Genomic DNA, 122,199 nt, shown 5'->3' on the forward strand with positions numbered 1-122,199 from the left:
TTCGACTCTATGATTGTTTCCGTAAATGTCATTTTATGCTAGCAAATTTTTTAGTTTGACAGCGTTAAAATTAGAATTTCTGCCTTCAAAATCGACATCAGTATCTATTAATATTGATTATTTACAAACTTATAGAATGTAGGTATGTTTTCACAATGCTAACATCAGAAATTTAACATTATGTTTAGTATCAGTAGATATTGATGTCGATTCTGAAGGCAGAAATTCTAATTTTAACGCTGTCAAACAAAAAAAAATAGCTAGTATAAAATGCTCAGATAAAATGAGATTTCAATAAACAGTCATAGAGTCGAATTTTAAACAAAGAATTTAAGGTTTTGACAGCATTAAAATTAGAATTTCCGCCTTCAGAATAGACATCATTATGTTACTAAGCTCCAATTCATATCGGTTAGATCGTAACCAGGGAAGTTGATCAATTATACGTCATCTCCATATTAAATTCTTGACAGATGTGTCAAAATTCAAGCAATAATCCCTGGTTATACTCTAACCCACTATGGCGAAATTGGCACTAAGTTGTTTATCCGATTATACCATAACAAAATATCAATTCTCCTCTAATAAATAATGCAAGTTAGGTACTTTCTTCCTGATCCCAATAGCACGTTTCTTTAACATTTAGCCAATAAACCGTTTAAACTGCCTCTGTGGTCTAGTGGTAGAAGCTTCGCTTCATGACCCAGAGGTCCCGGGTGGGATCATCAATTTGTGTTTCTAAATTGTGGTTCTAAGTTTGGTTAGGACACAGAAGGCTGATCACCTGATGTCCGAAACAGTGAAACGATCCATGCTGTCGGATGGGCATGTAAAGCAGTCGGTCCTGCGCCTAGCTCTCTCCAGTCGTGTCGGTCAATCCGTCCCATTGGGTTATGAGAGTGATGGAACAGAGAGTGCTCCTGTGTACTGCGCACACATTTGGGCACTATAATCTACTCCTGCGTAGATGGCTGATCTCAAATGAGATTGGCCGCCGTGGTCGAAATTCGGCTAGGAGGACATTACATTATAAACCGTTAAATGACCTATAACCACCGGTGCTTTGACCTCAGACTAGATCACTGGACCAAAGAAGGGCTTCATCGCATACAAATGACCTGATAGTCTCCAAAAGGTCAGGCATACTAGGCTGTAATTGTATTTATTTCGTTTATGTAGTGTTTAAGAAGTATATTTATACGCTCGCACCACAGCTACCTCGTAACTATTTTAAACTCTCTCTTCCATCCAAAGGTTGTCTGGCAGAGATTGCGACAAGCAATAAGGCTGCTTTTTTGTACTTTTTAGTATAATTATCTACTTTTATCAGCATTTAATTAAGAAAGAAAAATATGTCATTGAAAAATATCATATTCCGTTCACTAAATAAGAATAGTCCCTTTTGCATAAACTATAAGCATAGCAATTGTGACTTCTCTGTAACATTAAATCATCTTTAAATAAAAGACGTACTATTACAGCATAATAAGCGGTTTAGAGGTCAGTCCGAACTGTTTGTGACATAACCTTTTTAGTGGGAAGACTCATTTTCGTGCAGGGCCGGTGACCCTAATGTATTTTTTTGTTTGCACACTTAAGGCCCTAGGCAAAGGTAAACGGTTTGTTATTTTCGATTTAAACAATAAGATGAGAGAACTAGATGATGTGTCACATACAAAAACAAAGTAAATAACTGTTTGTCATTGTACCGCCTATCTCAGTTATTGCAACCCAGACTTGCTGCTCCAGTTTACTCGGGAGCTAGGCTGGCTGAGCTGAAATTAAGGGGAATATGTACAAAGGTTCCACTCAAGTGAGCCACGTACAGGAGCTTCGCCACCTCTCAGAATAGAATAGAATAGAATCATTGTACCAATGAGTAAAGTCACAAATCTTCTAACCGAACTTATTCAAAACTAGCTGTTCCCGCGAGCTTCGCTTCGCCTTAAAAAGTTTTCCCGTGGGAATTCCGGGATAAAAAGTAGCCTATGTTCTTTCCCAGGGTTTAGACCGTATGTATACCAAATTTCATTCAAATCCGTTCAGTAGTTTTGGCGTGAAAGAGTAACAGACAGACAGACAGACAGACAGACAGACACAGTTACTTTCGCATTTATAATATTAGTTAGGATTAGGATAAGAGCTCAGTGGTAGGGTGTGGTGTCGAGACGTTTCGTTTCCACTGAAACTCCATTTTGTTAGTATATTGTTAATCTAAGCTTAACAATCTTCTTCTGTATCTTTATGCCTATTGGCGGCAAACTGTAATTAATGTTACTGACTTATGTGTGTGTGGTGCTAGACACCGAATAAATACTTTTTATCTTTATCTTTATTACTTACTGTAAGTACTGATTATTGTCATCCACTGAAAAATAGTCGCATTGCTCATTTCTGCACCACCTTCTTATTTTGTATTTTAACTTTTACATTTCCTAACAAAACTGTAATAAAACTGTATAAAACTCTAATAAAACTGTATCAACCTCTCTATAGTTGCATACCTGTGTCTGAGGGCTGAAACGACTCAAATTTGGGCTAAACGGCTTTAGAGGTTACTCTATATATGACGAAAAATAAAGTTTTGAGCGCTGCTGCGCGAGCCACGACTCTACCTCGTTGTATTACGTGCCGATTGGACGACAGCTCTCGTTCGTTCGTTTTTCGTCATTATAGAGTGACCCTGGTGAGTGTTATGAAATACATTATGCTCATATTATGAACTACTTATGATATGATAACCCACTTTATTGGCTGTCGGTTATTTATGAAACTTTTTATTTCATTAAAATTTGTTAATCGTTTATTGAACATCTGATTGTTTGCTTAGTCGTAAAAATACCCCAACTAATAATAAATAAATAAATAAATAAATATGTGGGGACATCTCACACACGGCCATCCGACCCCAAGCTAGGCAGAACCTGTGTTATGGGTGTCGGACAGCTGATATATCTACACGAATACATAGATAGATAGATACTAAATATAAATATCAACACCCAAGACCCGAGTACAAATATCTGTCTTTAAACAAATATCTGCCCCAGCCGGGAATCGAACCCGGGACCTTCGGCATAGCAGTCAGGGCCACTAACCACAACGCCATTCGACCGTCTAAAGTAAAAAGGTCAGCATCCACCTATCGGTATCTTACTTATCGCACCAAACGGATTTTCATAAATGTAAGGAGAAACGTCTGTCAAAGGACTAAATAAGTTACCACAAAAAGTTAACGACATTAGCTGACAAAATATGCAAGCTGAAGTGGCAGTGGGCTGGTCATATCTGCCGAAGAACCGATAACCGTTGGGTAGAAGAGTTCTCGAGTGGAGACCACGAACAGGCAAAGGCAGCGTGGGACGCCCTCCTGCCCGCTGGACTGACGACCTTAGGCGGGTAGCCGGTAGTGGTTAGATAAGGAAGGCCGAGGAACGAGTGTTGTGGCGCTCCTTGGGAGAGGGAGAGGCCTTTGTCCAGCACTGGATGATTATTGGCTGATGATGAAGGAGAAACGGCGTCGGTAATGCCAAAGAAGTAAAGTGGAAACACTTGTGTGATTTTTTTTACAATCTGAATGTGATGAGTCTGTTGCGTGCGATGTCGACAGGTGGATGCTTAACTTTAAAGCGAAGCTAGTCATAAAATTTAACATAGGTCACTTCTTTTTCCTAATACCGACCGTGTGACTGAACTTTTACTGCAAATAAAATAAATGTAGTCAAGCCAAAAACTATGCGTGAAGGAATATTCATAAACACACTTTCATTTTATATGTCTGCGTTCTGGGCGTTAGCCTACTAAAAACCTGTCTTCAGTTTTACGAAATAAGTTTAGTTCTTAGGATTCCATTTTTATCACTTTTCATTTTAAAGCTAAGCTCTACTAATTATCAAATTTTTGTGGATATCTGTCTGCTATGATTGGATCTGGAATTATACTATATATTCCGAATATTTGTGGTTTCGTGGTATTTAATGGACTAATCTTTCATCTGAATAATAATATTTTATTAGTGGTCGTGACTTATATTTATCCAACATACCTACTAATCAATGTTACCCTACTAACGTAAAAAACAAGAATTAAAGATTTTTCCTATTTTTTAAACAAAAACTCTAGTTTATAAAAACTCTAGTTTATACTGTATGTGTGATTAAATAAGTTAAAAAAAAATCTAACATTACCACAGAGTCCATGTCACGTTTTGAAAATTAAATGCTGAAATAAGTACCTTTTGTTAGTGCTTTTGGAGGTCATTACAAGATATTTCTGGGGAACCTTGATACCTATTTCTTAATACGAATGTAGCAATTGAATTAATAATTCTACTAGTGATAATACTTAGATATAACTCATGCAGTTCAAAATACTAAAAAATACTTTAGACATGAAGAGTAATTATTTAAATTATTATCGACCTGTCTCACTTAAGTTCATAAAATCAAAGATAAAATTAGGTACAGGTATATCTAAAATCTTTGGAAACAATTATGACTAATTGCATCAATTGAGTTACAATTTTTAAATCGACCTTAAATGTGCATTACGATTTTAAAATAAGTAGTAATTGCTTTAGTTATTACAGTTTCATACAAATATATAAACGAACATTCGAATACATCGGATGCGTACATAATTACAACTGGATTCAATTTTGTAGCATCTTACGCCATTCAAATATTACGAAAATTATCCGCTATTTCAAGCTGATTCGGACTGTTACTCAAACCAATATACTATATGAAGTAATGTTACCAGTATTATGTTTATTTGTTATCCAATCTGAATCTCATTAAATTAGAACAAACAAACTAAAGATCGTAGGCAGAATAACAATAACAAATAATTTGTAACAATCGACTACTCGTATATTTGTGCATTCAGAGATTAACACAATAGGCATATAGTTCAGTCCAAACAACTTGATAGTTGTGAAGTTGGCAGCAAATACACTTTTGCACCTTGTCCAACTAACAAACCATCTATTCATTCTTTCAAAGATTTATAGTTGGTTAGTTTGACAAAGCACAAAAGTGTAATTACTGCCTTCAGAACTACCTATCAAGATTACTTGTGCAAAGTAATATTATTTTATGAAATCGGTTGGTTAGCCACATTTTAAAAATAAAATGAAAGCGCATAAAATCTATATGGAATTACATTCTACTGTAAATAAAGTAATCAAATTATATTCTTACACTGCATAGCAGAGCTTTTGGGTGCGTAGGCATATTGGACCAAAGCATAGAATAACTTTTATTTTCTTCATACATTAAGTATTTTTCAATAGTTTTTATATGGGAGCAAACGTACACTTTTATAGTTTTCGACCTGTACTAGATGAAAAGTAGCCATATCATTCAATTACTTAATGCAAAAAAAATTGTTGCCCTAGATCTAGATAGAAACTGGATAGATATATAAAATTAGATCTATGTCATAAATCGAGAAACCTAACAGTTGACCAGTTTCGGCGACATAGTCCAATTCATTATGTAAGGATTTTTTTTTCCAAAGATTCCTTACGAATTTGTTATGTTATATGTCTATTGACTCAGTAATTACCGAACATATCTGCCGAAGAACGGATGACTGTTGGGGTACAGTTCTCAAATGGAGACCACGAAATCCAGTAATTTGAATTCAATATTTATGGTTGCAAATGCAATTTTGTCTTTCTTACTATTACGTTTTAGCTTTTATTTAAAACCATATAACCTTAAGTACTTGTTCGTTCTGAAATATCGAAACATCAGTTTCTCAATGATTTACAAACTCAGTAGCTATCCGCATTCAGCGATTTATATCATTAAATACATAATTGATTAATATAATAAATTGACTTGGTTGGCATCAATAGGCAGTGTAAAAGGAAAAGTACCCTTGACTTCATGTTAAATTGCAAGTTTGGAATTAATTTGGTTCTTTGAATCTTTTGCCAACTGTGTGTTGTGTCATGTTATACATATCATCAAATGAATACTTATTCAGATTAATCTTAACAGTGAAATTGTGTGAAAAATTCAATCTTTATTTAATAATGGCGTTATATAATGTAACGTCATTATGAAGGGCATTACCTCCCTGTATTATTTGAATTGACCACGTAATAAACAAAGGAAGTAATAGTAGCAATTTACAACTCATCTCTCTAACCCTTTCCCATTTGTACGCTCCATTACACTCTCACAATAAAATTAGATGGTATCATTTGCGTCCAGAAACACACAAGGCAATGAATACCTGAGCATCAATCTGCAGTAAACTGTTCCACAATCACAATTAGAGCCATTTCAAAACACTTTCCATTGTCATCCATCGACCCGTGATCTTGATACGAGAATCTAGACCAGGAACTTACTTAACAGTCAATAATCGTCGACTCATCTTGTCGGGCACTTGCAGCGAAGTTTTTTTCGCCTGGAGGTTTACATAATAGCTGTGTTGTGTGAAGGTTGGCTTTCTTTCGCCGGGGATAAACGCGCGGTCGTCTGACAGTCGATCGAAAGAAGCGCGGCAACGCGCAAGTGTGGTGCGGGTTTTGACACTTTATTTTTTTTAAACCATAGTGCAAGTGAGACAGACATTCGGATACCATGAGGCTGACTTTTTGGGTACGTTCAGAATTTATTAAATAATATAATATTTTTGAGTGATTGGTGTCCACTTTCTTTATAGTGAAAGTAGAAGGTATCGAAGATCGCAGGTCTCGATGTCGTTACTGGTGATTGGTTTCGCCCAACTGTGTCAGTGGGATGCCCCGAGTGGTAAAGCTTATTAAAAGTCGTGTGCCGTATACATAAGTGTTATTTATTTAGGTCGTGAATAAAAAATAACGTCACTAAATATTGTTATTGTGTACAGTAAACGCACGAAATAAAAATAACTTAGGAATTATTATTATTATTAAATATGGTAATTTATATTTTAAATAATAATGTTTCTCAGCTAGTTAATAAATATAGAAGAAAAATTTTAGTTAAATCTCTCTCCCTCTCTTTAAAAGTAATTTTGAACAACCCTGTATTTTACCAAAGCAAAAAATCAAACTTTTTTTTCTGTGGAATATGATCATTTTAAATAGGTGACCAGTAGCAAGTAGTTAAATTTAAAATAAGAATTAACAACTTGACAAATTGAATCGGACGAGAACTGTCACCTAATCCGTACTTTTAACGCAACGAGATAGAGTCGTGGTCAGCGTAGCAGCGCTCCGAAACTTAGTTTTTCGTAAGCTGGAGTGGCCCGCAGGCTGCGCCGGCGCAACCGGACGTCCGCGGCTCTCTCGGCGCTCGCCACGAAAACCACTTTCTTTGTGAAAATATTTGCTAAGAAAAGACGTGTCTTATACGCCTTCGGTAAGGGCGTCATTTTGTTCGAGTCATTGATTTAAATTACGTCTGGTAATTTTTTTGCTGCAATGTGAGTGAAATTGTCGAATTTAAATATAATTTACACGTGAAATAATCAATAATCATAATAACTCACCACAATACTTTTGCACCATTAAGATACTTACAACGGAATGTTTTCCGGAAAATATTACATTTAGGATCTGCTTATTACAGTAGAAATGGCTAGAATATATCGTAATTATAATATTTCCAAAAGTTCCATAACATAATTTATGCACAAACTACACCAAACTCCGATGTCAAATTTTCCATACAAAAGAGTTCAACGCGCACGCGTAGCGCTTAAAAACGAAGTTCTAAACTTTATGTCAGTAAATTACTGCCAATCCGTGTCTAAGGGTCACAGAACAGGAGTACCATCGGCTTTTCTTTTGAATTGACTGATTTAATATTTAATAATGCGCTTCACGACATAAATTCATGACAGGTGTACTATTTTTTTACACTAGATTCCCTTACAAATAAATTGTCCCTTCGCCACTGCTCTGGGTCTACTATAATAGTACTATTCTTCTTCCACTATCGGTAAGATGTAAACTAAACTAGTGATTGTCACTATGGTGAAAGGCTTAACTATATTACCGTCAGTCGATGACTAGCCAGGGTGCGCCGCCTCCTCCACTCGCATTGAGGTTATTTATAAATAAATAAATATAATAATAAATATGTGGGGACATCTCACACGGCCATCCGACCCCAAGCTAGGCAAAACCTGTGTTATGGGTGTCGGACAGCTGATATATCTACTCAAATACATAGATAGATACATACTAAATATAAATATCAACACCCGAGTACAAATACGAGTATCTGTCTTTAAACAAATATCTGCCCCAGCCGGGGATCGAACCCGGAACCTTCGGCATAGCAGTCAGGGCCACTAACCACTACGCCATTCGGTCGTCATTCGGTATTTATACGTCACTGGGGAAAAGGATCAGCCGGTCACATTAATGTCAGTCGCTGACAGGGTGCGGCGGTCGTATTTATGGAACGGTTATTTTATAAATCACTCTATGAGGCTCCTTTCGGTCACCCCATAAGTGGATTACAAACTTATTGAAAAGAATGATTTAAAGATCTCTACCTGAGGGTAGCCGGCACTTATCAAAGGAAGGGTGCGAGGGTTTATAATGGTGTCAGAAATCACACTGTGAGGTTGAAGGAAAGGATGATCATATTTAAAAGGATCTCAGGTTCGAATCCTCGTTCATAACATGTTGACTTCCGGTGAAGGGACATCGTGACATGCCTTAGCTTTGAGAATATGAAAGTTGTTAGATGTTTGTTTATAGATTGTGTTATGTATCCTTGCTATGTGTCTGCGGGCCGGCTCTGATATAATAACAATATTTAAAAATGTATGTGAATGTGAGGTCAAAAATCTGCATTGATACAAAAAATCACAAAAAAAACTTTGCATATTCTTATATTCTATAATACGCTAACACTATACAAACACGCACTCACGCCTTGTACTAATGTACTCCCTTGCGGGGTAGGCAGAGGTGCATTGCTGCACCCACTTTTCGCCAGAGTGTTATGTTAGTCCCAATGTAATAGGGGGCGGGCCTATTGCCATTTTACGGGCACATCCAAGACCCGAGAACAAATATCTGTGTTTAAACAAATATCTGCCCCAGCCGGGAATCGAACCCGGGACCATCGGCTCAGTAGTCAGGGTCACTAACCACTACGCCATTCGGTCGTCTACTACGGTAACACTATACACTTAGATATAATTAAATATAATTTTGATTCACTTACTCGTATAAATAAATCACAATACTCTTAACCTGTTAAGAGTTTACTTAACATTGGAAATTTAAAACCATTTGTCAATTAAAACCTCTTGAAAGATTACGCAACCTTCTTAATGTAGGTTCTTTTTAATTACCCACAAAGCCGCATAAATATTCAACTCTCATACCCATTTGTATTATACAACCTGAGTACCTGACTATGAGGTTTGCGTCAACGGCATTTTTCACTATAGTGACTATTAGTCACACATTGGCCATACTGCGTGCTGGAAGAGAGTCCGCAAAGGTGCAATCGTAGCGTGGGACACCCTCAGCCCGTTGGACCGAGGACATACAGGTGGTTGCAAAAGTAGTATTGGTGCCGATATAGTACACATGCAAAAACCAAAAGGGAGTGACTCAGGGGGTCATTTTGAACCACTTTTGTTATGCGAGTTTTGGAGATTCACGAAAAAAAGTATGCTTTTCCATAGGTAAGAGTCACGAGACCAACAAAGATTTTACGGAAAAGCAATATATTTTTTTCGATATTGGCCACTTTTTAACGCTTTAATTTCAAAATGAGAAATACATATACCGGTTTGTACATTCACTTGCCTCTGAAGGCCGAAAATTTTCGAAAGAGGTGATAGGTTACGTTATAATGTTACACTCGGAAAGTCGAATGAATTTTAATTATGCAGATAAATATCTAGCAGGCTAGACAGTGTCATGAGCTAGAAAAAAATATGACAAGAAGTTAGTTCCGGTATTTATGCATATTATGTTATTGTGACTGAAATAAAAATAATTATCGAAACTTCGGTATCTATAATTCGCAAAATGAAGTTCGTTTAGGTACTGTAGTGCTAATAATTGAATCCAACTGTCGTTGACTTTAAGAGAAATAGATAGCTTTACAACATTATCTTGTGATATTCATCACTTTCCATGTGTCTTGAAAGAATAGGGCCTTCATATTTTGTCTGTTATCCTGTTATCTTAACCATTTAGTTACTGTTCTGTCACCGTCTAACCCGCGATAACCCTAGAACCCAAACCTGCACACCAGCTGTCATGATAAATGTCTGTGTCAAGCCCAAGCGCTGAACCGTGAAACGTCTATCCATCTCACTTGCGTAACCGAAGACAGTCACTACACCACCGTGTGGGAACGAGACGATGAATGGAGCCGACTTCAAACTGATCCGCAATCTGATAAGGGATGGGAAAGGCTATTTATATCGCCTCTTACGCAACTTGGGCTTTGTGATCTAATCGAAAACTTTGAAAAATAAACTTTAAATGGAATTTTCGTCACATCTTTGTTCCCTTGTTGTTGTATTCGTTGGTAATTAGTTATTGTCTTGTACTTTTAGTAAAAGGTTTTTAACGGTTACGAGTGATATAACCTTTTAAAATTATCAGTTGATACCGACTTTCCGAACGCATGCCATATCATATTTATTTATACGAATTGTAATAGTTACAATCATAAATATGTTTACACCCGAAGAAAAAAAAAAACTTTTGCGGCTCTATGCCATCTTTGTTCTGTTCGACCTTCCGCGAAAGTAATCTCTATCGGAGTCGCGCGGTTCTACACACAGTACGTACCTACTGCTGCCTCCACACTGCACATAATCGCTCACACATCCCACATGTAGGGTGACCAGCGCGGGCGGGACATCCGGAAGTTATGGTTTCCAGCCCGTCACACACGGGGCTTTTTTGGTATTAATATGCCTCGATTAGCTTTTAGTGAAATATCCGAGTGTAAATGAAATATATATATATATATATAAATTTAATACTGTGTCTTCATAAGACGTATGTATGTATATGTAGAATTCATGATCTATGATGAATTCTATATATATGTCGCAGGCAACTGGTTTAATCTCCTGTTTGATTGAACCACTAGCCCGTTCATTGGATGGCGCTGTTCAGTTGTATGACTAAAGGACAACTCGTCAAGTCGTTGATTGTAACGTTCGTATATATATATATATACATATATACGAACGTTACAATCAATCATATATATATATATATATATATATATATATATGATGAATTCTACATATACATACGTCTTATGAAGACACAGTATTAAATTTATATACTACGCTCAGACTGATATAATATTTATTAAATTATTATATCAGTCTGAGGAAAGTCCCTCACAGCATCTCTGCGATATAGGGTCCCTACGCCGCACATACGTTCAAATACCAACAACTTGTTACAAGTTTTTTACCACCGCTTACCTACCTCCTTACCTGTCAACTTTTACTTTTTTTACGGCTAACAACCAACGCAAATAAGTTAAAATTCACTTTCGTTCACCAAAGAGATCGGTTATGTGATGTGTGTACTTTTTATTGAAGGTCGTCTTAAAAGATTATTATTATGAGAGTTTGGTGTTTTTGTTAATGAATGGAGAAATTATAGGTGCGGCGGCGAGTTTATCAAATAGAAGACGATAATTTGTGTGATTAGTTGATTACCTGTGCGAAGTTGATGATTTGATTTAGTGTGTACGTGATTCGGTGTGCAATAAAATTGATTGGTTCAATTTATTGTTCTTCATGATACCTATACTTAATGGGTGTTTTTCGTGTGTATGTTGACAATTTAGCGTTTTAGATAGCTGATATATTTGGCCTTTCCGAGACGGCTTAGATCCATTTACAGTCTAATTAGTAATCTCGCGGAATTCTGACAGTTATACATTTTTGACATGTCAAAGATCACAAACCTTTTTTGGCTGGGTACTTTTTTCAATACGAGTCTGAACATCAGTTGTATCCGGACAATTTTCTATATTATATTTTTAAAATATTTAGTATGAGGGTCTTTACGTTAGGCGCAAAAGAACCACGAGGACGCTTCTTTCTGGAAGAGAGAAAGTCTGACTCTTGTGCTCCGTCAGATGGGGCTGCTTCCCGGGAAGGGCCAGGTTGTGGCTCCATAACGTTTATAAAAATCAACAAACGATCACAACGTGAAAGGTCAACAATAAGAAACCGGCCAAGTGCCAGTTGGACTCGCGCACTGAGGGTTCTGTACAAGTCTACTTACCTGAGATATTTTTCCTTTTAATTTCATCATTATGTAGATGTACATCTATACGAAATATTAGCTTGATCTTTAACCGTTTCTGAGAAAAAGGGCGGTGACAGACAGACGAACAACAATAAGGGTTCCTTTTATCCTTTTGAGTTACGGAACCCTAAAAAAGAATTGTAACAATCGGATCAATCGTTTCCGAGATATTCGTGGACAAACATACATACCAACAAACATATAAACATACTTATACAATAAAAAAATTCATATATTTGTTTATTAGGCTTAATGGATTGTCATAATAATATGTGAATATGGTGCAGTTCCAATAATCTTACATACCGAACATATTCTTATGTACTTACCGAATTGAGAATATTTTATTTGAAATCGATTAAAAAGGTTTGTTATCCCTGAATTTAGTAGCAAGTGATGCCGTGCTAAAGAATAAAATAAAGTAATTAAAATTAATTCGATACAATGGTCGTGAGTTGTGATTTTACTTAATATTATAAATGCGAAAGTTTGTATGTGTTTATGTATGTATGTGTGTATCTTTGTTACTTCTTCACGTCTAAACGGCTGAACCGATTTTAATGAAATTTGGAATGGAGTTAGCTGACACCCTTGATTAACACATAGGCAACTTTTTATCGCGGAATTCCCACGGGAAAACTAATTAAGGTGAAGCGAAGCTCATGAAAACAGCTAGTATTGCAATATTTGTTACTTTTGTAGTACCTATTTCACTTGAGCAAGTAAATATTTAGATTTATCTTCTTGTATGAAAACTTTAAAAAAAATATTGACCTGAAATGGATCAAATTTTTTCCTTTTTTCGGTGAAGAGCTTTTTTAGTGGTATCCCTAATGAAATGTCAGAATTCCGCGGAATTAAAAATTAGAGTATAAGTATTTTTATATTTCGATTGGAAAGCAGTTGTAAAAACACTACTTTGACAAGACTTCGGTATATTGATTATTAAAATTCCCAATATAGATCTTAGTAAAAAAGATGGAACTACTCAGTAAAACTATATAGATTCCAAAAACTGTGTAATAAACACCTAGAATAACCATCACTTAACCGGAAGCAATATCTTAAAAAACACTTTATTTAAGAAAAACACACATTGAACTAATTTCTAATGCATCATTAAGTATCACTATTACTTACTTCTAAAGAGAGTGCATTAACTTAACCACGACTTAGTTATATAATAGATCATCAGTTATGCCGTAATATGTGTTAACGACCAGTAGGTACTTTTATTTATAATAAGTATAACCATCAGAAGCTATGGAATGTGTGAAATTTTGTCAACTTCCAACAATTTTTCTGTTGAAATCATAGTTCAAATATTTTGAATCTAGATCTTCCTACTGCCACTATGATATTATTTACCAAGGCTGTGTAGGTATTTTTATCTAATATGTATGCCCATTTGCCCATATACACTCACGGGCAATGAAATAGTTCCACTAACAAAATGCCGACACCAAACGCCCCCTTGTTAAATGTACTTGAATGTTGCAGAAGGCATCATTAAGCTAGCCTTTTGCGTTAAAGAGTAATTTGGTGTTTTTCTCAGTGGAACCTTTTCATTGCCCGTGAGTGTATCTACTCGTTAACTTAGCTAGGTAGGCAAAAAAAAATAGGCCAAGACTGATTTATATTTTCACTTATGTAATCTTTTTAGGCATAGGTACATATCAAGAATTTATTATAGGTAGATGCAAAAATATTCAAAATCAAAGGTACTTACGTTTTATGAAAGTGATGAGTGTGACGTATGACTATGACTATCAATACCGCTCACATACCGCTACAACACAAATGCAGATTCACCACGATCCATCATAATATAATAATTTTACAAAGCTTCTCTATACAATTAACAGTTATCAATAATAGCAGTTATAGTAATCGTTAAATAAAATAACGTGTGTAATAGTTAGCCACGGTTTCTCCGGACACATAAGCCGTAGATATTTTATTGTTTGTGTTTTTGATGGAAATAAAATAACAGAGCCGCGAGCACAGGATTCGAAACCTCCGTTTACGTTGCGTATCGTCAAATATCACTGTCAAAATGTAAGGCAAATTTGTTAGTTCCAAAAGTGGCATTTGTTTTTTCCATATGTTTGTGTAGATTCGAAAATAGTATCGAATCCTGTGCTCGCGGCTCAGTATTGTTTACCGAATCGTCTACAGACAATCACATTCGAATACGAAGCCTCCCCGAGTGACATATCAGCTGTATTTTATTTAAGTGTATATCCTTCCCCATGCGAACTTGTTTTGATATCTTTTTGCGGATTCAAATTGTATTGAATTTGGTACTAATTACCTGGTCAATGCGTTTTAACTTCACGATAACTAGCAATTAATCTGACTGACTATTAATCCTTTCACCACAGTGACAAACGCTAGTCTATCTCTAGTGCTTAAACAGTATGTACTAAGAAAAAAAAAATGTATTATTTTTTTTAACTCAAACTCATAACCTTATTACACCTTTCTTTTTCGATCGTAGGGTAAAACATGAACCAGCTTCCCATGTCAGAGATTAACAAACACTGTGCACTATTAGAGGTTTTATTACCTGATATTATATATGCATAATAATTGCCTTTATAACCACGTAATACTTATTGCGTAAGCAAATTACTTACTCGCTGATACTATAGAGAAATGCGAAGTTTAGCGTAAACTTGCAGTAAATAAATTTAATGTAAATTATGGGTTACTAAAAAAAAGAGTTTGCTCCTATAAGACATGGTTTGCTGTGGTGTCCCGTCCACTAAATTAACTTCGTTTTGAAAAGTTAAAAATAACACAACTGCTGTCACGATGTTTAGTTCCCGAGTTGTTCAACCCGGTAGGCCACACACCATTCCCCTGGTTGACCCTAGCCAGGATGAGTAGTAGAATGTCAGGTTTGCGGCGAGACTCGCGGTTTGTTACAAAATCCTCTGCTTACTCATTAATATTGTGAAACATTAAACTTTCCATGCACTTTAGCGTCTTGTATGAGTTCTAAATGGATGTTATGTTTATGATTCATATACCTACGTTTCAACATTACGAGTATAGCCAAGCGGGACAACGTCACACACTTTGTGCACATCCTTCTTCATACAACTGACAGTTCTCTACCGCACGCTTTTCAATAAATGGTCACTATTATTATTACATGATATGTTGATAACGCCACTATAGGGTCCAATTAATATTGATCTGCATTTCGTATGATGACGTCATCACGCATCTCAAAAACTGCCCATGAGGTTGACGCTCTGGTAATGCGTCCGCCGCGAGTGACGTATCACCTGTTCCTTATCTACACCTACGTCATGTGCAGTCAGTGACTGACGCTCATCACACTGACTAATCCATACCACAGTGTCACATTTACGCATTCACACTCCTTACAAATTACCTATCACATTTAGGGCCTGTTCCACAATGTCTGGTTAGTGGCTACCTGTCGGATAAAATACATGCTGTCACTCTCTGTCATTATTTTTTAGACAGTGACAGTATGTATTTTATCCGACAGGTAACCACTAACCAGACATTGTGGAACAGGCCCTTAGCAAAGTTCTGCTTCTCGCACTAATAGAAACAGTTTGATTCTTCGTTTAGTTTCCAGTCTGACTAGGCACCTATATCTAGTGTCGAAGCCCTATTAGGTACTAACCAGTGAAAGTGGGTAGTTACTAGGGAGGCATGTGAAAGGCTCACTCGAATCTTCTATCAACTGGCGGGTTTCAAAGACTTATAATTAAATTTAATAAGTTGTGCTATTAATTTTGTTTAGTACTAAAACTTATTGCGTGGGAAGTATTTTCCTTCTAGTGTTTGGGTCTCGTACGAGTACTTATAACTTTTCACTTAATAAATTAACATTATGGAACACACCATTCATGAAAAGTACAGCAAAAACACTTCTTCATTTATCTAGCTTTATTTTCGGTGACCTATCATAGGGGCTAGCACGGGGCGCATATATAAGACGTGACAAAAGTTTTGCACCGCGCTCACTCACATCGCGCAGCTCAAGAGCCAACGCGACGGGGAACTTATGTCACGTCTTAATTTCTCCCCGTGCTAGCCCTTCAGATGGCGATGCGAGTGACTGCCAATGGTACGACAACCTATCAGTATTATTTGTGTAGAAATGCACACACACAAGTGCGTCCACTTCATCGGCATTTCCGACGCCGTTTCTCCATACATTAATGACAATCCGTTTGGTGCAATATGTTCCATACCGATAGGTCCCCTACAGGGTACACTGGATGTTTGTAAATAAGATACCATCATTGATATGGTAGACTCGCTTGGAGAGATTTCTTTCATACACCCCAACTTTATACAATAGCGTGTTAACTTACAAGGGCTTCTGAATACAGCAAACTGGAATACTTATCGGGTCATTTGCAAATTCATTTTCTAGACCTGATTGCTGAGAGAGCAACCGCTAATCATGCCATATGCAACTGGATAGCTTCATTAGCATAATAACTGCAGTCAAAGCGGAGCAGTCAATCGCCCAATGCTATTCGATTCCCACGCTCCTTGCAAGGCCACTTTCCAGTGAAACCTAGGCATCTAGGCAACTAGATTTCTAAGAGAAGGGATGCAGGGCCGACGGCTGCATAGGATATAGCTTATCTGAGATGATATGTGCAATTAGCAGCCTATCGGGGACTTTCCCCACTTGGTCTGGCGACAGGGCCGAATCGCGAACAAAAAACGTTGGTGAAATTTAGCAATCCACAGCTAACAAGAAGGGGGTTTTAACAATCGCTCGAATGTGGCATACATTAAAATATTATTATGAAACAATTTACGGGTGTCGTTCCACCAGTTATAAAAGAATCTACCCACTCACAGAGCACCTGTCTAAAATTAACCCGAAATTCACTTTCAAACCACTAAAACCAGTAATACTCTACTCGGTCAAGGCCCGAATATTTACATTAAATATACGACATCTTCCAAACCGATTATAGTCGTATGTTTGCTAATTTTGCATTTCACTCATCAGAAGTAGTATAATGTGAATACCTCAACCAATCTAATCAACGTTGTAAAAAGTTGCATACTATGTACATTACATGGTATAATAATATGGTTTTAGGAAAATAGAATGGGATATGGGATTTATTATCAGTGGACAAGCTGATAATACCGAAGTAAAATCACCTTTAAAGTGTTTAAAGAATCGCTCATTAAGATGCGAACTCCATCCGGCTTTCTCGCAAAAATTCGCATTCCTTCATCATTTTTTAAAAGTCAAAGATTTGCATCAGCTTTTTTGAGACGCATGCGATTTCTTTAAAAGAATCTTATGGTTGTTTTACAGGTTTCACGACCTTTGAGGTGAAGGCTACTAGTGAGATGACTTTGAGGTTAAAAAACCTTTGTTCTTTGCGTTTTTCTTTCAAAAAATGTGCGATGTTGAAAGTTGAAAAGTTGTAACAGTGTAATATTGTTCTAAGGGGATAATAATCCGTCCTAAGCACCAATATCTATCATGTACATCAATTGAGGCGAATGGTTGTGTAAATGACTCGGCAATGCGCAACACATGGTCTGTAGTTTATGGCAACAATTGGTCGAGTTTTCTCCCAAAGTGTTAGAAAAGCAAGTGATTTCGTCGATGCAAATTGATGGCCTAAGCTAGAACTTTACCAGACAAAGATTATGTTTAGACACTACCCGCACTATTGTATTTAGACATACCACCGCTTTGAGTGGTTTGACACACTTGTCGTAACTAATAATGCCTATTATTTCACTGTTTATGGATAGGTTTCAATACATTCCCAGGAAATGTAATACTAACAATATAGCCGGGACGTTAGAACTTCCTCAATTTTAGAGTCTATTCATTCTTTTTTTCTGTAGGCTGATGCCGACTACACCCGCTCTTATATGTTTGTCAAATCAGTTATCATTTAAAAATTATCTACCAATAGTCATATCTACAGTCTTTGCCATACTCTATGCAAATCGTGACTGTGTTGTTCGCCTCTTTGAAACTTTCTTTCATCTATGCATCGGTAATGCCTTGAGAACCTACGGTCAAAGGAGAAATTTCAGGTAAATACCTCACCATACGATGATGGAATAGAGTTGAGGAGACATTACATAGTTAGATACACGTAGGTATGTATGTTCATTTGTTATTTGTTTCACTACAAGAATATATAGTCATTAATAACTTTAATAGGTCTTCCTGATAAGTGATGAGGAACCTAAAGATAATTTTGTGCTTTGATCTTTTAGAGACCTCTATATAATAATAACTATTCCAAGTAAACAACAGCATAGGTACTTACTTAATAAATATACTCAATTAATACTTAATAATATATTTTAATGAGTTAATTATCCTTTCATATTGTCGAGTTAGTAGGTCAAGTCAGTAGGCGACGTCACAGTTTTATATCTGAAATACTAGACCGGAACCATTGTCTATTGCTCGTTAGACGACTAAAATATAATAAAATCTTATTTAATCTTTCAAGATCATGTGGGAAGCAACGTGTGAACAGAGATATCAGTTGTTATTTATCATTCACATGTGCCGATTTTGAAGTGGAAGCTTTACGATAGACATCCAATATTACATACTTTATTTATTATGCACTAGGCCAACGAGCGTGGTGGACTAGGCCTAAAACCCTTCCTTCATTGGAAGGAGACCCGAGCTCCAGCACTGGGGACGTGATGGGTCGTGATGATTTACTTATGTATTGTATGGAAAACATTTGAAATTGACGGTGATGTTCTATGTTATTTACGCAGTGTCTGCTTGCATTATGTAGCCATGTCACAAATAAGTACTTAATACGTTGACTTTATTTTCATTTTACAGAATACTCTTATGAGATGAGTTGGAACCATAGACTAATACAGTATTATTAGCCTATGGTTGGAACTTACACTTTATTCCTCAGACCAACTTTTTTCCTATCACTATTGATATCAATCTCCATTTTCCCTATGTTTTAAATTATATAGTTAAATATTAAAGGTAATTAAGATATAGATCCATGTGATCCTTAATGCCAAATTTAATTTTGTATAAATAAAAGCTTAGTACAACCTATTTAATTAATATATTTACAATAATATTATAGAAAACTCAGAACTCTCACTCAACCCATGGACATTAGAGTGTAGAGTGGAAACAAATATATAAACCGAGGCGACATTTGCAAAGGAAAGTCGATTCATATGCACCGTCGCCATATTGTGAGTTTGGCGAGCACACGTATTGAATGCTAACGTGAGATTATACTCGAAATAGCAGGAAGAGTTTATGAAAGTGTCCTTTCGGAACCTACTTGGAAGCAACTTACTGCCTTGTCAACTAGGTTGACTTGATTTATACAGTGTTGCAAAAAGGGTATACTAAGCCGAAACCTACATGTGCAACATGGTTGGATATTATATATATATTTGAAACACTCTCTCTCTCTCTCTCTCTCTTAGCCTTCTGTAGTCCACTGTTGGACATAGGCCTCTCCTAACGATCGCCACCCCAAACGGTCACCCGCCATCTGCATCCAGCGGCTTCCCGCTACCTTCCGCAGATCATCAGACCAACGGGTTTGGGGGCGACCGACACGCCGTTTGCCGACACGGGGTCTCCACTCCAGAACCTTTGTACTCCAGCGGTCGTCGGCTCTGCGGGCTACGTGGCCAGCCCATTGCCACTTCAGCGTGCTAATCCTTTTGGCTATGTCAGTAACTTTAGTTCTCCTGCGGATATTTGAAACACAGAAAATATATTGGATAGTTAAGTTCTAGCTATCAATTAAAACCGTGTGAGTACAAATAAAGAACATTCTATCTAAAACCCCAGAGGCCTCTACACGGATTCGTTATCGACGTCAATAAACTTGTTTAATGCGCATTACACCAAACACAGTGACTTATTAATGTCGAACCGCGATGAAGTGACGTTTATCTACAACGATAAGGAACCCGTGTAGAGGCAGCAGCAATAGCACAGTTAAGTAAAACTAAATATGCCATTTTATTGCGTTACCTCTTAGCGTGGCTATCAAAGTTGATACCTGCAACTGCAATGCAATGCAATATAATAAATATAATTATCTTTAAATAGCCGAGCCAACCATAAAATGGACTCTTATTAAGTAGTAAATAAATAAAATTTTATAAAATTGCTGATTATAATTATAAAAAACTTAAGTAGTTAATACGTAGGGTAAGGAAACCTAAAACATTTTTCTAGTTTTTATCAAGTATGAAAATACCAAGCAGATTTATAAATAAAATTGCAGGGCGTATAATATCGATATACTTTAGATATAATATGCTTTATTAGTACACATACAAGAACAAAACTTACGTAAGTACATAACTTAAATACTTACTATCCCATAGGACCATAAAATTAATAAACTAAAGGACACTGTTGCGTTTGTGATAGGACAATCACATCAATAAAAGAATGAAGTTTTCAGTGCAGACCCTTGTGTTTTTTTGTATTACCTATGTAAGTTTTGTCAAAGAACTGTTAAAAATTTCAAGGTTTTTTATTATTATCTCATGGCATTAGCCCAAATTCTTTGACTTTTCACTTTTGTTTATTATTTGGTCATAGGCTATGCCTATAGGTATTTATATTCATTAATCTTAATCATAGTTATTGTGCGTAAGTGAAAATGCAAGAAGCAATATACTTAAATAGTAATTAGCAACAATGTACTCATTAGTTTGAAGGCCTATCTTATTTAATTTTATTTATTTTATGGAAAACTTACAGCTAAAATTTTACAGTTATACACTAAAAATAAAAAGTTGAAAGCCAATTAAAAGTTTTCACTAATTGATGACAAAGTATAAAACAATTGATTCCTATGTATGCAGACATACCTAACTGGAAACACGTGGTTATTCCATAAGGACTGAAAACGGGCCAGGTGGTCTCTCTAGCATAAGAAAATCGAAGTTACAGCGCAATGACCCCTCTTATCTACCTCGTTCGTAGATAAACAATATACGATCAAGATTGAGGAATCCTGAAAAATAACGCCTCGACAATTAATAAGAACCCACTCTTACCACTTAGTTATTATTTTGAATTAGTTCTCTTAGATTGATGACTTTGTAGTAAGTATTATATTTATTTGTACAATGGTTGTCAGTATGTTGTATCTGATCTATTTAAGTACTTACTTAATTGCTTTGGTGTCAGAAATAGTACCTTTTTCTTTTTAAACGTTTATAAAAGTTGACTATCGTTAAATGAACGGATGTTAACTTTCCGTCTTCGACTAACTGTTCCTAGTGAATCTGCGTCTATTGTTAAACTATTATCGATCGATCAATACTTTTTACTGACTTTCATTGCTTTAATTTATTTACGCTGGCTTTACTTTTCACTCTCATTTCATTGTTTCACAAAACCTTAACTAGCTAGAGTGAAGAATTAACATTTAAAGTAGGTAGTAACTAGTCTAGTAAAAATAATATTGAGGCTGATATTATGATTTTATAGACGATGAAATGTATGCATGCATGAAGATTTCATAAGTAGGTACTATTGTTTTCTTACAACATAGCGTGCGACACCCTCCAGCCCACTGGACTTACGATCTTACACCGGTGGCCGGTAGTGGCTGCATGAGCAAAATTCTCCTAAAATATGCTTTTGTGCAGCAATGGACGATTGATGACTGATAATAATGATGATAGAATCTTTTCAAAACGGCGACATAGGGTTTCGTTTTTCCCGACATTTTTCTGTTCCCGGGAAACGGGATTTTTTTTCAAGATTTCCCGGGAATTCCCGGGAAACGGGAATTTATTTTAAATGCTTGGTTTTCTATTTTCGGGTATTAAAAGTGTCTATTAAAACACTTACTATTCAATTATACTTTTATCACTCGTATCTAGGTAGAAAAAAGCAACCGTCAGATAAATTAACAACCAAAATTATAATGATTTGTTTTACATGCCAAATCATTTGTTTTTCTTAATTGTAAATTAAACAATAACAAAGGTATTATTAACTAACAGTTTAAAAATAATATTATTATGACATGTAATTAAAATAGAAAATTAATTACACTTGAGGTAATAATGTTTTAGAAAAATTAATTCATTCAACGATTTATTGCTCAACCTACTTCTTATTTTAGTTTTTTCTATGTTGTATATATATTATTTTAATATATGACAGGCGTCACACTAGCGTTAGCTTTTACATACTCTTTGGTCACATATGTAAAAGCCGATCAATTGTTTGATTTTAGGTAGGCGGTATCGGTAAGACCAACAGATATAAATAAAGATGAAAATATTGAATCAGGAAGAGGTGAAACAATGTGATGTAGATGAGTAATTTATCTTTGCAATGCAGCTGCGCGAAAACAATAATACGTATGATTTTCCAATAATTTACAACAAAACCGAGTTTCTGATCGTAGACGACAAGCCTGCCGATCTATTTTTTTGGTTTAAGGTAGGAGAAACAGATAAATAAAGATGAAAATATAGCATAGAATCGTTTAAAAATCAAACCCGGGAATTCCCGGGAATGCTATTTTTATTCCCGGTTTCGGGAAGGACCAATTTCGGACCAAATCCGTTCCCGGGAATTCGCTGCTCGCGACCTGTTCCGTGAGTACAAATTTTAATGTACTTACATCGAAAAGCGGGATGGCTTGTTTGCGCGTCACCTCTGACTACCCCTTTTGATTACAGTCGTGAGCATTTGTATGAAGTATGTAATCTTTACGATAATATGCGTGCACGCACTCAAAATAAACACGTGAGATGCCATTACCAATATTACCTCTACAATGCCTTTACAAGTGGCATCATCTCACAGCGTGGCATTACCGTGAACTTAGCCTCCCGCTCTCGTGTGGGAAATTGTCTATGGAACCAATCGATTGTCTGTGAATGCGGTAGGACTGGCTGGAATGTGTCGGAACTTTTCTTTTTCTTAATTTGAATGTTTTTTTGTGAGACACGTGTTTGTTTTGTTTGAGGGAAGCAAGTATGATTTATACATACATCCATCCTGACGTCCCTCAGCAGGGACAAAGGGCTTTGAGAAGATTTCTCCATCTGACTCGATCTTGGGCAGCGGCTGCGAGATCTTCCCACTCAATCCCCACAAGTATGATTTATACTGTATGTTTAATAGTTAATTTAAAATCAAATTATATTTACATATATTATATAAATAGAATATTTATTTTTTTTGTATTTTTTAAATAAGTAGGTATACACATTACATAGAAACTTACGTACAAAATGAAAAAAAAATACTGTAACGTAAAAAAAACAATCCTACTTATATGATTTTGGAGATTTTAGGTGTTTGTTTTTTAGTTTAACATACATTTTAAAAATGAAATACCTACCAATTTATTATAGATTTTTAACGGATTTGTGCTTCAATAAATATAACAGATCGATTAAATACGATCTTAAACAATTAGTTAGGATCCACTTCCGTTTTCACGACTTTATAGTTGGACTGTAAATAGGTACTTTAATAACCTGTCACTTCTGGTGTAAGTTCTGTCACCATGACAGTAAAGATTTTATCTTTTTTCCGTATGGTAGGATGAGTTACTTAACTGGCATGACCAAAAGATGATTGTGAGACGGAAGGTGTTATTAAACTATTATGAGCGCATGCAACAGTACAATGACACTTTCGTGAAGCATGGAGAATAGACCGAATGGTGCAGTGGTTACACGATGCCTATTGTAGGTATATGTATGGTCCCAGGTTTGATTCGGACGATACGGTCGGTTAGGTACTTGTATGCACTTATTGTAATACTTATAAATGTTTTGTTATTGAATGTAGGTTTATATTAAATACTCATATGAATCAAGATACATACGACAATGAATAGTGAATACGTAATTCTATAGCAAAACAAGAACTTTACGTAACTAACACCCCGAACAGCGAACACCCCACATTGGCCTTTAACCCAGACGACGACGCCTAACCCAAAGATAGTCTGCTACTTACTAAAGAGAACGGTTAAGATAAACATTATGACATAACAAACATGTAACATTCCATGTTTATCAACAAATAAACTGCCTCCAATTACCCATAAAGGCGCACATCAACGGTCCAAATTCAAAAATGACCGCCATTACACAATCCACAGATCAGAATCAAACATACTGGCCATCTACGGGTCACTGCATTACTCTACATTACATCACAGATTAATCTCTGGCATGAACAGAACAAAACAGTCGTTATTACTAACGCTTTAGATACTATTACGGATCGTTTGAGACTATTTTGTTTTGTGTTCTTTTTTCGGAATGTGTTTTTTTTCACAAAACGGTCGGTAAGATGGCCTACATCGGTAATGACGCCGTGTGTCGTCTGCCACAGTCATTTCTCATTTGTAGGTAGGTAGTTTAGCGAATAATAGTGCTATTCTAGATTTTACACGCTCATTCATATAGCTATGTCTTGCGTAGTTTCATGATGCTGTGCAAGTTTTTATTACCTACTGTAGCTTACAATACCTATAGGTAGTTATGATGATAGTGAACAGCGTCAAAAAAGGATTGTAGGTAGCAGGTATAGGTACGTATAGCGTATACCCTACACACTTTCTAGAATGCATGTCCATTTTGTTAGCAGTTATATTGCAATCAACATCTCCCCTACGTAACATCGCAAGGAGTATTGAGCAACATCTTTAGCATGTTATTTGTCGTCTGTTTTACATATCATAATAATATGAATATGACAAAATAAAAGTTTGATGACCTACATACAGTCATACCTATTACTTATCTGAATGAACGGCAAAAAAGATTTTTCGAAGATTTTTACCAACATATTCTATGTAGGAAAAAATGTTTCTTTGCTGTTGTTATGATAATAATTTCAAAAGTAGCTTTAATTAGTACTTAAGCGCTAACTTAAGTTTTGTAGTGTAGTGTTTATTTGAGGTACCAATCTAGAATATGCTCGTTGCTCAGCCATTCGCTGTGGGCGGACCCGTTTTAGAAGCGATCGGAAAAACATCTTTCTTCACTTATAAATAGCAGTAGAACCAGTCACTTTCAAATAGGTAAAAGTTTCAAGTAGCAGGGTTTAGTTGTAACATGACCCTGTAGTACCAGAGATGAATTAATGAGGTACTTAAGTATTTGTATTAGGGTTCAATTTGAATAATTAACCACATGTTATTGGAGATCACTTGTTTATTTACGGGTTTACCGGCGAAAGGCATTCGATTTCATAGCCACATTAAATTAACAAACAAAACTTTGTTTTTATTCTTAATCTTAGTTGACAGCAGGAAGGCAAGGAGGTCGCATACAAAGAAATACCTCATTCATAGACAACACGAACCCATTTGAACCCATTCTATGACCGAAAGAATGAATCGCATGCACCGTTAATATGAAAATGTTGGGCACGCAAGCGATGCGCAACAAAACGTTGTAATTTGCAACGTGTTGCTGATGTTGGCAACAATGCGCCGTGGGAAAAGGCGGGAAAAAGTGCACTAATGGCGGGATCCGAACAGGTTGTTAAGTTTAATAGCTGGGCCTGTTTACACGCCTGTTTGAATTGAAGAGGTGCTGCCTTAAATTGTATCTTTTATAAGGGAATCAGAGTACCTACTAAATGTTAAAACCTTTACACGACTGTAATCCACGAAGGGGCAGTGTGAGAGAGGTGACTCTCAAGGAAGCGAGTCATCTACTCCACGGAGAAGCGGTCGCATAGGTTTATTAATAGGTATCCAGACTACCTTACCTAGTAGGTACATCATCATCATTATAATCACAACCATCACGTCTCCACTGCTGTGGCACGTGTTTACTTCCAATCAAGGAAGAGTCTTTGGGCCTTCTTAGTCAATACCTACCTTACTTACTTACTCCGCTGGCGCAGCGACCCAAAGTGAATCTTGGCCTCCGATACCATCCAATACCTACCTACCGCTGAATAATTTTCTGAAAGAAACATATCCGCCATAACTATTTTAAATAAAATAATTGACGTCCATTTAACACCACAAATGAGTCAGGAAAACTTTTGGTCAGGTTTTTTTTGCATAATATCCGGCCATCTTCAACTTTGACCGAGTTGCCTAACTGTAGTGCAAAGCCACGTTAGTTTGGTCTGTTTAGTGCTGGTAATTGTAGACTGTACGCGGGTCAAGAAATATCGGTTTATTTTTAAGTGAAATGTATGCATTTCCATAATATGCCTCTGTGAGGTAATGCTGTCCATTGTCGGTTTAGTTTATAGCTATCTCACGCTTCAGATAAAAGGTTTGTTAGATATGAAAATACTTATATGTACCTAACTACCTATACAATTTCGAAATCACTTCGAGATCTAGTGAAAGAATACTCAGGAAGTACCTACATTCGATATTGGAGGTAGATAGGCACTCGGTCTAGATCTAGACTCTAGAGGCAGAGGTGCTAAATTGAGGTAGGTACCTTCCTATGCTCTCTCTATCTCTATCTCTACATTTTCGAGGTATTCATGTAGGTACTTTTATGGTTCATTAGGTACCCACCTAGAATATGAAAAATATTGTAAAGTAGGTACCTACTTTTCGGCACCGTCCCTACATTTCTAAAATACCGCCGACCGTATCATATATATTTTTTTCTTTTGGTAAAATTGTTTTTTTTAATATTGCCAAAGTAAAAAAATATACCGATAAAAACTGAATGTTGGTTTTCCCAGCCCTATACTACAATATTGCCAGTGTGACATTGGCATATAAAATAAATCTACTTAGATAGACTCGTAAATGGACCCACAAATCAAATCGTCATGATGAACCCAAATCGAGATAAAGACACGTTTATCCTACGACCAGATACCTAATACCTTTTGACTTAAAGTTATGCGTGAATTTATACACTTGTTTGTGCAATAAAGTATTAAATAAATAAATTATTATACTTAATAGAATGGTAACTTTAACTTTAATTTTGTTTGTTTCAGGTCACAGCCTTGGCTGTACTCAGCGTGACATGGGCCAAAAATACAACATCAAACGCAAAACCGAAAAGACAACTTGACAACATTCGATCACCTCAAAATTTACAGTACTCCTTAGTCCTTCCTCACTCAAGAGTTACCAGTTTTAGGTCACTTAACAACAATAATAGAAGAATATCCCATGGACCTCAAGGCAGATCCGCTAAATTGCCACCTTATGCCGTTCAGATGGAGCCAGTAGTTCAGTATTCTCAAAAAGACCCTCTTTATGATCCTACCCTTGAAAATGTCGATGATGATTTGAACAGAAATGAACTGTACGCTCAACCGAAAATTATCAGTGGTGGAGATCAATCTGGTGAGGGTTTGTATGGGCCGCCATATGGCTCTTTGCCTACAGCTCCGTTGTATAGCCATGAGCCACAGCAGCACTACTACGAAGCTCCAGAACCTATTATTGAGATTATCATCAAAGAATCGAACGAAACATTACCAGCGCCACCGCCAACGCCTATTGTTAAAAAGAAAAAAGAACCTGTGCAAGTGTTCTATGTAAAATACAGTAAAGATCCTCATGCTCATGATAAAGTAGTATATGATAAACCAGTACCGGCAATCACGCCGCCGTCTAATATTGAAGATGAACACGAACATCATGAAGAGTACGTTACTGTTACTCCTGAACCTTACTACATTCAGCCACAGACTACTACCTTGAGAGCGATTATAAAGCCTGACTCTGAAGTCTATCACAGCGAGAGCAGTGTAAAAGTAACTTTTGGTAATGAGGGTCATGGTAATCATGGCCATTACAGTGACAGACGTGAGAGCAATGGAAATAACGAAGACCATGAAGAAACCGCACCAAGGCCTGCAATCGCATACCCTCAACAACAAATTCATCAATCGCAAGAACGAACTGCTCAACCGAATAACCACTTTCACGAAACTGTCCAAAGACCTCCATCAAATCCAGGGCCACAAGTATATAGGCCTGTGCAACCAACTCAACATGCCCAAAGCAGAATTCAGTTCCAACCACCATATTTGGCCAATGAGCAGCAGTTACCAAGACAAGGACCATCAATTGCACCGTTTAGAGGTCAAGTTGCTCGCCAAAATCCGTTCCCGACACAGTTAGGACCTCTTTCTAATTTCCCAGGGCCGGTTGCTAATTTTGGAAACAGTATCCCAACTGTGGCTGGACCTGCCCCTACCTTTGGGCCTCCTCAATCGAGACCCAACAACGGCGCTCCATCATTCCATCCCCGACCGCATAGCCAACCCCCCTTCGCACCAAGACCACCTAATTTCAATGGACCTCCTAGACCAACCTTCCATTCTGGACCACAAAGACCATTCCATCAACCACCCCAACAGCCATTCTTTGACGAGGCCAAATATTTACAAGAAAACTATCACACCATTACTACCGAAGATGTTGAATCTCCCAAAGATCAGCAATTAAACATACCAACGACCGGCTTTAATTTCCTGCCTAAACCAACGCCCACAGCACCCCAATTCCAAGACAAACTCAGACCCCAACCTGCCATACCTACTACCCAATTGCTACCACAACAACGACCTCCTCAGCAGTTTGTCGATACTACTCAAAACAGACCCTCATTCGCTATTTCTCCAGGCCGTCCTTCTTTCTTCAACCTAAAACCAGCCCCACCCCATATTGAAGAAAATCGAATCCCATTCCAGCATGGACCTCCACAGCAACAATTTAGTTTCCACCAAGGACTACAGTCACTGTCTAGACCACAGTTACCTTTACAAAACACTCCGAATAGATTCTTAGGCCCATTAGCTGCTTCACCTTCACCACAGATTATACCACAGACTCAATTCTTACCCCAACCATCTTCCCCTCCTCAGTTCAATTTCCGGCCACAGCCATCTCCTGCCCCCGAACGTAATCAATTCCAACAGACTGGACCTCAATTCCAGAAGTTTAACAATCCTTCAGAAAGACCTATTGGCCAAAATAACTTCCACGATCAAGCTAATCTACAGCATCAACAAAACGTTGGTCAGTTCGTGCCTAATGGAGGAGAATTAGTAGCAGCCATACCTAAATATGAGCAACATATTACCATAAGTGGTCCTTCCAGTCAGGCGGACTACAGTGGTCTCAGTCAGCAGAGCCAATCTAGCTCATCGATAAATCAGGCTGAGCAACAATACCGTCAACAGCAAGAGCAAATAAGACAGCAGGAACAGCAAAAGAATGAACTGCAAAGGCAACATGAACAAAAAAGGCATCAGGAACAACAGAGACACCAGGATCAACAGAGACAACACGAGCAACAGAGACAACAAGACCAACAGAGACAACAACATCAGCAAGAACAGAGACAACAGGAACAACAAAGATACCAGGAGCAAAACAGGCAGCAGGAACAACAACAGCATCAGGAGCAACAGCGTCAGCAATATAACTTTGACATCGAACAAGAACAAGTAAGGCAACAACTTGCTCAAAATGTGCAGAAGCAACAGGAAGAGATACAAAGATTGCAATCTCAATTGCTGCAAGCTCAACAACAACAACAGCAGCAACAGCTACAGCAACAACAAGATGCTAATCAATTCGAGCTCAACTATAGACAGCTTCAAAATAATTACAACCAGCAACAAGTACAGAGTACATCTCCTAAACCTCAATACAATCAGGAGAGGTCAAGACCAGTGAGCTACCAACCCACGTACCCTACAAGTACTGCGTCTCCACCGTACTACCAATCTACATCTCGTACAGTTGAGATCAAGCCTACGACACAAAAATATGTATCGTCTACCATAAACTCAATAAATCCAACACCTGAATCAAAGAAAGAAGCTAAAAAGCAGAAAAAGCCAGCTTTCGAATTGCCAGATGAAGTCCCAGATGACCTTAGACAGCAGCTCCTATCATCCGGAATTTTAGATAACGCTGATATTAGTATCTTGGATTATGACAAAGTTGGTGAAACTCCATTAGAATCCTTACCACCAGACCAGCTAGCTAATTTCTTCAGTGCTGGTGGTGGCCAACAGATTGCTGCTAGTGAATCAAGGCCCATTGTTGTGTCACCTAATGGAGAAAGAATTCAGTCTAGGATTGATGATGAAAGTGAAGATGATGACCAAGAAATTGCTGCATCTGAAAATATTGCTCAGTATGAAGTTCCGCCACCAAAAAAATACAAACAGTCTGTTGAAATGAAGGTGGTTCATTTTGATCCTCAAACTAAGGAAGGACAGAAACTTGCCAAGGATTACGTGAAGGAAGATGCAACAAGACTTGAACCGGTTGCTCTCAATGATAAGAAGTACAACCGCTATTTGCCTTTGAAAGTGAGTGGCAATCAATTCCCTCTGCCTGATATTCTAAAAGGCAGAAAGGTAACATCGGTGGTTGTATTAGCCCCAGTAGAAACTGAACTTTTAAATGGTGATCACCAAAGAACAGAAAGAGCTGCTACCACTAACTTAAAGGGCATTAAATTTATTGCTGGAGATAGTCTCCAAGACTTGCTGAAGAAACCAACGAGAGAGAATTATGAAAAATGGCTGAGAACTGAAAAAAGCACTGCTGCTGATTTACAGTCTGTCGTTCTTCTAGTTACTGGGTAAGATACTTTTGTCAACAACTATTAACAGATGAATAAAAGTCAATTTTTTCCATTTTTCATTTGTCTATGACGTCCACACTTTAGTTCATCACGCAGGCCTAGTGCTATATTTAACTATTCGCCAAGTTCCTAACTAGTTAATTACTTAATGGTACATAATATATTTTGAAGCATCTCTGTTTATTGATCATTAGGTTCAACGATTGAAATCCTAATTCTCTACAGTGGTAGTAATGTTAGTTACATAGGTACTTTGATATAGCGTCCACCTCTCGGTTATAGCAACTAGAAGGCTCACTTATGTGTAATCTAGATTTGAATAATAAAAATTAGGATTTGGGTTTCTTTTTTATCAATCTAATATCTAATTCATTCTCGTTTCAGATCCAATGATGAAGAAGATCAATCGGCAAACAAAGAAATCTACATGTACGACATTGCGTCAGGCAGCGTGAACAAACTAGATGGAGAGCTATCAAACGCGTTCGTAGAAGCAGCAGAAAACAATGCTTTGAGTAAAGATTTCGAAAAAATCGCCATAGAGGGGGAAGGAACTCCTGAGAGCTTCGACAAAAGTGAAGACGAAATAGTTGGAGAAGGTTCGGAGAATGTGCCATTACTAATAGATATATCTGGTCTGAGTTTAGATCAGGAAAACAACCATCAAGTATCGATATCATCAGGATACAGTAAAACGAAACTGGGCAGATCATTACGGAAACACTGACATGAATGTGAGACGTCCGCAAGGCGTTATTATAATTTAACCTTGTAAATAGCCTAGGTTTAGTGAATTTCTAAATTAAAACTGCGTGATGAGTATTTTAGTTGAGCTATTACGAAAGTGATATCTGGTTGTACAATATAATGTACGTTATTTTTATAAATATCAGTCTTTTATTTCTATACCTTATCTTTTTATATTGTACCATATGTAAAACTTCATAGTCGAATTGGTAGGTATCAGAACTTTTAAAATAGATTTTGCTAAAACTGCACCCTATCAGGCCTGTGTCACTCCGCGCGTGGGCGGCGCAGGCGCCTGCCTGGCGCCTGCCCCATCGAGGGGGCGAATCTAGTCGGCTGCCGCAAGCGGAAGACGATACACGCGCGCGCTATTTGTTCCTATTTCGTACTAGTTTATTTTATTTATTTATAAATGTCGTATTTAGGTATTTATTAAAATTTATGAATAGAAAAATGGACATAAAAAGAAAGAAAACAGCTAAATACTGTGCCGTATTTAATTGCTTAAATACGGATCGTGATCCAATTTTTTTTTTAGATTACCAAAAGATGCTGACAGGTAAAACCAAAACTAATCGAAGTATTTTATTGATTTCTTCTACGTTCCTTATTTGAAATGAAATTAATCCGAACTACAAACCCTTTTTTTCTCCATGTTGAACAAAGTCTATTCCAATTTTGTTTTCGTTAAAGTATTAAATTTACAGACACAACTACCTTCAAAATGTATTAATGAATCGATTATAAAATGTGCGCTGAGTGGGATTAGTGCTTAACGAAACTAACACGTTCTGTATCATAACATAAATTATATGCATAATATAAATAATAACGAAAAAAAACATGTTTTCACAAAATTTTATGTTTTAGGTACTTAGATTCATACATATTTTATGTACTTCAAAATATCTTAACTATGAAATTGTTATTGTTTTTACTGGTTATTTTCAATAGAAAAAAGTTTGGAATAGCTTTGTATTCTAAATTCAAATTAATTTTGATTTAAAACATGACATTCTTTTTACAAAGTCAGTCCGTTGCTTAGTAAACGTTGTAGTCTGTGGTGCTGAGGCAACCCTAAGGTGGCTTCTTTTTCAATGCGTATAACCACGTATAACTTATTATGCACCGTAGTCCAGTGAAATAAGGCGCATATTCCCTCAAAAATTAATTGGTAGGTAAGTAAATAAAAACGTGTGCGGCTGGAACGCGATCTAAATTAGATCTTATTGCTTATGGGATGGAGTCATATTTCTTTGCAAACCATTGCGAAGATGGACTTCTGTACCTGGTACTAGTTATTATTCTGTGACCCTATGTAAATCTTCATAGTCGAGATATTAATAATTAAGTACTTATTATTTTGGGCTTTCGAGTTAGGCAGGCAGTAAATCTATCTGTCATTAGGTATACTCTAAATGCAGTGCACAAAGTAAGTACCTACTATAGGTAAAAACTGTAGGTACCTACCCGAAAAAATAACAGTTGGCTTAAAGTATTCGGAACTTTTAAAAATAGATTTTGCTAAAACTTTTTGTGAATAGTTAAACAACTGATAAATCTTCTCTGATTTGTATATAAATAAAGGCAATATAAGAACACCTCAAATATTTCCATCACTTTTATTTTGGAATAATAATATTGGTTAATCATATTTATTTCTAAATATACAAATATATTTTATTTATTCATATTATCAAAGTAGGTATACATACATACACTCATAACATAACTTTTGCTTATATTATTATCTTAAGATTTACAGTTAGGTAACATATCAGGCGATTCAGCTATAGCAGCTCTATAAACTACCTATATAATATATTACCTTTATTTTCATGAAGACTTTTCCACATTACTTCTATTACTGAGAAAGATTACCTATTTATAATATGATTTTGATTATTGTTGATACATGAACACTTTATTTCGAACAAACCTTTTCCATAACCCATAACAAATCGATACCCGACATGTGTTTCCCATCACTAAGTGAAATTCTGGCAACACCAACAACTGTCACTGTCAAATCAAACCTGTCAGACGTCACGACAGTTGTCAAATGTAATGTGTCAAACATTTATGGTGGACGTCGGGTCACTGTCGAAGTTATAAATTCGCAGTTCTATTTTCTTTCCATGTATTAGTGTAACTTTGTTTATAAATCATGATGGAGGGTTCTCTAAGTAAATGGACAAATGTGATGAAAGGGTGGCAGTATCGGTGGTTCGTGCTCGACGATAATGCCGGTCTACTCTCCTACTACACGGTAAGTGACTCCCTGCTTTTCTGTGCCAATTACAGTGGAACCTTTGCTCTAAACGTAATAAAACAACGCAACAGCTTTGGCAGCAAGTTTATTCGATCATATTTTGTCGAATTACCGGTATCATTATCTTGATTCCTGTATCGTATGACCGATAAGTTGGATAGGTAGATATAGTATACATACAGTCATGTCATTGTGGAACACCTCTTTGAAACTGAGATAAAGTGTTGTTATTCGATTGTATTTCATGTTTTACCTCACAACACCTGTCCAAATGAGAATTGTTTACCTAGAGTGAAACAAACTAACATGATACCTAATTCAAGTTTATTTACCTAAGTATATAAATATGCAGTTTAAACTTATTACCTATATTTTATTCAATTTATGTGTGATTTGCTTTGCAATTGTACTTTATTAACAATAGCTCTTTTGTAAGTAATTTTTTTTTTTAATCTAAAAACAGAATTATTATTTGCTTAATTAAAACAATAATACACAAACAAAAACTCTAATTTTGCTTATCTGAACCATTTCCAATTTTATCAGCCTTAACAGTTTTCTTGTTTCCGTAGTTTTCTCTAAAGAATCTGTAGAATAAGTAGTAGACAAGTATGACGTTGGGGAAGTAGACATAGGTGACTCCGAGGGGAGCGGGACAGCTCGGCAGAAACACTTGGGCACTGTACACTATCATCAGTGTGAACTGGACCTGGAATAATAAATTTATAGACATATAAGTGTGCATACAATACATGATACAAGATTATTAATTTATTAACCTGTGATAATGTAACTTATGCATCAATGTGGTTTGTAAAAAAGTGTGTGATGTGTGCTAATAACTCTCTAATCACCATGAAGTAATGGTTGTTCTTGGTCTTTTTTAACATACCACATTGGTGGACACTAGCTTCTCTATGCAAGCTTCACATCTCCTTGCTAGGATGATGTATCTATCAGTGTAAAACATGATAATCCTTTGCCCACTTTAACAAAACCAGTAACACTGCTGTTTTGACCACTTTGGTTCAGAATATTATATGAAGAAAAAAAACTCTGATCAAGAAATGGCTCAGTGAAAAATATATGCATTGCAGAATTTTGCCTTTGTCCTTGTGCTCCTATATACATAGAGACTATATCCATTAAAGCACATACCATCTGCAGTATGGTGATCCATTTCTTGCACCGGCCGAGCGCAGCCCTCAGTGCTGGCCCTCCCTCAGCTGCCGCCAGGTAGTAGCTGTACATGATCACGTGGACACTGTTGTTGATCAGCGGGGAGAATGATGTTATGCCACCTGTAATGTAGAGTATTATGTGGTATAGTGTTTAGTATTTTAGAGAAAAAAATTGTACTAACTCCTCTGTGTACAAAACTATAAAATATTTTAAACAGTTTAGTGACAATTGGTTATCAGACTCAATGCAGTTTGTAGTAATGATTTTGAGGTAAGATTCTCTTTGAATTCAAACTAGTGATGTAAGTACATCATATAAATATCACTATTAGCAGCCCATAATATTCCACTGCTGGACAGGACATAGACATCTCCCAACAAGCGACACAACAATCTGCCCTCGGCCTTCCTCATCCAGCCTCTACCACCCTGTCAAGTTCAGCGGGCCGGGGGGCGTTAGACTCTAGGCTTGACTGTTCGTGGTCTCCAATTGAGAAATTGTTTTTCGGTTCTTCAGAATGAAGAGCTATGCTATGTCGGTTACTTGAGTTTTATATTACGAATTACCTAATTTCTGATATGCCTACATTTCTAAACCGTACTTCATTATCTTAGGTCTTCACCATCACTACTTTTCATAGTTATCACCGACGGGACACGCTGATGGATAAAATTTATCATAAATATTATATTTTCATAAAAAATCTAGGTCATTTTTAATAATATGAATAGTACATATGCTTAGTTCCTACTACTACCTACAAATAACATTCTCAGTATCCATTAAAGTAGTACCGAGAACAGAACGTACTTCTGTAATGAAAGACCGACCCCACAATTTATCATCAAATGCCAATGCCCAGGCAGTTACTAATGGTTTTGGAATGCCGAACCGTGGCTCATACTTTAGTTAAGGGTCTGCGGACCATTGCGATAATACACCTAAAATGAGCTGTAGAATTTTTTGAAATTCTTTATGTACTTTGGCCAGGTTAGAATAGTTCTTGTTTTACTAAAAATAAATCTTCAAACTCCAGAAATTCAGGAATCCTAATCCTAACTAATATTATAAGTAACTGTGTCTGTCTGTCTGTCTGTTACTCTTTCACGCCAAAACTACTGAACGGATTTGAATGAAATTTGGTATACAAATGGTCTAGACCAAAGAAAGAACGTAGCTACTTTTTATCCCGGAATTCCCACGGGAAGACTTTTTAAGGCGATGCGAAGCTCGCGGGAACAGCTAGAATAAAAATAATGCCGCCCTCAAATACATATGAATCTACACTAACAAAGTACTGTCGAAATTTGCGTACAGCAATGCATTCCTGCCTACCCGCAAGATAGTACATAAAAATCTAAGGATTAATGTCTCATAAAAAATAGGTATTTCAACAATTTTTAGAACCCTCTTTTTTAAGTATTTAAAACCTATTCAACTCTAAAAAAAAAAATCCTACAGTTTTATAGGTAAATATTGAAATTATGATCTCCTAAATCCATGTCGCTTTAAGGGTCGGCAAGGGGGAATCGAGGGTTGGCATTGTCATAGAATTATATAGTAAACGATGCTCTACAACCTTGAAAAAAATCACACAGGTAGTCGAAGAGTCTAGCTAGGCGCTGAATGATTCGAATTCAAGTAAATGCTTATGGATAACTGTAAATAAAATTCAGAATATCACGAAAAAGCAGAAAATCACACTCCCGTACTGTAACAACTGTGTCGTAATTATAAAGAATTTGCATATGATTTTTATCATATTATAAAGTAAAATGCTTGGACTAGACGCTAAATACCTTGTTTTTTAATAAACACAGACTTATTTTGTGTAAATTAATCCCAAACTTGAGCAATTTTTTCCCCTCAAATCTTCATACAAATATCTATGGCGGATTTCTGTGTTATAAAATCATAAACACAAGTGACGCTTGACTCAGTCGGCCGCTGGCCTCCAAAGAAGGGTCACGTCGGTTTAGGCACCACTGACAGCTCGCGATCTAATCGTGTACAGATACAAAATCACTGCACATTGGTTGTCATTGCACTTTTTCAACTTTTATGACACCAACATAATTTGATTTGAAATTGAGGAAGCATAATTCTTCTAGTATATTCAATACATTAAATTAAATTAGGTAGCAATATTCTCGTGACATTACAGTCTCTTAAAGGTCTGATGAGGAGCAGGAATATAGCGAATGGACCTAAGTGATGACAATACGCAGGAACATTAGGTTAGGGATCAAAAATACAGTCTCATGGTGCTGGTTGAGGTATGGACTCGTGAGGATCTGATGAAGGCAGTAACACGGTGGTGACTCAATTTTATTTCGAAGATGTTAATAGCTAAAAGCATCGAGTTTGGGCTATTAAGTATGTTTTTCAGGGAGAGAGAAAGATATATTATGTTTCCTCTGGATGAGTTAGGTTAACTGGGTTTACTAAGTTCATTCTGTTAATGGCATCAAGTTGTTATAAGTAATAATTGTTCATAAGTAATAATTAGTTATTAACAAAATGCTGTTGGTTCTCCACGAAAATGTTAAAATAAATATAAATTCCAAAATTGTAAATGACGGAATTTCTTCTATAGACAGTAGCTACTAAAAAACCAATGATAGATGGCGTGATTTGAAGATAAAGATACATATATTCGACACATAGACAGCAACAACAACAAAAAGAAAAATACAGATTTAAAGAAAATTTATACATACTTATACAAAACAACAAGGACAAAAAAATAGAACATGAGACAAAAACAAAAATACAGACAAAATACAAAACAATAGCACAACGGCTTGCTGTCCGGAGTGTCGAAACGGCACCAGCTCAGCATGAGCTGTGGACAGTAAGGCCACAGAGCATGATTGATCGACGAGCTTAGCACCAAAATCAAGAAAATATTCAAAGTTTCCATCCTCGTTTTTCACGCACACACATCACAAACTCATACCTTGTTCTAGGAGCAGGGTCTACCCTGGTGCATTTCCATGACCACTTTTCACTAGTGTCCCGCCGGTTTCGGTGCTCAGCTGAATAACACCATTAACCATAATTATTCTGAGATATCATCACTTCTTATTCTGAGTTACCCAACATAAAATCACGCCATCTATTGAAATAATTTTTTTTAATTAGGTTTTGTCTATGGTGTTATCCCCAAATTTAAGGGAAGCAAAATAATTATATTCTAACCTTTTTATACCTATTATATTAAAATACCTATTCAACGATACCCTACCTACACCATCAAAATAACCAGAAAAAATAGCAGGCCCAATTTACTTGTATGGGAGAGGGAGTACCCCAATTTTTTTTTGGGGTACCTACTCCCCATAAATATTAGCTTGATATCTTTACCCGTTTCTGATAAAAAGAGCGGTGACAGACAGTCAGTCAGACAGACGGACAATAAAGAGATCCTATAACGGTTGCTTTTTTCTTTTGAGGTACTAAACCCTAAAAATAAGAAAAAATATTATGCTGCTACCAAAAAATATACTTACAGGTATTGAAAAAGCGGTATATACCAAACAAAAAAGGAGTGAGACAAGGGGTCATTCTGAAATTTTGTTCTACGAGTTTTTGCGACACTCTGTATTTACTTTGCTTTGTCGTCGGGGTTCAGTTGGCTGGAGGATGTCCTAAACTTATTATCTACACTTTAATACCTATAGTTACCTTTCTACAAGTAAATACAACATTTGTTTGCGAAAGCTAATCGGGTTCCGAGTATGGAGAAAAGTGGCACCCCTATTAATTTCTACTCTTTCCTGGTACCTAAGAGTGAAAGTAAAAATTATACTTACCCTAAAATCACCCAAAATTTACTTGAAAATAATTGTCAATAAAGTTGCCGAGTAAAATTTTATCGACCCAAAATTAAATGTAGGTACTCTGTGCCCACTGTGCAAACTTACATGTGTGCATGTCACTGCGTGTGCTGTGTGAAGAGCACTGAAAACCCAAATTTGGCGGGGCACGTCACCCTGTACGGGCCCTTAACGCTAAACTTCTTATTTAAAATATATTAGCCATTACTAGTATGAGGAACTGAAGTCTAATTAACACGACCTATTTTCACTGAAGGCCTAAATCGATTCGTTTTTAAATAGCAGAGTTGACGGAGACAAAGGTCACCAGTCAGATTTCTGGAGTTCCTAGTGTGTCGGTGACAAACACTAGATCTAGACTAGAGCATTGGGCCGCGGGTTCGAATCCCGCCTAGGGTAAACTTTCGTTCTCTTAATTATGCAGTCAGTGTTGTTTTTTATTCATTTTTGATACGAGTGCACATATAATCTGTTGAAAGATTTCGTACTTTCTCAGTATTATTTTATTACTCAATACTTAATTGAAACGTTTCAAAAACCAGCGCAGCGTGACTTTGCTTAAAATGTATAATTATAAACTTTAAATACGGAGTACTTATATGTTTAATATACTCAAAATATTTAATAGGTAAGCAATTTGATTTTAATCCACTAATTATTCGATGTAGAGTCATTTAATTACACACGTCTTCTTGTATGAAGTGGTATATTATTTTGATGGTTAATGTTTTATATTATTACTCATCAAAAGATGGAATTATACACATTCACAATTCTGTAGTTAACATTTATCAACTGGATACATCTTCTGTCCTTTGTTTTGTGATGGTAAAGTCAGGAAACTATATATGTATATGCATGACTGTACTTACATTCGTACCTAAGTACATTATACTGCTTATTTTATATAGCTATATTTGTGTACCACTGATGGGCAAACGTAATCGCCTCCCCATGCTTATTCCACACGTCTCTATTGTCGATCTCCTGATGCTATTCCGGCATAAATCTATCCAGGTTGTTTCGCCATCACCGACTACTTGCCTTTAGATTGTTCAAAAGTATAAGCTCAGCTAAACAGTAGCTACCTACGTAGGTACCACTCACGTTGCGATGACAGGGGTCTAATTTGAACAGTATGAATAATTGAATACATTCAGCAACCCTCCCTGATCGGTTCAGACGTGTTTATTAATTCATTCGTATCGCGAAATACTGAGTTCCATACACGACGAATGTAAGTTAGATATTATATTCATATGGGATTCATGGCTAGGAGAATATGTGGATGCCCAGTAGGTAGATAATATGGGGAAGCTACATTATCTTCATTATGTCCATGACTAAGTCAATTTCTACAAAACATAGTAGTCGCCTTTCCAATAACAAAACGGTATTCAATTCCGTTCCCAAAACACAAAGACACACGTTTACACTATGTAAACACAATCACCCTTGTTTCGTGGGGAAAACGGAACAATATCGCCAACACCTGAGTGAATCCGTGTCGTGACAATCTGTTTGAATAACTTGTTATACAGTACATCGAATTCTTTCCCCCGATAGGAAGGTGTGACTTGCACTTGACACTTTCAGAAGGCCTAGCACAGGGCGCAGGGCGCGCACGTCAAGGATACCAAACTTTTCGTTAGTTGCGATTAGTTTCAATTTTTAATACAACAAATCTGCTATATTGTAGTAGGTACATTTAACAGCGCATCAGAATATTATCAACTGAAAAGGTAAATATTTTGATCAAATTTTAAATAAAATGTTTTTAAAAAGTAGGGTCATTTCGTGTCGGTATTTTGTGAGTGGAAGTATTTCATTGCATACGGATATACGTAGGTGGTCTGAAAAGTTTCCGACCTCAACGTGAAGATGGAAGCACACATCAATTTAAAGTCAGGGAATGTAACTGTGCATCTTTTGACAGCAACACTTCAAAGTTTCAGCCATTTTTGACGCGTGGTTTTTTTTTTACAGTCGTTTGAGTGAGTCGATGTGAGCATTTCTGTGAAAATTGAAAAAATCGAGTATCGAGCTGTCTTAAAATATTGGTTTTTGAAAGGGAATACCCCTACGCAAATCAAAGATGAGTTAGATTCTGTGTACGGGGACTCTTCACCGTAATTTACCACTGTAAAATTTTGGGCAGCCGAAATTAAACGTGGCCGTAAGAGCTTCGGAGATGATGAACGTTCGGAACGTCCTAAAACTGTAACTACTGACGATAACATCGCTAAAGTTCTCCAAATGGTGTTAGACGACCACCGTATTAAAGTGAAAGAGATAGCAGAGGCAATGAGAATGTCCAGAAAACGTGTTTATCACATATTAAATCAAGATTTAGGCATGAGAAGGCTGTCCGCGCGTTGGCTGCCGCGTTTGCTAACGTCAGACCAACGACGTGTTCGAATGAACATTTCCAATGCTCTGTTGGCGCAGTTTTAGGCGCAATAAATGGGTATTTCTTATTCTTATAAAAAATACTGTCTTACGTAAGAATCGGCTAGCCGGGCGCACTCATAGTTGTTAGGTATGAATTAAAACAGTAAATCATATTTTTTATCATACAGGCAAGTTAATTATGCATTAAAATACATAAGCCTTGTATTAATAGATTTCAATATGCCCCCCAAAATGTCACAGCCGTGCGATGTCCGCTCACCGAATTACTCAACAAAATATTTTTCTGGAATTAATTGGTGCTTTTTCAGACAAAAAAACATTAAATAATCATTTTATATGCAATTAACTTATCACAATACATATATTTCATGTTCTTTAGCTTAGTAAGTTTAAACCAAAACCTTTCGTAAAGTTTGTCTGATGTTTTTTTGTCACAGCCGTGACTCGAAATATTTACACTTGAAAAAAGGGTAGAAGTTTGCGACATGTATCTGCTATAACTATATATTTTTCTGCTATATCAACACTGTATGACCTATCCTTTCTTGGCCGGCATGAATGGTGGAGTGTAAATTAATAATAATTTTTATGTTTTTTTTTTATAAATTAACACTCTTAACCTGTCCAGACCGTGTTCAAGTTATACAGGGTTATTGGTAAGTAGACCGGATCCTTTCAGGAGGTGATAGAGGAAGGCATTTCCAGTCGATTGAACCCAATAATGCATTATCCTAAACTTAACCATTTCTAAGATATTTAATATTTAAGGTTTTTTTAATTTTTTGCCAAAATTTTATGCTTAAAACCGAAAATAAAAAAAACTAGCCACATTTCAATAATTTTTTTGGTTGTTTTGCATAAGTAACACCTTAATAAACTAATTAAAATAATCAAATGTGCACTATTCGACTTAAATTAGACATAATACCTCAAAATAGTTAAACATTTTGAAAAAATATTCAAAACGCAAAAACAAATAAATTAAATTAAAAAAGATTTTCATATGTCATTTTTTTGTGCACTTCAGCTTAAAAACATGGTTAACTAATAAGCTTTCAAACAACATAATTCAATACCAAATCGATTAAGGTATCACCAAGATATAGCCAAAACAACCAGCACAGACGGACAAAATTCAACAGGAAAACTATCAAAATTAGCCCAATTTAAAGGTAAAAAGTGTGATTGTTTTCAGTCCTGTTAACTTTAGTATGGAAACCCCTGCTCAGTTTTCTCCGCTTTCTCTGGTTGTTTTGGCCATATCTTGGTAATACCTTAATCGATTTGGTATTGAATCATCTTGTTTGAAAGCTTATTAGTTGACCATGTTTTTAAGTTGAAGTGCACAAAAAAATGTCATATGAAAATCTTTTTTAATTTAATTTATTTATTTTTGCGTTTTGAATATTTTTTCAAAATGTTTAACTATTTTGAGGTATTATGTCTAATTTAAGTCGAATAGTGCACATTTGATTATTTTAATTAGTTTATTAAGGTGTTACTTATGCAAAACAACCAAAAAAATTATTGAAATGTTGCTAGTTTTTTTTATTTTCGGTTTTAAGCATAAAATTTTGGCAAAAATTTAAAAAACCTTAAATATTAAATATCTCAAAAATGGTTAAGTTTAGGATAATGCATTATTGGGTTCAATCGACTGGAAATGCCTTCCTCTATCACCTCCTGAAAGGATCCGGTCTACTTACCAATAACCCTGTATAAGGTAAGCTCAACTGTATTGTCAGTTTGTTTTTCGTAATTTATAACTTAAACAATGTACTTACAGATAAAAGTAACAAATTGCAAAAATAATGACGAATTTTAAAATAATGTCAGGCACGGTGCGAAAATGTCACAACCATGGCAGTCACAGCCATAGCTTTCTGAGGCCATGGTCGTGACATGTTTTAACATGTCACATCCATGTCGAACATGGATGTGACGTACTACCTAATAAAAAAAATATATAGTTATTCTGAAGGCACAAACTTTAATTTTATTTCTGTGAAAACTTTGATTTGGAATATTGAAAATGAGATTTACGCCCTCAGTCATAAAGTCGAATTTTAAACAAGGAACGAATTTTAATTTAATTTGTCACAACCATACTTTCACACCTCATTTTCTACAAAGCCTGTTAAGCTTGATTAAAGATATTAAAATTCATTATTTTCAATACACTTTCCAAAAACATTTATAAAAAAAAAGTTTTAAAAAAATATTTTTTTTTGTTTTTTTAAGAAATACCCAAATCCGTGTTTTGGCGCCGCCTAATTACTGTTTTACAGGCTATGTAGAAGAATAAAAATAAATTTTAAGAAAAAAAATCTTGTATCTATGTTAGGTCGGAAACTTTTCAGACCACCCACGTAATTGCACGGGCATTCTCCAGTTACACGACAGTTGAAGGCTGTATGTAGGTGTTGACAAATAGGCATAAATGAAACGGATTAAGATGTTATTAAAAACGCATTAGGGCCCCTAGATTGTTTCTGCAATACCTTCTAATCTAGATTTCGTGCTGCATAATACTTGTGTTGAAAAAGTATTCCATTATTGCTACACAGTACCTACCCTCAAATTCATTTATATGTAGAGACTATACTATGAGAGGTGGGTCAGGTTTCTCTGCACATGACCGTACTAGAAGTGCTCTCATTCCTCCCAGAATGAATTTCTTATAGTAGTCCGAATTAAACGTGACAAATAGGTTATAATTATTGCCGTCAATAATGATAGCCTGCCTGCTCAATTAGCCCTCATAGGAATTACAAGTTAAATGCCCATTAATTAAAGTGTTTCTGCTGCCCTATTAATATAACTTTGAGTACCTAATTTATATGGTGCTTAACCTGACAATCCAGCACGTCTGATAAACATAGGTTACTAAAATAACATGACAGTACATCTTACTAACATTATACAAATGAAAGTTTATATGTTTGTTATTGTTACTCCGCTTCGTCAGTTTGTCCCACATTCCCCATGGCCATTACTCAAAGAATAGAATAGAATATAATAATAATATAGGTATTCAACATAAAAAAATACTATTATTAGTTCATTTATAAAATCTACCACCATTACAAATTACAAAGGATCAGTCTCTGTTTGAAGACAAATGTTTTCAGCCACCGCGTCCAGCCGGTGATAATGATATGTTACCCGCACTAATGATACACCCATTAAACCTATCAGTGCACGCTTCGTGTACTAATGCTATTATTTATTGCTATTAATTCGTCACAACCTTGACGGCTTGTGAAATTCTGGTGCACAGTCAGGTAATCAAAACTTAACTGCAACAATAAAACATACCATTATTAGTAGGTACCATGTGATTACACTGTTTTTTGGTAACCTAATATGATCAAATTTAAATCGGTACATTTAGCATGCAAATTGAGATGAGAAATAGATGATGAATCATATTTTTGATTACTTCAAAATTGTTCCCGTTATTCAGCTAAAATTAAGTCAAAAAGATTTTGTGCAAAGGCAAAAATAAATTTGATAGGAAACAACAGTCACTGATTAATTAGACGACTTAATAACCCTATTACTAATACAAGATGTTTAAAAGAGCGTATGGCGGAAAGTGGGAAACTCTTCTGAGATCATTATCATATCTGGACAACTGTTGTTTTCTACGATGTCTCGCAAATTTTCAATATTAAAATAATAACGCTTACCTATACCCTACATGACAAATACAGGGTGTTGCAAAAATTTCAAAATTCGCGAAAAAAAATCATTTTCCATAGTAAAAATTCACGTGACCAACTAAGTTCCTATAGAAAATGATTTTTTTTTCACGAATTTTGAAATTGTGATTTCTGTTTCGGGCTTAGATATAACATGCTGCACATGCTGGTTTCGGCTTAGTATACCCTTTTTTCAACACCCTGTATTTTATTTTGTAAATGTTTCTGACATGCCCGACATCTTGTCAGGAACAGACGCAGGAAATAACAATACGGAGCTGAGGAAATTGCTCTGGAGCGTTTGGTAGTGTGTTATTAATATTATTATTTAATATTATAACGTTGAACTAGGCCTAAACCTTTCCTTCATTGGTAGGAGACCCGTGCCCCAGCAGTGGGGACGTGATGGGTCGTGATGATTATAATGTTTACCTGCTAGTTTATCTTGTATTTCCATAGGAATCCCGGCATAAAAATATACAACTCAAAAGTCTTCGACTCGGCTATTATGAGACTAACACATACCAATTTAAACGGCTTATCCGATTTTCATTTAACATTCCAAAGAAACTCATAATTAGGTCAACAGAATAAATTGTTGATTGTCAAGATTATGACTCTGCCACCATTTCACAAAGGCTCAGTCACTGAGGAAAAGAACTACTCAACCAAACCTTAAGTTTACACGTTTAATATTGCCGGCAGGTAATTCACAATAGTTCGGAAAAGCCCCAGGGTGTTCGCTGGTCGCGCCGCCCAAGACCAGGCAACATAAGTACTTTAAAGAGAAGCCCAAGACCCTCGCTCATTGCTCAGAACAATCGTTTCGGCAAAATAATGATAAATATAGTCCACAGAATAAGAAGACAAACGAAACCCGTTAATTTATTGATGTTTGTAAGTACGTTGCCTCATTATTGCACTGAGTTATCTTTATCTATATAACATTTTCTGTCCTGAATGACTGACTGAGAATCAACTAGCAACCTAAACGATGGGTCTAGAAAATCATAATTTGGCACGTAGGTTCTTTGTAATGTCGTAATATTGTGAATTATTTGCACGGCTATATCGCTTAGTAGTTACGTTCACTGTACACATATCGACGATAACACCTATTTAGACATCGTTGATAAGATTTTAATCATATTTATGCTCACTTGCACTTATCAAGTTAACAAAAAAACAGATTATATATAGGTACTTACCGAAAAAATATGGGTATCTTTTAAGGCAAAATTATATGAAATCGTAGTTTTTCTTAAACCTTTCAGTATGGCTTCAGTAGGGCTTTTGTCAACCGATGCGTGGTTCTAGCATAACGTGAGTCGTAACCCAGGGCCATGGCCTGCCATAGCATCAAGCTGAGATAGAACCCGTGTCAGCACCGGGTGGCAACACTCATGCACAGTTTATGATTACTTTTTAAATTTTTTACATGTTTATTTTTGTGTGGCTTCTTTGTGTGTTCGAAATAAATGTACTTCTTATTGCTTAAAATTAGAAAGAAAGCGTTTTGGATGAAGAAAATGTATGGAAAAATAATACTGCAGCCACTGACAACCGCTTCAAGCCGTGGCGTCATATTTTCACAAAAGCGCCGGCCATAAATAAACTATTGTAAACTGGTACAGATGCGTTTATCGTACCCCTTTCAGGCATCAAATAGTTCAGATAACATTAACTAAAGCCTAGATCTGTACAGTCAGCTGCGAACATCTTTAACATGTTTACATAGTGAAAATAAAGCTTGAAACAGTATCGGTCTTACCACATAAATGAGCTGAAAAAAATTCTAACACACCATCGAATCTACAGTAAGTATATCTTTTGAGGTATGTTTTGTTTGAACCCATATTCCTATCGTGATTGGTTTTTATTTGTCATTACGGGAATCAGAAGCTATACCTGCATAATATCTATAGGTACTCGTATATCTCGTTACACTTATACGACACCGGATAAATGTTTATCTATTTTAATCCGTATACAGACTTTTAGCTGACTGTACAGTGTACAGACTGTATATTATTCGATATTGTTATCCCAGGTTCTATTGTATTATTGTCACTGAGCCCGAGTTATCTATTACACTAGTAGAATGTAGTTTAGAAGATAGATCAGCTATCAGGTAAGCTAGTTATGATTGTTTTTTTATTTTATTTACTAAAGTTGTTCAGAATGACCCCCTGAGTCACCCCTTTTCGGCTTAGTAGGTATACCCTTTTTGAAACACCCTATATAAAAAAGTGCCGAGCTTTCACTGAATACATAGGTAAAGGGCCTAGGCTAGGTTTCAACTTCGTTAGTGCGTGACCGTAACGAAGTCTGCTTGTTATGACTGCGCATTGCATAAACGATACCTGTGAGAGTGGCCCAGTGTTATGCTCTGTAATATGATATCAGTTAGTAGGGATAGGTGGCTGCACTTTCGCTCTTTCTTAAGGTGGATATCGGTATCGTACATATTGAAAGAAACGGCGTCGGCAATGTCGATGAAGTGGACGCACTTGTGTGAATTTGTATACTTACAAAGAATACTTAATGCGATGCGTACGATGCCGAATGCTGGATGCAAGCCTATAATATAGTAACTGATTACTATATTCTAGGCTCTATAATATACACACAGCATTAGAGATTTTAAGACGAAGGCTTGTGGCACGGGCAAAATGTAGTAACATTTATGTTAAAATGGTAATAATTGCGTCCGCTATGGCAGGCCACACCATTTTCAATGAAATTTGAATCCAATTAGCAAAGCAGTCTTCAACTGGAGAGTGACTGGCAAATTCAATTTGTTGGTTCATTTGAGAAGTGATTTTAGCGCAATATGCATCGTTAGTGGACCAACCAATCTGCTCATTGTACGTACTACCTACACTTCCTAGGATTACATTTAGTTTTTTTGTATGGGTAGTACTTATAGCTACTTCACTAATATTGTTAGCGATCAGTCACCGACATAATCTTCCCAGCAGGCTTCATAAATTACGACTTCCAAATCGTTAAACAAAGCCGTTTCTTTATTCCAGCTGGGATTTGGTAGGCTTTTCTTTCTTTTTTCCCATTTTTCACGCAATAACGGGAGAGTAAGAGGAACAAACTCTCAAATAAAAGTGATTATTCTTCAAGTCTAACAAAGATTTTCATAAATGAAAGTGTTTAACTCCCTAGAGCCTAAAGAATGGCTCGCGTATATTTTTCGTATTTATCCTTAAAATCTATTTATTTTAAAAGCTTACTGTGCCTTATTCCCAGTTCTAATTGGTTGGTTCAGTCGCAATTTTTTCTCCCCAACAATGTAATTGGTCAGAACCAGAAAGCCACTCTCGCTGGTGCTGCCAAAGTTTCACTTGGTTTTCTTCCCCATTATTCAATTTTTTTTTTACTACGAGTACCTTCCTTCTTTTTTGCTACCTATGCTACAAAAACTTCCCCCTAAAGAACAATCGCGAGGCACAAAACAAACAAAAGCATAAAGAAACAAAACACAACATACCGCCAACATACTTGCAGCCGGACCACACCACGACCAGCGTGCCGATATGGTGGTACACATGCAGGAACGACGCCTGCCTGTCGCGCTTCCGTAGAATGAAGAAGCACGTCTCGAACAGTTCTAGAAGCTTCAGGACCACGGTCCACCACATGAAGCGAAGCATGCGTAGGGCCTCAGGCGCGTCTGAGTAGTCGGGAAGCATGCAGCCGAAGTGGTACGTGGTGGTCCAACCAGATGTCGCTAGCTGGAGAGGAAAGAGGTGGCATGGTTAATAAACTTTTTGTTGAGCGTTGAAAAAAAGATGGCGGGAATGGGTTTTGGGATTTTTGGGAAACGAATCTTTGACGTTCGATGATGAATGATCAAGTAAGGAATGAAGAAGGTGCCTGCCGGCAAGATGTTACATGTCGTTAACGAGTTTTATTACTTCTGTGCTTTAACGACTTGTCTTTAATTAATTAACGTGGCAAAAGTCTATACTTATGAACCTACTTGAATTTTGCCAGTAACCATTCAAAATAACTTTTACACAAATTCGCTAATTGAATTAAATGATGTGTGGGCTGATTCAATATCCAATAATGATTGATTGGGGAAAGTGGTCGCCCATTCATCACTTAATTGGCAAATTTTGTAAAGTTAGCGTAGGTTTGCTTGGTATCTGTAATCACACTGATCAATAATACGTAAAGAAAACATTCTAGATGTGTAACGATCTTATTTTATTTCAATTAGACGTTATTACATTAAAGGAGGCAGGTACTTAACTACTCTTGGTAATCCGAACAACTTTTGGTAGTCATTAGGTCAGTTTAATTCAATCAAAACAATCTTTGGCGAATCCATTTTGTAATCTCATGCTCATTATTACAGTTAGAAAACTGCTCCAATATAAAACTCGTCATTATATCAAAATAATCATGAATCCGTAGGTAATTTGGTTTTGGCACATGGATTGGTTTATCGCTTAATGTATTTCGGCAGTTCGATGCCCAATTATGCGATATAATTTGATCACGAGTCACGATCGCCACACACGAATAACTGCAACACAGGAGAGAACACAACTCTATCTTTTCATAAAACTTGAAGCTGAACTAGAGCTGTAATGCGATTGCTACGTTTAGTGCCAATTTCTCCATAGTCGGTTAGCATAGCATAACCAGGGAGTAGTGGTTGACTTTTGACACATCTGTCATGAATTTTATATGGGAGATGACGTTCAATTTATAAATTAATCCCTGTCGGTAAGATAACTGACTATGGCGAAATTGGCACTTAATGTAACGATATAGAGCCGTGGTTAGATCAGCAGGACTCGGAAGGTAGAGTGGCGTACTGTAGGATGGGCTATTCATGAAACACCTTGTTCGTCAGAACCGCTTGGTGATTCTGTAAGAGGAAAGTATCGGCGAGTTCAAAGTGGATGTCAAAAATGACAACGTCAAAATATAACCTTTTCATACGACATTGACATTGATTGACATCTATCTCGAACTCGTTGATGATGTTTTTGCCGAATCATCTAGCAGATCTACAGCATAATTTGCTACGGGTTTAATGGTTACCCAAAAAAAAGCAAATATAACTTGTTTTGGTGACCCTTGGTGGCTATGTCAAGCCTGCAGCTCGCTCGGGTTCCTTTCACGCCACATTACCCCATTTGATGTTCATTTCTGCGTTCGACCGCGAGAGGTTTGTCCCTCGAACTTGTAGGCAGCAACCTACTTTCAATGATTCGAACGTCATAATTTTTAATGGAAAGACGCACGGCTTACCGAAAACAAAGTGATCTAAAAACAATTAGCGAGATCAATATCCGTAGATATTAGATGTCTGAACTTTGGCGAAATGGAATTTGTGATCGGTATTCTTTTCGTTTTGTTCGATGACTTGGGAATTCGTGAATTTATCTATCAGTCATCAGTTCTCAGCAGGTATATCTGCACAGGCATACCTCTCCGGTAAATCGAAGTGTGTGTTACCACCATTAGACACGTAGCTAGCTTCATGCCCAGCCTTCAGCACTAGTCTTGACAACAAAATCTTAAAGATACCAACTTACCCCCCAAGCGACGACAGCATTAGCAACAATCTGGACCACGTTGTACCACTTGATAACAGTCCTGAGCTGGTACGCGGGTCGTGATCTCATGTACCACGGGAGGACCAGCTTGATGAGCATCAGGTAGGAGGTGATGATGGCGGCGAGCGGCACTGGTGACGTCATGAACAGCCAGTCCTTGACGCGGTGGTCTGTAATGAGGTTTAAGGGTGTTGTTTAAGGTTTGATTCTGGTCGAAAGTTGGAATATCAATTTGGAATTATTGGACTGTGTCCTCGTAAGTGGCAGCGTTGTTCCTTAGTTAATTCTGACTCGATTTAGCCCGGGAGGCATCGGGAGGCATATTGCGTGTACCCAGGAGAGGTTGAGAAGTTTGATTCGTCGAGTTTGTGTCTATAGATTTCTCTGATAATACCTATGAATACACAGTTTCAAACGCTTACTTAAGGTACTTTTTATTGTGTCCAAGATACTATACTTTTGTCATGTGTCTTTGATTGCTTATTATGCCTACTAGCAGATATCATATGTATGATAGATTTCTATTAAATAACAGAAAACGTAAAGCGAATGGAAGGAAAACACAAATATTTTTTACCCATAATTTTTCCCGTCCATGAAACCCGAATACGTATTAAATATAATAAATGAGCTTCACCCAATTTTTGCGCAAGTACTCACCCAGCTCGTCACAAGTAGCGGTATATTTAATCTAATTTTCTCTGATGTCGGATCGCGTTACCTTAAAGCCATTTCAGTTTGTATACGGAGGTATAAATATTGGAGCGCCAAAGGCCAAAGTTCACCTATATTTTGCGGAAAAGAAATGGGCACCTTTGAATTTATTTTTATTTCGCTCTTTCAGAGAAGTTTTTCTGTGAAGGGTTGGCTTCGGGAGCGGCAGTCGTTTATTTCGCTAAATGTATGATTTTTCTTTGTCTCTACATAAAAAGTTAGTGGGTACCTTAGTGAACCGCGAAATTTGTTGACTTTTTGTGTTAAATTAAGCCATTCATGTAGCATAAAAAGGTTAGGTTAGGTTTTCGAGTAATTGTGTAGGTAAGTACCTATGATTACCTTCTGACTTACCTTCCCTTTCGGTTAACCTCTGCCAACTACGTATATTGCATTAAGTATTCATATTAGTCTACCTTTTTAAAAATCTCAGGTAGTCCATCCTTAAAATTATATAACAAGGTACAACCACATGATACCTAATACATTTTTTTATTATCATCCCAATGTTTTGGTGCAAGGAAAAAACGAACCATCTTACCTGCCCTTTCATAAAACACTTCATTATACGCGCTCCTTATCAAATCCATTTTCACAAAATAATATAAAAAATGGAACACAACACATCAAACCACCACTCCCTAAACAATATAACAAGTAAACTAATAAGAAAGTTTATACAAAGTTTTTTATTGTTGTCTGACCAAACAATATTGACAGTGATAAAAAAATAAAACTACCGTAATGTAAGAGTTAGTTCGAAATGCTAGCTCGACTGTCCCATAAGCGTTGGCCGTACTATATTACAAGTAGGTATTTTGATTAAATGCATATCATTTGCAATTTTGTCCTGTCGTCCGTCCGTTAGTTGTTGGGTCAAGACACCTCGTTTGAATCACGGAAGTGTTAAAGCCATGGGTCGCCTGCCTGTAATAAAAGTAACTAAATTGTATATCTGGTAGGTAGTCAGTTTTGTTTTCATTTTTAAAGTCCAGAACAAAATATCAAAATGATGTTATCAACATACTTCACTACCTATCATTTTCTCCACAACGCCCAAGGTTAACTGGAAGAGAATGCTTTTAGCATTAAGTTCGCCTATGTACAAATAAATTTATGTGCAATAAAGAATTTAATAATAATAATACTTATGCGGGTTATGTTTTATCCCGGATTTTCAATAGCAAACTATTTTCAGTTAAAGACTTTGTAAACCTTATATTATTTTGTGATGACGGTTGTACAATAAATGTCTAAACTATCTACTAGGTACTTCTAATAGCGAGAGAGTTAGGCATGAGTTAGCAAAGTTTAGCTTGATTATGACGTTAATAAGTACATGAATTATCAACCTCACTTTATTACCTTACATTTTATACCTTATTTATTATACAAGTGTTGCATTCATACAGGATTTCATTGCATAATTGCCATTGTTGATATATGTACTTTGCTGTAATACTACGTAACATAATGACAACAGTAAAGCAGAATAATGTAGTATTCAAATACATGTGATATTCGTGTTGTGTTCATTGATAATAATAATAATGTGGGGACATCTCACATACGGCCATCCGACCCCAAACTAGGCCTGTAATATGGGTATCGGACAGCTGATATATCTACACAAATACATACATAGAAACATAATAAATACATAATAATATATTAAGACCCGAGTACCAATATCTGTGTTTAAACAAATATCTGCCCCGGCCGGGGGTCGATCCCGGAACATTCGACATTGCAGTCAGGGTCACCAACCACTACATTATAAATACCTATCATAAAATAAATTATTCTTCAGGAAACGCCTATAATCTGTATTGTATTACCCTTATAAAAAACGAAGACTATAAAGATAGTCTCCTCTCCTCCACTGAAGAGATAAATTTCAATAATAAGTGCGCATCTGGCCTCATTATTAAGTTGGGCACATCTACAGCCATAGTGTGTATTTATCGATCCCCTTCAAATGAAAATATTGATGATTTTTTGCTATCCCTAAAATACATACTTCCCTCGCTATCCTCGTTCAAATCAGTAATCTTAACTGGTGACATTAATATCGGTATTGAAACTACGACAAAAGATTCACGTAGGCACGATTATCTCACAAACCTTGCGTTTCATGGCTACCTACCAGCTCATACCATACCTACACGAGAAAACAGCTGCCTCGACCATCTCATACTACGAACAAAATTACCATCTACCACCCTAGTTATTGAAACAACTGTAACCGACCACTTTGCCACCTTGTTATGCCTTGAGACTAAATATCCTCGCTGTTTTACCGCCTCTGTGATTACGACAACAAACTATGACACCCTTGATGAGACCATGAAATGCCTAGATTTATCTCCAATTTTCTCTATTGAAGACCCAAACGTAGCTACAGATGCCATAGTACAACAACTTTCTCAGGCTATTCAGGTAAATAGTACTGAAAAGTCAATAAAAAAAAACAAAAGAATATTTAAGCCATGGATCACACCAGGATTGCTTAGATGTATGCGTAACAGAGACAATATGCATAAAAAAATGAAGAAATCTCCTGAAAACGAGATTCTTAAACTAACATATAAAAGATATAGAAATTTCTGTACAAAAATTCTTAAAAAGGTAAAAAGACAGTTTGATACACAGGAACTAAATAAAGCAGGTAAAAATAGCAAACTACTCTGGAAATCCATAAAAAATATTACAAATACCTCGAAAAATAAAGAATCTCCTGTACAACTTCTAGATACTTCATCTTCAAAAACAAACTCGTGTAATTTTATAAACAATTTCTTCGTAAATATTGGCAAAAAACTGGCAGATAATATTGAACATATTAAACCAAATATAACCCCTCCAAAATCTATATATGCGAACATAAAAACCTCGCTCTCTTTAATACCAACAGATCCCGATGAAATCATTTTGATTATTCGCTCCCTGAAACCTAATGCTGCTACTGGCCATGACGGTATCTCAACCACTTTTTTAAAAAGATACTCCCCACTTCTTGCTCCGTACCTATCCCACATTTTCAATAACTGTTTACTCACTGGCATTTTCCCTTTTTCCTTTAAAAAGGCTATCATACATCCCATATACAAAAGTGGGGACAGAAGCGATATTAACAATTATAGACCAATTGCCATCCTGACGTCTCTTTCGAAAATTCTTGAACGCCTCATCAACAATAGACTCATCAACTTCCTTGAACAAAACAATCTACTGTCAAGTCAACAATTTGGCTTCAGGAGGAACAAATCAACAAACCATGCAGTCCATGAGCTAATAAATAATATTGTAGAAAACATCAATGGTGGTAAAAAGGTGTTAACTATCTTTGTTGATTTGGCTAAGGCTTTCGACACTGTCCCCATACCTATGTTGCTACTGAAAATGGAGAAAATGGGAGTTCGGGGCCAGCAACTTAAACTTCTTGAGGACTACCTTTCCGGACGTTCTCAGGTTGTTAAAGTATGCGATTATATAAGCGATGAGCTGCCAATTTCATACGGAGTCCCACAAGGGAGTATCTTGGGCCCAACCCTGTTCCTTCTATTTATTAACGATCTCTGTAATTTGCATCTTCCCCAAGGTACCATTGTCTCTTTTGCTGATGACACCGCCGTAACTTTTTCCGCCAAGTCATGGGAGATGGTTCAAGTTGTAGCCCAAGAGGGGCTTAATGGTCTTCTCGACTGGCTGGTCTATAATTCTCTAACTATAAATACATCTAAAACCAAATATATAACTTTTTCCCTTCGTCAAACATCACAACCAAAAACTGCAATAGCTCTTAAAGCACACACATGTAAAAATCGTACCCTAAGCCACTGCAACTGCCCGAAAATATTGCAAACAGATAATATCAAGTATTTGGGAGTAGTTGTTGATAAATATCTAAATTTTAAACTTCACATAGAACATGTTACTTCTAGAATTCGTAAATTGATCTATGTATTCAAAACACTTCGTCATGTAGCGAAACCTATGTTATTGCGCGTGGTTTACTTTGCACTATGCGAATCAGTTATTTCATATTGCATAACAGTGTGGGGTGGGGCTGCAAAAACTATACTGAAACCACTGGAAATAGCCCAACGAGCTATTCTTAAAATTGCTACCTTCCGCCCAATTCTTTTCCCCACTGCCGAACTATATAAAAATGTCCAGGTTTTATCAGTTAGAAAGATTTTCATCCTAAACACAATTCTCCTCCAACATTCTGTCACACCATATTCAGAAATAAAGAAACGCCGCAAAGATAAAATATGTATATTACCACCTTCAAATTTTGCATTCACAAATAGATTTTTTTATCACCTAGGCCCATTTTTGTATAATAAAATAAATGCATCCCTCCCAATTCATCCTCTAAGTCGCTACGAAGCTAAAACCATAATCAAAAAATACCTTTTACCGATGACTTACGATGAAGTTGAAATCTACCTCTGTGGTTATGCTTAGCATGTTTGTTTTTTTATAACGTTACAAGTGGACAAATATATAAATATACACTTTTATCTTATACTATACACACGCTCACACACATATACACACACACATACACACACACACACACACACACCCACATACACACACATTTATACACATCCTTGCATGCTTTTTTATTTTATAAATTTAACGGTACTTTTAAATGAATTTGAATTGAACTTAATAATATAATATTAATCATAATTATAATTGTAAAAATCAATAATGTAACTGTAAATTAATGTACAATTCCTTGTTATTCTTCTTTAAACCCCGATAGACGGGGTCGGGCCTGTTGTTCCTTAATACAGGTTTTGTGTAAACCTATCTAGGACGACAGCAAATCCTTAATCAGCTTATGTACATTTTTAAAATAATTCTAACATTAACCATAGTTGTTTTAATTAAGTTAAAATAAACTAACAAACTATTTAACTATCATTGTGCACGTATTTAAAACTGTACTTTAAAGAATTCAATAAATAAATTATTATTATTATTATTATAGTTCTAGTTTAAACCTGGCTTTTGGCTACTGATTTATATGAAATCTCTTTACTGTAACCGGTTCTAAACCAGAACTATTTTTAGTCTACGTTTTATAATAAGGGGCTATATGTCTGTTTATACTTTTGCTAAGCTTTTAAAATTATCTAAAGCCAGCCCCCGTATTTTGTAACTTTTTGAGAGTTAGCAACCGGTGATAATTGGTATCAACTTAGAGACTTATTAACCGAAAACACCAAAAATCTTAGTGAAAGAAATATGCAAGAAGCCTACTAATATATCCTTACATTCAACATAAACGTTTGTGAAATCAGATAAGTCAGTAAAAAGTTATTAATTAATAATGCTCTAAGTTGTCAGCCATTTTATACCAACCAACCCCACTCGGAGTTACATAATACGGGGGCAGGTCGGCGTCTTGTAAATTGCGAAGCTTCCCTAACGAGTTGGCAGCGCGACTAATTAGCAAGTTAATTTACGTGCCAATCAGTCGAAAAGATAAATTAAAGGTTGCCTTGAAATGAAAGTTACGTTTAATTTCTTCAGGGTAATAATAAATAAGTACATAACCTATAACCGTTTCCGTTTATATTATACTTAGGTAAATAAGTAAAGGATCAAAATAGAATGTAGATTTGGGTCTGAGCTGAGCCCTAAAAACTAGACGGATATTTATAAGCGTTGCCATCTATCGGATGTTACTGATGTTATAAATACTATTCTCTACGGCCCGTATAAGACTCTTCAGTCACAGGAAACAATGTGACTCTCAAAATGCACAGCCGCTGTAACAATCATCTGTCAAGATGCAGTGGCCAATGATGATTTCCAACCTTATTAATACTGCCATCTTGTGACAAAACTGCGAACTAATTAGTCAAATTTCAATTCCAGTCCAAAGAGAAGATGACGCGAGGCGTGAGGCGAGGCTGCGTGCGCCTGCGCGCCGCCGTCATCGGCATCGACGACGAAGACGACTCCACCTTCACCATCACTGTTGACCACAAGACCTTCCACTTTCAGGTGAGTTGCGCTTTTTTGCCGCTAGATGGCGGTTTTCATAGTTTTTAAGAGTCATGCAAAAAGAGGGTTAATAAGTTAGATGATTGTTGTGTGTCGGATTGCGACCATATACACCTACTCCCAGACGGGCTCACCTATTTAAATTCTGCTTTTGTTGGTAGGTAATAGTTGTTGAAATTAACTGTTCCTAGTCTTTTCTCACCAAATCATCTCTTGAGTCATCCAAAAGTCATTCTAAATAGGTAGGTAATAATTGGCTAATATTTCTAAAATCAACCAATCTAAACAATATTTTGTCAGTGGTTATTAAACAAATTCATTCGTTCCACGAATCCACGTCCTAATCAAAACACTGTCATAAATCTAGATACATCTAGGTGGAAGCGGATACGGATACAATAAATTAGTACGTATCACAGACCAGATCGTGTGATATGAGAGCGTTATCTGTGAATGCATCGGGGCATAGTGTTGTAATTCGTAATTGGATAGCGATGCGACTGCTATTATTTACGCTGTGCGTTGAAAAGTTAAGTTATGTTCTAATTGCACATAATTGCACCTCTTCCTACACCTTTAGGGATTACACATGTAAGTATTAAATAATAAATGCTTATGTTACGTTAAAATCCGTGGGGTAAATGAATAAAAACGTAATAAAAAGTTTATTTTTAAGTCAAGTGTGACCACGGGATATGAATAGAAGGCTCCAAAGCATTCATATCAAAGTTTTTCGTGATGAATGCCTCTTTGAAGCGGTTCTCGCCACTTGTGGCTTTCATGAAGAAACGGGGTCGGGTTTTTGTTTTAAATGTCATTCGGTATTACCAGTATTATCTAGGTCTATGTTTTTTACCGTAATAATTATTGTACAATACAATTATGCATCATATTTAACATGTAATCGTCCATTACAATTAGAAAAAGGCATCTTCGAAGCTGTGCCACAACACTCTGTCCTCAGCCCTCCTTATCCAGCTACAACCAGAATGGTGCATTGATAACTATTACTCCTGGATTTGTGTCCCACCCAATATAATAAAATATATTTTAAGTTTAACGCTCTTCTCTGTATCAGTTTATCAATCTGCAATAGGTATTCTTACTCCAAAACGTACCGTTTTTTCATCCCCCCTTTCTCCATCCTTCAGGCCCGCGACGGCAGCGAGCGCGAATCCTGGGTGCGGGCTCTAGAGGACACCATCAGCCGGCACGGGCGCCGCGAGCGGTGGTCGCGCCTGCCCGCGCCGCCGCCGCGCCGCTCCGACCTCGAGCGGCGCGTGGCGGAAGCCGACAAGTACCTGCAGATCATGATCGACTTGCGCGCGGTCAGTATACATTCGTCCGCTACTGTACTGTAATGTCCTCCTAGCCGAATTTCGACGACGGCGGCCAATCTCAATTGAGATCAGCCATCTACGCAGGAGTAGATTATAGTGCCCAAGTGTGTGCGCAGTACACAGGAGCACTCTCTGTTCCATCACTCTCATAGCCCAATGGGACGGATTGACCGACACGACTGGAGAGAGCTAGGTGCAGGACCGACTGCTTTACATGCCCATCCGACAGCATGGATCGTTTCACTGTTTCGGAAATCAGGTGATCAGCCTTCTATGTCCTAACCAAACTTAGAACCACAATTTAGAAACACAAATTGATGGTCCCACCCGGGAATCGAACCCGGGACCTGTGGGTCATGAAGCGAAGGTTCTACCACTAGACCACAGAGGCAGCCAACTACTGTACTGTATAGACACTAGAAGACACCATCAGCCGGCACGGGCGCCGCGAGCGGTGGTCGCGCCTGCCCGCGCCGCCGCCGCGCCGCTCCGACCTCGAGCGGCGCGTGACGGAGGCGGACAAGTACCTGCAGATCATGATTGATCTGCGCTCGGTCAGTACACACACGTCCCCTACTGTACTGTAATGTCCTCATGTGTAGCCAATGGGACGGATTGACCGACACGACTGCAGAGAGCTAGGCGCAGGACCGACTGCTTTACATGCCCATCCGACAGCATGGATCGTTTCACTATTTCGGACAATAGTGTACGACAAGAGCGCACATCTCCGCGGCGTCGAATTAAGAGTGGGCGACGGAAGCCTTTACCCACGTCCTGTCGTTCGTGTCTTGCATACCGTTCTACGAATACTGTCGCGAAACAACGTGCCATAGTTTTATGTGGAGCCCATCAAAAGAAGAGATGTTTTGAAGATTTTATAAATACGTCGATTATTAGTATTAAATACCTACCTACCTATATGATTGCATACAACAAATGTTAATGTTCCCTTTTCAATATGTTACAGAAATTAGACACGCGAGTGTCAGAGCTGACGGACCCCATCGAGAAGAGTCGGGGGCAAGTGATACTGGACCACGCCAACGTAAGATACACACTACTTGAACACATTAGTGATGTAGCGCGCGCGAATAAAGAAACGATAGGAATATGGATGCGGTTATGTATAAGCGTCAGAAGGAAGGATAAAATTTCAAGATATACGAATGAGAGGAAATATAATTTTAATATTGTTTCTTCATTAGCGTGACTATGGGCTGCTTTTTCAATGGTCAGATAAACGTTATCTGAGGAATAATTCTGATGCTGTTACATCTGTATGTTTGTATTAGACAGTGACAGCGACATTTTTAATGAATCAATAATTATTTAGTACCTTAATAAAGTTATTTAAACTCTGCCTAAAATAAGTAATTGCAAATAACTATTATGCTAACATTTTAGTTTTCTAAAGTTTTCTTATACAGGATGTTACTAAAGTGGTATAGTAAGTGGAAAGGGCGTCACTCGGAGCACCATTCGGGACAACTTTTGCTCTATCGCTCGGACCATACCACTTTTGAAACACCTGTATAGGGGAAGCAACGCAATATGCAGTATATTCCAAATTCATATAACAGAACTTATTGGATATTGAATAATAAATATCACCGTAACAGCTGTAACATATTTACATACAATAATAACTCTTCTTTACAACACAATAACACATTGAATATGCTTTATGAGCACTTTCCTTTGTTTTACGACATGGAATCTTTATGACGATTCTCATGTGTTTTTCATAAATATGTAGTAACAGTAACAGTATCAATGGTATCTACATATTTTCTTCGTACAGTAAGGGACACACTAGGTGTAATACTTTTTTTCACAATCTAATTTTTCTACAGTGTTTACTAGTTAGTATGTTGTTTGCTGTACTTGTATTTTGTGTGATAAAGATGAACATTTACTTCTACAAACATTACATTAGTAGTAAAAAAATGCTTTATAATTTTGTGTTTATTCTTTCCAGGCCATGTTGGACAATATAAAACATTCCATAGTGCTTCTGCAAATAGCTAAGGTATGCTTTTTTACTATTTTTGAGTATTTATACTTAATAGTGTTTACTTAAAAGTGTATTATTTCTTACATATATTGCGTTTACCTTGTAACTGGAGAAGCCGAAAAGAAATAATATTTTACAATGGCATCCCATTTGCAATAGCAGAGAAAAGAAAGCATAACCAAGTTACCTAATTATTATTTGATATACAAATATTTATACATAAAGGATCAAATTGTATCTGTGAACGTCCTGAAATGAGACGAATGATGGAATAATTATATGTATAAACGTAGCATAACCTTGTATCAATGAATTTAAGAAAAGTAATTTTCTATACTTGCTCTATGTACACCTATAATCGTTTTCAATAGAATCCAACAATCATGTAAACAAATATGGCGGGCTGACATTGACAGCGTATTGTTTATGCCCATAGTGATGTCATAGTGTTCTAATTAGATTAAATATATAAGCCATAGACTATAAAATAAAACTGATTATATATAAAAAGTGTTTATTAAAACAAATTTAATTTTCGTCTTCGTCATCATCACTATCAGAAGTGTCGCCGGTGACCGTAATTATAAATGGAACCACTGTGTCATCGCTTGCCGTGTCTAAAATGCCGTCGAGCTTTTTCATTTCTTCCTCTTCCTTTTTTCGTTTTGGTTAATTATATTAAGATCATGAAAAAAAAAATTTATTGTATTCAAATAATATTAAATTAAAATCATTTATTAAATAAGAAATAAAAGATAACTTCAGATTACGAACAACACTAACTTTTCAATGACTTATAGAGTAAAAAACTAAGATGACAGCTTGTCAAATACTTCGAAATTTTTACGTTGCAAATGTTTTAACAAATTTAACTTATAAATACAAGTTAAACCGTGTTGAATATAATGTAAAAACAATGGTGCGTTCGTTGAAATCAGACTATGTTCATAATTGCTCGTCAATTGTATGTGATTACGGAGTAATCGTGACAATTTGGTTTGTTTACATGATTGTTGGATTCTATTGCAAACGATTATACTGTCATTTTCCTTCTGCTTACCTGCCTAACGGTGTATCGTCGCAGGCATCTGGTTGAATCTCCTTTTTATTGAATCACTTGCTCGTTCAGGCTAGGCTACTTGACATATAACAAATTTGGCATCATAAATGAGTATTTGCTGTAGTATTTATCTATTTTTTTCTAATAGAGCAATTATTCTACAGGGTGTTGCAAAAAGGGTATACTAAGCCGAAACCAGCATGTGCAGCATGGTATATCTAAGACCGAAACTGAAATCAGAATTTCAAAATTCGCGAAAAAAAAATATTCATTTTCCATAGAAACTTAGTTGGTCACGTGACTTTTTTACTTTTTTACTCTATTTAACACAAAATAGAGTAGGTATCATTTTATAGAGACTGATTATATTTTTGAATGTTTTTGGTTTCTATTACACTTTTGATCATGTAACTTTTTTTAAGTTTGTGAAATAGTTTCATGTTTAAGGAGTAAGTTCACATGAGTTATACTAGTTTAAGGGCCACTGTTGGAATAATGATACATATAAACGTAGCATAATCTTGTGTCAACGAATTTGAGAAAAGTAACATGTTTATATATTCTATTGAATAATATCCAAGTCATTTAAAGTAATCCTGAAGGGCTAGTACGGGGCGCATTTAAAACAAGATAAAAGTTCTCCGTCGCGCTCGCTCCTGAGGCTGCGCGATGTGAGTGAGCGCGGTGCAAAACTTATGTCACGTCTTAAATGCGCCCCGTGCTACTAGCCCTGCTGTTTGCTTATGCCTAAACCCAAGAACGAATTTACCTAAAATAAAAACCTAGGAGCTAACTCCTAAAAAAGTTATTTATTATTAAATTCCCTCAATAAATTCACTCTTTCATTTATCACGTTAACCGATTGCCTATAATAGTGAAGTTTTCGTGTTGTAAGTTTAATCCCGTTGTCTGTCACAGTTTTCGTAGCTATGAAAAACTACGATATTAGGAATCAAAATGGAATCCAAATGTAAGCTAGCCGTTTAACTCATGTGCCGGCGACCCATTAAAGCACCAGGCGCAACAAAAAAATTGCCTCCTATACATTGTCATGTGACAGATTAAAGGATACGTAATAAATTAAAGTGCTTTTGTCCACAGAATACAATAAACCCGGTGAACGGCATGTACCAGGGCCCGTCCATCCCCTCCTCGCAAACACATATCAAACAGGACAAAATCAGTAAGCAAATAGTCTTTACAAGTCTTTGCATAAGTCATAATTATTATTTGTAATGGCGAAGCCCCTTTGGTGCGTTGCGTAGTCGCTCTCATATATTTTATATGACCGTTCATTTGGGATGACGCAACGCAGTGCTCAGAATCTGATATTCTGCGAATCTGGTATGATGCAACGGAGGGCAACCAATTGGGCCTCACCCTTTAGTGTAAGTGGCTGTGCCCCTAGCGGTCACTGACGAAATCACAAATACACAATATAATGCAGATCACGTAACAGTATTGCTTACGTCTAGTACGCAAGCAATCTGCTACCGCTATCTCCTTCCACCCCACTCCACCAGTACCTCAATAACCTCTTTCATCACCCTCAGGTTCTAAGCGCATTCAAGCAGCAACACCAATACGCTATCTCATTCTACCACACACCACCTATACCACAATAACATTTTCCATCCCTCTCAAATCCTGAGCCCATTCAAGCAGCAAAAGCTTTCTATCGCTATCTCTTTCTACCCCACACCACCAATACCTCAATAAACATCTTCCATCCCCCTCAGGCCCGGAGCCGACGAGCGTGGAGCTCGGCGCGGAGTGCCGGGAGCTCACCACTTCCATGTCACTGACGCAGCTGGACGACAGATTGGACGCTAACCGTAAGTGTTTAGCTATGCTGTTACTATTTAGATTTACCTGTACTATTTAGATTTACCGTGTCCCCACTATGTAAACTGTTAGCGGTGTTATACTGAGATTTTCAGCGCGCGTAACGCTCCAAACTAGCAGACTGTGGACACTCCACTTCAAATATATGGAAGAGCGTACTAAATCGATACGCCACAAACTCAGTCGGTCGCTAACAGTCTTGTCTACTGGGCACACGGCCTAAGGCTGAAATGAGACGGACTGTGAGGACCGCGTGCGTGTACATTTGTGGCCTTATAAAAAGAGTAGCGCCATCTAGGAAAGGTCCCTGAAACTACTTGGCAGTTTAGTCCAAGCAAAACATTCCATAACTTCCGATAGATTCTACTGATACTTCTTGCCTTAACGTTGCGAACCCATATAAATGTATAGCATAATTCTCACGACTATACCTAATCGAAAGTAATGTAAGTAACCCAGTTTTCGCAGTTTAAGTGTCTCAGCACCTTATAAGCGTAACGTAAAGGGATCGCCGTTTTTTCTTCTGTCAACCAGGCGGTTCATGCGATCGCGAGCTCGCGTTCTACTGGTTGACAGAAGAAAAAGAGGCGATCCGTTTACGTTACGCTCATAATATGACCTTTAAGGAGCATAACGCATTATGCCCCTTAAATTATATTCTAAATTTAATTATTTTTCCAACCCCCCAGGACCTATGACGCTGCTGGTGCCAGACACGTCGTACTCGTCATCGGAGGGCGAGGACGACTTCTACGACGCGGACGACGAGCCCACGCGCCCCGCGCCGCCCGCGCCCAGCTTGGCCACTGGGTAAGTAGGCTAGATATAGGTACTTAATGTAAGTTGAAAAGAAAGAAAGAAAAAGGCATTTATTTCGAAAAAGCCATGCACATCCCAAGTCAATCGAGAGGAAAAAGACGACCACCAGCAACATGGTGGTCCAATATCGAGAAGGAGATGAAAGCCCAAAACCGGACCACATCGACAACCCGGGATAGAATATCCTGGCGCCGAAGTACGAGGAGGCCCGACCCCAGCTGAACTGGGAAGAGGGCTGGAGAAAGAAGGTAGCCTATATTGAAAAATGGCAGCCTTCTTCGCGTTTGTGTTTATGAACGAGGAGCTATGACGCTGCTGGTGCCAGACACCTCGTATTCATCGTCGGAGGGCGAGGACGACTTCTACGACGCGGACGACGAGCCCACGCGCCCCGCGCCGCCCGCGCCCAGCTTGGCCACTGGGTAAGTACACCAGATATAGCATTATTAGCATCTATTTCATCATCACGACTCATGACGTCTCCACTGATGGGGCACGGGTCTCCTTGCAACGAAGGAAGGGTTCTAGGATTGACTAAATTGAGAAAGAAAGAGAGAAAAAGCCATTTATATCGAAATATAATGTACTAGCTGTTCCCGCGCGCTTCGCTTCGCCTTAAAAAGTTTTCCCGTGGGAATTCCGGGATAAAAAGTAGCCTATGTTCTTTCTCAGGGTCTAGACTATCTGCATACCAAATTTCATTCAAATCCGTTCAGTAGTTTTGGCGTGAAAGAGTAACAGACAGACAGACAGACAGACAGACAGAACTACACAGTTACTTTCGCATTTATAATATTAGTTAGGATTAGCATCTATTTCATCATCACAACCCATCACGTTCCTATTGCTGGGGCACGGGTCTCCTTGCAACAATCTAGGATTGACTAATTGAGAAAGAAAGAGAGAAAAAGTCATTTATAACGAAATATAATGTATGTAACTTGAAAAAGAAAAAGGCATTTACCTATATCGAAATGGAAATCGATAAATATGGTAGCCATCCGCCAATTGAGAAAAATGGCAGCCATCTTCGCGTACATATGTTTTGATTATGGGTAAGTGGACTAGATATAATGTAAGTTGGGAAATATGGGGGTTATTGTGCGTATGTTGTGTTTTGATGAATGATGAGAAAGGCCCAACCACCACCCGCATTAGGCCAGCATGGTGGACTCGGCCTAAAACTCTTCCTTCATTGGATGGAGCTCCAACAGTGGGGACGTGGATTCGGAGCGCGGCAAGCAATAGTCGAATAGCGGCTGAATGGCTTAGCGCGCATCAATGGCGCTGCGCTGTTGCGATATAAGATACATACATACATTTCACCTGAACCTGTTGGCAACACCAACACTAATATTTAAAAACATAATAATGCATTTCCGTTTCCTGGCTCTCTCTTCTTCCATCTTGGTGTAACTATGTGTGTGTTCAGTAAATTAAACAGTTTTTATTAATATTTACAAGTCGTGTTTGAAGTCATTCCTACCACAAATCTACTCAGTACCGAACTCAACTCCAGCTCAACAGTCTACATTTATCGTTTACAACAGAACCTAAAAAGTGAGATGAACTTGTACCATTGAAAGTAGAAAAAAAATTGCCTGGCTTTGTATTTGTAAAATATTTTTTGAATGAATTTAGTTGATTAGGTTTTCACAGTTCAGATTAAAAACAGAGTTACAATGTGCAAAAATTACGACACAATTTTATGAATATGATCAGCGAATATTTTCGTCCACTTCAAGATGCATTTATTCAGCGTTTGCTGAAAGAAACAACCCGATTACAACTTATATTCATAAAGAAAAACGACACAGGAAAATGGCCAAGTTACGTCAGTCCAACATCTAAAAGTACCAGGTTGGCATAAATGCACGCGGCTATTCGCACAGTGACCTACAAATAGGTCGCTCGGGTCGTGAACTCTGGGTCCACTGGGACGGGAATAACTAATGTCACGGTATGGGCATCAGGTATGAAGCGGGCCCTGCTTGGTAGGTATATTTATGGAAAATTTATGGGGGTTACACCTGTAATGTAGCAGCTCGGCAGGAGCTGGTCTGGATCACCGGGGAGCGATCCCTGGGCGAATCGACCTGCCTGGCCTCCCCCGAGAGTAGGGGTTGGGTGCTATATTGTAATGTGATACTTACCCTTATGACTAACGTCCCTAGTGCTTAGGGCTGGTACCTACCTAATAACTCTCAATTAATATGTACCGGGAAGCGGTCTTAGACTAGCTCAGCTTGACGCCGGCCTCTGAAGGAGTGCCTGGTCGCCTGGGGGATCTACAATGACCGTGAAGCGGTCCTAACTATCCTGATCTTGATCCTGAGGCCCCTGGAGGGAAATAACCTCGGTAGGTGTACGGGGTGAGAATTAATAATGCCGATTAATTAGTGTAACACAATTGAGGCGGCACTGGACCCGCTTTATTTACAATCAAGTTAACTTATATATCTAAGGTACTTACAGCTTACGTACTTAATATTAACACACTACACAAATGCACAAATACTTATCACGATTATTGATATTTATATTGGTCGGGCCCGGAAGGGGCCTACGCGGATGTTCCTATCTTAATAAGGGGAAGGATACAGGGTACAGGAGGTCGGGCGAATACCGGTGGTGCGTGTGGACTTGTTCCAGGGTTTGTGGAGTGTATTTGTGTCGACAAGAATGTGGCTGAAGGCCGGTGTGTGTTCGGTGATTGTATAGTTCGGTACTTACACAGATGCTTTAAACTAGGCAACCCAGGCATCCATGTACGTATCCGGGGGACCTCGGTCCGCTAATTAGGCAGCCCACTGTGTCGGGTCTAGTCGGGTATACGGATGCTTTAAACTAGGCACCCCAGGCATCCATATATCCGAGAGACCTCGGTCCGTTGAGCAACCTACCTCGCGGGGAGACCGGTGTTGTGAGATTAGTGTGCGTGAATAGATTACTTGAATAGATATGGGTGCGGGGAGGGATCTCGGGAACGGAATGATCACTCGTCGGAATAGGAGGTGGCGAATGGTGCTCTAGCGGCGGTCCGGCGGCTATTTATAGGCGGGTCGCCCCGCGCCCCTTGTATTCTCCGGAGTCGTCTGTGTGGTGCCCCACCTCGTCTCGCACACGCCGGGCGCTCTTGTGGCTGCGGTGTGAGGGTAGGTGTGTTGGACGGTTGGTTTGTAACGGCTCGTTACATTCTCCCCCCTCAGCAGAAGAATTTTTACCTGGTAAAAATTCACAGGTCATGTAGATACATACAAGGAAAAATTAAGAGAACGGTGCATGTACTGGTGCATTTGTTTACAAACGGGTTCCTACTTTATCATCTGGATTCAGGATATATTTTATTTACTTAGATATTTATATCAGGTTAATTTTAAACAGTATAATATTATTAGCTTTGGTAAAAAAAGTTACATGGTATTGTCCATGAGCATTTCATCGCTGCTTGGTGCCGGTAAGTTCGGACGGAAACGGTATATTATATTCGGGATTCTTTTCTACATAAAAGAGTTTTTTACAAGACATGAGCAAGGATAAAATGCATGGTTGGTTTTACTTACATTGTAGGCTATGTGTATATAATTTATTGTGTACTGATATACATTTTCCTGGTAATTACATTAGGTATACGGTTTCAGCTTTTCGGTATTTACATTGCAAATAAATTAAAATTTAATATTTATACGGCATGTGCCCTTGCGCTGAAATTTACTCGGTGGGTTTGACACTTGACATTGACTTGACAACTAAAATTCTAACCTGTGTACGTTCACAGAGTAACGTATTGGGCTGCGTTCAAAAATTTACAATCTTTATTCTAAGTCTGAGCAAAATTTTACTTGCGACTTTGATGCAATAAGGTGGATGTTATACGTTTAACATGTCTGTGTGTCTATTATTTACTTATATCATACTATACTACGGACGGACGGTGTAAAATGTGTGCATTTGCGTTTACATTTTTACCTATTTCTATATTTTTAATATAGATTGCGGTTTTTCAGTTGTATATTTATAATTAAATTACAAATTAAACATAATAAAATTTTTACGGTACGGTACGGAATGACTAGGTCATAAATATACAAATGTTTTAACTTTTTACGGCTATTTGTCTTCAATCTTCATTATGTTGATGATTGAGGGTAGGTTTGGAATAATCGGTTCGTTCGGCATCGCATGAGTACCGCGGCTAGGCACATCTGGCGATGGGTGATGACGTCGTCGGTAGGTATCTTATTGCTTCGGTTCGGTGGAATTTGGTTGCGGCGAGTTTGATGACAATGATTTTAGGCGTTCTTTGTACTTTTTCATGTGATGAAGAACATCTTTGTACATCCCGGGCCAATAATATGTTTCGGCAATGCTTTTTAGGATTTTTCCCGTGGTCACGTAGCCTGTTGTTGTCGGTTCATTAAGGTGTTGTTCGATAATCGACCTTCTCTTCAATGTCGGAACGCATAATTTCCACTGCGATTGTGCATTGATCTTGACCCCGTATCTCGGATTTACAATTCGTTTATGGAGTGAGTTGTTTTTAATCATAAATGTTGGGTCGTTTTGAGGCGAATTTCGAGTTTCAGACATTTTTCGGTCGAACCATTCTTTTCGTTCCTGTATAGACGCTGTGTCGGGATACCTTGGTGGATGTTGTTGTTTATGTTTTTTCTTTTGCTTGCGGGATTTTGATTTTCTAGGGCCGGTAATTTTATTATTGTTCGGTGGTGTTGTTTCTTGTGTGACTAGCGGTTCCTGTTGTTTAGTTTCATGGATTTCTTCTGGCGTGTTTTCGGTATTATTGTTCCAGACTATTGTGGCTCCTGCCTTTCTTAGGAGGTCTATCCCTATGATAACTAGGTTTGGCGGTGAATAAGCTGGTAGTACGAAGAGTTCGTGTGTTAATTTTCTCTGCCGTATCTCAATTTCTGGGTCTATTTTGAGTTTCACGTCCATGACTCTGCCATCTGCGACGGTTACTCGCATCCCTGTGACTTTTTCTGTGTCGGCGTTTGTCGAGTTCTCTTCATAAATGTTTCTACTGATGTATGATCTGGTGGAGCCTGTATCAACTAACGCTCGGTATGTGATTTTACCTATTTTCACGTCTTCGAAAATTCGTTGTTCCGGTCGGTTTTCTTCGGCGGTTATGTTCGTGTCTCCGAACTTGGTTTCTCTTCTGCAGCAGTTGCGCGTTAGTCTCCCGAGGACTCCGCATTGGCTACAGAACAGTACTTGCCTGCCCCGGCATTCCTTGTGTGAGTGGCCTGCTTTGCCGCAGTTCCAGCAGCACGTGGTCCTGTCGTATTTTTCGTGTATTTTACGAGGTTCTGGTGACGTTTCTGGATGACTTTTCGGTGTCTGGCGGTGTCGGTCTGGTCGGTGGTTCCACTGTTGAGATGAGGATTCTTCTGTGATCTGCTCGTACTCGGCTGCCTGTCTTATTAATTCTCCGAGGCTGGTGAAGTCTTGCTTTTTTATGTAGTACTTGTAGTTCGCGTTCATGTTTTCGTAGACTCTTTCTTCTTTTTCTTTTTTGGTCATTTTTCCGTACCTTCTCATCAGGGTTTGTATGTCGGTCAGGTAGTTGACGAAAGATTCACGGTGGTGTTGTTTTCGTGCGATGATCATCTCAAGCAGGTTTTTCTCGTATCCCGCCGGGTAGAAGAAGAGTTTGAATTCTTCTAAGAAGTCCTCCCACTTTTTCCAGTTGTCGGAGTTGTTCCTGTACCATAACAGCGGTTTACCTCTTAGTACTTTAGGTAGTACCTGTAGTAATCGGTCCTGCGGGACGTCACCTGATGACGTCAGTTCATCCAAACGCTCGATGAACTCAACCGGGTCGCATGCGGTGTCGAACGATATATTCCATTCCCTCACGATGGATGACAGGTTCAGCTGGCTCGCGGTTCTGGTCTGGTCTTCGGATGTCATCTCGAAGGTCTCCTCCTCTTCTTGTCTGATGTGGTCGGACAGCTGCTTCCTCAGCTTGTCAACGGTTAAATTTACGGTCGGTAGCTTCCTTTCCCTACTTTCCCTTATTAATTCCTCTTTACTAAGGTTATAAATCCAAGAAGTTGGCATTTGATGCTGTATATTTACCTACTATAAAACGGGGCCAGTTTGTAATCGGTTACGGAAATTTAAATAAAAATGACCAACAAAAATTTACGTGCTCTTTACTTTTGAATTGTAATTTTTGTTAAACGGGGTCGGTCGGTCGGTTGTCGGTCTATTTTTAGAACAATTGCGGGTAGATAGTTAAGTTGAACGGTTAGTCAGTCGGTTGGTTATTTCTAGTGAATTACGTGTTATTACGGGGGGCTAAATAGTATTAGATATTAATGAGAATATGTGGATTTTTCGTTGGGCGCCAAATGTAATGTAGCAGCTCGGCAGGAGCTGGTCTGGATCACCGGGGAGCGATCCCTGGGCGAATCGACCTGCCTGGCCTCCCCCGAGAGTAGGGGTTGGGTGCTATATTGTAATGTGATACTTACCCTTATGACTAACGTCCCTAGTGCTTAGGGCTGGTACCTACCTAATAACTCTCAATTAATATGTACCGGGAAGCGGTCTTAGACTAGCTCAGCTTGACGCCGGCCTCTGAAGGAGTGCCTGGTCGCCTGGGGGATCTACAATGACCGTGAAGCGGTCCTAACTATCCTGATCTTGATCCTGAGGCCCCTGGAGGGAAATAACCTCGGTAGGTGTACGGGGTGAGAATTAATAATGCCGATTAATTAGTGTAACACAATTGAGGCGGCACTGGACCCGCTTTATTTACAATCAAGTTAACTTATATATCTAAGGTACTTACAGCTTACGTACTTAATATTAACACACTACACAAATGCACAAATACTTATCACGATTATTGATATTTATATTGGTCGGGCCCGGAAGGGGCCTACGCGGATGTTCCTATCTTAATAAGGGGAAGGATACAGGGTACAGGAGGTCGGGCGAATACCGGTGGTGCGTGTGGACTTGTTCCAGGGTTTGTGGAGTGTATTTGTGTCGACAAGAATGTGGCTGAAGGCCGGTGTGTGTTCGGTGATTGTATAGTTCGGTACTTACACAGATGCTTTAAACTAGGCAACCCAGGCATCCATGTACGTATCCGGGGGACCTCGGTCCGCTAATTAGGCAGCCCACTGTGTCGGGTCTAGTCGGGTATACGGATGCTTTAAACTAGGCACCCCAGGCATCCATATATCCGAGAGACCTCGGTCCGTTGAGCAACCTACCTCGCGGGGAGACCGGTGTTGTGAGATTAGTGTGCGTGAATAGATTACTTGAATAGATATGGGTGCGGGGAGGGATCTCGGGAACGGAATGATCACTCGTCGGAATAGGAGGTGGCGAATGGTGCTCTAGCGGCGGTCCGGCGGCTATTTATAGGCGGGTCGCCCCGCGCCCCTTGTATTCTCCGGAGTCGTCTGTGTGGTGCCCCACCTCGTCTCGCACACGCCGGGCGCTCTTGTGGCTGCGGTGTGAGGGTAGGTGTGTTGGACGGTTGGTTTGTAACGGCTCGTTACACACCTAATATATGGGGGATGTCAAAAAAACCTTTTTGCTGCTCTCGGTTCTATACCTTAACATTATCTTAAATTCTAGACAATACTCAGCCAATCGTCAGCTGGATAACTGCATTCCATTCGTAAGTTGTGCTTAACTAGGCGTTCTCAGTTGTGAAACCGGCCAGTTTGGCTTTGGTATAAAGTAAAAAAATATATATAAAAAACCAAAAGGTAACAAAAGTAGCTAGCTGTCAGTTGTGCTTTTTAGAGACGTTTTCCGAATAATACATCTGTTAAAACCATTATTGCAAGTTGCTAGTGTTGTTGCAGTTGCAGATAAAATCAATTACCAAAAATCGCCAACATTAGACCGTATCTATCCACACAAGTACTAGGACATTATGATAGCACAGGAGGCTGGCTGCAAGTAGGTCGGTCGTTCACACAGGTGATTCGGGTCATGAACCCTGATACTAATAGTGGAATTGAATCTATACGGAACTTCCGTATATGTCTGAAAGTAGGTAATATGAGGGTATTTTTGAAAAAAAAAATGGTGTGACCGGTGTAATAAATCATCGACATGATTCACATCGACGTGAATTAGTCGACGAATTAAAATCTCCCGTTACTAAATTACTAAATTATATATTATTTTTCTTTGAAATTTAGTCACTCATACTCTCAAACCGTTTGCATGTTAAAAGGTACTAATAAAAGCTTGCGAACCGACGCAACGCAAGTACCAAAAGTCACCCTCGCGCCAGACGAAATAGTTTGGCTGGAATTTTTCGCCCGGCACTTACTCCAAATAACCAACATTTTTGCTCTAAAATTCAGCGCTAACTTTTGAATTTATATTTAGAACTTTTTTGTTTGTCATTTTAATTTTGTACCCACTAGCCGCTGCCCGCGGGTTTCCTTTCGCATTATAAGGCTTTACCGTGGAGTTTCAGGGTTCAATGCAAACTCTGCTTTTAAAACTTCTCTGGGCCTTCTACAATTAACTCAAAACCCAAAATAATCCAAATTGGTCCAACCGTTCTCGATTTTTAGGGAGACTAACTGACAGCAATAGATTTTTAGAAGTTACACAAATACTTTTGGTCTGAGATGGTTAAGTTTAATTTAATTATGTTACTAACTCGGCACATTTGATATGGTATAGAGAATAATGCGTTTGAATTCAACCAGGTACTCTAAGTTATTATTTCAGAGCCCTGAAAGCACGATAGAGGTTAACAGTTCACACAAATATTATTCAACCTGAATTGGCACTCTCTAATCCATTCACCCCTATTCATTGTATCCTAACTTTAGTTCAGTAGCCACATTTTACCTCTACAGTCACCGGGATAACAGCTATTTTATGTTGAGTATCCTCAATCCAAGGGACAAGTTATACTGAATGAACTGTGTGTGTGTCGAAATTAGGATGAAAGCTTTTAGCTCGTTGACATGGCTCCTCTATGGGCTTCTATTGACTTTATTTGAAGTAGCCTATTGATTTAGACTCAACAATTGAAGGGTTAAGAGGTGAAATTAATAGAATTTAGGTAATGAAATGTCGATATACATTGACTTTTATGTATATCGACATTTCATTACCTAAATTCTATTAATTTCACTACATAAGACAAAACAAAAACGCATAAACTTGAAACTTTAGGTGCATTATTTACGCAGAGACAAAATAAAATATATAAAATTAGCAATAGCTGAAGTGGGAGGCAAATAACATAATAATATCCTTAACTTTAGAGCTCCAACAGCAATGAATCTTCTACTATATAACCCAATTAACTTTGGCAACATGGTCCAAAATTGGGCGGAAAACGCAACCGAAATGTCTGAATAATTGAAGGATCCTCCCTCTCCATAATCCGTTCCGAAATTTGTTATTCGAAATAACAGAGCAAATAAAAAAGTAGATCTACCTCTTTATTTTTTTTATTTTTCAAACTTATGTGTATCTGTCGCAGGCATCTGGTCTAGTCATACAATTGAGTAGCGCCATCCAATGAACGGGCTAGTGGTTCAATCAAAAAGGAGATTAAACCAGATGCCTGCGACATATCTATTGTTTATACAATTTTGGGACACCCATTTGATTATTCGTTACAGTTATTATGACATTATTCGTTATGATAATTTAAGTAGTAGTCACTAAGCACCTTTATTATTAGGCATGCTGTGTTAATTCTTAAGTATGTAGTGTCTTTAGCCCTATTATTTAAAAGTATGTGTGAATGTACCTGATACACTATCTGTGAATAAACCTTAATAAATAAATAAAATAAATAAATGACGGTTACGGTGACGGTGAGAGGTATTTTGACCTTTAGGTTATTATTCATGATGCTACAAATCCAATTGATTTCTCCTTATATATCGAGCTCTTAATACCAAGAGGAACTTTAGAAGGGAACAGACAGGACACCGGGATAAAATGGAATGTCTAAATCTAGCCAACGCCGGTATTGATCGCCGCTGAAACACCAACTTTAGCCAACGAACTTACGTGAACTTAGCTTTGTTTCAGTAACGTAATGCGGCGTGCACACTGCACTGTTAGGTCCACTTGCATAATCCGGGGTTTACACACTATGTTTTAATTTTTAATTTATATCAAGATTGTTTTTATGGGGATAGTCCCGTACTTTTCTGTTGTGTATTTAAATTGTACATATTGTTGTTTGTGGGTGTATTTGTGCAGCACCAAATAAAAATCATTTTCTTTCTTTCTACTGTTGCGAAAGAAGTAGGTATACTAACCAGCGACTTTTCGAAATTTTATCTACAACCAAAGAACTAAAATGTCATGTAGCAATGCTTTTTCCATTAAGCATTAACTTAAAAAAAACTTTCCGCAATGCTACTGAACATTAATCAATATTATGTATATTTTATTTATTACATAATTAATGTTCCGCAAGTGTGAATGTGGCCTAATGAGCGCAGTTAACTGTTGGATATGTAACTGGTCCAAGATTTAAGACGTTCTGCTATCCCCACCCACAGAGGCATGGGGATCGACCTCTTTGTAGCTATGTACAGGGTGCTGCAAAAAGGGTATGCTAAGCCAAAAGGGGGTTACTATAGAGAACGTTTTTTTTGCGAATTTTCAAAACTCGTAGAACAAAAGTCGTTCAGAATTACCCCCTGAGTCACCCCCTTTCGGCTTAGTATAGCCTTTTTGCAACATCCTGTATAAACAAAATTAAGACCCAAGTTATTCAGGTAGCAGTGTGAACTTGTGAAGCAGATATTTTGAGTTTCGTTCAAGTGGCGTTGACGTAACGTAGTTTTGTAACGGACGGACCTATTCGAATGATATAGGTTATCTTTTAGCGATGTCGAGGCTACCCCGACCTCTAAGATGAGATCAAGTGCCGATAAATGGTAAGCGTCCACCTTTTGGCATCTTACGCATCTCACTGTATTCAGGTAGTCATTAAGTACGCGATTGACTGTTGACCCTATTGCAAGTTTATTATTATACATATCACAGCAATGACGACCGAATGGCGCAGTGATTAGTGACCCTGACTACTGAGCCGATGGTCCCGGGTTCGATTCCCGGCTGGGGCAGATATTTGTTTAAACACAGATATTTGTTCTCGGGTCTTGGGGATGTGCACGTAAAATGGCAATAGGCTCGCCCCCTATTACATTGGGACTAATATAACACTCTGGCGAAAAGTGGGTGCAGCAATGCACCTCTGCCTACCCTGCAAGGGAGTACATTAGTACAGGGCGTGAGTGCGTGTTTTTTTTTTATCACAGCAATTTATAAAAATACTTACCAAGATCTATCGAAGTTTTACTATTCTATACAACATAGAAATTTACACAAGTGTGTCCACTTATGAAAATCATTTTGGTCAGATACGAACAATAACGGTAAGTGGACGCTTACCTTAAATCGGTGTATCCGTAAAAAAATATTGTCGTTATCTATAGAAGAGTAATTAGGTATCAAGATCATTATCGTGTTACGATTTAGAACTTCGATAGATCCTGGTAAGTATTTTTATAATTTTATTGCTGTGATATGTATAATAATATTAATAATAAACTTGCAATAGGGTCAACAGTCAATCGCGTACTTGATGCCTAGTTATCTTCTTCTGTGTCATTGGTTTATTGGTGCAGTCGTCCAAAGTGACTTTTTATTACTTTTATCTCTTCGATAAAGTATTACTGAATGAGTTGTCCTTACTTAACATCTGAATAATATATACTCTTACATCTTATAAAAAAATCACTTTACCAACAAAGTTTCTATATTAAAGGTCTTTTTTCTGAATTCATATGGTATGGTAGAACAAAAGTTGTTCAGAATGACCCCCCTAGTCTCCCCTTTCGGTTTAGTGTACCCTTTTTGCAAAACCGTTAAAATTTGGGCTAAAGCTATATTTATAATATATGTTTAAATATACTTATAAGTATATATACTATATTAATTTAAAAAAAAGTTATTTTATCACCGAAACAGCCGCCACTTGTAGTTCAGGCTACGTGTAATATGGCGACCAATTTATTACGATCCCTCAACATTAAACCGGCACGCAAAAGAAACCGTTATTACTTCATCCTACGGTCGCTGCCAAACTTTTCATTCCAACTTTCATAGTAATAAAGGTTATATATGTATTTCAATTAGGGTTGATTTCCCCGTGTAACTGTGGGATGTCAAATGGAAATGGCACATTGTGTGTAAGTTTTGCGCGCAAGGCGGGCGGGATCGATGGGCGGGCGGCAAAGAGTAGGCGCGAATGTAGAATGGACATGTCTACTGTGTTCAGCTTTAAATAAATAAATAAATACATAAAAATGTATAGGGACATCTCAAACACGGCAATCCGACCCCAAACTAGGCAGAACTTGTGATATGGGTCTCGGAAAGCTGATATATCTACACAAATACATAGATAGATACATATTAAATAGATAAACTACAACCAGACACAAGACCACCAGACTCTACGTCTAAGTATACATATATTTTTTGTACCCTTTAAAACTTGTTAGTTTCAGCCATCAATATTGGAACAAATGAATCAGCGACTACTGAGTTTTACAAGGTACATTAGTGTATAGAGATAGCAATGAGTCTGACTGTACCTACAGATATGAGCTGTATATTCATTTTTATGATTAGTTTATAAATTCTTTAACAACAAATACTATTGTGTTTGTTCATTTGGTAGTCATAGCATCTCAAACGTCGTAGATATATTTTTATTACTATGCAGTCTTTTAGAAAGCAGTTTAGCAAAGCTATTTAGCCTCTTTGTTGATCTATCTACCTAATATCTATTCCAAAAAAGTCCAATATTAACATGTTCTTATCTAATGGTTCCGTATTATTAATCATCGTGTAACTTTCCAATCAGAAATAAACATTCATTCTGTAATTAACAACAATGTGATAACGTTTAGTAAATAAATAAACAGATAGGCACACAAATAATAATGATATGGCTTGAGACAATTTTTATCAGCATTCATTATTTTGATGCCTAAAAATTCATTGTTTTAATATTAACATTGATATCTTATAACCGTGACAAATACTTAGATAATGATTGGAGCGACATTACAATCTTTCGTGAACTATTCTTTTGATCGATAAGTTTGTCTATTTACCAAAATTATTAAAATGATTCAAGTGCCATTAACTATAGCTTTTTCTTAAAAAAATATTACTTTAAATTTTAGCCAAAAACGAAACATAATTTAATTTATTACTCAACACAACACCACAACCAGACACTATCTATTCCTAACCGCACACATATCGCATCTGCGTCTCTACTCTTTGCCATTGCCATTACACCGGGCAGTCGCACGACAGCGCTGCAGCGCGCCGCTCGCGGTGGGTCTCGGTCGACACGGCACGCGACTAATATCGCACAGAAACAATACAGCTATCACCCGTATCGCCGTCGATCCGACGCCAAAATTACGTACGTGTTTACCGACCGCTGCGGCGGTGCGTAACGTTTCAAATTTAGAACACACGCCGGCCGCCGGCTAATGTTTTTGTTTTCTTTTTTCCGTGAAAATGCGGCCAGTGTTTTTTTTTATGCTCAACCTGTTTACTGAATGCATGTGAAAATGTTGTGAATAGACAACCTTTTTCGTTTGTAAAACATTTTTATAAAAAGAAAATCTTTTCAGTCAACGTTCTATGCTACCGGAAATGCACTGAGGAGTATGTGGCTTGTGCATGCGATTTTGTGACTTAACTGAACCGGTTTTAAAGTTGAAGGTCCTTTAGCTTAGCGTCATTAGTGAAAGACCGGATCCCGTATTTTAAACAAATGGCTGTGATTGTCATATAATATGTTTCTGGCCTTGTTTACATTGTGCCAAGTCTAAATATAGGGGGTTAAGTAGCTACTTCCTTAAGCGACGTAATAGCATAATCATATGGCTTCGTCATATTCCTTACTTTTATATTGTTACCTAAGTTACGAATGTTACGATTACCGTATGAGTTGCTTACAATGGAGAGGAACCTTATCACGCATTACTGTGAAATATGGTTCTAAATGAATAATCTACTTCTGACCTCAAACCACAAAATTTAATGATTATTGGTGCTGGTAGTTAACAATAAAACAATTAATTAGAACGTAACCCTACTCACTTAATTTCCCTAAAACGAACTAGGCATTAATTTTTCGTTATAACGTAGTTAGAGTAGGTACTAGACTTTCAAGCTAGAATAAAAAAAGATGGCGATGACTTAGGTATGCATCTAATTATATTCGGGTTAAGTTGAGAATGGCTGTATGTATTTTGATGGATCAGTCAACGAAACATCATAGGGCTCATGCTATATTTTAAAAATAGAATACTAGCTGTTCCCGCGAGCTTCGCTTCGCCTTAAAAGGTTTTCCCGCGGGAATTCCGGGATAAAAATTAGCCTATGTTCTTTCTCAGGGTCTAGACCATCTGTATACCAAATATCATTCAAATCCGTTCAGTAGTTTTGGCGTGAAAGAGTAACAGACAGACAGCATTTATAATATTAGTTAGGATATTCTTGTTAAGTTGGGAATGGCTGTATGAATTTTGATGGACTCCGTCAACCAAACATCTCCTATGGGCTCATGCTATACATATTGTTGACGACGCGTTCCATAGTTAGGTATTTAATTGTTTTATTTATGATTGTAACCACTATTGCGATATGTATCCATAACTTGTATTAAATATTGGTAAACGATCTTCAAAAATGTTTTGCATGTGAATGTAGTTGCGTATGTGACGTCACTACCACCGCATCGGCGGCGCAAGCGCGGCCACCTTCAGTCTTTTTAAGTCTTTGTCTAGCCGTTATCACGAGCGCTTTAATTGACCGGTTAAATTTGTATTTTCGTGTGCCTGTTTTCAATATAAACCCGTAAAGTGTTTTTCCGGCCTTTTTACTTCCTACACCACACTCCCGTTAGTTACAAAGTGGTCTTCGAACCGGATTCTAAATGTTTCACACGCCAAAAACGGACGGTAAAATGGTGAACACACGGAGTGCTGTGAAACGCGAACTAGTGAAGAAAGGGTGTGAACCTACGGGAAGTCAGTCGCTGAGGAGGCATGCTGAAAGCGAACCGCCTAAAATTGAAGAAATTGAGCCGCAAATGGAACAGAAGATGATGCTTAGCCGAACATTCGCAGTTGAGGGTAGCACGAGGTCGGCACCGAACGGTCGAGTAACGGCCGCCGCCGCCGGTTCAAAAACTGTTGCTAAGTCGACGTCATCATCTTCAATAGCTCGCAGAAAAAGGTTAGAGTTGCAGGCAGCTGAGGAAAAAGCGAAGATACAAATGGAACTGATTGACAAACGGCTACAGGCAGATATTGCCGATTTGGAAGATGAAGAAAATTACAGTCCACAGCCGTCAGAAGGCAAATCCAATGAAGAAATCGAGAAGTGGTTGGACCGCAGTCACCAGCAGCAAGCACAGACAGCACTAACAGCACAGCCTGCCCACGATGATGGCTTGTACTCGGGCGGGCCGCGCCCACCGCCGGCACCCGCGGCAGCTCACGCCGACGCCGCCGGCAGCGAAGGGACAGTGCAAATGTTGGCCAGTGCACTACAGAAAATAGCTACTGCTGTGGCTTCTAATGCAGGTAACTCCAACTTACTTAGTCGCATGAGCACGCCCCGAGACCTCCCAAGCTTCTCGGGCGACCCCATGGAGTGGCTCCATTTCAAACAAGCGTTGGAGGAGTCCACGTCGCTCTGCAGCTTCAGCGAGAAGGAAAACCTTTGGAGGTTACGTAAGTGCCTACATGGAGCAGCCAGAGAAGCCGTTGCTGCACTATTAATAACGGCTACGTCGACACGAGAGGTAATGTCGACACTGGAGCTACGATTTGGAAACCCAGAGATTATAATATCTAAGATAATAAACGACATACGTAAATTGCCCCCCATGTCGACCGAGTATCACAGGGACATTGTGACGTTCTCGGTGAAAGTACAAAACTTTGTAGCAGCTGTACGTGCTGTTGGGAGAGAGGACTATCTACAAGGCATGAACATAACGAACATAATTTTATCGAAGTTCCCAGCAGTGCTCATACCGAGATGGTCTGATTACAGTTTCCCGCTCATCAAGGATGCAGCTCCTGGGCGGACCCGCCTGGAGATTCTCGCCGAGTTCCTGCGCGACGAGGCTGTGAAGATAACGTCCACGGCAAACCTAAGTGTATTGTGCCCGCGAAGTGATAAATATAAAAATACCGATCATAGTGCGACACGCCCATATACAGTGTTAGTCAATTCGAATCAAACGGGCGCAGTGAATAGCAATAATAACAAGTGTTCGTTCTGTCGCGCGATTAAACACGAGCTCACAAACTGTAGAAAGTTCAAACGAGCTTTACGTAAGGACAGATGGCAGCACGTAAAACGTTTCGGCATATGCTTCAAGTGCCTCATCTCACGTCACGATCGCGAGCAGTGTCCCGCGCCCGCCTGCGACAAGGAGGGCTGCGGCGGCGCCCACCACCGCCTACTGCACTACGACGCCGCCGGCAGCAGCGAGCCACGCAGGGACACCGCGGCCACCACGTCGCGGACACCCGCCTCGAGTGAGGCTGACCTCGAGGACCCCCCTGCGGCGCAGACGGTAGCGCACGTCGGCACACGCAGCTGTAAGGTCCTACTGAAGGTAGTACCCGTGCGGATCTACGGGCCCAATGGGGCCTACGACACCAGCGCCCTGCTGGACGACGGGTCGACCATATCGCTGGTCAGCGAGGAGCTGGCGGCGCGCGCGGGGCTGCGCGGCCGCCCCGACACCGTGCATGTGCGCGGGGCCTGGACTCATAACGAGATGGTATTCAAAAGCAATATAGTTCAAGTAAGCTTATCTGGTGTGAACAATGTAATGCATTCTATAACTGCCCGTACTTGTAAACAACTCAATTTACCGTTACAAACACTGTCTATTGTTGAATTTGAAAAATATGATAATCTGAAATTCCTTAAAAATGAGTCTTTATTATGTTATTATACTGATTGCAAACCTGAATTACTTATTGGTCAAGATAATTGTCACCTGTTGCAAAGTATTGAAAGTCGAATAGGTAAAAATATGGAACCGTCGGCAACTTTAACCCCTCTAGGTTGGTGTGTCCATGGTGAGGTGCCGGTGCAGCAGCAGCGCGCGGCCGCGAGCGCGGGGCTGGTCAACTTCCTGACCGACTCGGGTGACCACGACGTCGCGCGTGAACTGCGGGACATCCACGACGAGGTAAGACGTGGATTTTCTATTGATGCACTAGGTGTGTCAACAAAACCTAGGCCGAATTCTGACGACGAAAGCGCTCGTCGGCAACTTGAGGAGTCGGCCACTTTAAAGGACGGTAGGTGGTTTGTCAGTCTTCCATGGAAGGACAAGAGTTGCAAAATGCCGACTGAAAGCTACGCCACAGCCTTAAACAGGTTGAAGAGTGTAGAGAAGAAGATGGCAGCCAATAAGGACTTCGCAACAAGGTATACTGAACGCATACAACATTTGTTAGATAACAGTTTTGCATCACAACTAACAGCTGATGGTCACCCTACTGAACGTACTTGGTACTTACCTCATTTTGGAGTTGATAACCCAAACAAAAACAAGCTCCGGCTGGTCTTCGACGCCGCCGCGAAAACAAAAGGCTTATCATTAAATGATTACCTACTAACAGGACCGGACCTATTGGAATCTTTATTCGGTATTATGTTACGTTTTAGAGAAAATAAAATAGCTGTAATTGGTGACATCAAAGATATGTTTTTAAGGGTCAAAATTCATAAGGAAGATCAAGACGCCCTGAGGTTTTTATGGCGTCCGAGTCAAAGTTTAAATACCCCAGTAAAGACATACACAATGGAATCTCTTATCTTTGGTGCCAGCTGTTCCCCATTTATAGCACAGTTTATTAAAAATAAGAATGCGGACCGGTTTGAATTATCTAAGCCGGCCGCAGTGCATGCGATTAAAAAACAACATTACATGGATGATTATATTGATAGTTTTAGCGACGAAGCCACCGCGACCGAGATGGTAAATAATGTATCTTACATACATAAATCCGGCGGCTTTGAGATTCGCAATTGGGCAAGTAATAGTTCGGCCGTCTTAGATAGTTTACCGCCGGCCACCTTGAGTACTGCTGCTATAAGGTTCAAAATTGATAAGCAGAGTCTTGGTGAGCGCACGCTAGGGTTAATATGGTATCCTTCTGAAGATTTGCTGGGTTTCGACGTGTCGCTGAAACGCATCCCCGACGATATACTCACAGGGAAACAACGGCCGACGAAGAGAATATTACTACGAGTAGTAATGTCCATCTTCGACGTATTTGGAATCCTGGCTCCTTTTACAATTCAAGGTAAAATTATGCTACAGGATACTTGGAGGTCTAACATCGGATGGGATGACGCAATTACGGATAACACATTTGAAAAATGGGTTCAATGGGTCGAGTTGCTGAAAACTATTGAAAAGGTGAGAATACCTAGATGTTATTCATCTATTTTCCCCGTGTTGACTGATACGGGTTCCGTGACGTCGGCGGCGATGACGTCACCACAGCTGACGCGCCCAAGGTCAGCGAGCGATGCCGCTACCCCGAGTGTAGGTAATTATAATAACTTTAATGAACTACAGTTACACGTTTTTTGCGAAGCTTCCACGCAGGCGATGTGTGCTGTGTGGCCTATTTTCGTTGGATAGATTGTCACGGGAATGTTAGTGTTGCATTTGTAAGTAGTAGATGCCGAGTGGCGCCGGTGCAGCCGGCCAGCGTGCCGCGCCTGGAGCTGCAGGCCGCGCTGCTGGCGGCGAGGCTGGCAGACACCTTGATTAAAGAGCATAGATTAAATGTTACAAAAAGATTTTTTGGTGTGATGCATCCGAGCTCATTCCGAGGAGGAAATGGAATGGGGAGCAGGCGCGTCAACTACAGGTAGGTGACTTAGTATATCTTATTGAGCCTGATGCCCCGCGGAACGTTTGGCGGAAAGGCTTAGTGGAGACAGTCCTGCCAGGTAATGATGGCAGGGTCCGGCTCGTCGAGGTCAGGACTCAGTCCGGTCGCTGGAAGCGACCAGTCACGCGCGTCGCTAGAATACCTATTGGTAAAGAGTGCTGAGTCAGCACTAGGGGGGGGAATGTTGACGACGCGTTCCATAGTTAGGTATTTAATTGTTTTATTTATGATTGTAACCACTATTGCGATATGTATCCATAAATATTGGTAAACGATCTTCAAAAATGTTTTGCATGTGAATGTAGTTGCGTATGTGACGTCACTACCACCGCATCGGCGGCGCAAGCGCGGCCACCTTCAGTCTTTTTAAGTCTTTGTCTAGCCGTTATCACGAGCGCTTTAATTGACCGGTTAAATTTGTATTTTCGTGTGCCTGTTTTCAATATAAACCCGTAAAGTGTTTTTCCGGCCTTTTTACTTCCTACACCACACTCCCGTTAGTTACACATATTTTACAAAGTACTTACCTATAGTATACTAGAGTAAACCCCTTGGTTTCGATAACGTATTAGCATGAGAGGTCGCGCAGTTGCGTGATTTAATCGTGCAATTGTTTCTAGTTCAACTAGTTTACACTCATTTTCTATTACCTGCACAACCGTGTGTGGTTGTGCAGGTAATATAAATAATACTTAAATACTGCATTTTTAAAGTTGTCATAAAAGGTAAACAGAACTGTATTATTATAGTGTGTTTTTTTAATTGAATTTATTTAAAAACTTGGTAAGAAATACTTACTAGCAAAAATGGAGTAACTAAGCAATGAAACCATTTATTTTACTTGTAGTTTATTTGTTAAATAATATATTTGTTTGATAAGAAAAGACACATGTATACCTAGATTGTCTTCCTTTTATGACAAGTCAAAAAATGCAGTATATACATTATAGACTATGTAGCTGCTGCCTGCAAGACAGAAATTTTCCCATCGAAATTCCGGAATAAAAAGAAGATTAAAAGACATGTTTTTTCTTTCATTATTTATTTGTGTTGATATTGGTTCCGATAATGGCTGTCCAACGACGGACAAGTTGACGCAATTAATCTTTATTAACAAATCCATTATCATCAGACTTCACGACGCCTGTCTAATAACTTCCAGTTCATCGTGTTAGTTTTTTTATGTAATACATAACATAATAAATAATATATGTATTTACTACTTATACCGTGCGTTGCTTCGCCTTAAAAGGTTTTTCCGTGGGAATTCTGGGATACCAAAATCTCTGTATAATGTAAACCCAGGGTATATCAACTAAAATACCAAGTTACCAACCATTTTATGAAAATTAGTTCAGCCCATCTCGCGTGAAAAAGTAACAGAGATACTCTGACCTTAGCCAAAAAAACACTCAGAACGCAAAATCAGGTTGAAAAGACAGACAGGCATGCATCTAGTCATGTATTACGGAAGGGGTCTTTACTTTTCATTTCATTCGAAATCATTATTAGATTCTGAATAAGTATGAGTATTGAATGTTACATGTATGTTAATGTAATAGCATAGGTACTATAGAGTCCGTCCCGATGTACAAACGAGTCTTTTCAACATAATCCCTAATCCGTCCTGGATTTGTGAAGGATTTCCTTGAAAATCGGCCTTACTCGAATATCGACAATGGATCTGATAATCTTCCTCATTTCATTATTATATTTTTATCATACTTTTTCATTTTAATGTCATCTATTTTAACGATCACATATTATTGACTTTCAGAGTTTTTGATTTAAAACAGTTCTGACTTCATTTGTTTTTAAATTAAACCGCTTCTACAGCCCGTAACTATGGCATAGACAATCAATAAGTGCTTACTAAAAACTGGAGTGCCTCCGAACTGTGATGATGACTGTTGCCTGAACTAGAACTAACAAATTATAAAAGTGTTGTGTGTTAACAAAGTAACTGTGTGATAAAACATAATGTTTTTGTTAATGTATTGACTTGAGTGTGGCGAAGATTGTATAATCATGTTTCGTGCATTTACGTCAAGGAGGTGGTCTATTCGGAGGGACAGCGAAAGGTGAGTTTTTTTTTAAAATTATAAACTGCCAGTCATTTCTATTAGCCGAATTGTTTCTAAATTATAAACGGCCAGTGGTTTTGCATTGCTCATTTGTCTATGGTTGCGGCTGGCTAGTGGTCAGAAGTGTCAATAAGCGTATTGCGTATGGTATTGAGTTTCATTTCATTATACGGACTACGATGGTTCTGTATTTTGGTATTTAATCTTTCTACGTTATTCATAAAAGTGATTCTAGACATTATGGCATTTTACATATTCATGTTAACCTACATACTGTCGACCATCTGTTCTCCCACTTATATTTTTGAAAACTGTATCTAAAAGAGAATATTTAAATGCATACGATGCAACCTCCAGCCTGACCAAGTCTCCAGAACCTCATAATTTATTTCACTGATGCAGATGTAACTGCGGCGGGCAGTGCCGTTGAGACGAACCATAAATAAGTACCGCGAACTCTTTGGAGACATTCTTTATTTGAAATTTATGCGAACTCTTTTATAAAAAGAAAAAGAAATTGGATTTACGCGGCAGCATAGAGTTTGTTTAGGATGCCGTGATTCTTAATGAGCCTGCGGGGCCGAATAAACGAAGGCGTCTGGATTAGGAGGCCTCGGGGTTAAATGAATCTAGATTACGAATTCGCAAATGTTGTATGAAAGTATTATTGTCACATTTAATAACGGTACAGATTACCTACATACAAGCACGATTATACGATTTACACGCAAGATTATATACATATAATGATTTTTCAATGTTTACTGAACTATCAATATCTCTCCAGTGAAGTAAAAGGCCAAGGAGAAGAGCAACCCATTACGATCTTGGACCAAGGGGGCAATTGTCGCTTTCTCGCCATTTCCTGGCACACGACATACTTATATCCTGAAATTTAAATGAAATATTGTATGTAGCCCTCGAGATAATATGTCGAGTGTTGAGATGATGTCCAACGAGCGAAATTCTAGGGCCAAGACATCTGCTCAAGACATCTGATCTGATATGCAGGCTGACAGATTTACAACAGAATAGACAGTTGTATCACAGATCATTAGGGCTATCCGAGTTTAGTATCTTACCTATGCCTGCATTGAATACCCCTCATTGAATAGTGCTCATCCATGTAAGTGACAATGGCTTGATTGAATAAAGAGCGAGATAACATTGTGAGTCGCCTGTAAACAATGTGCGGGAGAAACTACGGGGATTGCCGTGGGAAGTTCTGTTATTGTCGTCCATCTTGGTTGATCTGCTCATGATTTTACTAGAACACAGCGAAATTCAGTGTGGCATTTGCCCGATTAATACTAGATTTAGTCCAATGCTGTTCTAGGGCATTTGAATTTGGATAAGCAATTTTGAAAGTCGTAGAACAAAATTTGTTTAGAATGAATGAGTCACCCTTTTGGCTTAGTACTAAGTATACAACTTTTGCAACAACCTGTATAAGCTCACTAAAAGTGTACCTGGAAGGAGCCGGCATGTCCAGGACACAATTCTGTTAGCGTAACCTGTTTAGCGTTTTAGCGTATTCTGTTATAACCTTTCTTTTCTCTACTACTTAATCTACACGTTGCAATTATCCAGTTATACTTTAAAATGTGTCTATTTTGTCTATTTCTATGCAGTATAACCCAGTATCCCAACTCGGATAGCTAAAAATGGATACGTTATTAATTTCTGGCATGCACCTACCCCCATTAGGTCCCGAATGGGGGCACTCACAGTTAATGGCGACGGCATCGCGGGTCCATTACGAGTCTATTCGGGACTCGGCACTTGACCTCGTTCAGGAAGGTTACTCTATACTGACGAATAACGAACGAACGAGAGCTGTCGTGCAATCGGTACGTTTAATACTCTCGGCTCGCGCAGTAGCACTCCTAAACTTCGTTGTGGAGTGACCCCCTCTGACATCGACGCGTCACATTCTGCCTCCGGTCAACAAACGACATAAATATCCTATTTGGGGTGACTCGGCGTTCCTTTATAAGTGGCCGTATGTAGAGATTGGATTGCATCAGAAATGAGGTAGCTTGTTACAACTGAAGTGACCGACATCCTAACTAATATTATAAATGCGAAAGTAACTGTGTCTGTCTGTCTGTCTGTCTGTTTGTCTGTTACTCTTTGACGCCAAAACTACTGAACGGATTTGAATGAAATTTGTTATACATACGGTCTAGAGTCTAGACTCTGGAAAAGAACATGGGCTACTTTTTATCCCGGAATTCCCACGGGAAAACTTTTTAAGGCGAAGTGAAGCGCGCGGGAACAGCTAGTAGCTCTTATAATCTGCAAGCTGATAACTGCAAGCTGTAACATCTGCAACGTCGTCGCCCACGGTAGTCGCCATTGCTACCGCTTACATCTTACAGTAAGCCTGATAGTAAATTCCCTACCGAGTCCACCATAGTACATTCTACCGTGCGTTTTTCTTTTTATTTTTCTCAAAAATTCTGCTTGTTCTAATTCAGTGTTCCAAATCCATCAACAGTAATGTCCCATTGTAGCAAAGTACTTTCACGGTTCATGAAGCTCAGAAATCCGGAATGGGTAAACGAATATCAGTTCTATCTACCTGAAGATAGATATCAACGGAGGTTTGAATAGAAGTGAGCAATATGTTATGGTAGATTGGTTCAATCATAATTTAAATTTCTGATTTTTTATGAGTTTAATATCCGCATTCGAAACACCATCTGAAGCCCGATGTGACAAGAATCAGCTAAAACCAAGTTTTCTTTCTAGATTCCAGTTATTTTCAATCTTGTTCTAGTTTTAAAAAAACAATTTTCATCGGTTCAGTAGTTTCAGAACCTCTTCAATACAAAAAACACTAATCTTTCTTCTGTACATTATTGGCGTATGTAGATTAATATGATCGAAAAATCGTTTCATCATATTAATCACACTAAAAGTTAGATGATAACACGTGCAACCCACGTAACAATGGTTATTGAATCTCGAAGGCGAGTGCTCGTTACGATTTGGCCGTCGCATCCACATTACGTGCAAGCAGAGAAGCTAATGTTCACACAAGCTGCCAAGTCTTACTTGAGCTTAAATGTAGCCAACATTAAGTACATACTTAGGTACTGGATAAGTATACTTACTCTCTGATTTTTAATTGGAAAGAATTCTGACATTTTATAAGTGATGCTACTAAAAAAGTTCTTTACCGAAAAAATGAAAAATTGCGATCCATTTCTGGGCAATAATTTTTTCTTAATATTTTTATACAAAAAGATAAATCTAAATATTTACTTGCTCAAGTAAACTAATACAAAAATAACAAATATTTCAATATAATAGCTGTTCCCGCGAGCTTCGCTTCGCCTTAATAAGTTTTCCCGTGGGAATTCCGCGATAAAAAGTAACATATGTGTTAATTCATAATTCATAATCCAGGGTGTCAGCTAACTTCATTCCAAATTTCATTAAAATCGGTTCAGCCGTTTTGACGTGAAGAAATAACAAACATACACACATACATACATACATACATACACATATACACTTACAAACTTTCGCATTTATAATATGAAGTAGGATCACGACTCACGACCCATGTATCGAATTAATTTTAATTGCTTTATTTTATTCTTTAGCATGGCATCACTTCCTACTAAATTCAGGGATAATAAACCTTTTTAATCAATTTCAAAAAAAGATTGTCTATTCGGTAAGTACATATAATATGTTCGGTATGTATGTAAGATTATTGGAACTGCACCATATTGACATATGACAATATACGAGTATTAAATACAAATACAAAAGCCATTTATTTCCAAATAATTAAGTTATTTTCAAGCATGCATCGTATATATAACAAAATTCTTAATTTACAATTACAGCTATTATTATTAATTATTTCATTTTTAATTATTAATTATATAAGTATTCATTTATTCAGATAATATCATTAAGATTAAATAATTAAGATATAATTTATATTAAAGGTGTAGTGCATGCATTAATTAACCCATATATGCCCTTAACTAGTTTTTTTATCAAGTTGTTTTACTTTGGGATATGATTAAGATTCAGATTCTAAGTGCAAATATGCAAAAAACTCAAGTGGGTCGTTAGCGACCCTCTGGGCATATATGGGTTAAATAAACATAATGTTTTATTTGGTCACCCATAGTTGGGTATAGGCCTCCTCCATAGTTTGCCAATCTCGTCGGTCCTTAGCTCGTCTTGTCCAGGTATTGCCGGCTATCTCCACGATGTCGTCGCACCAGCGTCTCTTCGGGCGCCCAGGTGGTCTGGTCGTGTCTCTCGGGTACCAGTGGAGAATGCGCTCGCTCCATCGTCCATCAGTGGTCCTTGCTACGTGCCCGGCCCATTTCCATTTCAGTCTGCAGAGCATATCTACTGCATCTGTTATTTTGGTTATGCGTCGTATTTCTGCATTTTTGACTCTGTCTTGAAGTTTTAGCCCGAGCATGGATCTCTCTGTAGCCCTTTGGAATGTAATAATTTTACGTACTATGTTTTTTGTAAGTGACCATGTCTGACATCCGTATAATAATGCGGGTAGGATGGTGTTATCCATTATTTTTTTCTTAAGATTTACTGGCAGAGTACGAGTATTAGGGCTAATAAACAAATATTCAAAATTTTATAAATGTTTATGTACCTATGTACGTTTATATGCTTGTTGGTATGTATGTTTGTCCACGCATATCTCCGAAACGATTGATCCGATTGTCACTATTCTTTTTGAGGGTTCCGTACCTAAAGGTTTAAGGTTTTACCGTTAAAGGTGAATTTGTTGGAAATTGTGGGTCAGGAGAAACACAAATACCAAAAGTGTATAGTGGACGAAATGGCCGCAGCACAAGGCATCACTGTGCTTAGACTGCCCCCATATCATTGTGAGCTAAACCCTATAGAATTGGTGTGGGCTCAAGTGAAGGGGCATGTCGCAAGACACAACACAACCTACAAAATGGCGGAAGTTAAAAAACTACTACTTTCTAGTGGTATAAAAAATGTTACTCCTGAGAAATGGCAAGCATGCATCAGCCACACAATAAAAGAGGAGGATAAGATGTGCACTCTCGACGATTTTATCGACAGAGTTACAGAATCTCTAATAATTAATGTCAGCGATGCTGATGATGAAGATACTGATGATGATGATGATAATAGTGATGGTTAGGTAGAGATTTTAATAAACAAATCCATCATCATCCATCCATTGTCATACCTATAGCAGTTCACTGCTGGACGTATTCCCTCCCAAAGCACGCCACTGGATTGGACAGACTCTGCAGCTGGGTAGAAACAACTTCCAATCAGAGGTCAATAGAAGAATACAATTGGGCTGGGCAGCATTTGGCAAACTTCGTCAAGTCTTCTCGTCGCCCATACCACAAAGTCTCAAGACGAAAGTCTTTGATCAGTGTGTCCTACCGGTTATGACCTATGGGGCTAAAACGTGGACACTTACTGTGGGACTGGTTCACAAACTGAAGGTCACTCAGCGAGCTATGGAAAGAGCTATGCTTGGAGCTATGCTTGAAAGATCGCATCCGGAACGAAGTAATCTGACAGAGAACTAAAGTCACCGACATAGCTCACCGAGTTAGTAAGCTTAAGTGGCAATGGGCTGGTCACATCTGTCGAAGAACCGATGACCGATGGGGTAAACGTGTTCTGCTGTCTTACTCCCAGCGATGAGTCGCTGACACAGTTTCACCTGTATCGCTAATTTGGTACCACCACCGCACATTTTAGACTCACAGTTTGCTGTGACGACACGCAAGCCAGTCAGTGCACACAATACAATTTTATAGAGCGACATCTCTTTTTTTTACCTCTATTCAAATACGAACGCAACATCGCCCTGACATCGGCGCGGCTACCGTTTCAAAAATAATTACTAGTTGTTTTTAGATATATTTTCTACGACAGCGATAATTATATAAGATAATTGAGATTATCTTTAATTGTATTTTTCACTGTTTGTAATATATTTAGGTAGGTACGGTAATTATTTCTCACCGTAGGTAAATCCCCTTTTAATTTGGAGCGCCGCACTTAATAAAATGGATACAGGGACTAAAAAAAATATATTATAGTCTCAGATGTCCAGACTCGTATTGAAAAAGTGCCCAGCCCAAAAAGGTTTGTGATCTCTGATTTGTCTAAAATTGATAACTGTCAGAATTCCGTAAGATTACTAATAACAGTACATACATACAATGCAGTTTCGGATACTGACTAGTGTAATAGAGTTTCATTGTTTTTACATAAGCAATTGAATAAAGTGGTACGATCGGAATACACTACTTATATTTTTTTGCAACACCCTGTATATGCTGATGTGCCCCACCTACGCGTATGCATAGAAAGCATGAGTCGTTTGGCACAATCCCACTACAAAATATAATAAATATGGCGCCACACCCACTGTGTTTTTTATTATATTGTTCTTGTTACCGTCTAGACCAGCCGAAACTTTTGCTGCACTGAATCTTGAAAATTGGTTCAGGAAAAAGTTTTCAGCAAATTGTTGACGCACGACATCTTTCTTTAAATTTATTGTAGGGTAGGTTTTCTGCAGTTTCTCACTTATCTACTGCGGTGCCTTAGTACAGTGTAGTTGTTAGGATGTTGTGGGTTACATACAATGATTTCAAAAGGAAGGATACGCCCGTCAGAACATTTTGTCAAAAGAAAATGACACCCGCGCTGGCCCTAATTCATACAAATTATGTCAGATTTATGAGATTTTAGGGCCAACGCGAGGGTGTCATTTTCTAGTGCGGTTGGGCCTGTCCTTACACTATTAATATATATATGTCGCAGGCATCTGGTTTAATCTCCTGTTTGATTGAACCGCTAGCCCGTTCATTGGATGGCGCTATTCAGTTGTATGACTAAAGGACAACTCGTCAAGTCGTTGATTGTAACGTTCGACGTTTTGACTGAACGTCATTCAGCGAAGTCGTTGAATGGGATATAGTATAGCAACTTTGTAATGTCTGGTTAGGGTGAACATGACCAGACAAGAGTCAACAAAAAAACTATGTTACAAAGCTCTTATCTCACAAATTAATTAAACAATAACAATAAACGTACCTTCATATTATTGTTCATAATTATCCAGTTTCGCCACAATTTTTTCTTTGAAACTATCCGCCCGCGGCGTAATAATAGGTAAATCCATGTTGTCACACTATTTTAACACAAATAACGCACTTTAAAGCTAATTTATTTGCAAAAAACTAACAATATAGGTGCTTTTTGTATCAGCTGTTAACTGTTAGACGCCATATTTGTTTTCTTCACCACCTGACTGATTTTAAGTCAGCTAACTAGTTGGACGTTTTGTGACGCTTGTGCAATCAACGTTCGGCCTAGTCATACAACTAAGCAGCGTCATCCAATGAACGGGCTAGCGGTTCAATCAAACAGGAGATTAAACCAGATGCCTGCGACATATATAAGTCAATGGTTACATACATTAGAGTTTATCTATTTGTTTCACCGGCACCACTGTCGCCTTGAAGCTGCTCTTCTAGATCGATTCGAACATCAACTTTTGCTTCCGTTACTTTCTTATTATCACCATTGTAGAAGATTGTTCAGGTGGACAAGTATGTGGTAAAATTATGGGATCACACCATGTATAGTATATGTGTATAATTAATAACACCCACAAACAAAACCACACCGCTACATGCTTAACGTCATTAAAACTTAAAGCCACATCAACATGTCTAACATTCTGAAACATAAACCAACTTTAAGTCGACAAACTTTTAGTTTGCCGACGCGCCCTCAACTTACGTTTCACAAACATTTGGTCATCTAAAGATGAGGTATTACGCTCTGTAACTTTAGCTGAACTAGACTGCCGGTTTTGACTGAAAACATGACGTTAAGCAGAACTTTATTACAATATTATGTACCTCTAGGACTTAAGTTCATGTTCATGCTAAGGTAGGTTCTATTCTATTCTATGAATGAAAGATAATATATGGATGGATTCTCTACATAAATTTTATGCAAGTCACTTTTTGCTGATCACTCTAGCACACCGTTTGATTTCCACTGTAAAATACTTGTACCCCATTAGTTTTCAGTTCTTCCACAGATCAGGATATTATAATTTACCTACTGTTGTAGAAGCTCCAGCCAAACCTCTTTAAAATTCAAATACCACTCGATGTTCTATAATAAGAAGCTACCCAATTTGCGTCGACGGCACTTGATCACTTTCATTCCTCAACGAAATTGGTATTGAAGATCCGATTCCTTGGGGGTCGCTAATGGACCCTGACTAATGAGACCCACTCTGAGCGACGCCTCTTAAATATTACGAGTACAATGGATTTATATTCACAGATTTCTTAAAAATTTCGAATTTTAAGATTGCGGTTTCTTTTTTTATTCATATTTTTTTTTTGGATTTTGAAACTTGATTACTCGTGAGGTCGGGAAAATGGTCAGAATGAAAACATCATAAGGAAACCAGCACATGTAGAAAATTTAAATTTGTGACTACAGTGGACCAGTTTGGTGCGAAGTGGTCAATGCTTAACAAAATGGTTTCTGTAGACCTTGTAGGGTTATACTTATACTCCTATACAGACCTAGATAGATACCCTATTAATATTTTAAACGTGAAAGTTTGTAAGTACTTGAGGTTGTTGTTTACTCATTCTGGAAACAATGGGTAGTGCAATTTATATAAAATTTTAGGTATCCGAAATTTTTAAGTCTTTGTCCCGGAATTCCCACGGGAAAACTGTTTAAGGCAAAATGAAACTCGGTGGCCAAAGCTAGTCCATCCACTATACTGTTTATTAGTCTGCCATTAACGTCTGAAGCGTATGCGATTGTGCCCCATGTATGTGTGTAGAATAATGTATGTTTCAACCTTGTATTAGTTCAAGGGCGCCACTCTGAAGGCTGCGGTTTGAGGGTAACAGCTGATGAGTGACAGGACCAATTAGATCAATGACATTTTGAAACCGTACGCGGCCCAAGGGAGCGGCTAGGTATTTGATTTTGGGAGGTAGATTTTAAAAAGTTAATTACATGAAGAGGACGTGAAACTAGGCAGTTTTGGGTAAAACACTTTCAAACGGAAGTTATGTTTTTATTTTATTTTGCGACGCTAGTTAGTTTTGAGTTTTACCTAAACTTTAAAGGTAATTTACCATCACTGAAGCTAGCTCAACTACGGGTGCTTAGTATAGCTATACGTATAACATAAACCTGATAGTGCTTGAACGTGTCACATAAAATATGTCATAAGCTGCAATAAGGCATACCACTGTTGCTTCCCATCGCCTAACTAGCCTGTAGTTAATAGGTTAAAAACAGCCCACCAACACATTAGTATAACCTTGCTCGGAAATTGATTTTTCCAAGAATATTTCAAAAGGACCTTTGAATTCATATGACGACATTCGTTGCACTTTAATATAGGAACACGCCTTATGTCCTGTCTTGTATGTTTCATATACGAACTACCAACGTTCTCTTTATTCGGGGTCGGATTTAGAATTAGTCAGATAAAATTCCACTTTATAAAATGAATTGTCAGTCCCTCAAAGGATAACCAAACTAACCTAACCAACGTTAAAACCCCCGACATTCAACACTAAAAGTTGAATAAAAGTATTAATAAATCAATAAAATATGGCTAAGAACACTCCGGGTAACATTACTTACAGCTATCACACTAATAAAACAAAATGAAAATCGGTTCAGCCGTTAGGGAGCTATACAATGCGAGCTACACAATGTACACAGACACGCTAAACTTATACATAACACTCCTCTTTTTCCGTGGGGTTTTAGTGAAAAGGTTTTTCAGCGCTGTAGCAACATGCTATAGCTACACGAAATGTGTGTGTATTGTGTTGTAAGCTAGATAGTCCACGGTCATTGTCGGCCCAAGGCTAAGTATTGATTTCCACGTCTACGTTCATATATGTAGGTATCTATAGTGCACAGTGAGATACTGTGCTGCGATCCGGAATAATTGTGACACTTGTGTATGGGAAAGGTCTTGACTTTTCCAATATAGGTTTTCAAATCCGTTCAGTCATGCAAGTCATGCTCTTGCTAGTCCATTGTGCCAACAGTGGCCCATGTTTCAAAAGAAAGGGTGTGAGTGACTCAAGTGCTCAGGCTGCTCAACTTTTATTCTGTACCTCGGAAAATTCGCGAAGTTCCCTACCGGATGTCGTTATTCGGCCAGCCCATAAAGCTGCCACCAAGTTTACTTAGGCTGCGGTCCCAGTAGACAAACTAGGCGCGCAGGATACTGAAAATAGGTAGAGTAGGTACTAGCTTACTAACTGTAAACACTCGGCCTACTAAACCGATAAACAACCGCAGTCAGCGGCGAACAGGGGCCCTATCATGAAGTCATCACGACCCATTACGTCCCCACTGCTGGGGCACGGGTCTCCTTCCAATGAAGGAAGGATTTAGGCCTAGTCCACCACGCTAGCCTAGTGCAGGTTGGTGGACCCCAACACAAGCTAGCTTGTGCTGAAAGAGTTATCATCACCTATCATCAAGTCGAAATGTTTGAATGCATAAATCGTTGTCAAAACCAGTTCGTGAGTAGTTAATAGAATAGTGAGCCAGTTTGGCTACTGCGAACACAGACTTACCCCGCAGTAACAGACGACACGATGTAGGAGCAAGGACCGCGATGGCCGTCGTAGATTATGTTATTTCCTATAACCTTGGGCGAAAGTCGGCCTTGGATCGTGGCCAACACTTTTTACATACAAAGTAATAAGCATAATAGGGTAAATAAAGTTAGTTTACACGAATATTGTAATGGTTATCGATTGGATTTCATTTTTATGCGGAGTTTTTATAGCTCTAGGACTAGGTAGGTGACTAGACTAGGTGTATTGTCAATGCTGTTACACTAAAGTAGAGTCAATATAATAATAGGACACATTTGCCAACATCATATTGTTTATCAGCCCCTGAGTATTTGATTTCTAGATACATAGTTAACACTCGATTACATAATGAATAAATATGTATCCAGTCTTGCAAACAATATTAACTGTAGATATTTATACATTTTTGCTCCAAATGTTATAATATAACTGCCACACACTGGGTGTGCCAAAAACCAGCACGGGCCCTCGGTCTGCCAAGAGATAGAGAAGAATTTGGACATTTTGGGTACTTAAATAAGTTGGACTCGAATACATAACCCAATGTACATAACAATAGATTTATTGTACATAAAACACTTAAAATAACATAATTAATGCACTAAAGTGTAATTTCATCATTTCCATTCATAAAGGAAATACCTTGTTCTTCCATATAAAAGTAATTTAAAATAGACTGAATGACTCCCACATATTTTTGTGACTATCGACCGGTATTTGTGGACCGCGACAGGAACAGAAAGTTAAGTTGCGCAGCGCACTGCAGATAAAACTAACTTTAATTGTTTTGAAAAGAAAAAACAGAAACTGGAAAAACTCTTACCGCGCCCCGGTGAACGTGAACATAAAGAGATGTGGCCAAATCCGTACTGAATCTACCTCTAAGTATACATATTACAAACCACTCTACATGGAAATTGAAAATTGCTTTTCCGAATATTTAAACGTCTCTTTGAATGTTTCATCATGGTTCTATGCTGAAAACATGCTTCTTTATATCTTTTTTTTAAATCTTTATTTACTTTCATAAAAAGTTAGTACAATGATATTACAAAAAGCACCCCTCGAAAACCGCAAGGTTTATATGGGGGTAGCTGAATCGCTGTTCATACAAAATAATAAAATCACAATTTAATATTGACTTATACATATAGCTGCTTTTGTCATGCGACAATGGATCCTAATATCAGATACTACAATCCATTCTCGCATGACTTAACTAATACATAGTTAACTTATACATAGTTACTTGCTTTAATTACATCTCTAAACGCCTAAAATCGGTTGATCAATAATCGACTTTTAGGTAGTGTTGTTTTAGGATCTACATAGTATACAATACATACTTAATGTCGAGTTATGCCTTATGCATGCACAGTGGTCCGGCATTCCACCAATGACACACAACTTCTGAATACCACCTGATTTGCATACACTGACGACTGGGGGGTCACTCTATGTGATGAAAAACTAAGTTTCGGAGTCTAGAGTAGTCTAGACTCTATCAAGTGCCGATTGCTCGGCAGCTCTCGTTCGTTCGTTTTTCGTAAGTATAGAATAGAATAATAAATAAATATGTGGGGACATCTCACACACGGCCATCCGGCCCAAGCTAGGCAGAACCTGTGTTATGGGTGTTGGACAGCTGATATATCTACACAAATACATAGATACATACTAAATATAAATATCAACACCCAAGACCCGAGTACAAACATCTGTCTTTAAACAAATATCTGCCCCAGCCGGGATTCGAACCCAGGACCTTCGACATAGCAGTCAGGGTCACTAACCACTACACCATTCAGCCGTAATAGTATAGAGTAACCCTCCGGAATCTACAAGCAAACCACTTGCATTCGCCATCAGTGTCCTCGAACCCGACCCGCATTCGTCTCTTTCACTCGCACCCTTCAATAGCGAGACGGAAGCAAGTTCAAGGCCGGCCTTTGTTCAGCTCTTGGTATACGAAGGTGGATCGCCCTTTTGTCTCTTTGTTCCGCCCGTGACTTTTCTAGAAGGAATTTTTGAATGGATACGTGTGTTAATTGTTCTTGTCTCCACTATTGCTGAGGAGAGAGCGAATTCTTGTGCATATACCTACTCAGGAGCAATGAAAAAGTTACAGTGTCATATATGGAACTCCAATGGAACTTTTCATTTCCTAGTGGAACTTTTTCATTGCTCGTGAGTGTATATGCCTGTAAACCGCATGTCACACTCATACCTAATGTGTTGTAATAATAAAATGGAGTGGGACGCCCTCGACACGGCAAGACACATGGCAAAAGCTGGATCCAAAAGACTGATGTTAATGAACAGTTGTTGCCCTCAAGCTTCGCTTCGCTTTACAAAAGTTTCCCGTGGGAATTCTGGGATAAAAAATACCCTGTGTATCAGCTTATTCTCTCTGCCAAATTTCATGTAATTCCGTATAGCATACGTGAAACAATAACAAACATTTATACTCACAAACTTTCGTGATTTTTATATTTAAACCCTCGCGTCGAATAAAGCTGCTCGCATAATTATGGATCGATCTTCTGGTATACCTACCTATAAGTTTGTTTGATCATAAATTAGTAGGATATGATATATTTTAGGTAAGCACTATAATACCGCGCTATATTATTGTTAAAAAGCCTGCCGTGCCACTGGCAGTCTTGGTCTCGGTTAAGCATTTGGAGCCAAATTACGAGTCGTGATGAATGGCTGCTCTCGCTCAAATATATTCAGATTTTTCATCTTGTTTTAATTTCCAAACGCGCCGCTGCTGGGAATGAATAATCATTGTCTTTATTAAAATATATCGACTTGGTTACTTTCCCCGTTTCTTTTCGGTTGTAATATTGTTTTAATTAATGTTTATTTTGTTGGATTATTTTATTTTACCTTGTGCAGTTGTTGTTTTTGGTCAAGTGTCGTTCGATTTTTGTTTTATATTCTTCATAAGTAGTTACGAGGTACTACCCTTGAAGATGACTCTTTCGAATAAAATATGTATCCACTAATTAATCATGTTCGTGAAATTTTGAGTGCTGCTTGTCACAATTACATTCTGCTTAACTTGAAGTTCTCAGTTGTGAAACTGTGTAAACCCGCTGAGCTCCCTTCTTCTTAGGTTATCCCATGTAAATACGTTTATCCACAGGTTATCCATGTAGCCTTCGAACAATGTTTGACAGAGCTTATATTTGACAATGGGCATCGGTAAATTTTACGGTTATTCATAGCAAAACAAACAAAACTAGCTCATGAATCAGAAATTATAAGGTTTTTACCCTCCGCCCAGCTAAAGCGGAATGCAGTGAAAGGGATCAATTATTGTAAATAAGTACACTCATCTATTGCCTAAAATATATCTAGAATCAACATTATTTGTGTGAAGCAACGAAATACGATACGCTACCCTAAACATCAGTTATACCTACATCGCCGAAAGATATCAATATCAAATAAGCAAATACATTATATGTAGACAAATGGATGTAAGAGTGCCATGCTTCGGTTTACCGTTTTGGGAGACCAGCCTCAGTTTGTTTCTGTACGTACCTATTCAAAACTTTTATATTTTTAACGGCACAGAGCGTGCAATGTTAAAATTTGTAAAATACTTTTATGAAAAATAAACAAAAATGCCTAGAGTGTAAATATTGATAGTTGATTGATGGATGCAGTAAAACATTTTGATTTACGTTTATATTCAATTTATGTTTCGTGCTGTTATGCACCTCATGTAAAAAAAAACAGACCTTGACCGGAACTGAAGCGTTATAAATTCTAGTTGTAACGCTCACAGCTATATAAATTACAAAATGGAAAACGGGGGCGATCTTAAATGCGAGTCAGATGGAGTAGCTTTTGTGCAGGACTTTGGAAATAGCATGTTATATCCAGTTCAGCGTACAAATAAACAATGTCAATCTACACTATCCTCCTCAAGAGACTCCCTACTCACCAGCTCTCTCCATTTGTTCCAGTTCCAATATCCATCTACCTATCTATAGTATTCCCATCAAGAGAATCCCATATCACCAGCTCTGACCATTCATTCTCTAGAGTCTAGACAGTCCCTATTCACCAGCTCTCTCCTTTTGTTCCAATTCAAATATCCATCTACCTATCTATACTATCCTCTTCAAGAGACTCCGAACTCACGAGCTCTCTCCAATTGACAACATTTCAAATAAAATGCTCACCGATTTTATTTTATTTTCCAGTAGATATCACAAATTTAGATGACCCGTATTTTTTTATTTCTTAATATTTCTATGTTTTAATATATTTTTTTAATTTCAAAGTTGAAAATATTTATAGTATGAGTGACGTCACGTCGAGGCTTTGGATAAAAATATTTTCGTTGCCTGCCTAACCTAAAAAAAAAGTTGGATGACATTAACTTGACATGAACAAAGGACCAATCAACTTCAACTTCAACTTTATTTTGTGGCAAGGACCAATCACAAACTTCCGTCATTGACAAGGACACATAAAAGTGACAGACATTTGAGTGACGTTTGTCATTGTCATTGTCAAAGTGACATAACATGTTTTTTTTTTGTTCATGTTTTAGAAGTATAAAAGCGCGTTTAATTATTATGCCACATCGTGATGTCACGAATGATAATTTAGATTTTTATGTTTTTCTCTGAAATAAATCAATAGAAAAATCGGAAACATTTTTTTTGTGAATATTAGAGCCATATCTCTAAATGGTTTTCGAATTTCAACTGTATAAAATTTTGAAATGTTGTCAATTGTTCCAGTTCCAATATCCATCTACCTTTCTGAAGTATTCCCCTCAAAAGACTCCCTACCCACCAGCTCTGTCAATTTGTTCCAGCGCCAATATCAATATACCTATCTATAGTAGGTATTCCCCTCAAGAAAGTCTCTATTCATCAGATCTATTCCTTGTTATCTACACTATCCTCCAGAAACTCCGTACTCACCAGCTCTTTCCACTTGTTTCAGCGCCACGCACGCAGCGCCGGCGGGGGGCGCGCCCGAGCAGGATGCGCAGCCGGCGTCTTCCGTGGACCTGCCCCGGACCAGGGACGGAGAAATTGACTATGACGGTGAGTTTTTGAGAGGGAGTTTAAATATTAAGGTTTAAATGTGAAAGTCCTCTTTGTAGTGTGTGGGCTGGTCTGAATAGATGGGTGGTTCTTGTTGCTATATAGTAGCACAAGATAGAGCTTAGGAATTGCTTCGGTAGACCATGGACTAGGGATGGTTGGGGAGGCGCATGATGTGCAGCCGGCGTCTTCCTTGGACCTGCCCCGGCCAGGGACGGAGAGATTGATTATGACGGTGAGGCCTAGTTGAGAGGGGGTTAGGGTTTACATTTTAATCTTCTTCTATCGTGTAAAATGCACTAAGCTAAGTTCCTCCAGTGTTTTGCTACTCTTATTGCGAGATCATTGGCCTTCATCAGGTCTCCTTGACTGCATTTTGGGGCATTAGGACACTCTATAAGGTGTGACGTTGTCTGGAGGCTTCCGCAACTGCATAGAGTGCTGGCATTGGCTGGGAGCATATCCCATCGCCTTAAATTGTCCTTCGTCCGGGCAACGCCAGCCCGGAGGCGGTTTAGAGTTTTCCATACAGACCACTCTTCACCCCCTCCAGCAGGCAGCTCCTCGGCTGGCTGGACAAACTGACGCAAGTGGGAAGTATCGGCTCTCCAGCGGCTCAACCTGAACTCCTGCGCTGTCTCGTTAGTCAGCGGTTCGGTTGTGACGAAGCTTCTGCGTGATTTAAGGCGCTGCTGCACTGGAACATGACCATACAGAGGATGGCGCAAGTCGTTCAGTTGTTTCCAGCGCTCTTTGGCCGCAGCGGCCTGTCTGCGAACCGCTGGCGGTGCTATTCCAGCGAGCAGGTATAGCTTATCAGTCGGAGTTGGTTTTAAGCAGCCTGTAACCAGCCGACAGGTCTCATTAAGCGCGATGTCCACCTTCCCAGCGTGAGCCGAGTTGTTCCATACTGGGCATGCGTATTCTGCCGCGGAGTAACTTAAGGCTAGGGCTGAGGTTCGTAGGACATGCGGGTGAGCCCCCCAAGTTCTACCGGTCAGGCGACGAAGAATGTTGTTTCTTGCGGCCACTTTCATCTTTGTGTTGGTGCAATGGGCTTTGTAGGTCAAGGATCGATCCAAGGTAATGCCAAGGTATTTAGGGTTCGGGCAGTTCTCGAGCCATTGACTCTCCCATAGCACGTGAAGTGGGCGCGTGGCCTCGCGATTCTTCAGGTGAAAAGCACATAGCTTCGTCTTGCTGGGGTTAGGACGCAATTGGTTGGCCTCATAGTAGGCAGACAGCTCCGCCAGTGCAGATGTCAACCCCTGCTCTACACTCTCGAAGGTCTTGCGCTGACATGCCAATGCGAGGTCATCTGCGAACAGTATATGCTTCATACCTGAGATAATCGGCTGGTCGTTGGTGTAGATGTTGAATAAAAGAGGGGCCAAAACGCTACCCTGTGGTAGCCCATTTTTTTGACGTCGCCATCTACTGTCCTTTCCCTGATGAGTTACGTAAAACCTTCGATTACTCAGCATCTGTTCTATGACACGAGTAAGGTGGTAGTCTTTAGTCAGGTTATAGATTTTTGTGATCAAGCGGCGATGGCTGACTGTGTCGTATGCTGCCGACAGGTCCACGAGAGCAACCCCTGTGACTTTACCTTCCTCGTAACCGTCTTCTATATACTGGGTTAATGATAACGCCTGGCTTGTACACGATTTTCCAGGGTGAAACCCAGCCTGTTGAGGGATTAACTTATCATCCAAAGTTCTAGTCATTCTGTTCAGAATAAGTCGCTCAAAGATCTTGAACAGGTGGCACAACAGTGATATCGGTCGATAGTTCTTTGGGTCGTCTGGTGTTTTTCCCGGCTTAAGAAGAGCTATAACGTGTGATTTTCTCCAAGCTTTAGGAATGGACTTATTGGCAACACAGTTGTTGAGCAGCGACAGAAACCAGCTTCTTGCCCCGGGGCCAAAGTTTTTGACCTGCTCCGTAAAAAGATTGTCTATTCCGGCTGCTTTACCATTTTTTAGGTGGCATAGTGCTGTTTGGAGCTCCCTTCCAGTGAACGGCTCAGAAAGAAATTCAACTTCATCCTCTTGTCGGGAGATTTTGAGTGCTGGTGAGCTATCTGGTTTGCCGTGACATTGCTGTGCAAGTTGGCTACCGTTGGGTCACTGTCCAACCTCTTTATGAACTTCCAGGCTTTCTTGCTATTGTGCGTCATGTCAACGGTTTCAAGCATCTTGCACCACTTTTGCTGGTTGTTCTCGGCGATAGCAAGTAGCAAATCATTCCCAAGGTCTATCGTCATTTGGGAGAATGGATCACTCTCATAAGAAGTGCGGTATTCCTCCATGATTGTTATGAGGTCCTTAGTCATTCCGGGGATGTAACTTGTTCGACAGCCACGTGGTATGTGGCGCCTCGATGCAAGTTTTACTTTATTGATAAAGGTGTCATAGTTCTCCAGTGATGGCTCAAGATTCTCGATGAGTGAGTCCAGTTCCTTGGAAAAGTCTTCCCAGTTTGCTTTTGAAAAATTATACCGCCTTTTAAAGGGTACCACTTGAGGCTTAACTGATGCAAAAACCTGGCACATTATGGGTCTATGTTGCGTCCGTGGGATGGGGTTCAGGACAGTTTTAGTGCACCGGTCTGACACTGTTTTGCTAGCGAAGATCAGATCCGGATTGTATCCTCTCTTCCAGCGGCCACTGTTGAAGGATGGGGGTAGCTTTGGGTCGTGAATCAATGCAAGGTTGCAAACTTCAGTCCATGCTTCGACCAAATCGCCGTTAGCATCGCGTGTTTGGTATCCCCACGTTTCGCTGTGGCTATTAAAGTCTCCCAGTATAAACTTTACCTTATCGGCCGCTGTAGGATTACTTTCCTCAAACTGAAATTTTGCCAGAGGTGGTTTATAGAGGTTAATCACCTTACAGTTGCAGAGGTCTAAGGTTATTATCTCAATGTTGTTGGCAGAGTCACAGTGTACAGATGTTACTTCTAGGCTATGTTTAGTAAACACTGCGCTACCGTACTGACGATGTGGGATTTCTGCAACTAGTTTCATGTCTGCAATGTTTGGGCGGCAGTTGTTCTTCGCCCTGTGCGTTTCCTGCAGGCAGAGTATATCACAGTCGTGAGATTTGCACAGGTCGCTGAGAAGATCTTGTTTTTCAGTCGATAAGCCTTCAATGTTGCAAGAAATCATCGTCAATGACGGTTTTTTTAAGGTAACGTCCATGGTAGCTATGCTTAGTACTTTCGGTTTGCAGCAATTGGTTTCACGGTTCCGGTTTGTTTACCGTTACTCACGGGGAGGGCCCGAGCACTGAGAGGCAATGCGTGAGTGCTCTTCGGGAAGGCTTGCTGCGTCCACCCCTACATTTACATATACATTTTAATGACGGATCGGTTTAAATGATTGGTGGTTCTTGTTGCTATAAGCACAAGATAGGGATTAGAACTTGCTTCTGTAGACCATGGAGTAGGGTTGGCAGCCCCACGACCAGGGACGAAGAGATTGATTATGACGGTGAGGCCTAGTTGAGAGGAGGTTAGGGTTTGTATTTGCATGAGGGTGTGTAGACCAGCCTAGAATGAGTGGTTAGCTCTAGCATATGAAGTGCATCCCAGGCTATCCATAGGCTAGGGATGCCTAAATTTACAGACATTGACAGGCAGTTGAGATCTGTATTATAAGGTAGTTTTTTTTTTATTTATTTATTTATTTATAATAAAATACATTTATTGATTAGCTATATAAAAGTGCCATTAAACCAGATAGGTTTGTCTTGACACTTGAATCTGTAATTGAAATTAATTTAAGTATATCTTAAGTTTATACATTAATTTACGTAGTACAAGTACAGTTAGGTAGATTATTGTATCCTATATTATTACTTATACGGTAATTCGCCTAACCACCCAACACACATATTACAATTACAATCCACGGCTCAGGTATTCGGCCGCTCGCACGACTCGCATGCAGAAGCGACGAACCAGTTTCGTTATCAGCAGTGACCAGATGCGATCTTCCGTCTCGCTCAGATAATTACCGGTGTACATGGTGTTCTAGGATCAGTAGTATGATATGAGCAGTGATAATATAAACAACTAGCTGTTGCCCGCGAGCTTCGCTTCGCCTTAAAATTATTTTGCCGTGGACGACTCCCGAACTACCTACCCAATAACATGCCATGGTGGTATTAAATTAGATGAAAGTTGACAAATAAGTACGAAGATACTTGACTAAAAATTATTTTCATGACTTCATTGCGCAAAGACTTGTATAGCAATGGCAGAATAGTAATTTATAAATGTTTAATTTCAAGCATCTAACTTATGCAGTTTTGGTTTTTTTCATACTACTTAGGTATTTTTTTTCACTTTAACTCCCATTTTTCAAAACAAAACCATAACTTTACTAAGGTGTGCAGACATGTTAGATTGATAACATCTAGGTATCTTGCAATATCCTATTGTAACTAAGCTTTACGGCTGTTTTAACAGCATGCAGATTTCATCACGCACCTGGGATAGCACGCCATTTTCCCGCATCTCGTGTGCATATTCCACGCGTTACAATGAATACTTGTATGAACGCGTGCGGGGAAATCCCGCGTGCGTGATCAAATCCGCATGCTGTTAAAAACAGCCTAAGTTAATGCCGAATTTCAACCGCTAACTCCGGTTTTTGTGGGAAAATACGGTACCTAAGCTACGTCCCTTCCAAATTTCAAGTGCCTACGCTACGTTTAGCCTGTGCGTGTCAGTCATGGGAATTCCGTATAGAAAATCTCTGTACATTTTTCCTAAAACACCTACGTAATAAGTTTCATGGTTTTATCTTCAAAAATGTAGGAGTGAGCGTTCCAAAGACGCACCGTTTCAAAATACCGTTTCACTGCCTGGAACGGATGCACCGTTTTCCGATTCCGGTAAAAGAAGTCTCGTCATTAAACCCGTGCCAAGTAAGAGACGGTGCGCCATGAGACGGCGCGACGCGAGACGGCTGGCACTGGCGACGCGACGCGCGACGGTAACGTTAAAACAGTAAACAGTCTAACACTACAATATGGTTCAGACGACGACACTGGCACTTGTTCGCAATCATAGAAAATAAATATGAACTTTATCTTGTATCAATAAAGATGGAAATTGCATGAAACAATAACCAGTGCCGGAAGACCGGTGTAACGCATAATTCAAATATAAACTTTATCTCTATAAAGATAAAGACGGATATTGAATTGCAAAAATCTGGCACTGGTTTGATAACAAGACGACGACACTGGCACCTTCACGTTCACGAGATAATGCCCTACATTTCGTATCCTAATATGAACTTTATGCTCATAACATTAAAATCAAACTTCATTTTCAAGACGAAGTACCTTTCGGCCTTTCGAAAATATTCATATCATCATATGAATTTGACCTTTACCATAATCACAATAAAGATGTTAATGCCATGTTATTAAACAACCCGCCTCGTGTCTCATCTCGCGTCGCGTGTAGGGTTACCATTCGTCCAGATTTATTCGGATTCCTAGATTTTTTTACTATGGATTTTTTGGCTTAAATATCAAACAAGTCTAAAAATTTTATCGTCTTCTCATTCATCTAAAAACTTAGACAAATTCAAAATCTTCTTTAGAAATCATCGTATACGGTCAAACAATAAAATAAATATTATATAGCAAACAAACTACAAACCTAAAATTGTATCTTCGAAACAAAATTAGTTTCAAAATAATCAAACTTAGCGTTACCGTACCTAACTAATAATGGTTCATTCAAATGTCCGGCTTTTTGCCAGGACTTTCCAAATTTCTAAATGGTTATCCTAGTCGCGTTGTGCTTGCACGCACACAAACAAACTTGTCTATTTCAAATTCTCTTGAACTTTATGTTAATGCAATAAAGACGGTAATGCAATGACAAAATAAGGCTTTTGCTAGAGAAAAAAATGCATATTATTTCGTGATGCGCGTGAGGATGCGGAAGTCGGAAATGATATTTATTGTTAAATAGTTAAGGATTAGTTGCACTTGAGCTGCGTTTTGGAATAATAATAATTTATATGTTTTGTGTTTATGTGGGTGAATGAATTTTGAGGTTTTTTACTTATGATTGTTTGTTGTCAAGCGTCATTACATAAAAAATGATTGGTGCGAATTGCGCGAATGCATAAATCTGCATATTATTATAATTCAGAATTGAACATTATGATTAATTAGTTAGTGTTATCTACGCTAAGAGGGAATATCACCTACTGTCTTATGTTGGCAAAAATATTTTATTCCTACCAAAAAGCACGGCTGTCATTGTTCCGAGATTTCGGCTGGCAGCATTTATCGATTTCGGAACGCAATCTACGGCGAGCGGAGACGGAAGTGACGTCACGCAACTGAACGCAGCGACAAGATGGGTGAACGAAGCCACTCTCTGTAATGGCGGTTTTGCTTTTTTTCTGCGGCAGCAAACAAAATTAGATATTGCGGGGAAAACTGTTATTAACATTGGTTTTGATCAACGTGTTATCATTGTCAAAGCATTGTCGAGTTATTTGAGCAATGTAGAACTATCTGGACTTGTTTAATAAGGTGATTTACGAATAAACGTATTTGTATTGGACTTGGACTCGCCTACTTTAATTTGCTCAACACTTATCATTGTATTGAGTTACCTATATTTATGTATACAGGGTGTAAATATTTATGATCTAATAGTATAGTAGGTAAATTATATCACCTCTTTTATGTCAGTTATTAAAAATAAAATTCACACCACAGTGACCACTTTGGTTTTGTGTTTACCTTACCCGCGCTCTGCGCCCGCTTGGCGCCAGCCATATAAAGAAAAAATAGACGAACAAAGCTAGCCAGTCATCAAACCAGTGCTACACGACACTGCTTTGAAAACAGGTTTTCGACACAGAAACACGAGACGACACTCGTTATCGAAAAATACAGAGACGACCCACTCCTACAAAAATGACACATAAGAACCAAATGACAATGAATGAAACCTCGTATTGAAAAGTACAGTCGTTTATTGTGTTGTTTTCGAGGACCTTAGAAACTTACTGCAAATACATACAAACTATAAGTACATTAGCTAAAATCAAACCATACCGCGATCTATATCCGATTCGACAACGCCATCTAGGAGCGGACATAGCTACTATATAAATTTAACTTCTAAAACTCAACACCCATAAAACCTTCAACCCCTATATTACACCCCCACACTGGGTTTTTTTTAAAATGCTAATTATTTTTTTTTTGTGATTATGTAGTGCCTAAATACAAAATATAATGTTATTATCTTCAAAAATGACGAACTTCATACAAAATATGAAACCCTATTTCATCCACTCACACATCGAAGTTTCAAAAACGCTAGAACAAAATGTTTAATTATTGCTCATCAAGTGCTTAAATAAAAAGTTTATTTAAAAAAAGATCTACCCCGGCCGGGAATCGAACCCGGGACCTTCGGCATAGCAGTCAGGGTCACTAACCACTACGCTAGCTTTTATCTTTTAAAATCAAGTATTCGCATACAACTTTTAACCCCCCCTTTTAACCCCTTACAACCTCCGTTTCGCAATAAAAAGTAGCCTATGTTCTTTCTCAGGGTCTAGACCATATGTATACCAAATTTCATTCAAATCCGTTCAGTAGTTTTGGCGTGAAAGAGTAACAGACAGACAGACAGACAGACAGACAGTTCCGGATATAACCAACAGATGGCACTAAAAGCGCAATACAGAGAGCTTGTATGGAACCGAGGCCATTTAATATGAAGATCCTACATCGCGGTATTAAAGTTTTTCAGTTGTCTGAAATAAATACAAAACCTAATATCTTAAATCTATTCTATAGTAGGAGATTCAGACAGTGACTTTCGCATTTATAATATTAGTTAGGATATAAATATGTATAAGTAATGAGTTATTAAATGTATATGTTCTTATATTACGTGGCAAGTAGGTATGTTATTTACTAACTATTAGCGGTGTAAATAGATAGTGTAAATAGATATGTATACCATATGTGTTGTTTTTTTTATTATTATTATTATTATAATTATTTATTTATTTTTTAGTTTGCTAAGTGTAAATAATGTTTTTTTAGTTTATATTTTATATTATTATAGTATTTAGGCCAGACCAGGATGAGAGGTAGGTTTCGTGATTATTTATATTCCTTGGAAGAGAGTTCTTGTTGCTATATTCACATGATAGAGACGTATTTATTATGCTCTCAACAATTTTAGTATATGTTAATATTTTGAAGCTGTTAAAGATATAAACCGCAAGTAGTTGCGGTAAAACAGTCACTTCAGTCATTCATTAGGTAAATTTACAGTTGAAAATAAAATAACTTCCAGCAATGTACAAAAAAAAACTAATTTGGCCGTACGTTTTCCAATCAACGGTAAAATAAATAGAATTCAGTGAAATGGCGAGCGCTTCTGACCCGTTTTCAACAATAGCCTTTAAACCACCTACGTACTTCAATACACTAGATAGATCTTGCCCCGTAACGCTTTTATCGTCACTCTTTTGCAGTTGTAAAACGGACGGTTATTGTTTGTCTTTCTGCCATTTCTGTCACAGTGAAGATTCTTTGTTTGGCTTTTCTCTACCTTGCCGGTTTTAAGTCTATTGGATGTTGAAGATTGCTACCGGATTAACAGACTGTGACAGTCGTGGTATGATGTTTACTCGCTATTCAGAGAATTTAATACGTTGTACTAAGTTATGTGCGTTAATAAAATGGTCTGTAAAATTGGCGGGTTGATTATGTGGTATGTGTAGAGTTATATCTTGGCATATAGATTTCGCTTAGTTTAAACAATAATGAGCAGTACTTAAATCAAAATGGCGACCTATAAAAATGCTCTTCTGAAGTTATATAAAATAATAATTTTAAAAAAATTAAAAACCGACTTCAAAAAACCACTAAAACGTAAGAAATAATTTAAGGTTTAGACCAATCCTAGGTCACAGTATAAATATACCTAAGCAGGTACTGTTCTTTTTTGATGTTGGTGCAGTGACAAAGTAGTTAATCTGAAGAAATATGGCACCAACTTCAAAAAAGAACAGTACCTGCTTAGGTATATTTATACTGTGACCTAGGATTGGTCTAAACCTTAAATTATTTCTTACGTTTTAGTGGTTTTTTGAAGTCGGTTTTTAATTTTTTTAAAATTATTATTTTATTTTGTTATTTTTAGTTTATTTGCAATAATTATCAATCAAAAGTAAGATGCAAATGATACCAATATGTCCTACTCGTTAATACGAATCATTCGAGCCCAAACACGAGGTAGTTGCTATATACCGTTGAGGAGTTCCCTTGACTGCCTTCCGTTTCCATCATCAGATCAGCTCAAGGTCACCATCATATCTTTTTGTTATAATAACAATATTTACGTTATAAATTTCATAAGAATCGGTTGATAAGTGCCCAAAATGGAAATTTATACCCCTGTTTTTACCCCTTTACCCACCCTTGGGGGTGGAATAAAATTCTGAAAAAAAAATGGGACCACCCCTGAGCTCAACCCAATACATCAAAAAAAGAATTTTCAAAATCGGTCCATAAATGGCTGAGTAATCGATGAACATACATAAAAAAAAAAAAAAACATACATACAGACGAATTGAGAACCTCCTCCTTTTTCGAAGTCGGTTAAAAATCACCGGTCGTTCTTCTTTATTGCATAATCTAGTGAAAAAATCGCTCACGGTGCACGTCTTCTACCAGTTTTACTATCACTTTACTACTCTCTATCCTCTGATACGTATAGGGTGGAATTTTATGTGTGATCAACCTTAGGTAGAGCAGTCGAGGAACAACCAAATGTAACGTATTTAGCAATGATTGCATGAGGAAGACCGAGGACAGAGTATGCGTTGCTCTTTTTGAGTAGACCATATCCAGTACTGATGATGCTGATGAACAGTCAGTGCACCCGACTCATCCTATAAGACCTGCATTTTTGCCTTCAAGTTACCGATAGTCCTTTGGCTGGGACACTAATAAAATTCCATCCATAGTGTAGAGATCTAGATCTAGGTCGCATCGTGATAGGCATCCGAGCAATCTGCAGAACGTTGATTATTGTTGTTGTTGTAAGGTTTCTTGGAATATCCCTACAGAGAGAGAGAGATGTTTAGGAATGCGAGTACGGAGCTTTGGTAAATTCTTTGAAGGTATTGAAGTTTACAATCATGTTTTAGGCTTTGTTAAGTTGTGTTTTAGTAACGTTGGTTAATTGAGTATTAACCGAGTATTAGGTAAATTGCGTGCATCGTTATCACGCAAAAGAAATATTAAAAGCATATTTCGAAAATTAGAAGTATGTATAAATTAGCTGGCACGTTATAATAATTTAAAATGGATCTCGCGTATTGTATGCTAATTCAATAGGCTTTCGGAGTTGGCAACAGAAATAAAGGTAGCAGTTGAATCATTGAATTCGTACGTGCTACGTTGGGGTGTGGTTTGGAATGAAATAAGACGTAATTTGTTTATAAATGGTCGAATTTGATGGTGATTATGGTTGGTCATTAATAATATTATCATATGCAAGCTTGATAAAAAGGCTATTAAACAGGAGTAAACTACCAAGAACTGTTTTATATGAAATGCTAAGTTAAGTGCTCCTTGGACCTAGCGTAAAGAATGCTATAATAAATCATGATAGGACTTTGGTTATACTGGGTGGAATTATATCAAAGTACTTACCTACTTCCGTGTTCCTATACACAATTTTCACCATCCAACTCCGATATAATACAAAAAACAACCAATCCATACCTTTCCCAAGAGTAGAATAGTCATTTACGTGAAATACCAAAAAAGAACAATAAAATTAACAAGTTGTAACTTAATTAGGGTACAAAAGGCGCTCTAATCACTATCTCGGCCAGACAACCTTTGGATGGAGTAGGTATTTAACTTTTATGTTATTGTATGTCTGATTTATGTAGTGTTCACTAAAGTAATATTAACGGCATTTTTTCTGTTTTTTCTGCAGCGTTGTACGAAGACGAGTCGGACAACGACATCGGCTCGATGGAGAACCACGGCTCGGTGGTCACGCACCTGCTGTCGCAGGTCAAGATCGGCATGGACCTCACTAAGGTAAGCATCTTCTTCTTCTACTACTTCTTCTTCTTATTCTTACTAGCCTTCTTCTTATTTAGGGTCGGCTTCGTGCGTCATGTCACGCCAGTTTACCCTATCCTCTCTCATTCACTCTGCACTCTCTCATATTTTCTTTCACGCAATTAAGCCACATCATTCTTGATCTTCCTCTCTTACCTCTCCCTTCAGATATATTTTTCAACAAGTTAATCTAGATAGCATTAAAGATAAATTTACATCAAACGAACATAGAGAGCTAAAGGTAACAGGAATAACAACGCGGGGATGCTTTGAAGATACCGCTCTAGCTCGAATATAAAACTATGTCTATAAAAATAATTCAGCGGTGTGTGTGCTATGTATGATTCCACGCTTTCAATGGCAGTGACCTATTAATTAAAATTTTAAAAGTAAATAACTATGTTAATATTTTCAGGTGGTGCTTCCAACATTCATCCTGGAGCGGCGGTCGCTGCTCGAGATGTACGCGGACTACTTCGCGCACCCCGACCAGTTCGTCAAGTACGTGATGAAGTAGTTCGTACGCCGCCCGCTAGATGGCGCTAGGTGTTGTCCTACATTGCGGTGTTAAATACCCTTCATACTTATTAGATTTTAGGAGTAAAGTGTTTTTTAAAGTTCTAACTACGAGTAGAGTTCACTCAACAAATCATTCACTAGTTATCATAACACTAATACAAGAAAATTCCAATAAGTTATTAAATGCAGAGTTACATAATAATTAAAAAAATTAAAAAACCGACTTCAAAAAACCACTAAAATGTAAGAAATAATTTAAGGTTTACACAAATTCTACTCGTATGAGACAGTACAAATATACCTAAGCAGGAACTGTTCTTTTTTGATGTTGGTGCGGTGACAAAGTAATCTGAAGAAATATGGCACCAACTTCAAAAAAGAACAGTTCCTGCTTAGGTATATTTGTACTGTCTCATACGAGTAGAATTTGTGTAAACCTTAAATTATTTCTTACATTTTAGTGGTTTTTTGAAGTCGGTTTTTTAATTTTTTTAATTATTATTTTATTTAATAGTTTTTAGTTTATTTGTAATAATTTTCAATCAAAAGTAAGGTGCAAATGATACCAAAAAGTCCTACTAATCAATACGAATCATTCAAGCCTAAACACGAAGTAGTTGCTATATACCGTTGAGGAGTTCCCCTGACTGCCTTCCGTTTCCATCATCAGATCAGCTCAAGGTCACCATCATATTTTTTTGTTATAAGAACTATATTTACGTTCTTAATTTCATTAGAATCGGTTAATATGTGCCCAAAATGGAAATTCATACCCTGTTTTTACCCCTTTACCCACCCTTGGGGGTGAGATAAAATTCTGAAAAAAAAATGGGACCACCTGGGAGCTCAACCCAATACAACAAAAAAAGAATTTTCAAAATCGGTTCATAAACGGCGGAGTAATCGGTGAACATACATAAAAAAAAATATAAAAAAAAAAAAGAAAAAAAAAAAGATCCCGACGAATTGAGAACCTCCTCCTTTTTTTGAAGTCGGTTAAAAATACATGTAAAAGAGTAAAATTTGACAATTTTGCTACACTAGTAATAATGTAACCTGAATAAAATGGCGTCCATCGTCGCATGTTACATTTGTCAAAGTACATTTAGCAAATCTTACCTCTACCTGGCATAAAACGTCCTCTACGCATTGTTAAAATTATGGTCCCTGGATTTATAAAATCAGACAACCAATTAACCCAATCCATTTCCCATTCCAGAATAGTGGACCAGCCCACCCCCAAGGAGCGCATGGTGCAAGTGGTCCGCTGGTACCTGAGCTCGTACCACGCGGGGCGCAAGTCGCAGGTGGCCAAGAAGCCGTACAACCCCATACTGGGGGAGATATTCCGCTGCTACTGGGACATGGACGCGGCCACCACGAGTGTGGACTGTGGGGAGAAGGTGGGTGTTTTGCTAGTAATGCTAGTGGAATACCTAGGTCGCGAATTACACAGAAAAGGCATAAAGCGAAAGCGAGGCGCAGGCATCTTGCCGCTTCAAAACGTTTCAGTACAAAATTTAGATAAGCGGCGACGAAACGACGACGTAGGAACGCTTATTAAATACAATGGCGGTGATAAGAGAGTGTTTAGGTGGGTAGATGCGACCTACCTAATTGGCGCGCGGCGGCGTGTCGGCTCGTCGTTACATGAAATTTAGTTTTAGGGTGCCTCAGTTTTTAGTTAGCGAGCTTCCTTCCGCCTTTCTTTCTACTTCGATGGTTGGGGGGTTGGTTTTGGAGTGGCTGTTGTGTGGGATGCCTGGAGGATAGGGGTATAGTGACCCTTATATCATAGTCATAGTGCAGCAATGAACCTATAATAGGTATTAAATATAGATACTCTGTAAGAAAAAGGATTTCATCATGTAAGTGAAATTGCCCTACATTTTCAGCACACTAGAGGGGACATACCACAATCCGTAATGTATGATTTGCCGTTATCACATCACTGTTGCGATTTCTTATAACTTCTATCATTCTACTCATGTAGGTACTACACTCTATGAACTAACGATATCACTCCCTCCACAGTCAATAACATAATGTTTTTATATCTCTTGTCATGGAACAACGCGAATTCAGGTATTCCCTCGTATAGAGTAAAGATTGGTTGTACACCAAATCCACTATCGCAAAAGGCCTACACCATACTATATTAATCTTTATTTCTCTCTCTCAACCCGCAGACAGAAGTGGGCGCCGGCCCCGTCCCCTGGTGCTCCCCGCAGCAGCTCTGCTTCGTGGCGGAGCAGGTGTCGCACCACCCGCCCATCTCCGCCTTCTACGCGGAGCACGCGGACAAGCGCATACAGGTGAGTGCAGCCCGTTGGTCTTGTGGCGACATCTATCAAGAAGAAGCTTACAAGTCGAGATATAGAACTTGCGGAAAGGCTTCGAAGATGACAGACGGCATGGAAGAGTGTGAGCGAAAATCGCGGAATCCTATTTCGCGGAATTAGAGGCTCCAATGGGAAAGAAAACCAAGTGAAACTTTGGCAGCACTATCGAGTGGGCATTTCAGGTTCTGTCTTTATATTATTGGGGAGAAAAATGGCGACTGAACCAACCAATTAGAAATTGGAAGTCGGGCCTACTCGACAGTGGCGACATCTGGAATTAGCTTTGCGTTTTCCTCCCCATTATGTCTTAGTTCATAAGATTTCAATTAAAGCACACATATAAAAAAACTGTGATACCCATCCGAGTTTTTAGTTTTCCCAACATTTCTAGTCTATTGAGAAATCACCTTCTACTTCTCCACTCATTTTCAATTTTCCTCCCTTCTTCCAGTTCGAGGCGTGGGTGTGGACGAAGAGCAAGTTCCTTGGCCTGTCCATCGGGGTGCACAACATCGGAAAAGGTGTCGTCACACTGCTGGACTTAGGGGAGCAGTACACGCTTACCTTCCCTAATGGATACGGCAGGTATGTACCGTTCATGAGCATTTGTTTACGAGAGAATACTTGATAGTTAATCAAAAGTATATTCTCAGCACACATAAACTTTCAATAATGTATTCTAGTCTGTACCTGATTCTTCAACGTTATCAGCCCGCAGACACGCAATGCTAACTTTGCAACTGGTATATACGAAATATTTCTTTTCTTGAACGGCATGGTATCCCTAATTAAAGAAGAAAAAAGCTTACCATGTCTACATCAGAACTTTTTTTACTGTTGACACTTTATCTGTTGTAAAGTTTTGTCAGACTCTATTCATTCACTGCTGAAAATTCTCTTTTTAGAAGCGCCATCTCCCGATCATAATCAACATCATCACTCCGCCCCTTTTACTCTCCCCTATATTAACCCTCACACACTCTACATTCCCAGATCAATCCTGACTGTCCCGTGGATCGAGCTAGGCGGAACCGTCACCATAGAATGCGCCCAGACAGGGCACAAAGCCAACATAGAGTTTATAACGAAACCCTTCTACGGAGGCAAGAAGCATCGAGTGACTTGCGAAGTGTTCGCTGGTGATAAGAAGCCGTATTATACGGCTCAGGGAGAGTGGAATACCAGGATGGATGGACGGTGGACTGAGTCTGGGGTTAGTGACGTTTTTATTGTTATGTAACTTAGTAAAAAATAAATAGGTATTATTTGATGGAATGGGTTGGAGGGGGAAGAGTATCCCACGCTACGCTACGTCTATACTGCAAGAATTCTTACTTGGCACAAAAGGGAAATAATCTTTGCGTGTCTTTTTATTTAAATTTTCTTAAAAACAAGGTTTTAAAATAAAAATATCAAAAAAATTAATACGTACTTATTAGCAAAAAATATTAATTTCGGAATTTTACCATTTATTTTAGCTGTAGTTTACTTTTTTAATAATATTTTGACTAAAAAGACACAAATATTTTTTACCTTTTGTGCCAAGTAAGGACAAATGGATTGCAATATGTTTGCCTGTGCGTGGTCTGCACTCGTGGTCGGGCCTTCTGCAGATATTGCCGGCCATGTCTACTTCATCTGCAAAATATTTTTTTACAACCATCAAATATTACAGATTTTAACGACCTCACTTTTTGTGCCATTCACATTTTAAGAACTTTATGCCTAATTTCACCATACTCTGTTAGATAATTAACACCCCTGTTGAAATGTAATCAATAATATATCATTTCCATATTACATTGACAGATGTGTCAAAAGTCTACAACGAATCCCTTGTTATGATCTAACAGAGTATGGTGAAACTGGGGCTGTCATCTGTCTAACAATTCCACCCCCCACAGCGCACCGACGTCCTATTCGACGTGTCCACAATGAAGCCGCGTCGCAAGCGCGTGGCGCCCATCTCGCAGCAATCCGCCACGGAGTCGCGGCGCGTGTGGCGCCACGTGACGTGCGCGCTGCGGAGCTGCGACTGCGACGCGGCCACCGCGGCCAAGAGGAAGGTGGAGCAGGCGCAGAGAGACGCCGTGAAGCAGAGAGAGAGCGGGAACGACAAGTGGCAGCAACAGGTAATTTATAGATGGCAGCACTTGTTATAGAGACGTTGTGAGTATACCAAGTAGTTCGCGGTGGATAACATAAATGGCAGCACTGGTTAGTATGCAGCTGGTGTTATAGCGCCCGCGGCGGCGTTGTTAGTTAGCAGTGGACAACATAGATGGCAGCAATAGTTTTATACAGCGACTGCGGCGGCATTATTAGTTCGCAGCAAATAACATAGATGGTAGCACTGGTTAGCTAATGTTATAGCAACCGTGGCGGCGGCGTTGATAGTACACCAACTAGTTCGCAGTGGACAACACAGATGGCGCCACTGGTCAGTACACTTGCTTGAGTCGCGGCGCGTGTGGCGCCACGTGACGTGCGCGCTGCGGAGCTGCGACTGCGACGCGGCCACCGCGGCCAAGAGGAAGGTGGAGCAGGCGCAGAGAGACGCCGTGAAGCAGAGAGAAAGCGGGAACGACAAGTGGCAGCAACAGGTTAGTTTCTAGAGGAATACATAGATGGCAACACAGTATACAGCTGGTGTTATAGCGCCCGCGGTGGCGTTGTTAGTACACCAAGAATGATAAGTGACAGCAACAGGTGAGGAGTTAGTTTGTGAAGATACGCATAGATGGCAGCATGTGTTATAGCGCCCGCGACGCCTTTGTTAGTACAGAAAATAGTTCGCAGTGTTTTATATAGATGGCAACACTTGCCAATGTACGGCGGGTCTTATGACGACTGCGTTTTAGTTAGTTACTATACAGCTGGTGTTATAGCGACAGGCGGCGTTATTAGTACACTAAGTAGTTTACGGTGTACAACATAGGCAGATGGCAACACTAGCTTTATACAGCTGGTGTTATAGCGCCCGCGGCGGCATTATTAGTTCGCAGTGGATCACATAGATGGCAGCACTAGTTTTATACAGCTGGTGTTATAGCGACTGCGGCGGCACTATTAGTTCGCAGCGGACAACATAGACGGCGCCACTGCTCAGTACACTTGCTTGAGTCGCGGCGCGTGTGGCGCCACGTGACGTGCGCGCTGCGGAGCTGCGACTGCGACGCGGCCACCGCGGCCAAGAGGAAGGTGGAGCAGGCGCAGAGAGACGCCGTGAAGCAGAGAGAGAGCGGGAACGACAAGTGGCAGCAACAGGTTAGTTCCTTAAGAAATGCATAGATGGCAACACAGTATACAGCTGGTGTTATAGCGCCTGCGGCGGCGTTGTTAGTACGCGGTGGAAAACATAGGTGGCAGCATTGGTTAGTATATAGCGACTGCGAGACGCAGCGGCATTGTCAATATGCCTACTATTTTAATACTATCACTATGACAGATGGTACAGGTGTTATAGCGCCCGCGGCGGCGTTGTTAGTATACCAAGTAGCTCGCAGTGGACAACATAGATGGCAGCACTAGTTTCATACAGCTGGTGTTATAGCGCCCGCGGCGGCATCATTAGTTCGCAGTGGACAACACAGATGGCGCCACTGGTCAGTACACTTGCTTGAGTCGCGGCGCGTGTGGCGCCACGTGACGTGCGCGCTGCGGAGCTGCGACTGCGACGCGGCCACCGCGGCCAAGAGGAAGGTGGAGCAGGCGCAGAGAGACGCCGTGAAGCAGAGAGAAAGCGGGAACGACAAGTGGCAGCAACAGGTGAGGAAGTAGTTCGTGAAGAAACGCATAGATGGCAGCACGTGTTTGTATACAGCGACTGTGACTGCGACAGCATCAGACACTGACGGAGTCAAGAATAGTGCGAGTTGTGCGGTTACGAGATTTGTGCTACAGCGTGTGCCCAAATCTATCGGCTGTAAAATCACTTTTCCTTTGTGAGTAAGCAGCACCTGAGCAGGCTACTTCATCACTATAGTGATCAACATGAATCTTTGTATCGTTTCAGCTCTTCAGTGCGCGAGAGGACGAGGGCTGGCGGTACAACACGCCGCTGAGCGAGCGCGCGCCCGCCGCGCCCCCCGCGCCCCTCCCGACTAGCAGTGACAACGCAGAAAACACAAGATAATCCACTAGAAATAAACATTAAAAACTCCTTCGAGCCCACTTACTAGGCATTCAAACTCCTTGCAACGCACCGACGAACGTTAGAAATTTAAAAATAAAACGTTATTTTTAACCGACTTCGAAAAAGGAGGAGGTTCTCAATTCGTCTGTATGTATGTTTTTTTTTTTTTTTTATGTATGTTCATCGATTACTCAGCCATTTATGGACCGATTTTGAAAATTCTTTTTTTGATGTATTGGGTTGAGCTCAGGGGTGGTCCCATTTTTTTTTCAGAATTTTATTCCACCCCCAAGGGTGGGTAAAGGGGTAAAAACAGGGGTATAAATTTCCATTTTGGGCACTTATCAACCGATTCTTATGAAATTTATAACGTAAATATTGTTATTATAACAAAAAGATATGATGGTGACCTTGAGCTGATCTGATGATGGAAACGGAAGGCAGTCAAGGGAACTCCTCAACGGTATATAGCAACTACCTCGTGTTTGGGCTCGAATGATTCGTATTAACGAGTAGGACATATTGGTATCATTTGCATCTTACTTTTGATTGATAATTATTGCAAATAAACTAAAAATAACAAAATAAAATAATAATTTTAAAAAAATTAAAAACCGACTTCAAAAAACCACTAAAACGTAAGAAATAATTTAAGGTTTAGACCAATCCTAGGTCACAGTATAAATATACCTAAGCAGGTACTGTTCTTTTTTGAAGTTGGTGCCATATTTCTTCAGATTAACTACTTTGTCACTGCACCAACATCAAAAAAGAACAGTACCTGCTTAGGTATATTTATACTGTGACCTAGGATTGGTCTAAACCTTAAATTATTTCTTACGTTTTTTTAATCCAAGGCTCCTAAGATTATCGCCATATTTAAAAAATAAAAAACATATTTTTTAACATTACCTTTTTTAATCCTTGACTCTTCTTAATACCTATGTATTTTTTTGTATAAATTAATTAAAAGAATACCCTTTCTATGGCCTATGTGAAGTCCAGCAATAATGTACATATTTAATAAACATAATTAAAGTAAATACTTACTTAAAATAGTCTTTTGAAAAGCTTATTTATACCCAGCTCAAGTATCTGGGGAATGTTTGATGTTTTAAGTTGGGATTTTTATGGAAATTATGTACTGTACCTAGATAGTTTTAAAATAGCATGTGTCGTGTTAAATATAATAAGTTGTGAGGAATGGGAACGAATGTGATTGATACCTGTTTTTCTCTTCGATAGTAATGTCTAGCATCATTGTTCTTTGTTTCATAAATGTGAGGAATACTCTTGTAATAAATATCCTTTATAGTCCCTAGGTACTTCTGTCGCGTATAGATTTGGTTAGCGTAGCGGCACCACGATAAGGTTGCATATGGGTAGTTAAAAAAAAGAAAAATGTAGTGAAAAGACTGAGAGAATGTTGTATCGAAAAATAAAAACGAATGTCTGTTGAAACGATGGGAGACATGTGCAAAAATTATATCATTCAATCACATAGTATATTTGATGAATTAGTTATAATACCATGTTGTATATTTAATAAAGATTACGACTTAAACTAGATGAAAATGGTTTTATTTATAAGTCAGTTATTTTTTAGTAAGTTCGAGTTATACTAACTTCGAAACAACTTTTCATAATCGATACCTATTAAGGCTCCTCTACACGTCTGCAGATGCGTCCACAGACGTACGCGAATGCATCTGCAGATGAATTTCTACAAGTGACCACACGTCTGTTGGTCGATCAGTCTGAGTTCAATATCGGCAGACGCTACTCGCAAACATGGACATTGAAACCGCAGCTATTTATTTGTTTAGAACTTTTAACTACTACTGGATTGTGCATCGCAGCCAAGTTATCAAGAAGAAGTGGAAATGAAGACGATGGTGGATGCTGACCTGATGCGGTTCCTCACAGATTGAGGCGTCGCTAGACGTATGGTTGCGATGCCGGATGCTCGCGCTAGAACCCTTTGATCTGTGCCACAAAAACCGACTACCATGGACATAACTTCCATGCCGACAACAAACGGATCGGTGGCAGATGCGTCAGCGGACGTCAAGTATTTACGATAGATGCCCAAATCACCCCCTCTACACGTCCACGGATGACATCTGCGGACGCATCCGCAGATGTGTAGAGGCGCCATTAGAGTAAGCTCTCTGTTATTCTTTTTTTGACAGTGACAGCATGTATTTTATCTCACAGCCACTAACCCAATCGTCATTGCACTAACCAGACATTGTGAAACAGGGCCTAAATGTCATTATTATTCTGAGGCCTAAACATTATTTAAACTCAATTTTTAACCGACTTCGAAAAAGGAGGAGGTTCTCAATTCGTCTGTATGTATGTTTTTTTTTTTTTTTATGTATGTTCATCGATTACTCAGCCATTTATGGACCGATTTTGAAAATTCTTTTTTTGATGTATTGGGTTGAGCTCAGGGGTGGTCCCATTTTTTTTTCAGAATTTTATTCCACCCCCAAGGGTGGGTAAAGGGGTAAAAACAGGGGTATAAATTTCCATTTTGGGCACTTATCAACCGATTCTTATGAAATTTATAACGTAAATATTGTTATTATAACAAAAAGATATGATGGTGACCTTGAGCTGATCTGATGATGGAAACGGAAGGCAGTCAAGGGAACTCCTTAACGGTATATAGCAACTACCTCGTGTTTGGGCTCGAATGATTCGTATTAACGAGTAGGACATAT

At 38.5% G+C, this 122,199-nt stretch overlaps 3 protein-coding genes and 1 long non-coding RNA gene across 6 annotated transcripts; 3 read left to right on the forward strand and 1 right to left on the reverse strand.

Moving 5' to 3' along the window:
• The first annotated feature begins 6,480 nt into the window (after positions 1-6,480).
• LOC105390968 (histone-lysine N-methyltransferase 2C) lies at positions 6,481-31,770 on the forward strand. The gene is made up of 3 exons (XM_048627556.1): positions 6,481-6,617; positions 27,261-30,880; positions 31,268-31,770. The coding sequence occupies exons 1-3, from the start codon at positions 6,600-6,602 to the stop codon at positions 31,608-31,610; spliced, it is 3,981 nt and encodes a 1,326-aa protein (XP_048483513.1). The 5' UTR covers positions 6,481-6,599; the 3' UTR covers positions 31,611-31,770.
• Positions 31,771-33,681: 1,911 nt separating this feature from the next.
• Positions 33,682-121,039, forward strand: LOC105390967 (oxysterol-binding protein-related protein 9). 3 transcript variants are annotated; one of them, XM_048627560.1, is made up of 19 exons: positions 33,682-33,899; positions 45,745-45,936; positions 57,243-57,371; positions 58,523-58,699; positions 59,682-59,759; positions 60,693-60,743; positions 62,890-62,971; positions 63,528-63,623; positions 64,754-64,874; positions 101,218-101,321; positions 112,344-112,450; positions 112,890-112,975; positions 114,213-114,396; positions 115,183-115,308; positions 115,787-115,920; positions 116,329-116,548; positions 117,240-117,467; positions 119,351-119,574; positions 120,314-121,039. In XM_048627560.1, exons 1-18 carry the CDS (start codon positions 33,798-33,800, stop codon positions 119,468-119,470), a joined length of 2,337 nt encoding a protein of 778 aa, XP_048483517.1. In that variant the 5' UTR covers positions 33,682-33,797; the 3' UTR covers positions 119,471-119,574; positions 120,314-121,039. The 3 variants fall into 3 exon arrangements, with proteins under 3 accessions (XP_048483517.1, XP_037961718.1, XP_048483518.1); XM_038105790.2 differs by lacking the exon at positions 45,745-45,936 and having other exon boundaries at positions 33,683-33,899; XM_048627561.1 differs by lacking the exons at positions 33,682-33,899; positions 45,745-45,936; positions 57,243-57,371; positions 58,523-58,699 and adding an exon at positions 59,132-59,265.
• LOC125489938 lies at positions 67,035-68,361 on the reverse strand. The gene is made up of 2 exons (XR_007267344.1): positions 68,016-68,361; positions 67,035-67,676 (listed from the first exon to the last, which is right to left on the reverse strand). It is a non-coding gene; the product is annotated as an uncharacterized LOC125489938 (long non-coding RNA).
• Positions 79,165-80,734, forward strand: LOC119691083. The gene is made up of 2 exons (XM_048627582.1): positions 79,165-80,123; positions 80,599-80,734. The coding sequence occupies exons 1-2, from the start codon at positions 79,472-79,474 to the stop codon at positions 80,676-80,678; spliced, it is 732 nt and encodes a 243-aa protein (XP_048483539.1). The 5' UTR covers positions 79,165-79,471; the 3' UTR covers positions 80,679-80,734.
• Positions 121,040-122,199: the final 1,160 nt, after the last annotated feature.

The sequence above is a fragment of the Plutella xylostella genome, chromosome 19 (assembly GCF_932276165.1).
Source record: "Plutella xylostella chromosome 19, ilPluXylo3.1, whole genome shotgun sequence".
NCBI lineage: Eukaryota > Metazoa > Arthropoda > Insecta > Lepidoptera > Plutellidae > Plutella > Plutella xylostella.

Excerpts from the sequence above, each read along its gene's own strand:
- LOC105390967 (XM_048627560.1), top strand. The coding sequence starts at position 33,798 with ATGATGGAGGGTTCTCTAAGTAAATGGACAAATGTGATGAAAGGGTGG. Across the intron at positions 112,976-114,212 it reads CACCCCGACCAGTTCGTCAA|AATAGTGGACCAGCCCACCC; the intron begins GTACGTGATGAA and ends TTCCCATTCCAG. Across the intron at positions 117,468-119,350 it reads ACGACAAGTGGCAGCAACAG|CTCTTCAGTGCGCGAGAGGA; the intron begins GTAATTTATAGA and ends GTATCGTTTCAG.
- LOC119691083 (XM_048627582.1), top strand. The coding sequence starts at position 79,472 with ATGTTTCACACGCCAAAAACGGACGGTAAAATGGTGAACACACGGAGT. Across the intron at positions 80,124-80,598 it reads TGCTGTGGCTTCTAATGCAG|TTTCCCGCTCATCAAGGATG; the intron begins GTAACTCCAACT and ends GTCTGATTACAG.
- LOC105390968 (XM_048627556.1), top strand. Across the intron at positions 30,881-31,267 it reads GTCGTTCTTCTAGTTACTGG|ATCCAATGATGAAGAAGATC; the intron begins GTAAGATACTTT and ends TTCTCGTTTCAG.